The sequence below is a fragment of the Myotis daubentonii genome, chromosome 8, assembly GCF_963259705.1.
Source record: "Myotis daubentonii chromosome 8, mMyoDau2.1, whole genome shotgun sequence".
Classification (NCBI taxonomy): domain Eukaryota; kingdom Metazoa; phylum Chordata; class Mammalia; order Chiroptera; family Vespertilionidae; genus Myotis; species Myotis daubentonii.
This window is the reverse complement of record NC_081847.1, coordinates 47,814,876-47,959,054: the sequence shown is the minus strand read 5'-3', so window position 1 is coordinate 47,959,054 and position 144,179 is coordinate 47,814,876. Positions and strand designations below refer to the sequence as shown.

The 144,179-nt window shown below is 39.3% G+C and overlaps 1 protein-coding gene across 2 annotated transcripts; it reads right to left on the bottom strand.

The window, feature by feature from the left end:
- Positions 1 to 23,516: 23,516 nt before the first annotated feature.
- CDH7 (cadherin 7) lies at positions 23,517 to 140,678 on the bottom strand. 2 transcript variants are annotated; one of them, XM_059706325.1, is made up of 12 exons: positions 139,979 to 140,646; positions 127,235 to 127,640; positions 89,660 to 89,954; positions 85,633 to 85,752; positions 79,043 to 79,210; positions 76,137 to 76,324; positions 65,618 to 65,871; positions 53,909 to 54,045; positions 52,814 to 52,935; positions 52,058 to 52,175; positions 47,611 to 47,862; positions 23,517 to 25,176 (listed from the first exon to the last, which is right to left on the bottom strand). In XM_059706325.1, exons 2-12 carry the CDS (start codon positions 127,442 to 127,444, stop codon positions 24,683 to 24,685), a joined length of 2,358 nt encoding a protein of 785 aa, XP_059562308.1. In that variant the 5' UTR covers positions 127,445 to 127,640; positions 139,979 to 140,646; the 3' UTR covers positions 23,517 to 24,682. The 2 variants fall into 2 exon arrangements, with proteins under 2 accessions (XP_059562308.1, XP_059562309.1); XM_059706326.1 differs by lacking the exon at positions 85,633 to 85,752 and having other exon boundaries at positions 139,979 to 140,678.
- Between the last annotated feature and the right edge of the window lie 3,501 nt (positions 140,679 to 144,179).

The following is a 144,179-nucleotide window of genomic DNA, read 5'->3' as shown; positions in this document are numbered from 1 at the left end:
GACAGGGATGCCCACTTTCACCACTCCTGTTCGACATAGTATTGGAAGTACTAGCCATAGCGATCAGACAAGAAGAAGAAATAAAAGACATACAAATTGGGAAAGAAGAAGTAAAATTGTCATTATTCGCAGATGACATGATATTGTACATAGAAAACCCTAAAGATTCCATTAAAAAACTTCTGGACCTAATAAATAAATTTGGCAATGTAGCAGGATACAAAATTAACACCCAGAAATCTATGGCTTTTTTATACACCAATAATGAACTCACAGAAAGAGAAACTAAAACAACAATCCCATTTACCATTGATACAAAAAAAAATTAAGATACCTAGGAATAAATTTAACCAAGTAGGTAAAGGACCTGTACTCAGAAAATTACAGGAGCTGATAAAAGAGAAAGAGGAAGGCATAAACAAATGGAAGAATATACCTTGTTCATGGATTCGAAGAATCAACATCATTAAAATGTCCATACTACCCAAAGCAATTTATAGATTCAATACAATTCCCATTAAAATACCAAAGGCATACTTCAAAGACCTAGAACAAACTCTCAAAAATTCATCTGGAATAAAAAAAAAAAAGACCCCAAATAGCTGCAGCAATCTTGATAGAAGAACAAATTTGGAGGGATCACAATACCAGATATCAAGCTATACTACAAAGCTACTGTTCTCAAAACTGTCAGGTACTGGCAAAAAAAAACCCCAGACATATAGACTAATGGAACATAACAGAGAACCCAGAGATCAACCTAAGCCATTATGCTCAATTAATATTTGACAAAGGAGGCAAGAGCATACAATGGAATCAAGCCAATCTCTTCAATAAATGGTGTTGGGAAAATTTGACAGATACATGCAAAAAAATGAAACTAGACCACCAACTTACACCATACACAAAAATATACTCAAAATGGATAAAGGACTTAAAGGTAAGCTGGGAAACCACAAATATCCTAGAAGAAGCCATAGGCAGCAAAATAGCAGACATTTGTCATAGCAATATCTTTATCAATATAGCTCCTAAGGACAATGGAAACTAAGGAGAAAGTAAACAAATGGGACTATATCAAAATGAAATGCTCTGCACAGCGAAAGAAACCATCAACAAAACAACAGGAAAGCCCGCTGCATGGGAGAACATATTTGCAAATATTATCTCCAATAAGGGTTTTATCTCCAAAATTTATAGGGAACTCATACAACTTAACAAAAAGAAGATAAACAATCCAATCAAAAATGGGCAAAGGACCTAAATAGACACCTTTCAAAAAAAGACATACAGAAAGCCATGAGACATAATGAAAACATGCTCAGAGTCACTAATCATCTGAGAGATGCAAATCAAAACAACAATGAGGTACTATCTCACACCTGTCAGAATGGCTATCATCAACAAATCAACAAATGACAAGTGCTGGAGAGGATGTGGAGTAAAAGGAACACTCGTGCACTGCTGGTGGGAATGCAGACTGGTGCAGCCACTGTGGAAAACAGTATGGTGTTTCCTCAAAAAATTAAAAATGGAACTTCATTTGAGCCAGTAATCCCACTTCTAGGACTATATCCCAATAAAACATAAACCTGTCAGAAAGGATATATGCACCCCTATGTTCATAGAAGCACAATTTACCATAGCTAAGATTTGGAAATAGGAAACATGCCCATCAGCAGATGAATGGATTAGAAAACTGTGGTACATCTACGCAATGGAATACTACGCTGCTATAAAAAAAAGGAATTCTTACCATTTGCATTATGCTAAGTGGAATAAGTCAGTCATAGAAAGATAAATATTACATGTTCTCATTTGTGGAATATAATGAACAACATAAACTGGTGAACAAAAATAGAGTCATAGAAGCATCAAACAGACTGTCCAACCTATGAGGGAAGGTGGTGGGTAAGGGGATAAGAGATATCAAAGGACTTGTATGCATGCATATGAGCATCACCAATGGACACAGAAGAGGGGAGATGAGGGCATATGCTAGGGGTGGGGCGGCCGGGGAGTCGTCAATGGGGGGAAAAGGAGACTTGTGTAATACTTTAAACCAGTGGTCCGCAAACTCATTAGTCAACAGAGCCAAATATCAACAGTAAAATGATTGAAATTTCTTTTGAGAGCCAAATTTTTTAAACTTAAACTATATAGGTAGGTACATTGTTATTAACTTAATTAGGGTACTCCTAAGGCTTAGGAAGAGCCACACTTAAGGGGCCAAAGAGCTGCATGTGGCTTGCGAGCCGCAGTTTGCCGACTACGGCTTTAAACAATGAAAAATTTAAATAAAAAAATAAAAAATGTAGAAATAAAAGCTCAATCTCTACTGGAAAAAAAATAGAGGATTGGAATTTGAGAGACTTAAGCATTTGACATCATTTAGGCCAGTGGTTCTCAACCTTCCTAATGCCGCAACTCTTTAAATACAGTTCCTCATGTTGTGGTGACCCCCAACCATAAAACTATTTTCGTTGTTACTTCATAACTATAATTTTGCTACTGTTATGAATTGTAATGTAAATATCTGATATGCAGGATGTATTTAGGTGACCCCTGTGAAAGGGTCATTTGACCGCCAAAGGGATCTCGACCACAGGTTGAGAACTGCTGATTTAGGCAATCTTAATGTTTTTCTAGTTTTTAATTCATTTTTCATCAAATTTATTGGGGTGACATTGATTAATAAGATTATATAGTTTCAGACGTACGATTCTACAATACATCATCTGTATATTGTATTGTGTGTTTACCACCCCATGTCAAATCTCCTTCCATCACCATTTATCCTCCAGTTTTTAATTTGAAACAAGAGATTAAAGGAATATGCTACCCAGTGGTGTTACTTGTATATCAGACATGAAGGGCTATAGATAATTTGGTAGTTAAAAGAATATTTGAGCTGAAGTCAAACATGAAAACCAGAAGGCATGGACTTAAGGATGGGATGAGTCCTGGAAGAAGGTGAATATTTTTCTTTTCAAATGATAGCAGTCCCCCTGCAACATAAATGGCTAAGAAAAGCAATTAGTATAACAAGTTTTCAAATGTTGTTTAAAATGATCATAGTTTTTGAAGGAGTCATAAAGGTTTCATTCATTAGAAAGACTATAAACAGCACTTAGATATTTTCAATGCACTTTATGGTCATTATCTAGTAATTAGCAGAAAAAGTTTCTCACTCCAGGGAAATAAATGGAAATGTATTCCCTGCCCTCCTTATCATAGAAAAATCCCCTGTGGATCTGTATTTAGCTTGTATTGGACTTAATTCCTTATTTTTCTCAGTATCTAGTGGAAGTCCTTATGATTTGTACTAGTGTATTTACAGAATGATTTAAAACACGCTTAAGAAGTTAGTATTCAAACACCATTAAATATTTAATACTGAAGGGATATTAAAAGTTAGCTTCTGTTTTATGAGGATGGCTTTCAAGAATACAGCAAAAAGTTATTAAAACTGCAGAACCAAAGCGGCACCAAAGGAAGGGAATCGGAGATTAAAATCATTGTCTCAGAGAAAACAATGACTAATGAAAATGTACTGCTCATTGTCCTGCAAGTGAACACAGAGTCAGACAAGGGGTACTGGGAGTCATAGAAAGGAGAGAAACCCACAAAATCATTAAATCTCACAGCAGCAATAACTATTTGAAGTTAATTTACAGATGAAGAAACGGGGACTAAGAGGGTTTGATTTAATAGTCCAAACAACAGAGTAAGTCAGTGTCAGCACAAAGATTCCAAGTTTATCTGATTCCAAACAGCTATCCTCCTGTTGCCACTGCATCATCTCTGCCCTTTCTTAGGTGCCCGAACAGTGTCTAAGCTGGGTCATGCTCTAGGGATTCTGTCTCCAGAAGGAGCTGGCATGTCTTCCTATGCCTTTAGTGTAAGCTTCAAAACAAGTATGTTTCAAAGTGAGTGAAGTCATAGGATAAAAAGGGAAAACCAGAGTTATATTGCTGTTGAAAATTCTGCTTTGTGGCAGTGCCTCACGATTTGCCTGCATATTGTCTTGTGTTATTTATACACAGACTGGAAAATGGGGGCATATTCACACAGAAAACTGGCATGTTATATGGAGCTTCAGAAATGATTAGCCAGCTGCCAAGAGCAATTCACATCTATTAATTCTTGAAGTACCTCAAACATGGCTTAACACTTATGCTGTCTTTGTAGATTCATGCTCATGCCATGTATCCAAGGGGATATTCTGATGGATTGATCAGAGCTCAGATTTATATAGCTACCATTTTTCAGTGTATTGAAAGCTGCTAAGTATTGGAATCAGCTGTACTGACTTCACCCTTTTAGGGAAGTATATTGAATTGGATTCTTTGAGATACTTGTGTTCCAGACAATGAAAGGACCAAATATAAACTGCCGGGAGCCGGTCCATCCTTGCTGTTTCAAGGGACCTGGCATATATGGCATACTTTTCTTAGTATGTTTGCTCACCTTCTTGGCGCTGTGTTTTAACCAAGGTCACCTCTCCGAGAAAGGTTGTTTCCCCATGTAGGAATTTTTCCCTGAAGTAAGGGAGGGGATGCCTCTCCTAGAAAGGTTGTTTCCCCAGGTAGGAATTTTTCCCTGAAGTCAGGGAGGGGATGAAACTCCTTAACTAAGTGCCAGGTGGGTAGTTAATCACTACAAACAATCATGCTTAAGCTACATAATCTTTACTTCCTGGAATGGAGATAAGAAACGCCCTAACCTTTGTAATAGAGATTGATAGGATTGAATCAACTGGTATAAATACAGATGTAACCAGACAGAGAGACAGAACTTAGAACACAGAACTTCAGAGACAGGGCTTGGAAGACAGGACCAAGAGAGACAGAGCCTAGGCACAGAACCTACACAGAACGTTCTCTAGGGACAGAAGAACTTCGCTGGCGAGAGCATGCCGGAGGATCCTGGACAGGGACTGGCCTCGGGAGCCTGGAGGCGGAGCCTGGCGAGAGAGCATGGCAGGGGATCCTGGACTGAACCTGACTGTGGAGATTGGCAGGAGAGCCTGACTAGAACCTGGTGACTGGACCTGCCTGGAGAACCTGGACAGAACCTGGCTGGAGATCCTAAGCAGAACCTCTCTGGAGATCCTAACCAGAACTTCGCTGGAGATCCTGAACAGAACTTGGCTGGAGATCCTGGCTAGAGATCCTGGCTAGGCTGCTGATCAACTGAACACTGTCTCCGTGTCCTTCCTTCTTCGCCGACTCTGTCCACACCTTTGGGGACCCCTGGACCCGCTGGGGTTGGACCCCGGCAATAAACCATGCCTGACAAGTAAAGAAAAGATGGAGATCAATAGCTTGTTAAAACGACTTTGATGCAAGCTATTATATTTTTTTAAAAAAATTATAGAATAATTGAGCTTTGTCACCATCACTGGACAACATTTTTATATCTTTTCATCATTTAGAGCATATATGTTATTATTATTATTTTAAATTGAACCGTTTTCACCATTGAAATGATTTCTAGTTCAATATTTAAATGTACTCAGCATAGATTGATCTTGGATTCACTGCTTTAATATTCGGAAACAGTGAACCTTTAATCAATCACTTAATATTTATTCAGATCATGTTAATAGCCTCGGTTCTTTTCCTACTAGTTTGCTTGTTAAAAACAGTAGACTTCAGGTGTATGCTACATGCAACTCAGAAGCATGTCTTCATGTTCATTGAATGGAAGAGGCTATAACAGAGGGTAGCTTTGTTTCCCTGAAGAAGTCTGCCATGTAGTTGAGTACATCAAACACATTAAACTAACTTTCAGAATTTTTAACCCACGAGACAATGCACAAGGAGAATGCACGTTTATTAGTCATAAGGTTTGGAAAAAGGAGCAATTTCCATTTTTAAAATTTTATCTTCTCTTATTCTAAATTAATGTAGTTTTAACCTAGGACTCTTGAAGACCACTCACTAGTGAGGATTTTTGATAAATTTAGGATCCATGCAAAAGGTATATTGATAATTATTTAAACTGAATTAAGGCCTTTGAACTCTTTGACATGCTTCATAGAAAATCCCAAAACAACTAACTCAGAAGTTCACTCATATTTTCAGGGGAACGTGTGCATTGGTTTCTATGTGTGTGATCCAGTTTGGAAAGAGTGTGGTGTGTAACCTCTAAACTTTCTGTGTTTTTCTGTTAATTGTCTGTTACCATTACATTGATAAAAACAAGAAATAGAAGGAAAGTAGTTATTCAATACATTTACTATGCATTTATTTTTTGCAGTGTACATACATAATTAAATGTTATTACATGGTGATTATCAAAGAATGAAAGCATTTTCTTGGACACATGAATTTAAAATATTTCATCCAGAATTGAAATATACTTGGTAGATACAGCCCTAATCTGAAAACCCCAGTTATTCACTGTAAATAATAGTCTGGCTACTTCTGAACTGTTTTTTACAGTGTTTGTCATTAGGTGGATGTGGTTTTCTTCTATGATTGTCTGGTTTATTTATATTACACCATCAAAATGCAAGCACAGTTTCAGAAGGTGATATGCATCATGCATATAACCCAGTTCCTCCTTAACACATTTTATAGCATGTGCATCAAACTTATTTCAAAGTAGCTTAGCTCTTCACTGACTCCACTGAGAAATTATCATATAAAAGGTGAAAGAGCACAAGACAGACAAAAGAATCATGGGTCACGTGAACCACCTTATATTTTCAAGTTGCTAAGGGGCCAGGCAGCCTTGTCAAACTGGCAGTTGCCCTGGAAATGGTCTCTATTCAGCCCTTTGTATATTTTATGCTTATTTTAGAGGCTCAAAAGAGCTGGGTTTATTTGGTAGAATACAATTTATATTTTAGTCTCCTGTGTTTAATTTTACATTTTCCAAAGTGCACTAAATTTAATAAATCTAAGGTAACAGTTCTCCAGTGACTAGAGGCAATTGTCAACACAACATGCTATTTCTGATTTGTTCAGAGGTTGTGGCACCAATGTCTAGAAGCATGACATTGGGGATATGTAGGATGTCCCAAAATATGTATACACATACTTTGAATAATTATAATGGCAGTGTTTATTAAAATACATTTTATTTTCAAAGTTAAGCTATCAGCTATTAAAGTGTATATACATTTTTGGAACACCCTTTATATACACAGTATTCAAAAAGGGTTTCTGTTGCTAGCAAATGGTATGCAATTGAAAATTAAATTATTTGATTTTGTTTTAAATATAAAGCTTGAAAAACTACAATAAAACATTTAGAAATTGAAGGCCAACGACTAAGGATACCAATAGAAATACACAAAAATATATCAATAAATAAATGTTCAGATAGCTCTATTATATGAATGCCTGAATTTTGCTCTGCAAAAAAATATAAGTATACTACTTGAAACAGTATGCACTTTATACAGAACAAAAGCCTTTAAAAGTGACCCATACCACAGCTTTCAAACAAATTTGGAAAAAAAAAGTTGAGAAATTTCTTTTGTATTCATGTAGAGAAGTATCTAGAACAATATTCATATCAGATCTTTTCAGTGTGATGTCAAAGTTTATCTTTAAAGATATTTTTAAATCCTTAATAAAATAAAATAAATTTTGTGCAATCTACTAGATAAATATTGTTCCTAGGAATAAGAAATGGTAGTCTCCCTTCCTCTCTGAAATCAATAAAAATATATTGAAAAAAATAAAGCTCAGCCTGGTTGAGCATCGACCCATGAACCAGAAGGTCACAGTTGAATTCCAGGTCAGGACACATGCCAGAATTGCAGGATTGATAGCCAGTGGGGGGCATGCAGGAGGCAGCTGATCGATGATTCATTGATGTTTCTCTCTCTCTCTCTCTCTCTCTCTCTCTCTCTTTTTCCCTTCCTCTCTGAAATCAATAAAAATATAGTTTTTAAAAATTGTAAGATATCATTAGGGGCCTTTTACCAAATGGTATTTACATAATGGCCTTTACACTCATGTGATCAGTTTCAGTAATAAGGATTTGCTTTATTCTACCTGAAATCCAAATATTTTATATAATTATCTTAGCAATTTGCAAAGGGACAACTACTTGGCTTGCAAACTGCCCCACTGCTTTTGATTCAGAGTTGAATCTTGAAATCCAATTTGAATATAATAGCAAAATACACAAACACACACACACACAGGCACATCCATCCATAAGAAGATGAATATTTGACATCCAGCTTCTTTTTTTTTCTTTAGTAATTCTGGTGGTGCCTAAAACATTGGAAAACTCTCAATTCTAGTGGTTTGCACAGTCTGAATAAGTAAAATAGCACATCTCTTCAGTATTTGCAGGCTGGAAAAATAAATAATTCTCAATATTAACTATTTAAAATAGCTTTTTAATTGCCTTTTCTTTCTTTGTTTAGGCGATATTTCTTATTTTTAATTTGTTTTCCTGAAAGCTAACTTTCTATAGTTTAGAAAAGATTTTTTTCTTGAAGACAATATCCCAAAGGCTTTGAAGTTATTATTTTTCTTTATTCCCATATTTTAGCCTACTTAGCTAATTAAGCTATCTGTACTCTCTACATAACAAAAAATAAATAAATGAATAATTATCAATAAGTTTGCAATAATGTCTTAATACTTTTGCCATCCTCTCTTGCCTTAGGAGGGCACTAGGTATGGAAGAACAAAGCCACAGACATTGTTCAACCTTTTATTTGTACCATGGGGGGAGAAAAGCAATGTTTTAATTTTTATACACTTCTCAAATACTTACAGCATCCTCGACTGTAAAATTCAATGTAGTATCACACAAAGTAACCTTTTTTCTCTGTGGGCATTGCCTGTAGAGCAAGGCAAAACTCGTTGAGAAGCAAAAGGAAACCTTGGAATCATTTTTTAGAGTAAAAAAGCACTTGGTCACTAATACTTACCATCGAACACATTTCCAAAGATAGTAGGTCAGTGCAGTAAAGTGCCTCACGTTATTTTCACAGGAGCCTATTCTTCTGGGTAGATTTCAGCTCTCCTGCAAAGCTTCCAGGTTGCTCACAGGCACTGTGCTTTGTCATCACTCTTTGCTTCTGAATTAGGTGGACTTGGACAGCTTTGGTCTATTGTAGCCCCAAATACTTTATTCATACAAGTATCACATAATGTTTTAATTTTTTGGAGAAGTTATGTATTTGGAATGCCAAGGTCAAAAAAAATCCCTAAGAGAAATAATTTCTTTTAGAAGTCTGATTATTTGTATTTTTATAGCTTTAAGAAAGACTTTTCGTTCAATAGACCTGGTCTTTTACACTTTCCTAGACTCTGTGAACATAATGTTTCTTTAAATAAATCTTTAGCCATACAAAAGAAAATATTTAAGCACAAAATAAATTAAATATCTCAAAAATTTTCAATGTAATATTAAAATTGGATCAGTAAAGTAGTAATGAGTAGTAATTTACACTTTCACATTGGGGCTGTCTTAATGATATCTCACAGTAATCCTTAAAGCATGTCAGTTAAGTGGACACATTCAAAATAAGATATTCTCTTTTCAAAGGGGCTTTGGCCCTAGCCGGTTTGGCTCAGTGGATAGAGTGTCAGCCTGCAGACTCAAGGGTCCCTGGTTCGATTTGGTCAAGGGCATGTACCTTGGTTGCGGGCACATCCCCAGTGGGGAGTGTGCAGGAGGCAGCTGATGGATGTTTCTAACTCTCTATCCCTCTCCCTTCCTCTCTGTAAAAAAATCAATGAAATATATTTAAAAAATAAAAAAATAAAAAAAATAAAGGGGCTTTGTTTTGGTGATCATGCAGAGAGTTGTTGGACAATAATGTCTTAGAATCTCTCTCTCATAGAAATAAAAAAAAAAATAAAGTCAAGGATGCATTTTTTACCCTCATAATTGGCCAATTTAGTAATGTATTAATAATTGATTGCTATCTTATTATCTGGAACTGATAGTTTCTCCAACTTTCCACACAAGTTTCTGTCAATACTTTCCATACATAATTTTTGAAAATAGCGCAAGAATTTTTGAGCAAATGGAAGGGGTGCTTTCATTCAGGAATGCGTCAGTGTTAAATGATTAACACTAGATTGCCCAAGGAAGTCATTTTGACTGCTTTTTAATTTCAATTAGAAAAACAATTATGTATATAAGGATACAATGTCTTAGAATTTTGTGACTTTTTGTACAACATATAAATGTGTGTATTAATAATTGTAGTTACCTCCCCCTCCTTCATTTCCGGTATATATATATATATGTGTGTTATACCTATATTGCCCAAAAGCAGTCATTTTGACTGCTTGGGAAATTTTAAATAATCAAATGACTCTTATTATTGAATTGAGTAAATTTCTTATATGACCAGTTTGGCTCTGTATTAAAATAATAGTTTTCATTTTTTTTTATTACCGTCACATGATAACATACAAGTACATGATAAATTGTCGATACTTGATAAGTTGCAGTTGCTCAATAAGCTAAACTAGTACTTGTTATTCGAATCTTTATGCAGTGATACTTGTTCTAATAAGTTGTTTATTTTATTTCTTTTGCGCCCTAAATTCATGAAAGAAATGTCGAATAGAAGTGAGTTATTGGAAAAGCTAAGGAACGTAAGTGAAGAGTGCTCCGGTATTATTCTTTCACAATGCAGTCATTTTGACTGCTTTTGGGCAATATAGGTATATACTGAATTTCAGTCTTCCTAGTGTTAATTCACTCAAGTTTCCAGCCATGATCTGTCCTAATGACCACCAGAAAGAATCATGTTAGCAAAGGCCATGATTATATGCTACTCATTTCATTTTTTTCCCCAACATAATTCAGGAAAAAAATGATACAAGATTTCTGCTTATTTAGCAAATGTAATGCCTGTTCTAAGTGCTTTGTAAGTATTTAACTCTCAGCATTCATACATAATATATTCCATTGTAATGCCAACTACACAGATGTACATTATGAGCCACAAAGAGGCAAGTCTTATGCCCAGAATCCCTCAGATAATTGGATTTGGACCCAGGAGTCTAAGTACCTGTACCTTGTGGTGCCATGCTGTACCTCCTAATGACTACTTCTGAAAAATCTACCTTCAGGAGTGTGTGTATGTGTCTGTACAGCTTGATAATTTTAGTAAATCAGGACTTACCCACCTTTGTTTTAAAGTTATATTAAGTGTATTGGGATTTGGGAACATAAGAGAGGTGATTTCCCATCATAATCAGTAAGTTCAAGGGTGCTGAGATTTTACTACTACCATAGGTCCTGCTTTTGCTCCATTTCTCTCATTCTTTCATCCTACTCTTTCTCTAGAGATCTGCTTCTCTCCTTTGCTCTCCTTAATCCAAAAAGGTGTCATTTCCCCTCTTCACTTTCTGCTGATGACTTTGAAGTCTCTCTTGTTCAGCAAAAACAACAAGAGAATTAGAAGAGAATTTCTACATGCTCCCACTACTACATCTTTCAAGCTACCTGTGCTGGTAGCAGTAGGCCCTATCTTTCTTAATATTACTACTTATGGACTCCCCTTTTACCTATGTAAGGCCAGCCCTGGGCCTTCAACCCCTCCCTCTCTCAACTCAGAGATATATCTTCAGCAATTATCTCCCCTCCATCAGCTTACAGAAATATTGCACTATAATCCCATCATTGAAAAACACTCCCTTGGCCCTACATTCTCTTCCAGTTACTTCCTCATCTCTCCATCATTGTCTGCTATGTAGCTATCAATGCCTTATAGGAAAAGGCCACCAGGAAAAGACCTGTAGTTCACCAAAATAGTTCAATTACTCAATGCAACAAAGAAGAGAAATGCAGAATTGTGGGACATCTCAGTAAGAGGGTGTTAGGCAAGACTTAGAGCTTGCATTATATAATTGGGGGAGAGTTTCAAGAAAACAGAGCCTTCTATGAAGTAGCTGTTGTAGGAAAATTCTCAGTGTGAGTATCTTAATCTTATCTAGAAGGAATAATGAATAAAGCCAAGGTAAAATCATTGAGTACATTATACACGTTGATATGTAATCAGGGGCTAAGAGATAATTTAAGCTTCCTTGGTGATATATTTAAAGATATTAGTAGTAGTAATTGCATATAAAATTGTAATTACGACTTATCTTTTGCCAGCTAGAAAAGCAGATAAAGTATGGGATCCCTCCCCCCCATTTCATTTTATTTTTTTAGAATATACTTTGTCAATTTTATTCTCTGATTAAATATAAGCACTTAAATTTCTTAAAATATTTAATATAAAAATGTTTAACTCATACACTCCAACTTTGTAGAGGTGTTTGACAACAAAAACTTGAATACCTACTTAACAATGGCTCAAACGAGACATTTATTATATTATTAACAAGTACAATGAATGATAAATAAACCACTGAAAAATCACATCAACATTGTTGCTATATCACCTATAGTTCCACTGTCAACATTTTCTAAAGAAAATTTCTGATCTTTAATAAATACATAGATTTCCAGTAAGTGAATCGATACCAATCCAATAAGAAAATCTATGTCATTCACATCATGGGATAAAAAGTGGTAATGTTCTTTACAAATTTTATAGACAGTTATTTGAAAAACCAATGGTTTATATGAAAATTAGCTGGTGCCAACTCATACTCTATTGGTGACTATAAAGCATCTCTTAACTTTTATAACAAAAAATATACTGTCATATGGAAAAAGGAACTAGAGCTTAGCAGCAGCTTGGTGATCACCATAGAAACTATATCCACGCCTGCATTGTCCGCATTAGCATTGCCATGTGCAAGTCTCTTACTATGTTTTATTTAATCTTTTCTAACTTATCGTGGCAACAAAGATAATGCTATCTCTACTTAATATTCTGTTTCTACCATAATCACAGATGCCTTTTGTTATTCACTGAATAGATAAAAAGGATTTCGCTTTGTGGTCTGGGGGAGGCTAAATTGGCCTTCAGGCTGTAGCTTCAGAAAATTGCAAAGCGTGCCTTGTAATTCTGAAAGTAGGTGTATTGCATTTATATATCTTTATTTTTTTAATCTGAAATTAATTTTTAATTCACTTTTAAAATTTCGGATCTTGCCATTTTTTAAAAATGTTATCATTTTTAGCTTAGTTATCTTAGAGATTTCCATATCGCCATATAGATATACCACATTAAGTTTCATTATATTTTTAAAACTTTATTTTATTGTTGACACCATTCTTCCCCCCATTCCTTTCCCCGCCCCTTTGCCCACCTCCACCAGGCCCCACCCCACCCTCGCCCTCTGGCTATCACCACACTGTTGTCCATGTCTGTGGGTTATGTATATATGTTCTTTGGCTAATCCCTTCACCTTCTTTCATCAGTCCTCCCCACACCACTCCCCTCTGACAGCTATCAGTCTGTTCCATGTATCTATGCCTCTGTTTCTATTGTTCATTAGATTCCACATGTGAGATCTATGGTATTTGTGTTTCTCTGATTGGCTTATTTCACTTAGCATAATAATATTAGGTTGAAAAAGAAAAGTCAAGGAAACAAAGGATAAGAAAGATATAATTAGGAGAACCAAGATGGCGGCATAGGTTAACGCAGGAGTTTGCTGCTTTGAACAACTACTTCAAAAGTGAAACCAAAAAACGGAAGGGACATCACCCAGAACCACAGGAACACTGGCTGAGTGGAAGTCCTACAACTAGGAGGAAAGAGAAACGCACACGGACACTCAGAGGAGGCGCAGTGCTGAAGTCAAATTCTGAGGTGCGGAGTGCGCGGAGCGGGCTGGCGGCGGAGGGCGTGGTTGACGTTTTCAATCGGGAGGGAGTCGCAGACTCTGAGCTCCAGATCCGGGCGAGTCTTTAGGGACCCAGACTCAAACGGGAGAAGCGGGACTGTCTGGCTTCGGTCAGAGCGAGTGCAGCTTTCTCTCCCAGCTTTGCAGCGGGTGCTGGGACTCAGAGAGGCAGAGCCCCTGGGGACAGGCCTGAGAGCCGCCATAACTGCTCTCTCCGGCCCACCCTCTTGATCCTGTTCGACCCGCCCTGCCCAAGCCCTGCACAGAGGCATTTGCCGGATAGCCTCAGGCAAAGGCTAGATTAGCACCTCCCTAGAGGACAGAAGTTCTCTCACTGCTGACACAGCTGATTCTCATAGCCACTTGGCCTGGAGGTCAAACCCTCCCTGGAATTAGCTACAACAATCAAGATTTAACTATAAGACTGCGAACAAAGACCACTAGGGAGTGCACCAAGAAAGCATAACAAAATGCGGAGACAAAGAAACAGGACAAAATTGTCAATGGAAGAGATAGAGTTCAGAACCACACTTTTAAGGTCTCTCAAGAACTGTTTAGAAGCTGCCGATAAACTTAATGAGATCTACACGAAAACTAATAAGACCCTCGATCTTATATTGGGGAACCAACTAGAAATTAAGCATACACGGACTGAAATAACGAATATTATACAGACGCCCGACAGCAGACCAGAGGAGCGCAAGAATCAAGTCAATGATTTGAAATGCGAGGAAGCAAAAAACATCCAACCGGAAAAGCAAAATGAAAAAAGAATCCAAAAATGCGAGGATAGTGTAAGGAGCCTCTGGGACAGCTTCAAGCATACCAACATCAGAATTATAGGGGTGCCAGAAGATGAGAGAGAGCAAGATATTGAAAACCTATTTGAAGAAATAATGACAGAAAACTTCCCCCACCTGGTGAAAGAAATGGACTTACAGGTCCAAGAAGCGCGGAGAACCCCAAACAAAAGGAATCCAAAGAGGACCACACCAAGACACATCATCATTAAAATGCCAAGAGCAAAAGATAAAGAGAGAATCTTAAAAACAGCAAGAGAAAGAAACTCAGTTACCTACAAGGGAATACCCATACGACTGTCAGCTGATTTCTCAACAGAAACTTTGCAGGCCAGAAGGGAGTGGCAAGAAATATTCAAAGTGATGAATACCAAGAACCTACAACCAAGATTACTTTATCCAGCAAAGCTATCATTCAGAATTGAAGGTCAGATAAAGAGCTTCACAGATAAGGAAAAGCTAAAGGAGTTCATCACCACCAAACCAGGATTATATGAAATGCTGAAAGGTATCCTTTAAGAAGAGGAAGAGGAAGAAAAAGGTAAAGATACAAATTATGAACAACAAATATGCATCTATCAACAAGTGAATCTAAGAATCAAGTGAATAAATAATCTGATGAACAGAATGAACTGGTGATTATAATAGAATCAGGGACATAGAAAGGGAATGGACTGACTATTCTTGGGGGGGAAAGGGGTGTGGGAGATGTGGGAAGAGACTGGACAAAAATCGTGCACCTATGGATGAGGACAGTGGGTGGGGAGTGAGGGCGGAGGGTGGGGCGGGAACTGGGAGGAGGGGAGTTATGGGGGGGAAAAAAGAGGAACAAATGTAATAATCTGAACAATAAAGATTTAATTAAAAAAAAAAAGAAAGATATAATTAGTATGACATTTGTTTTTGTCTTTTTTGGGGGAAGATAGTACATATATTCTTGTCATGCAAAAACTATCTCTGGAAGAATTCCCAAGAAATTACTACTGGCTGCCTGTGGTGAAAAGAAAGGAATTCAGGAATTCCAAGCATGAGTTTATATTTTTTATTGTTTGATTTTTTAACAAATGCATGGGTGACATTTAAAATAATATCAGAATACTGCTAAAATAAAATTTAAGATAAAAAAAAGGATGGACACATTAATTTGGAGAATATTTCTCAGTTTGTTTTACACTGAGTCTTCCATTAGAAACATGATACATATCAGTGCATCATATCAAAATGCATTTGATAATAGTCTGTCCTAGTTTTAGTTAGTGATCAGGTCATTTGCTAATTAAGGCAATATCTGGCCAGACTTCTCCACTTTAAGACTCTTATTTTCCCTTTGTAATATGTTGTGAGAAGAAATCTTGAGGCTATGTAAGTAATAGATTTATCATCATCAAACATACACAGTATTAATATCACTGCTTAACTTCCTGGCTTCATTATTCCTTCAGTATTTATTTGTTATTCTATTGTAAGAAAGTACTTTTATTCCTAATTTAATTTTTATATTCATTTATGCCAGCATGAATTCATGGATTTTTTAATTCAGTAGCTATAATTCATACTATTAGTACTTATTTTAATATTTCAATTGCAAAAGACAATTTGAAGTGCTTCAAAATCACTGATGATTATAAGTACATCCTTGTCCAATGTAGAGAGCAGTTGAGTCCATGGAGAGTTTTAGCATTACCATATAAAGAATATTATTTACTGGCCTCCATGGTGGAGAACCTGATAGAGGTGCCTATTTGCACTCTCCTGTAGTAACTAACCCTCGGCATTTTAGATGATGACCATCATTCAAAGATGGGAGTCAAATGAGACAGTGAAAGATTCTACTTAATTTTTAAGTAAAACATCACAATGAGTAAACTATTTTAGATCTCCTTGTTCCTTATGCTTTTGCAGATTATATCTTTTTTAAAAAAAAAATCTATGTCACAGCCTAGGTAACTTTTTCAACCTATCTTCCAGTTTACCAAGTCTCTCTCATTCAGTGTCAAATGCAGTACACATTCTCTCCGCTGAAAGTTTAGCTTCAAAGAATACATTAGTCATTTTTAAATGTACAATTTGGGTCTTTTACAAATATACCCCTATCACTGATAACCTCTATTATAACTATAAACCTACTTTCCCTAGCCTCTATATGCTTTCTCTTTTTATGTTTTTGATAATTACATTTTGTGAAAATGCTTGGGGTTTCCGTGAATCATCTTGTATTTCATGATTTTAGCTGTTCATTCATGTTTGAATGACAATAACCTGGGAGCTAGTGGGACAGCTATAGCCTCAAATGGTGTCAGTACCTTTGGGTCCTGGCTTCGCAGAGGTCCCACTGTCTTCCATAGGAGTGCCACTGGGTTGACGGTTGTCCATAGCGCAACTTCTGGGGCCCTGTTGGTTTACATTCACTTCCATGGTATCTGCTTTTTCTCTTTTTACAATTATTTTATTTCTTTTGCAAAGTGTAAAGCTGGTTGGGCTTTTCCTTACCCTCTTTTGAGTCAACAATGTAGTAAAAGGTATAGGAATCTACTGAGAGGATGACCCTCAGAATAGCTAGTCTGCCATATTGCTATGATACTGTCCATTCCTGGAACAATGAACCCTCTCACAGATAACAAGCGACAGATTAGAACATAGTGATGAAACGTCTGATTACTGGCAGGGTGAATATTTCAGTTTTCTCAATACTTTGAAACACCAAATTTAATGCCATTTTCCCAGTTAGATTTATTTTAAAGAATAAAGAAGTCCCACATTCGTTGCCAGGAAGTGAAAGTCGAATTATGATTGGAGAGTCTGATTTTGAAATGTTTCAACTCCCTTCTTATCCTCCCAAACCAGAATACCATTTTTTTGAGGGTCTACAATAATAGAAAATATAACGAGCAAAATATTTTAAGGTTTTCTTTTTCTGCTTTCATCTCTACCACTTACTTCATATGTTTCCTTGAATAATTTAGTCATTCCACAAAAATCATAGTGTTCACACTACAAAAAAATACAGCATGAAGTAGTTAGAAAATCATATAATTTTCCTGCTTATAAAAATTTAAACCATTTGCATAATTGCATTATAAAATGCAATAAAAATGTAAAAGTTGACATTTTGAGTGTAAGTATGCTGTACTTCTCAACATTTTCAGTAGTTATATAGTTATTAATGTTATTTTATAATGCTTGTTCACGAGATTCACATAACTAATAGCTAAAGTGGAGTTGAAGTCTAATACTCATTTATGAACAGGCGATCACTGACAAATCAGCACTAACCTGTGTATATTAATCTCCAATAGCTTCTTCACTTATAAAACCCTACGATAAGCTGCTGTGAGATACTGGAAGTGCTTGCAGGTCATCCAAACAAGAGTACAAGACAGCTTTCACGCGAAGTCAATATTGTACTAATTCTTCAGAGCGTATAAATTATTAACTACACATACACCACTCGTGACTGACAGAATTATTGAAGTCTCTAGAACCTCATTTTCTCTATTTCCTCGGGATATTTGGGGATCTCCTTTAACTTGTCCTCATTATTGCCATTTAATAGTCTTCTCTATTCCAGTGTGCTTGAGATTTGCAATGAGGCTGGGTCTTCAAAGGCTGTTCCCTCCCCCTCAGTCATCTGAGCAGGAAAGAACTGAACATTGTTTGTAATCTTGTCCATGCTGAGAGCCTTCATTCTTAATAGTGTGGACTAGACTCCAACCCTTTAAAGACCCGATAAAATGACTGTTTTTAGATAGTGTTTTCAATTAATTATGCCAATTGTCTCTTAAAATATTCCTTCCCAACTGTATGCTTTTCCCCCCTTCTTAATGCCTATTTCCCCAAACAGAAATCATCTGTTTACCAAATAACAATAAATAAGGGCTGGGCAATGGTAGGTTTACACTAGTGAGTATGTGAAACATTGAGATAATAAAGCTGCAAACCTATTTTTGCCCACCCCTTTATAAATAACCTTATTATATGATTTCCATAATTTTCCAATATAAAGCCTTACATTTTTACAGTGATTTACAGTTTGCACAGCACTTGACTTAATCATCTCACAAGCCTATGAAACAAATAGGATAGTAGTTAACTCAATTTTCATCATGAAGCCATAAAGTTTCAGAGAACTAGAATGGCATCCAGGGCAGAGCAAAAGCGTCTGAACTTGGCTTCTGACCCAGATTCATGACCACAGATGAAGGGTACTTCCTAGTACTGATGGTCAAAAGGCCAAAGCCTGGTGACACCCCACCACTGATAGTTCACACTCCATATTGTGTTAATAATGAGATCGTATACACACAATTAAAAAAAAAAAATGAGGCAATTTTCCAGATAGTTCAGCTAAAGGCTCTCCCCTTAGCACCCAAATCCTTCTTATTTAAATTAAATTAGATTCATAAAGCAAATAAAATATTGCTCCCTTCAGTTATTATCAAATTTTCTGGTCTTGCTGCCTAACAGGCACTTGCTAAATGACAATATGCTGGCATTCACGAGGAAATATATTAGACAATTTTTAAGGTCACTTCAAACATACTTCTCAATGCTCCCCAATCACACACACAAAAATATACAAACAGGCACATGTCCTTTTCGGTTAAACTGAGTCACTACAAGTTAGCATAACAATGAAAAAGTGTCAGCATATCACACACATATGGCTTGATCTGTGGAAGTTCCCTTTCTTGGTAAAATTTAGTTTTTATATTCGTTATGCTGGCTTAAAATTATGCCCCAAACTCCCATTTTGCTTAAGGGATTATCCCACTCCTCTGAAACAATTTCAATTACACTCAGAATGTGAATGCTGTTACAACTTTCTTGCTCTTTTGATTATGATGATGATTAGTCAGCTAACATTGTATGTTTCCCTTGCCAAACTTTCAGACATCATCATATATATATATATATATATATATATATATATATATATATATACATACATACACACACACACACAATATACATTATCGTTATTAATAACTTTAAAATAATTTACTATATACTTAAGATCAAATAAACACCACAGACTAACAGAAAGTAAGATTCCTTATCTATTGTCATTTACATTGCATGTAACCCAAAATAGTTAAGAGTAAGTTAAAGCTTTCTTTCACTCAAATTTAATAAGATCAACCGTAAATAAACCTTTAAATAGTGTTTCAGAAACAATTAGGGTAACAAAGACAGATTGTAAGTCAATAGATCTCATAGTAAAATTGAAAATTTGAAGATTATTTACAACTAGTGGTTATAAACTAAAATATTTAAACTAGATGGTTTTTGCCAATTGCAGTATATTTACCTTAACTTATTTTTGGCTTCTTTAGATTTTACATTTGAGGTAATGCTAAGTCTATTTGCATGTAAGATTCTTTGGGCATGTGGGCCATTGCACAACTATCACTCATACCTGGTATAACTACACCACTTACGTGAGAATAATTGCCGAAGGCTGCTCATCATCCAGTGTAGTAAATGTAATTGTGCATGAAGTTAAAATAATTTAAAACATTTTCAGAAGGCAGAGTGAAAAGGCATGAAAAGGCAGCTATCATTACTGAAACATTATTACTGCCTGCCTGTCTTGTAGTTATCTCACCACAACTGCAGTCAGCCTCAAGCTGAGCTTCATATCAAAGGAGTTTCCAGGGTTCGAGGTACCCTGTCTACTCATTGTCTCCATATAGCTCACCTTTTCTGATTATCTCCCTCCTAATTTTAGTCTCCAGATGACCTTGGAGAATTGCTTTGTGAATCCGGAATGGTAATTTAGGATTGATCTGTGGAAGTCCCCTTTCTTGGTAAAATTTAGTTTTTATATTCATTATGCTGGCTTAAAATTATGTAAAGATAACATTTTAGAATGGGAGCTTCTGTTATTGGTGGGGTGTCTTCTGTGTCCCCACATGTTGCTGGTGGAAGTAGGCTTCTTGCAATGTCATGAGAAAAGGAATTTTCTGAGACTTGCATGGGAGAATGAGTGGCATTTGTTGTGTGGAATTAAATTCCTGTTTCCAAGGTCCTCCCTCTCAGTCCTGCCATGGAAGTTCAGCTATGTCTTCAGCAGGGCTAGAATTAAAGCCATTGCCCAGAGTTTCAGTTACATATTTGCACAATCTAGTCCAGCATGAGGCTAGCTTATTTTATGTTCTCATCTATACTCCGTTGTGTGGGGTCTGCATGGCCATGGGCCCTGTGGCTTCTAGGGCCACGTGGCTATGGAGGGAATACAGATGAGCACAAGAAAGCAGGTGCAAAGCCAAAGGAACAGGAGGAGAGAGAGAATTCATTTGTTTGGGGATTATATATTCTCAAATGTTTGCAGGCTTGCATTGCCTCCACTCCTCTAGCCAATGATCTCTGTTCCCAGGGCTGATTGACAGACACCTTCCTGTCTCACCTCTACTTCACTGCACATGTGCTCATCTTCCCCTTTGTCCAGTCCCTTCCCCTAGTGATTTGCAGGGAATAGACCAGTGGTTCCCTTGGAAGTGTGATATCGCAGCTTCCTGGTGAAGCTGCCCAAGTAACTATGCTTATAATACCTGGCCTTCCCTTTGCCTTCTTCCTATCTATAATAATACAAGCATAATATGCTAATTAGACCAGACATCCTTCCGGATGTCCTTCTGACCTTCTGCATGAAGCCAGGCAGCAGCTGCCGCGGCTGCGAAGGCCTACTCTTGCATAAATATCATGCATCAGGCCTGTAGTTATTAATAAGTAGCTAATTACAACAGTAACACTTGGACATATTATCTTGACATGGATAGTAACAAGTGAAATGGAAATACTTTTTTAAGAAGTTAAACCATTCAAAAACCCGCATTACTTTGGACACCTTAAGTTTCTATTGATGGCCCCACATGGACAAATAGAAATACGTAAATTTATTGACTTCCTGAACTGTTATCTACACTTGAAATTATTAAGCCATCACTTTCGTATTGAAATGGACCCTCTTCATTTTTTCTTGTAGCTCCAAGGATTTGCTACCAGGAAGTAATTAGCACATGCATTTATATTAAGAATTAGGATAGAGCAAAAATTCCTTCATGTTACTATTTGATAGTCTATTCATTCATATTGCATTTATAATCATAAAAGTTCCTTTTATAAAATAACTTAATCAGTGGAGTGTTGGCGAAAATTTAACAACTGGTTCTCCCAAAGAAAACAGATGGTGTTTGCTGATTTCCATAGTGGTCTAAATATGACCACCCTGGCTGACTTCAACCTACCAAAATGGTGTCACTAGAAGTGGAGTTGGGAAGAGATGGCGTCATTGGTTCTTGGGAGTGGTTCTAGCTGGTTCTAGTACACCACGGAATTTTATTGGCTAGATAATAGGTATTTATTTAAATGTTTTTGGAGAAGCTCCTGACTTGTTTTAAAATTGATTTTTTTAAAATGGTCATCTGTTCTAGTCTGTGGTTTTAAAACATAGCCCATCTCTCAACTATTATACCAGATAATCATATACAGTGTCAGATTTCTGAAGAAAAAAAAAAGGACACTAAAATACAGTCACCTTCATAATAATTAAATTTAGCTAGAGAACGTCATAGAAATTTTATCATTTTTCCTGTCATGTCAAACATTTTTTAAAAATACCACTCAATTGAGTTCAATACTGTATTGATGTAATCTTTCACACATAAAATGGCAATTGGGTATATGCAAGAATTTTAAATCTTTATTTAAATTTTAGTCTTTTCCCAATATATTACTGGCAAATATGAAAAAAACTAAAAACCAAGAAAATATATTCTTTAAAAGGAAAGGTGAATAATGTGATATTCCTTTTCTAAAATACATTCAAATCTCCATTAAGTGATATGTGCAACAATCAGCAGTTTTGACATCATCCAAATGTACTAAACTATTTTATCTTCTCGCAGACAACAAGGGAGTTATTACAAAACTGTCTTCTCAGCACCCTGCTGATTCAACACTTACCTAATTCCTATACCACACTGTGATTTTACTGAAAAGGGTAGACATGTACTAGCTTTTTGTTGAAAAAGTTACATATTGACTAAAAGTAATGAATGGGATCTTTTACTCTGTTATAAAATTGGTTTTTCATATATACGTATATTAATACAGCAAGAAGCATATCTATCTAGGCATGAAACAATGTCTACAAAACTTTATTCAAATGAAAGGACTGTTTGCAGATAATCAAACTGACTGAATTACTGATTTTGATAAAGCTGAAGGCCACTTTCACATACTTCATTTCTAAAGGTGGGCTGCAAGTTTACATAATCCTACACAGTTTCTCCTAGTGTCATCAAAATGTTGATGTTCCAGTTCCAGTGGTTGTCTTTCAAAAAGAAGCACTTTTAGAACATAATTTTTTATACAGTGTCCATTATCTATAGGTTTATTAGGAACCCAACAATAACTCTTTCTAAATGGAAAAAAGAAACTAAATCCATTCTTACTTGAATATATGCACATTAAACTAGTACTGTTGATTAATGATAGGTAGAAATATTTAGTCATAAAATTATTCTTTTTGAAGAAGCCCATCACAAACTTAAACACACGTGATCTCTTGAAATTACTCTCCTCACTTTGGCACATCTAAACCAGTATAGAAATTATACATTGCGGGGTCTATTCTTGAAGAACATATTTGCACTGGAGTTTAAAGATGGGTTTTGAAGTTTATAACATGACATTAAGACATATTTTAAAAATCTTGCCGAAACCGGTTTGGCTCAGTGGATAGAGCATCGGCCTCCGGACTGAAGGGTCCCAGGTTCGATTCCGGTCGAGGGCATGTACCTGGGTTGCGGGCACATCCCCAGTAGGAGATGTGCAGGAGGCGGCTGATCGATGTTTCTCTCTCATCGATGTTTCTAACTCTCTATCTCTCTCCCTTCCTCTCTGTAAAATATCAATAAAATATTTAAAAAAAAAAAATAAAAAAATAAAAAAAAAAAAATAAAAATCATTCTTTTGCTCTATATACTTACAGCAAAAGAAGGTGGGGTAAAACAAATTCTCAAAAGGTTTTGGAGCATATAGGACTCTTGACCTTGAAAAATAAATCTCACATCAAAGGAAATCTCACTTCTCTCTAAAATCTTTTTAAAATACAAATATTTCATGCCAATGTTTTGTATGTTCCAATGACTCAGACCAATAACTCATATGTCCTTGTAGCTGTGCTCCTCTCTGAGATGCTCAATTGCTCTGCTTTTTTTCTCCATTTCCGTGCTTCATTTCCTTCATGGAGCTGTGACTGGTGAAAAATCAGCATGTTCTGACGAGCTCAGTATTATGAGGCAGTACGATGGACCTGAATTTGGTGTAGACTGGAGCTCCAAAATTAATATAAGACCATGTGTCAGATAAAAAAGAAAAGATATTCTCCTGTAAAAATCAGAAGAGGTAATAAAAAAATCAACAAATAGACAGCAACTTTTTTTTATACCTACACAAGCATCTCAAAACCGTTGCACACTTTCAGAACGATTAACCTTTTTCTTATTTGGAACACTTCATCTTTATTTGCTAAACAATGGTTTACGTTGACTTAAATCCAATTTCATTGGCTTGTACTAGAGGACTGGGAAAGATTTTACTAAGAATTTATATTTTGCTAAATGAAATATATTTGCTAAACCAGAGCAATAAAATTTTGCTGGATTCTCTAATCTAGCAAGCGTAAAGCATCACTATCAATTAAATTTGTCCCACGGTTGTATATCCGAGAAGTTGCAGAACTTCTCGATGGCACATCGTGTTGTTCTCACTGACAGTACCATGACGGTGTGCACAGGGCGTCCGTGGTTCACTGACAACACAGGGCACTACTTACTCATAGAGGTTAGGTGCCTTTGCAGGTATTTGAGAGTTGCTATCTATTCACAAATCACTGAGCATTTCTTTTTATCAAAAGCCTTCAACTGCTTAGAGTCTGTGGTCAGTGTGGTCCTTGGATCCATCTAACGACCGTACGCTTCACCAAGGTAGAAACCAAACCATTAAAAATGGAGACATATTTACAACCATTTCTCTAGCAAGGGGAGTTCTTGTTTTGTGTTATGTAGTCTTTTTTGTTTGTTTTGCTTTGACTTTGTCTTCAGTACATTCCCAAGGAAAGTTCCGAGGCTAGGAGTACAAAGTCTCCTGGCCGGTCCCATACATGTCCGCAAGTCGTTTGAAACGGGGCCCCCAGTCACTCAGGTAGTCATAGTTCTGATCAGAGTTTGAGCTGATGGACTCCAAGGAGCTGAGGGACTCAGCCACGGAGCCGTTCCCTTCAAATGCATACGTCTGCAGGGAGTCATAAGGGGGAGCACAGGGATCCACGTCGGCTTCCTTCAGTCTCTCCCAAATAAATTCCCGAAAAATGACATTATCTGGGATGCTTTTAAAAGTCGGTCGACTCAAGAACTGAATTTCTGGAGTCACGTCTCTCCGGGTCTTGGTGTCTCGGATGACGTTGAGGTTTCTCAATGCTGCCATGTCAAAAGCTTCCGTGTCTTCCTCTCCTCCACCCTCATCATCGTAGCGAACGATATTCTCCCTGATATCTCTCTCTTCATCGAAAATGAGGGGCTCTTTTTTCCGTCTCCTCATGGTGACGATCAGGAGGATCAACACTGAAACAGCAAAGCGAGAGTTTCTGTAAACGCGTGACTGTCAACCTGCCACCATCAGGGCTCTGATGTTGACTCAGACTTTCTGCCCTTTCAAGGGAAATGAATTGGCTGCCTACTTACATGGGAATTCACAACAGTTGATGTGTTAAATTGCTAAAATGCCTTTAAAATAGAACACTTTAGTACATCAAAAGAAATCGTTTTTCCACACCTGTTCAGAATTGATGCCTCCCTCTTTAACATAACCTCCTAAACCTCCTCAGTAACGTTTGATAGAGCAAAGTGGAAGGCCAGTTCAGGATAAATACAATAATTTCAAAGCTAAGAAACACAAAGGGATTTTTTGAGCTCCTTAATTGCTGGAAAGGCAAAGTGACACTTATAAATGTTTGGGGTATAATTTAGCAGCTGCAATTTCAGAAGGAAATGGATTACAGCATTTGGTCAGGTTCTTTGAAGAAATGCCTAGTACTTGTCTCTGAAACTCAGCTGTTAAATACAATCTGGCATGTCAGACTATATACAAAGATTAAAAGCTTCTCTCTAGAAAATTGATCTCACTTTTAGTATGAAATACTGAACTTGGTCTTTATGCATTACACTGAGAGAATATAGGTTGTGAAATTTTCAGCGTTAGCTAATGACAGATTTAAGAAATCAAACACCCCTTTAACATTAGGAATTTTGCTTCTTATAACAAAATGAATAAATGATAATAAAGCACATGGTTGCACTAGAAAGTAAAAAAGAGCAAGTGCCCTGGGCCATGCCCTATCTGGCTCTGCTCTAGCTACGGTGAATGACTGCAGAACTGCGAACACTGTAGATTTCATGGCCCCTGGATTAAGTTAAAATAAAGTAGAAAAATTTAGAATTTAAAAATATATAAGTTAATGAATTATCACTAATGATCTATCCACAAATAATGTATGTTTTAAAATAATTTTTATCACATCAGCGAAATTTTTTTTGGAAGATCTTAAAGGTACAAAGGGTCATTACTCTTAGCATATGTTTTAAAAGAAGTTTAAAGTACTTACATTTAAAATATCTTATAAGGTGTTACTTTGGCAATTAAGAATACATTTGAAAATAATAATGTAAAACCCACGAAGAAGGGTATCAATGTAACACAGAGAAATTAAACGCAATGGTTAGGGGGTAAAACATGCTCCATTCTCCACCTTAATCTGCTTTAAATTGCAAACCTTCAAGTACTTAGTATTTTTTAAAAATAATTTTATCTTCAGTGAAAAGTGTATGCTTTCTGAAGAATTTGTCTGCTATCTGCTTTTCCAAACATCAACAGGGATGTGTCTGGTGAATTGAGGCTCTTTGGAAATGGTTGTGAAGCCAACTATTTATTGTGCATTTTCCTCTCCCCCCCTTTCTTTTCTTTTCCCACTTCACCCTGACCTATGGCTCAACCATAAGCTTTACTGACAGCCTACAACTTAGAAACTGAGATATATTTCTGAGCTTTTTTTGGTACCTTCTCATGTTGCTATGGCACAAATATGCCTATTCTCACTTTTACTCCTACTTACTACATTTGAATATCTTCAGCTGGCTCCATGGCAGATATGTAGTCCAAAATCTTGTGTACAAATAATTTATTTGTTCCCATAAGCAGTCTGGTACGCACCTCCCTTCCCTGCTACATGGATTCCCAACTCTTGTCTTCTGAGAATTCTCATTTGCACCACTGCAAAACCTTGTGGTTCTCAAGGCCCATGACAAAGTTACAGCTCCATTACCACTACTGTAACATTCTGCCATGGACCTTACTCTGATATGAAGCTTTAGTGTCGAGAAGACTGTGGATACAAGTCCAGCCTTTGCCACATGTTAGATGTGTGACCTTGGGCAAGTAACTAAAATTAACTGAGCCTAGCTACCCATGATAATGACAGACAACTTCAGTATTCACAGGGTGGAGTCCAGAGGTAAAGAGTCTGGGGAATGATGTAAGTAGAGTTAGCTGAATGCCAGGCCCTTGGTGGGCAAGACTGGATTTTTTTCATTGTGATAAAATTAATTCAAAATTCCATGAACACAGCAAGTGAAGACATTGCATTTCTCCTTTGATCAAAGGAAAATGAAGAACAAGATTAGTTAACAAGTGAAGTTGGAAGTGTACCAAATACTATATGCCAAAGCCTGTGAACTAAAGATTAAGTGGGAGAAAGAAAGGTCAGTAAGGTGAGAAATGAAGGTCTATACACAGGGTACAGTATTTTATATTCAATTGTTGTCGCAGACATGTGAAACAAACTGTCTAATGTCACTGTCATAAAATGCAATAATTAGGGGTGAGACATACCACCTCCCTCTGTCAGCCTCAGCCTGTGCACTTCTATAACAGCTCTGAGTTCGGTGTCTCCATTGTAGGTAATGCAGCGGTTCTCAACCTGTGGGTCGCGACCCCTTCGGCGGTCAAAGGACTCTTTCACAGGGGTTGCCTAAGACCAGCCTGCATATCATATATTTACATTATGATTCATAACAGTAGTAACATTACAGTTATGAAGCAGCAACGAAAATAATTTTATGGTTGGGTCACAACATGAGGAACTGTATTTAAAGGGCCAGAAGGTTGAGAACCACTGGGGTAATGGGATTACAAGCCAAGAGCTCAAGTGGCAATTGCTAATTCAGAAAAAGACACATTATTAAGTTTTAAAACATAGGGATAAATGAAATAATTTTAGATTTAGGTATATAACTTTAGTCTCTGAAAATCTTTACATAGTTCCCCAAAGATAAAAGTAATTGTAACAGAAGGAAAGTGGGACCAAATAAGACTTCTTATTGAGAAATCAGACAGATTAAGACAGAAGGAGAGGTGAGTATCAAAGGGGATCATGATGGGTGGGAAGGTAAAAATGAGAAATCTGTTACACATATTACGGAGAAAAATTGAGGGGGGACCTTTCCATTTGAGAATAAAAAGGCATAAAAGTGAATGAAGATGAGAAGAATTATGTAATAACTAGGGGCCCCGTGCATGAAATTCGTGCACTGGGTGTGTGTGTGGGGGGAGTGTCCCTCAGCCCAGCCTGCCCCCTCTCACATACTGGGAGCCCTCAGGCGTTGACCCCAGCCCAGGCCTGACGCCTCTGACAGAGGCGTCAGGCCTCGGCTGGGGGCAGAACCAGTGATGGGGGGAAATGAGGGTGCCCTGCTGGGCGGGAGAGTGGGTTGGGGGCGAGTCGCCCTGCCGGCCCACGTGATCGGGTCCCGGGCGACCACCGGCACTCACGCCCCGAACCCGCTCTCCCGGGTTGAGGGCGTGAGTGCAGGCAGACGCCGCAGCCGCCCCACTGGCTCGCGTCCGGGTTTGCCGGCCGGATCGGGTCCCGGGCGACCGCTGGCACTCACGCCCGCTACCCACTCTCGCGGGTTGGCGGCGTGAGTGCGGGCGGACGCCGCAGCCGCCTCGCCGGCCCGCGTCCGGGTCTACCGGCGGGATCAGGTCTCGGGCGACTGCTGGCACTCACACCCCCAACCCGCTCTCTGATGGCGCTGTACCATCCTGCCTGCAATATGCAAATTAGCTGCCATCTTTTTTGGCGGTTAACTGCCATCTTAGTTGGCAGTTAATTTGCATATCTCACTGATTAGCCAATGAAAAAGGTATCGGTTGTACGCCAATTACCATTTTTCTCTTTTATTAGTATAGGATTAGATACTCTCTTAGTTTAAGTCAATGTCGAAGTAGGCAGAAGATGTCAAAATTCTCTTTCCTTCACTTTCTCTCTTACACACACACATTTGACTCTTGAACAGCTGTACATGAACTTTTATTTTTTTTTAATGTCCAATTACAGGTGACACTTTTAATTTCAGGTATACAACATAGTGGTTAGACATTTATGACTTACAAAGTGATCGCCCCAATAAGTCTATTGACACCAAACATAGTCATTAAAGTATTACTGACTGTATTCCCTGTTCTGTGTTTTACATCCCTAACGCTTTTTATAACTGGCAATACTTATTCCTTTTAGTTTTTTCACCCATGCAACCACCCCTCTCTGATCTGGTGACCATCAATTTTTCTGTGTCTGTGAATTTGCTTCTGTTTATTTTGTTCTTTAGATTCCACATATAAGTGAAATAATATAGTATTTCTTTCTCTGTCTCAATTATTTCACATAATACCCCCTAGGCCCAACCATGTTGCTGCAAATGACAAAATTTCATTATTGTACAGGGGTGGGCAATTTACAATTGTTTGTATGGAAAAAGACATGCAGGTTATGATAAAGACAACAGGTTTATTAACTCAAAAGAATGTCAGAAAACCACTGTATGTTTCTTTTTCTCCTCCTTTTGGCTTCCTCCCCGTGTTATTTCTATGTATTAGGTAGATTTGCTACTTCTCTCACTCTTGGCAAGGTGGTCGTATGTAGTAGTTGTCCTATGAGGCCTGTTCACCTGAGCTGGGGGCTCCAGTTGTTTCCCTTGTGTGGGTTGTGTGTGCTCCCCTGCTGTAGTTGAGCCTTGATTGCTATTGGCACATCAGTGGGTGGTATTGACTGACTGACTGACAATGAGGGCTGGCCATGACTACAGCAGAAAAGCTACTGTGTGGGGGCTGGCACAATAGAGTGGAAGTCACTTTAGCAGGACTGTGGTGCCAATGAAATCCACCCTTGGGATGTGTCATTTGTGCAGCTGGTTGCGTGGTGTGCTGGTGTGGTCTGCAGCTGGCCACAGGGTGTGTTGGTTCTGGAACTGCTTTGGAGGGACTATGCTGTGACCCGAGGGCAGATGTTACTAGTGCCAGGCTTAAACGCTTTGATGAGCATCACAACAGGAGTTGAGATCAGCTGTCACTTATGCCAGGTTTGTGCCTGCTTGGTTGAAGCTACCTGCTGAGCTAACAGTGGCTGCAGCTCACAGTTGGGAATGACAGTGAAAATTGAGACCCTTCATCACTTGCATCAGGCTTGGAGCGACTTAGCAACAGGTAGAAGACATGATGAGGCCAGCCACTGCTTATCTGGGGACCTTTGAGAGATTTTAGGAAAGTCCACAGCATGAGCTGAGGAAGGCCTCTAGTGTGGAAAATCCACTGAAGCAGTTCTTGCTGGGAATGCGAGTTGAGTGAGGTGAGATCTCAGGAAATTACCAGGGTGGATAAAACTGTTAGGTTAATGGAGAGCTCAGATTTGGCATATGCCTACTGGTCGGGAGGTGGAAGGGCTCAACAAAGGAACAAGGGTGACAGCCAGCAATTCTGTCCCTAGAGAGAGCCATCCTGATCCCCACCCCTCCAGACCTCACTCTTCAGTTCCTCCCATATCCCTTGCACTTTTTGTGTTGGGGACAAGAATGAGTGAGTTTACAAGTGAGCAAGTCTGCTTGGGGCCCCTCAAGAGGAATGCCTGGGTCCCCAGTAGCCCTCTAGTTTTCACAGCAAGAAGTTATGGGGACTTCTCTTCCCAGCACTGCTGCAATGGGATGAGGAGCCCAGTGTGGGACTGGAACTACTTGCTCCTCAATGGGAACCTCCATAGCTGAGATGTAACTCCGATTCTTAATTGTCACAAATGGATGTAGGACCAGCCTGTTCTGCATATCCCATCCCCCAAACAGACTTATCTATATCCTGAGTTAAAGAAGTTCTGTTCAGCTAGTCTCCAGGTGGTTCTCAATTATGCTTGTCAAATAATTCAGTTGTAATTTTGTTGTGCTCATGGGAGGAGGTGAGCAGAGCAATTACTTATTCCACTATCTTGACTGGAAGTCATAAGTAGATATTTTGAATGTTGGAAAAATTTTTGGAGATTTATGAAAATTTAAAAAAACTCACTAATGTAGTATAAAATGCTGAAAAAAGAAAAGAAAAAGGTACATCATCCTATATAATAAAAGCCCAGCAACCGAATGGCAGAACGATCGGTCTGCCAGTTGCTATGATGCGCACTGGCCACCAGGGGGCAGACACTCAATGCAGGAGCTGCCCCCTGGTGGTCAGTGCACTGCCCCAGTGGGAGTGCTGCTCGGCTGACCGGGATGAGTGTCTGCTCCCACTGTGAACTCTGGGCCGATGTGCAGGAACTTCCTCGCCCCAGGCTCCTCCTCCCTCCCTGGCACCACCTCCAGATGCCCTCAGGCCCTGCAGCACCTCGCAGAGCTGACCCCTGAGGCTGGCAGGCAGGTTCATGGTTGCCACAGGACTGAGACCTATTTGCTGCCTCTCAGTGCTATTATCTCTGGGCCCTGTCCCAACCAGGTCCCCTGGAGAGGTGAGTACTCTGGCTCCACAGAAGATGCTGGACCAGGGAGCAGCTGCTCAGAGGGCAGGTCCACAGCCACTCAGCTGACTGGGATGAGCAGTGCTCCCACGGTGGGCCGATCCCTGCAGGCCACGCCCCCCCCACTTGTGCATGAATCCCGTGCCTCTAGTAAATGTATAAAATGTGTCGATTCTAGGCTAGTTTATCATTTACTACCATAAAACATAAAAATCTATTATATAAATTTGAAATTTACCAAACTAAACACAAACACTGTGAATGGCACCATTTGCAGAGAAATGTAAACAAATATGAAGATGCATATTAGAACATAATCGCATAAAAGTAGCTGTATTCCTACTGCAATAATTCCATAGCCACATTTTGCTGAGGTGAGCCCAAGTGCTGTGAGCATCTGCTTAAAATTCCATGCAACCCTACTCATCTCCACATGAGCACTGTGTATTAGTGAAAAGTGACCTGTCACAATTCTTAAGTATTTTCCCCCATGTATATTGTAATGCCGTACACCTTGAATATCACGGTGGGACCCATAAGAAATGTCACTAGAAATGGAGAAATCAGTCCCAAGAAGCAGAGAAAAGTCATGATATATACCTTAGGATGTGGTCAGTACCCATGTGGTTGCTCACCATTTCAAGATAAATGAATCCAGTATTATAGAAAAAAAAAAAAAAAAAAAAAAAAAAACCACAACAGGAAATGTATAAAGGTATTTCAGCAGGTAAGAAAACCTTGTGTTTTGCGAAATACCTTTTTATGCAATACCTTCTATTAAAAATGCAGCTTTTTATGTGGTCACAATCCTATATAATAAAATCATAATATGCAAATCAACCAAATGGCAAAAGGACCGGTTACTATGACGTGCACAGACCAGCAGGGGGCAGATGCTCAATGCAGGAGCTGCCCCCTGGTGGTCAGTGCACTCCCATAGGGAGAGCGCCACTCAGCCATAAGCCAGGCTCACGGCTGGCAAGCTCAGCAGCAGTGGCAGTACCTCCACTGCAGGAAGGTAGTAAAGAGCAAGGGGTCCTGGATTGTGAGAGGGTTGTCTGAGTGCTGGCTAGGCCTGATCCCCGAGGGGTCCCGCACTGCAAGAGGGAGCAGGCCAGGCTGACAGACCGCCCCACCTGGCCCTCACGCCTAGTGCACAAATCTTGTGCACCAGGCCTCTAGTATTGTGATAAGAAAGGCATACCTAAAGACTGGTATGATTTTAGAAAAAGCAGAACTTAAAGCAAAAGAAAAGTGAAGGATCCAAAGTTGGGGAAGGAAATGCCAGCAAATGATGGTTTGATCATTTTAGGAAGAGGTTTGGCTTAAAAAATGTCAAGGTAACAGCAGAAGCAGCTCTGCCAACCAAGAGGCAGCATAATAGCTCCTAGACCCCATTAAAAAATCATTGAGGAGAAAGGGTATCTGACTGAAGAGGTTTTTAAAAGCAGACAAAAGTGCCCTGTTTGGGAGGAAAAATACCACATAGGACATTTCTTAGTAAGGAAGAGAAGCAAGTAGCAGGATTTAAAGCAGGAGGGGATAAACTAACTCTTTTGTGCAAATTCAGTAAGGTTTAAATCCAGAGTGCACTTATTGATAAAGCTGTTCACCTACGAGTCTTGAAGGAAAAAGAGAAACACTGGCTGCCAGTCTTTTGGTTGGAGAACAAGACAACCTGGACAATGAGAACCCTTTCTCTAGACTGGTTCCCTTGATGCTTTGTCCCTGCAGTCAGGAGGTACCTGGCCAGTAAGGGACTGCCTTTTAAGTTCTTTAGATATTGGACAATGCCCCTGCCACCCAGCATTTCGTGCATTCAACACCAAAGGTATCATAGTAGTCTACTGGCCCCCAAACACAATGTCTCCAATTCTAGATCAGGAGGTGTTAAGGACCCTTAAAGCTCACTATTCATGGCATTCTATGGAAAGGATTGTCGGGCTATGGAAGAAACCCAAGTAGAGAGAAAAATCATGAAAGTCAGAAAGGGTCACACCAGTGATGATGCCACTGCTGTGATAGCCAGAGCTGTGAAAGTCATCATGCCCCAAACAATAAATTTCTACTGGAGAAAAATGTGTGCATATGTCATGCAAAGCTTCAGAGCAATTATGATAGAGCCAGTCAAGGAAAGCTGAGAGAGACTGGGGACTTAACAAAAAAAGTTGGAAGGATTTGAAGGTATGGATAGTGAAGTTCGAGAGCTAGTAGACACCACAGCAGAGGAATTAACAGAAGGTGAAATGAGTGAACCTGAGTCAGTGCTAGACGATGAGGAAGAAGATTGACAACCCCCAAAGAAGGTCCTGATGACTCCGGAGGCTCTGGCTTCTTTTAGGACAGTGGTCGGCAAATTGCGGCTCGTGAGACACATGTGGCTCTTTGGCCCCTTGAGTGTGGCCACGAAGTTTCAATCGCACTGTACGTGTGCGCCCACACGTGGTATTTTGTGAAAGAGCCACACTCAAGGGGCCGCAGTTTGCTGATCACTGTTTTAGGACATGCACCCTTTGGTGATGCAGGCACTGGAACTAAAGCAAACAGTGACAAGGAGGAGTGGTGCCACATAGAAACGTTTTTAAAGAAGTGAAAAAGTAAAGAAATCAGACAGAAATTATGTGTACTTCCATGTTTACACTGAATGATCTGCTTCCACCACCTTGAGCCAGAAAGACCAACCCTCCTCCTCAGCCTACTCAACCATTATGGTCATCCGAAATCATCATGCCATATAATGAATGTAACTGTTTTGAGTGTCTGTCTTCGTGTGGAGAGCAAATAACCGTAGAAATGTTTTTGTGTCATAATCACCATTGCCTAAGTATTCATTATGTGAACATTGGGTGCCATCCTTTAAGTGGAATGACTAGGCATAAAGTGTGTGATATTTCATAAAAATTAATGTGTTATTTTTCTTACTATTGTATATAACTTTGCTTTCAAAAATTATATTACTGTACAGTATGCCTCACTCATAATTGGAGAAACAGCATATTAACCTATCACTACAGGTAACTGTAACTGTTTTTAAAAAAATATAACAATCTTTCCAATACTGTATTATGAATATGACTATAATAGTGTGTATGCTATAAAAATTTTATAACACTTGATTAGGCTACCATAATGTCATCATATTCCTGCTGCTTAGTTATCAACACATGATCGTTATACCTAAAAATAAGTGAATTATTTTTCCATTTTTGATGTCTAGTGTTAGTAATACATATAAAATCTACAGTGTTTTGTAGCATTTTTGTAGCATATTAGACAATATTGATGTAGGTATTAAGAGATGATTCATTTGTCTAAGGCAGCATGAACTTACAGTATAAATACAATACTGTAAATGTATTTTCTTTTATGTTTTACTTACCTTTTTTCAAGCTTACTTTATTATAAGAATACAGCATATATACAAAATATGTGTTGACTAATAGTTTATCTTATCAGTTACGGTTCCAATCAACAGCAGGCAATTATAATTTTTTTTGACTCCCCAAAAACATAACTAAGTGGATTTTCAACTGCACCAGGGTGTTGGTGCTCTTAACACCTGTGTGTATGTATAAAACAATTATCTTTTATATTTTAATGAAAACATTTTCACATTACCTATAAAGTTGCCTTTTGATGTTCAAATACAGCGTTCAGTATAGGTGAAACACCAGAGCACCCACAGATAAAATACACATTAAGGATACTGATATCTTATGGAGTTTCTCATTTCCCAATATTGCCTTAAGCAATGTGAAATGTTTAACATTTCAATGACTTGGGGGAGTATTTTTTTCTAAATACTGGAGCATGTATAACAATACGTTTTAACCTTTATGTAGAATAAGCATTAACTGCTCTTCAGGATCCATAGAGATAATTATATTAAAAACTATTTCCTGATCTTAAGTATGTACAAAATTATATAGTTTAAGTGCTTTTATCATCTGTCTTTTCTGTCATATGAAATATAATTCTGAATGGAGACCAAGGAAAGAGCAGGTATAGTTGAAGTCTAGACGTGTGGCTTTAAATATCCAGTTAACAAATGTGTTAACAATTTAGTATATGCATTATGTATCTACACTAATAAAAGAGAAACATGTAAATTAAGCATCATTCTGCTACATCCACAAGCCTCGCCCACCAGCCAATCAGGAGCGAGTATGCAAATTAACCCACCTAAGATGGTGGCGGCCACAGAGATGGAGCAAGCAGGAGGCTTGGGTTGCCCCGGGTGATGGAGGAAGCCAAGCTTCCCACCTGCCCTGGGCTCTGCTCAAGGCTACGAAGTTTCAATTATAGAAGATAAATAAATCCCAGATACCGCTTCCTGCCCGTCATAACCTCCGCTCAAGGAGACGCTGAAAAAAAAAAAAAAAAGAAGAAAAGGAGAGACGGAGCTTGGGTCGCCGGGGGGCGTGGCTAGCCTGAAAACGGCCATCAGCCCCTCACCCAGGCTGGCCAGGCACCCCAGCAGGACGACCCCCACCCTGAAGGGGTTGTGGCCAGCCTGAAAACAGCCAACAGCCCCTCACCCAGGCTGGCCACATCCCCATGGGGTAAGGGTCCCTGCAAGAGGGCTTGGCAAGCCTGCAAACAGTGCCTCACCCAGGCTGGCCAGGCACCCAGCAGGACCCCCACCCTGATCCGGGACACCCTTCAGGGCAAACCAGCCAGCCCCCAACCATGCACCAGGCATCTATTCTATATAATAAAAGGGTAATATTCAAATTGACCCTAACAGCAGAACGACTGGAAATGACTGGTCACTATGACACACACTGACCACCAGGGGGCAGACACTCAATGCAGGAGCTGCCCTCTGGTGGTCAGTGCGCTCCCACCGGGGGAGCTCTGCTCAGCCACAAGCCAGGCTGATGGCTGCCAGTACAGCAGTGATGGCGGGAGCCTCTCCCGCCTCCTCAGCAGCACTAAGGATGTCCGTCTGCAGCTTAGGCCTTGCTCCCCGCTGGCAAGTGGACATCCCCCGAGGGCTCCCGGGCTGCCAGAGGGATGTCTGACTGCCAACTTAGGCCTGATCCCCTGGGGAGTGGGCCTAAGCAGCAGGTGGACATCCCCCAAGGGGTCCCAGACTGCAAGAGGGCACAGGCTGAGTCCCCCCTCCCCCAAGTGCACAATTTTTTGTGCACCAGGCCTCTAGTGATAACATTATATTGCACATAGAGGCAGGCATAAGACATTTCCTCCTGGACTAACTAGTAAATTAAATGGGACAGACACATATTAGTTAACTAATAAGACAACTAAATGTATTTTTCCCAAAGAGGGAAATATTTAACTGTGGCTGGGATTGGAGTGCAGATGTGATAAAGGAGATTATTCTCAGCACAGTCAACTGATAAACGATGGTCTAAGGCAGTGCAGCTAGAGAGCTGAGCACAAGGAAGGAGATGAGGTGGGAGATGGAAGCACCAGAAAGAGACGGCAGGCCCAATAATCAACAGGTTTTAAGGAGTGGGTGTTAGAAAAATAATTAGAATGTTAATGCAGCAGAAAAAGCATAATGCTCCCCTAAATTTCTGGTTTTAGAACTCAGTTTCATAACATTCAAGTTAACGTTTACTGAGTATCCCAATATGGTAGGAAACAGTGCTAGGTAGTGGCAAAACTGTAACAAGAGAACCCCTGCATCCACAGAGCTCAATCTCTGTAGACTATCTGTACATATAGCATAAACCATAATGCAGTTCATGTACGAAGGTACAGAGATACACAGGTGTAAAGAAACTTGCAGGCCAGAATGGCAGCATTCTCCCCAAACTGAGAGAAATAAAAGAAATATGGAGAAAAATATAAAAAATATCAAACTAGTGGGCCCCTTCATTCTCAACTTCTCGGCGATCTGTAACAGACATATAAAACGGAACATAGTTTTTGCTTAGTCATCTTCAAAGTACGTATTTCAGTCCTTTCCTAACCAGCTTCCTAGAGGTTAACCATAGCATCATTGGCCCTACAATTAAGAAGCCCTTCTCTCCACTAAACTGCTATCATCAAGTGTCTTGTCTTCTTAAAAGTCATCCAGATTTGTTGTAACATAACTTACAGTGTAGTTCTCAGCTCAGCACCTCATTGTCACCCTGAGTCCCCTGCACTGAGCTCTCTATGCTTGCAAATGTCAGAATTCTCAATATCCAATTTTGGTACCCATCACCATGCAGAAATCTGTGGATGTGGTACAAAATGATACCACTGCTAGATAAAGCTACTTAAAGAGGGTCAGTTTCCCTTAATGCATTTAATTATGTTTTTACATATTTCAAATGTTGAGTCTGGGATTCATTTAAAACACCTCAGTCATTTGAGCTATCAAGCCACTTCCTTTCTACCCTAAAAAATATTTTTGTTTTAAGACTGTGTATGTATACCTGTTAAATATCACTTCCTTATCCCGTTTTTTAGAGATTGACACCAAAAGTGTAAAAGCTCAATTATTCAACAATATTTTCTACTGACCACTGATTTGCTAAAAGTATAAACCCTATAAGGACAGTGGTTTTTAATGTGCATAGAACAATACTTGATACTAAGTATGCATCCAATAATATTTATTAAATAAAGTCCAGGCAAGGTTCTGTGACTGAAGATATTCTTGCCATTAAGAAGTTCAATATTTTGCATAAGAAGAAATAAATTAACTATTATATAATGCACTAACTATATGGTAATAAAACATATGTTAGGAGAATATGTATGGGAAGTATGTTCTGGCCAGGGTGCTCAGGGAAATTTTCATGGAAGAAATGGCATTGAGGTAAAACTTAAAAGATGAGTGAGCCTTCATCAAGAAACACTATTTTCTCTATGGTCTATATGACCTATCAGAATTTCTTATTAGTCACAAAAGATATGTCTAACTCTTTGTTAGGCATCAGCTACATGTGACCATTTTGAATTGAGATATGCTGGAAGCATAAATACACATGTGAGGTTGAAGACTTAATTTTTATAAAAACGTGAAATATTTCTATTGCATATATGTTAAAATAATAATAGTTTGCTTATACTGCTTTAAAGAAAATATCACTAGCATTTACTTCACTTGTTTCATTTTTGCTAATGAGTATCCTTAAAAAGTTTAAATTACATATGTGGTTCACACTTTTTAATCATGATATATTTCTTTTGGACAGCGGATCAAAACAAAGATTTAGAAATACTAGAAAAAAAATTTAATTGCATATGGTCCTAGGGAATGCTACTATAAAACTGTATTGCCAAATGACATATTGAACAGCGAAACAGCAATTACACTATAATTACTACTGCATCTATAAGGTGTTAACTGATATGACCTTTTCTAAATGAAAAATCTGCCAGCACAATCAGGGTACAATTTCAGCAATTTATTATAAATAATGACACACATCAGTGTGCAAGTAGAACTTAACCTTTTGATAACTTTCTATTTTTTAATTCTCTGCTGTTCTTTTCTATACTGTTAATTTGCATAAATATTACTAAAACTCAGTTTACTAATAGTAGGTGATGTACTTTCTCTCCACCTGCCTCAGTTTCCTCCTCTCTAAAATAATATAATAAATAAAACTTACCTCAAAGGAACTACCCCGTAGCAACTTAATAAATTGCTTAAATAGTGTTATACCTAGTAAACATTATTTGGTTTTGTTAAATTCAATTCTAATTCCTTGGGCCTTGCTAAAATTTGAGTCAGAGCTGACAGGAGCAAGCTTTACTATAGACTTGCATGTGATTTTCCTAACTCCCTATCGATTTAGTTAATTAAATATCTATTCTATTTATTGGATGATAGGATAATGAAAAATAGAGGTACTGAGTCTATTCCAAGGCAGTAAAATAAACAGTAGAGAGTGTGATAAATACCCAAAATATTTTTCCTCTTATATGCTCTATGCTAGGCTCTGAAAATAAATTGAGATCACAATTCTCAAGGTGCTTTATTTGTCTAAAGCAAACAAACCTATTTACAAATTGTGATATGTGCCCCAAAGGTTAAGTATAAGCAGCAGAGATATATGCAGATTCCTAGATACAAAAGGCCAAAATCTGAATTTCTCCATATGAACCCACTATATTATTTATAGTCACAAGGGTAAGTAAATATTTATAATTGACAAATGCAAGTAAGTGATTAAAATAAATTAGATGATATCATTTAAAACTTTAACTGAATTTTAACAAAAATTTCTACTGCATTCTTTTTCTATAATTAGAGTAAAAATTATACATTCTCATTTTTCTTTCATGAGCCCTTATATGTCTTCAGCGCTATTAACCTGTGCCATTTGCAAGCTTGCATCATAGTTTTTACCAAGCAGGAATAGAAGGGACTGATCTCAACATAATAAAGGACATGTATGACAAACTCATAGCTAGCATTATACTCAGCAGTGAAGAGCTAAAAGCTTTACCCTTGAGATTAGGAATAAGATAAGGTTGCCAACTATCACCATTTTATTCAACCTAGTACTGAAAGTTCTAGCTACTAGTACATCAATCCAAAAAGAAAAAAAAGGCATCCTAATTAGAAAGGAAAGGGTAAAGTTATCATAATTCACAGATGACATATTATAGAAAACCCTAAAGACTCCACCGTAAAAACTATTATGACACAAATTAAGTAAGGTTGCAGGATACAAAATTAATATACAGAAATTAGTGGCATTTCTGTACACTAATAATATCAGAAAGATAAATTAAGAAAACAACCCATTTAAAATTGCATCAAAAAATAAAATGACTAAGAATAAATTTAACCAAGGAGGCAAAAGATCTGTATTCTGAAAACTGTAACACTTTGATGAAAAATACTGATGTCAACACAAATAAATGAAAGGATACACCATGTTCATGGACTGAAAAATTAATATTGTTAAAATGTCCATACTACCTAAAGAAAGCTACAGATTCAATGAAATCTCTATCAAAATAAAAACTAGAACAAATAATCCTGAAACTTATGTAGAACCACAAAAAACTTGGAGTAACCAAAGCAATCTTGAAAAAAAAGTACAAAGCAGAGGTAACACATTCCTTGATTTCAAACTGACATAGAAACAGTCACTTAGATCAATGAAAGAGAATAGAAGGCCCATACATATATAGTAAGTTAATCTATAGCCAAGAATGGGTTAATATCCAAACTATATAAAGCACTCATACAACTTAACATAAAAAAATCCAATTAAACAGGCAGAGGACCTGAACATTCTCCAAAGAAGACATACAGTTGACCAGCAGACATCCTATACTAATAAAAGAGAAAAATGGTAATTGGCGTACGACCGATACCTTTTTCATTGGCTAATCAGTGAGATATGCAAATTAACTGCCAACTAAGATGGCAGTTAACCGCCAAAAAAGATGGCGGCTAATTTGCATATTGCAGGCAGGATGGTACAGCGCCATCAGAGAGCAGGTTGGGGCCGTGCCAGCGGTCGCCCGGGACCTGATCCCGCCGGTAGACCTGGACGCGAGGCAGCTGCAGCGTCCGCCCGCACTCACGCCGCCAACCCGCGAGAGCGGGTAGGGGGCGTGAGTGCCAGCGGTCGCCCGGGACCCGATCCGGCCGGCAAACCGGGACGCGAACCGGCGGGGCGGCTGTGGCGTCTGCCTGCACTCACGCCCTCAACCCGGGAGAGCGGGTTGGGGGCGTGAGTGCCGGTGGTCGCCCGGGACCCTATCATGCGGGCCGTCAGGGCGACTCGTCCCCAACCCGCTCTCCCGCCCAGCAGGGGACCCTCATTTCCCCCCATCACTGGTTCTGCCCCCAGCCCAGGCCTGATGCCTCTGACAGGCTGGGCTGGGGTCAACGCCTGAGGGCTCCCAGTATGCGAGAGGGGGCAGGCTGGGCTGAGAGACACTCCCCCACCACACACACCCAGTGCACGAATTTCGTGCACCGGGCCCCTAGTCTATTCTAATAAAAGCCTATGTGGTTGTCACGCTTGTCACGCCGTGACGCAATCACCAGGAGGCTGCGTGCGCAGCAGGCATGTGGGGACTTGACCAGGAGGTGCATCAGGGGAGCAGATGGTAGCTGCCACTGCCCAGGGCCAGTCCGAGGCTCAGACAATGAGGGCCGGGCCAAGGCTCAGGCAGCCTCGTGGCCAGCAGTGGCAGCAGCAGAGGTGTGATGGGGGTGTCACCTTCCCCTGATTGCCTCCCACAGAGGGGGTGACAGGGGTGGTGCCTTCCTCTGATCAGCTGGTCGCCTCCTGCAGAGGGAGGCCAGACTACGGCTTAGGCCCGCTCCCTATCAGTAGGACATCCTGTGAGAGCCCCCCCACACACACCACTCACCCAGTGCATGAATTTTTGTGCACAGGGCCTTTAGTATTAAATGATGTTCAACATCACTAATAAACAGAGAAATGTAAATCACAATAGGTAGCACCTCATATCTGTCAGACTGCCTATTAATAAATCAGCAAATATGTGTTGGTGAGATTGTGAAGAAAAGGGAACCCTCATGCACTGGGGGTAAGAATATAAACTGGTGCAGTCACTATAGAACTATCATATGATCCCAAAATTTCATTTTGGAGTAGTTATCTGAAGAATACAAAATCAGTAATTTGAAGAGCTATATGCATCCTATAGTCATTGCAGCAACCTGGGTATCTCCTGATAGATGAGTGGATAAAGAAAATGTTATATGTATACATACACACACACAACGGAATATTACCCATAAAAATATCTTGCCATTTGCGACAACATGGATGGACTTAGAGGAATAAATAAAATAGAAACATACGTCATGGGAATGTAATGTACATACAGCACAGGGAAAATAGTCAAAATTGTAGTAATAACTTATATGGTGACAGGTGATTATTAGAATTATTATGGTGATCACCTTCTCAGGAATATAAATATTGAATCACTATGTGGTACACCTGAAATCAGTATAATATTGAATGTCAATTATACTTTAATAATGCTCTTGCCCTACCTCCAAAATCAGGAGTCCACTGTGGGAGACAGAGAGACGAAAGATGCTCCTGGACTGTAATACATAAGGTCATGAGGCCCATAGGTACCACACTCAACCTGGACTCAGAAGCTAATGAAGTGAGTATTGAATAGAAAATGGAGTTACCACTTGCTAGTAGTGGTGAGGGGGATTCAAGACAAAGCAGGCTGAGTCTAAGAAAGATCAACCCATGTTGTCTGGGTCAAGTACACTCTGGAAGAAGACAGATAAGGCTGAGATGGGAGGGAACAGCTAGGTCACAGAATGCCAGTGATTTCAGTCTTGGGAAGCCATAGAAATCTTACTTTAAGCTGAACTGGGCCACACTCATGTTCTTTCAAAGAGCTTACGCTGTGGCAGGCTCAGTTGGTTGGAGCATCGTCCCAGACACAGAAAGAGCGTCCTCTGTGGTACTGAGGGGTTGGGATGCTAGAGACTGGGGAAACTGCCATAATGCAGGAGGGGAAGAACAGACCCTGGATCAAATCAGGCACAGCGTCAAGGGAGAGAAAGGAGCAGGTTCAAGAATGAACAAGGTTAAGTTAGCAGTACCTGAGGACCAACTGGCTATGGGGGATGGAACAAAGGGGGAAGTAAAGCTGAGTCCACTAAAAAAAACACCCAAAAAACGCAAACATAAGTAGGAACTAAATTAGGGAAAGAGGTAGGAATACAGAAAGATGGTTCAGTATTTGACAACTCTAGTCAGATTTCTAATGTCAGCAGACCAAAGACCACATCTATCTAGATCTTCCATGAAAGAGCCTAACCAGAGGTTTGCAAATCCTGCTTTCCATGCTTCATGACAGGGAAAAGTTTAATTATTAAAACTGAAACAAGTATTGCAAAACTCCCCTCTGTTATATGTAAAAATTGGAAAGATTTTTCTGTGGTTCTCAAGTTAAAAACTGACCGAAGCAAATGGCCATTTTGTGCACAAAGACAACTGGTACACCTCAGCTGTACTGATGTATAATCTCAAATGTAACACACACAATTCTCAACATGTTCTCTCACAGCTGGAAGGAATTGGAGGATACTTTAAATTAGACACTCAGAGTTAACCAAAGGAGTGGTAAAGCTACTATGTGAAACAGATCAAATATATTATTGCCTCTAATTTGTCAGTACCTGGACCACGCACTTACAGGCATGTCCCAGAGACGCATGGTTTCTCATCAGGGAAATGTACCTCAGAAAGGACATCAAAAGTCTCATCTGTGTTTATCCTGGCTCTGACACTCTATATCTTTGTACACATAACCTCTAATTTATAGTTTTATCATATAAAAAGAGGGCATCATAATAACACGAATATCTGTCCAGGAATTGTGCTATTAGAATTAGATAATACTTATAAAGCACCTGGTTAATGTCGAGCACTTAGTACAAGATCCTTAAATGTAATTCATTTTATACTGTGCTCTCACTTGCTTGAAAAATGCGCACATCTTCTGTTACCATAAATGAGCCACTGTGGTCTGCCCTTCATGATCAGTGGGACTGCTATGACAAATAGGTGCTGTGGTTATACATCACGATGGGCACAATCTTTGCCAGTGTTATCACTTTTTCTCAGCAATGGAATATATTTTCCAGTTAGGTATATTATAGACTATCACATAACCAGGGTTGTTTTTTTTTTTCCTGTTGAACAAAATCAAGAGGGTCATAGTAACAGGGAAGACAGCTAAATGCCATCCTGGCAGAGCTTGAATTCCACGCAGTAAACAGTGGTCCCACAAATGCCTTATTGAACCTGACGCTGGGCCAGTCTAACTAATCACAGCTGTGTGTGAAGAGTCAAAAGTAGGAGGGAAAGTTATAGGACTTCAAGTTTCAGTTACTTGGACCTATAGGTCTTAATAAATAGTAAACAAAACTTAATATAATAAATTCAGTGATAGTTTTAGTGAACAGCACAAAGCTTCATGCAGAGTAACAAAGAATCTAGCTGTCATGTTCTCTGAATAAATGTACATTGTTTAATATTGAAACCATATTTTAAAACAAAACAGAAAATTATTTCTGAGTATTTCTTAAAATCTACTTAATAATTTAATGTATCAGTTGTTCATATAATTTGGTTTTTCTTAAAGTGCTTTCAGCCTGGTTGAAAAATAATCAACAATTATTATGATAAAAATGCATAAATGAAATGATGCATTTTGCCCTAACTCAAACATTGGTGAAGTTTTAATACATGAAAAACAATTGAGGCATCTGAGTGATGCCTTCCTATGAACCTTGAACGTAACAATGTCTCCCATTTAACTTGTACTTGGTATAAATAAAGGAAGCCTGTCTTCTAATTTGAGGATCATCTCTTTCATTTAATAATTCAGGGATGGGTAAATTAGAGAAAGAGGGTAAGAGCAAGAAGACGAGAGAGAAAGCAGAAAAGAGTTAACCCACAAAATAGAATACAGATATCTGTGAGGACTCACAAATCCAGCTTTAGATACCATGGACTTTAAATCTTGAGACAGAAGGACTACATGAAAACAACAGTTTTTACGTTTGCAGTGTGCATGCCCTTTGCCCTTAAATCAAACAGCAGTGACTGAGCATAAGGAGACCTAGAATCTTATGCCTTAATGCCACTAACTTTTATATGAACTCCTGGAAATCATCTCCCCCAGTGCGAAGTGCAGGGGCTTGAGCTGGAATGGATTTCTGGGATGCCTTCCAGTACTGACATGCTGGAAACGTCAGAGCATCTCCTTCTGTCACGTCACAAGTAGCTTTAATTTGTCACATCCCTGAAACACACACTGGGCATGCTGGGAAGCAGGCATCTAAAGCCCAGATGCTTCCCCCATTTCACCTTTAAATTAAACTGGTCCTTAAGTTCTTCCCCATTCCCACCTCTTCACTTTGTTCTTTCCTAGCAATATTTGTTCGGAAACCTGAAAAGGTTTGAATTAGAAACCCTGATATGTAGTGGCTAGAAATAAGATTCACACCACTTGTTGAGGTGTTTTAAAAAATGAGTCATTTGTGCCCTAGAAGTCAAGTTCCAAATCAGGCTGTGCACCCCCTCTGAGGACTGTCCCATTAGCTTCAACACCTATCGTGAAAACTCAGAGTTTATAATAGAGGAGACAGAACCAAGAGAGTAGAAAAAAAAAAGTCCTGATTGTGTCTGCTTCTAAAGACAGGAAAAAAGGCATAAAGAGACCCACTTCTGAACTGAAATGTTAATGTTTTCACAGACTACTGGGCAGAGAGTCCTTACAGGAAAACCGAAGCTGTAGGCAGAAGCTTCTGGTTCCAAACAGTATTTGTCTTGATTTATGGGACATAAACTCCTGACCCTTAGAAATGGAAGAAGCATTTCTCACCTGGTGTCTATTTAAGAAAAAAGTTCAAATTTAACAAAAAGAAGAGTCATACTGAACTGTATTTTCACCAAATCCCGAGAATATTATGCTAATATTATGATGTATACATACGTCATATGCAAGATTGAAATCTAAAACTCTATTTCACTTCCAGTAACTAGTAGGTAATGATTAACTAATTAAACTCATTAAGCAACCTAAATTGCAAAGAACCCCTAAGTCACTGGTGAAAATATTTTCTAAAAAATGAAGCTATCATTAGATAGACAAACTTAAACTCAAAAGTTAATTACCTGTTGGGTATGATTAAATTCTGGGGATTACATTTTTTTCTTATTCCTGTGGAGTGCAGTATCATCTAAATTTTCTGTGATGAACTGGTCAAGTTCAAAGAGAGTCATTTACACACCATCTACCCCACCTTTCTTCCCTGACCCTTCTTCTGAGCTTAGAATATCAAAATTATCTTTTCTTCTAGGTTATTCAACTATTACAAAATAAATATGTGATTTACATCTTTATTATTATGTATTGGAAACTGGTAGAACATTCAAAATAGTTTTCAATGGTTCCATCTTTTTCAAAATTTATTCTAGTCCCTCACATTCTAATCAGGCCGTAATTGGGAATTACTTGCCATTTCTAATTTCTGCCACCTACATGAAGCTATATGAGAACATAGTTAATTCCCTTTTAGATTTATTTGGCTAACTGAAGTTATTGAAGATAACAACTTCCATTTGTAATGAGATTACTTACAGTATATTAGTAAGTAAGGTTTAGGTTGCTTAAGAGGTTGAGAACTTGCTTCATCGGTAGGTAACCTTTAAAATTTATGAAATGTTCGCTCTATGGAAGGCACACAAATTACCTCATTTAATTTTCACAACCCTATGAGTCTAGTTCTAATACTTGTCCCTTTTAGATTAAGAAGCCAGCCTTGGGAGAATCAACGTTTTCCTGGTGAAGAAATAGTGCATGCTGGAGGCAGTAATAAAAGCTAGGTATACCTAAGTCCAAACATATTTTTTAAAACATTACACAATGATGACTCCCATTGCTAAATTCTATTTCTACAACGCTATGTTATAACTGGATTTAAAAATTATATTAAATCCCAAGAAAACACATGGTACAGTCTCAGATGAAATATGAAATGCCTGTTGTCCTTGCTGTAGGAAGTTAAACACTGTGAAGGGGAATGTAGCTGAGGAATAAACCCATTACCCCATGCCCACATTGGATGTCTCCCAATTTTTTAAAGGATGCTGCATAATCCCTTATAAAAATGGCAATTCCAATATGAGTTATAAATCTAATTTCACCACACAGTAATCATGGAAAAGTACCATTAAATATGTTAGTTCTTCTTGAGGAATTATCACTTTTGCACTGATGAAATTGCAGGCTTTTAAAATTGGTAAATAATTATAAAATCCACCCTAAATCTTTTCTGAAAAGACCTAGGATAGAAAGCATGATTTCTAATATAAGCACATTATCAAAACAACATAGAAAAAATTATCTCGAATATATCTCCTCTGCAGAATATCCTAAGGCAAACAGGTGACTGACCTTGAAAAATTCAACATTAAACATAAGCCATGTATCTTCACTGCTGTTTTAAAAAAGAGACCTGACATTTTTTTCTGAGTTACATTTTTAAATATACCACTGGAAAATGTAACTAGTGATCATGGGTTGCTCAGTGAGCAAAATACCATCAAATAGAATTTGCATATGTTCTTGAAAAATATACTTAAGAGGGATAGAGGGTAGAAAAGAGTTGTGATGTGGCTGTGACTGCTCTTACAGCACGAGCACTGGAAACAGTACCTACCCAGTAACGTCAGGACACAGGCGAGGATTGCGATCAGGGCTCCGGTGCTGAGGCCGGCAGGTAGGACGTAGGCTTCAGCGTTGCAGGTCTGGGCTATTCCATCTGCATCACAGTCACAGACTCGAATGGTGAGGGTATTGGTGCTGCTAAGTGAAGGCGACCCGCTGTCCATGATGAAGATGGGCAGATAATACACAGACTGCTCCTGCCTCCGAAACCCATTCCTCCTGGTGAGAATGGAGGCCGTGTTGTCTGGGAGGAAGACAGCAGAGCTATTAACATGTGATTTCTGATGGAATCAGTCCTGCCAACTTCATCTTACTCAAGTCACTCTATTTAGTTTCTTTGGACAGAGAATCATCCTATATAATAAAAGCTTAATATGTTAAGTATCTGGTCGGCCATTCAACCAATCAAAGTGTAATATGCTAATGATATGCAAAGGCAGCTCAACCGCTAGTTATGACATGCACTGACCACCAGGGGGCAGACGCTCCAACCGGTAGGATAGCTTGCTGCTGAGGTCCAACAGGCCGGGACTGAGCGAGACAGGCTGGACACACCCTGGTGCCGTCCCTCCCAGGCCCCAATCCTGCACCTGTGGGGTCCCTCAGCCTGGCCTGCATCCTCTCACAATCTGTGCTGAGGGACCTTCCCTTCCCACCCAACCCAGAGTGCACAAATTTCATTCACCAGGCCTCTAGTATTAATTTATCTGTCATGCTAGACAATTAAAATCAAAGATGCAGTTGTAAAGTAAAATTGAATATAAAAAAGCTTATCACTTCTAACCTGCAACTTTGTAAGAATTACATATCTTTTTAATTATCTTAAATTTCAAACCATACACTTACAGGATGATAAAAATTAACAGGTTAAGTATGTTAGGAGCATCATCAGATAGCATAAATGAAATTTCAAATATATTCCTCAACAAATTCCAAACCCGTTACAGAAACAAGTGAAATAAGCTACTCTAGTTTCATTTGAATTGAATGTGTGCATAACTATTCAAAAAAGGAATTATCTTATAGTTTTTAACATTCATATTGGTATACCAAAACCCATATATATAAACATTTTGTTAGTGATAAAATAGGTCATTTGTGTTTAATTTATACTCAATGTTTTATTTCATCTAAACAATTATAGTAATTATGAAACGTTTAACAGTGATCAATAATGCTGTATTACAAAACTGATTTCTATACTTGAAACAGATTTAACTGCTAGCAATTTATGCAGTTAACTTATCTTAAGTAATTAAGAATTTATGTGATTCTTTAAATTGACAGCAATTAATAAAGGAAAAGAAGGAAAACCAGGACCATAGTTTCATCCAGTGCTTTAATATATTGTTCCTTTCCAAGCTGTCAAAAAGATGCTTATCCAGTGTTACCATGAAAAAATAAACAATATTCTAAACAGCAAGCTCACATGAGACTGCATAAAGTGTATAACATGCAATTACAGATATGGCAGGAATAAAACTTTAAAAGCTACCAGGTAAAACCTGAAAATTATTTATTTATTTTTATTTTTTAATTTATTTATTGATTTCAGAGAGTGCCGGGAGCCGGTCCATGCTTGCTGTTTCAAGGGACCTGGCATATATGGCATACTGTTCTTAAAATGTTTGCTCACCTTCTTGGCGCTGTGTTTTAACCAAGGTCTCCTCTCTGAGAAAGGTTGTTTCCCCAGGTAGGGATTTTCCCCTGAAGTTAGGGAGGGAATAAAACCCCTCAACTAAGTGCCAGGTGGGTAATTAATCATTTTAACTACGAACAATCATGCTTAAGCTACAATAATCTTTACTCCCTGGAATGGAGATAAGAAACGCCCTAACCTTTGGAATAGAGATTGATAGGATTGAATCAACTGGTATAAATACAGATGCAACAAGACAACAACAGACAGAATTCAGAAGACAGAAAGACACAGAACTTAGAACACAGGGCTTGGAAGACAGGACCAAGAGAGACAGAGCCTAGGCTCAGAACCTACACAGAACGTTCTCTAGGGACAGAAGAACTTCGCTGGCGAGAGCATGCCGGAGGATCCTGGACAGGGACTGGCCTCGGAGCCTGGAGGCGGAGCCTAGCGAGAGAGCATGGCAGGGGATCCTGGACTGAACCAGACTACAGAAATTGGCAAGAGAACCTGACGAGAACCTGGTGACTGAGCCTGGCTGGAGACCTCGGACAGAACCTGGCTGGAGAACCTAGCGAGGGAACATGGCTACAGAACCTCGCTGGAGATTCGAAGCAGAACCTCTCTGGAGATCGAGACCAGAACTTGGCTAGAGATCCTGGCTAGGCTGCTGATCAACTGAACTCTGCCTCCGTGTCCTTCCTTCTTCGCCGACTCCGTCTACGCCTTTGGGAACCCCTGGGTAAGCGCCCCGCACTCGGGACGGATAGGACTCCACCGTAGGAAGAGGGTGGATAGTCTTCGCCGACTCCGTCCACACCTTTGGGGACCCCTGGACCCGCTGGGGCTGGACCCCGGCAAGAGAGGAAGGGAGAAGGAGAGAGAGAATGAGAAATATCACTGATGAGAGAGAATCACTGATCGGCTGCCTTCTGCACACCCCCCACTGGGGATGGAGCCCACAACCGAAGCATGTGCCCTTAGCCGGAATCAAACCCGGGACCCCTCAGTCCACAGGCTGATGCTCTAACCACTAAGCAAAGCTGGCCAGGGCAACCTGGTAGCTTTTTATGTACACAAATCTTATTTTAAAACGATAAATTTGAGAGGTGTTCATTAAAAAACTATATATGGAGTTGTTGAAGAATATTGCCTTGACAATGTTTGTATACAGTTAACAACACATGTGCATGCACACACAGATCTATGTCTTGTCCTCCCATTCAGATGTTGTAGTATTTGATACACAAAGTTGTTAATTAGTAATCTAACGTGCCTGATGTCAAATAACATGCTCAAACACACAATGAATTGAGGAGCTCATACTAAAATGCCCAATATGTAAGATGAGAACCCTGTGTTCCAGAAAGAGGTCATAAAACTCATGTGTTATATGCTTCCTAAGATGGAAGCTGATGTAAGAACTAACATGTTTATCCCTTCATGTTCTCTTTCGAGGTCCAGGGGAGGGAGCTCTGGACTTGACCTGGGGAAATCTTTCAATTGTGTCCTGAAAATCCAGACACTTTAGTGCTCATGTTGCCTCCATTCACAGTGGTCCGGGGGGCGGGGGGAGGGGGTGGCGAGGGACGACACACGCGGGAAATCCTCACACGCTTCTTGGTAAGGTCACAGACTCTCTGCCTTATGCTGGATGAATGGAAGTGCTGAGCACTGTCCGCACCAACTATGATTAGATCAGAGAGTCTGGGATTCCTCACATGGATAATGTTCTGTCTTTTCTGTTACTCAGGGGATATGACAGTGTTCTTGAGCAGAGAAGGGAATCAGAATAAATTATTATTTCACAGTGAATTTTTCAAACCAAAGGGTTTTTTGCACTGAAGAAGATAGTGGCTTTAGGTAAAAGCTCTTATAATGTCCACCTTCTGAGAGCAGGTCTTTTTAGATAAGCCAGGATTTGACTAGTAAATCTATTTCTACATTTTTTTTCTGAAACCTGGTTCACACATTCAATCTGAAATAATTACATTTTCTATATTGTTGGGGAATACTTTTCTTTATATTGATATTAGGTGCAAATGCTCTTCTTCTGCTAAAATAAACACCTTGAATAAAAATACACATGAATATAAAAAATTTGAATTTACACGATAGCAGGTTCTCATGCTTAAAGTTATTATAATTTATACTGTCTTTATGTCCATAATTATATATATTTAAGCAAAACCAGAATTTATTTGTAGGTGTTTGCAAAAATGTTTCTATAATGACATTTAGGAAAGTGATAAGAGTTATTACTTTTGAGCAAAAGAATGGGATTTGGGATGACAGAATTCTTTTGTTCTTTTTAATCTTTGCACAGATCACTTATTTTAGGTTAAAATAAAATAATTTCAATATTAACATTAGTTATTCTAAGTCAAAATTGATTTAGGTTGAAATATGTCAAGTGCAATTAGTATTTTCCTGGTGTCTCAAGTCATACCTGTGCAGGCCAGTCCTAATTAAGGCATTTAGCCAGCCCTCAACCGATTAGATCATTTAAGGAGCTTGGTAAACAAATAAGAAAGCAAATGTCTAGAAGAAAATGACAGAGAGAGATGGATCTGGCTTCCCCCTATTTGGATTTAGGCCTAAAATTATTTAAGTAGCAGCTTCTTCATGACAGTAAATCCATAGATAAAAATTACCTCAGGGGCTTATTGCCCTTTAATTAATGTCCTTGCTGGGGGGAAAAAAAAAAAAAGTCCATAATCAGCATTCCTGAGTGAGCCAAAGCACTCACTTAGAGTTTGTACCTGCTGCCTCCACTGTCACAGTGACAAACCCTTACCTTTGTTATCTTTCAGGGAGAAGTTGTGGTTGTTCGTTGCATCAGTGGTTAGGCTGAAATAAAACTGGTGTCCGTTGGATGGCTCATCTCTGTCCACCGCACTGATTTTCTGGATAACCTAGGGCGAGGAGGGAAGCATGAGGGCACAATGCAGGACAGAGCAGTTTTGCACCATAGAATAAGCACTGACTTCCTCAATGACGTGGGAGCTGGGGGCAGATGTACCAATGTGAACCCAGTCTAAAAGGGCTCTGAAAAACTATCGTGTCCTTTTCAGATCTTAGATTTGAACAAACCTTCGTGAACCTCAGAAATGAGCCAACTAGTTATTCCATCCCGGGAAAGATCGCAAAACCCTGGACAACATGGATGAGTGGAACAAACCACACTGGGATGAAACTACACTTAATTCTCAGAACTTCAAGGCACTGAGCCCTCCTGTGTAAGGTGGGAAACGGCCCAATCAAGCTTAATAGGCTCTATTCCTCCTTTCTTTTAAAGGAGGTTAAGCCCTTAACCATTAGCCATGACTTTCACAATGTTTACTTTTCTTCCTGAGGAATTTTCATCATCCCAATGAAACCACGACTTGAAAGTTCCTTTAATATTAGTTTATGCTACACATCAAAGCATTCGTTGTGCAGAAACATGCTGATTATATTTTATCTTACAGCTGGCAGGATTTCAAAGGCAACCACCGCTGGCTCCTTTGAAGGAAATGAGAAACCAGAAGCATGGTGCTCAGAAGCCTCTCACCTGCCCCGGCTGGGCATTCTCGCACACGGTGGTCTCATAGTCCATGGCGAACTCGGGGGCGTTGTCATTGATGTCCAGGATCGCGATGGTCACGTAGCCTCGTCCTACTTGAGACGGATTCTCTAATCAAGAGGAAAAGCTTTTGTCACTCACTCTGGGTAGAACTGTTATTCCACTGCCTTTCACTCAGGAAAAGGGTTTTTACTCAGACTTTTTAATGTTTCCTTTTACTCATAAAACTCCCATTAAAAATAGTTAAAATCAACTCTAATTATTCACCTATCAACCCTAACCCTTTTTAATCTCTGGCATGGGACTAATAGCTGTGGTTGGGACCAAGGCGGTACTAGATATAGGAGTATTTTGAAACCTATAAAGGACTTTACTTAAATAAAGATATAACTATTGTAAAAAATAAGTACAATTCTAATAAGAAAAAGGTCAGGCCTCAAATAAATCTGGAACCATAACATTATAGACTTTAAAGGGAGCTACAGAAACTCTGGTCCAATATCATATAACTGAATGTATATAGAAATATAGATAGTATACCTGTGTATTTTTTAGCCCCTGGTAAGTACTGTTGAAAGTATGTTCTATGAACCTAGTATTTTATTATTCTTTGATGCTAGAGCTCATAATTATTATGAAGATAAATATATATTCTATATGTACATAAAACAATGCATTATGACTATGCAATGTTCTTTTAATGCTTTTCTTATTAGGGCTAAAATGAGTTTATTATCACAATATGCAAATCTGGCATCTTAGGTAGAGAAATCAATTTACTCATTTTGTAAACTATTTGACCAACTCCACATCAGCATAAATGCAGCACACGAAATATGACAAGACAAGACGCTCTGTGAGGATGATTCAGGCCCACTATTTGATAGTCATCTCTTTTCATTAACTTTATAAGTACTAACATTTAAACAAATGAATATAAAATATATTTCACAGCTTAAAATTAAGGATTTTCAAGCTTTTGTTCAATTGAAATAAGCACCTAATATAACTGAAGTTCAAATTATAACTTCATGTCATCCCATTGTCCTCCATCCTAATTCAGTTTTAAACCTTTCAACTTACGGCTCTCCATTGCCAGGACTGTGATATTATGAACAGCATTTGTCTCCCGATCCAAAGATTTGGCTGTTGTAATCACTCCACTGTTGGCATCAATGTTGAAGTATCTCTCCAAGTCTGTGTTTCTGTCAATTGAGTACCTAATTGAATAAAAAACAAAGCAAAACAAACAAAAAACTTCAACATTTATGTTTATAATTTATTAAATGTATTTCATTAAGTGCATAACCAATCACCGAGTCCTGGTAATTCCATGATCTGTCATATTAATAACAATAAATGCGTGCTTAGTTTAAACTTCACTGATGTTACACTTGGTTCTTATCTAATTTCTTTGCTTCTATTTTAGTACAAAATAAACACCACTGTACAGTTATCTTCACAGATGTTTTGAATATGCCATTATAAACTTCAAATAAGTCTTTATTATCATTATGATGTTGGCTCCTAAAAACCATTTACAATCAATTTAGCAGCCCTGGTCATAGTTATAGGTCTCTTTACAATGAAACATACATAGACATTTGCCCATTCATATATACTTAGTAACGTCTCATGTCAAAAATACCAGCCTGATCTTAACACTTTTTTGAATGTGTATCTCTCATGCAGGGGTCTTGACCAGGGTACAATGATATATTTCAAAGGAGAACCCCTCAAATTGCATGAATATTTTGGTGTGTAGAAGCTTTTCACAAAATATACTATCCAAACATTAGTGGGAAATCATTCTTATTGGATCTAATTTTTTGTTCCATACATAAAATTCACTCTGTGCTCAAGAATGACTAGATTCTACTCAAAGTCTTTCTAGTTGGGTGAATTAAGAGCTCTCATTTAAAAACTTTCTAGTTAAATAAAAAGTAAATAAACACACACGCAACTTAGACTAAGCCATATTTTACATTTATATAGTACTTCTCAACTATTATTAAATAGAATCATCTACTTCAAGTCTACTGTACTACAAAATGCAAGACACATAAAAAGAATAGAGGCAGAAAATAGTAGAAAAGATAATTAACCATACAACAACAAATATTATTGTCCTTGTGCTGGAATAGGTATTTTGGTGTTGATAATCTGAAGTTATTTTTTAGGGTTTCTATATTCTCAATGGAATATGAGAAAAGAAAAGAAGGTGGTTTGAGGAGGGGAGAGAAGTACTTTTTTAGAACAGACACACACAAACACACACAGACACACACACACACGGAAGTATATTGGGATTTGTGGGCATAATGTGAAAACAGTCTTTCTGTTTGCCTGTCTTGCTCTGTTCTCATGCATGTATTCGAAGGTGCATAAAAGCAGAAGGTTGGATTTAACCAGTTGTGGACAATGGAAGGAGAGAGGGGTCAGAAGGAGAGGGGCATATGCACCAGAGTGATAATAATGAAGGCCTGTGCTACATAAGTTGGTAAGAGAGAACTGAATAAATGACAGGCAGATATTGAGAAGCTGTTAGTAGCATCACAAGTGTGTAGATCTTTATCAGAATGCAAAATTGCTGTGGAGGGAGGTGGTGGGCAGAGAGAGAGATACTTATTCGTTTAATTTCCCGCAGAGCTAAAGTCAATGACCAAATCATTTGCCTCTATTATCGACTGCCTTAAAGTTTCCAGGATTAGAATAAAAAACATCTGAGAATTCATTTAATGTTAAATATCTTCAACTTCTATTCACCTCATAGAAAAATCCCTAATCTTTTGGAAAACCAGTTATCAGCTACACCTCTATATATTTTGAAGAAGAATGGACACCAAAGTCTCTATCATCCTAATAGTAACCATTTCTATATCATAAACTATGTAGCACCCACTTACAGCTGTGTGTCATTTAATAGCTGTAATTCTCACACAGGCCTCCCTAAATAGCACAGTCTCATATATACATATCTGGTAACTTGCTAATTATTCTGACATCCTTATATCTCCCTTCCGTTATTCATGCCATCAACAATTATTCGTAAGCACCTGCATGTGACAGCCTATCTCTGGAAACTAAATTTATAAATATTTTTTTAAAATATAACAAATTACAATAAACAGTAGGAAACCAACACATTGCTATCCTGGAGTCTGATGAAGGAAGTCAGGGCAGATGTGGGGAGAGAATGAGGTATTGGCTTGAGAAGAGAGGGGAGACCTCAGCAAGAACAAGGAGTACAAACTGCCCGGAACAGCTGCGGTGGTGATTCTGTCTTCATCACAACAACTTGGGATCACCCAGTATTACAGGGGCTCCTGTTTCCTACCAACCCTCTGCATATGCAAAAGGCTAGCGTTTATGTTTGAGGCATTAGCTAATGTATAAAGTTAACCTGAGAAAGACCATTTCTTAACCAAAAAAATGTGGGCACCTTTTAGAGAGGTGAGAAATGTCTCTGAATTAGAATGTGGGGGGGGGGGGGCGTGTAACTGAGCCAAAGAGAAGACAGGCCCTGAAGAAATTTGGGGGAGCACCCTCTGCTGTTCTGGGCCCACTGGCCTAGGAATGGAGAAATGCAGTTGCCTGAGTCAATGAGAGGCTGAACAGGAAAAGGGAATGGAGTTTCTCTAATCGTGAACCAAACTTACCATCACTAGTTTCTGAAAATCACAGCCTCAAACACTTGGCCTGCTTCACCCTATGCTACAGTGACCAATTCAAGAGACCACTTCCATTTTTTTGCAGCAACAGCACTTAAAGCTTTGGCCTATCTGTTTACTGTGCAGACAGATAGAAACCTTGGTATCCAGCCTCAATCCTTTTCCGGAGATTCTGTAAATTACTGCAGACATCTTCAACTCAAGCTAAATATCTAAAAGCAGGTTCATCAACCTTTCCCTGAAACTGTCCCTCCTTCTAAACTTTCTCATCTTCAGAAAGTGCTGAGTGTTTGAAATGCAGTTTACTTTTGGTTCCTAATCCTCAAACAACTACACAAGGTCATGTATGACAGAGATGTGTCATCCATTTGCCCTTAACTCTTATTAACAGAACCCTGCTTTTGTTGGAGGCAGCCATGTGCCTGCCTGAAAATCAACATTTGCTGGTCTCCCTTGTAGGTTGGGTGTCCTTATAGTATCTAAGTTTCAGCAAATAAGATACAAAAGAAAGTTGTTGTGTTGAGCATCATGGAATATCTCCTTAAAAGACAGGAGCGAGTTGCTAATTCAGCTGGCACACGTGATTTCTGCCCCCTCTCCTCTATCTCACCTGGGACATGAACACAAAGGGAACATGTCCAAAAGCCATCTGGTAAATATGAGGTGATGAGTGCCTGGTGTAAGAAGCCAAGGCCCTTGATGACATTATACTGCCAAATTATCAGTCCTTGAGTGCAGAGCTCCAGACATCTCATTAGTAAGTCATTAGTGTTAAGCTCTATTGCTACTAGCCAAGCACAATGTCTAACTAAGGCAAGCAGGCATCATTATTGCTGTATTTCAGTCCTGGACTCCAAAATCTCACAGTTGGTGGCTGAAGGAGCCAAGATTCAGAAGCATGTGTGTATGAGCCATCTTTCCAGTACACACCTCAGAACCTAAAAATGAGCTTGTAGTCCCTGCCACCTACAATTCTATGATCCATATTCTTTGTGTTTTTTCCACTGCTCTCCTATCTAAAATCCTAGGCTAGTCAAACTGATGTATTACTTGATGAATAAAAACATCCTATGTATCTTCATTTCTGTGCCTTTCCTCACATAGCTACTCCTGGCAATTATTTTCGTCCTACACTTCCTTGAGGACAATCACCCAGTGTTAAAGCAGCAAGCCCTTCCAAGCACGTCACAAATCATGCCTCTTCTTGTACTTGGGGCCTCTCCAAGACCCCACAAGTGTGGTGGGCTCCGAAGGGTTGTCTTAGCCTCTTCTCCCACTCAACACCCAACTTCCAGCGCCCTTGAAGACTGGGCATCTGAGACTTAAATGCCATCTCACAAGACTGCACTCCTGTCTCAAGTCAGAGATCCTCAGTCCACAAGGGTTTGGAGCTCTGCCTGTGGAGATGAGCAAGTGGTGCAGAATGTGGTTGATTAAGTACAACATTTGGTGAAAATGGATCAGAAAGCAGAAAGATTCAATCCTAAAAGCTAACATCTTTTAATTTTTGCCAACCCAGTAAGGCTTACTTTACAGAGATTTCTTTATCCCCAACTCATCCCCCTTCTCAAACTATCAATTTGCTGTTAAATCACACCATTGTTAATTTTGAAAAATATCATCAAAAATAAGTGTGATGTGATGTGAATAAGAAACCACAGGATTAGAAGTCAAAAGACTCTAGGATATTGGTGCCAGTGTGACGTGACTCCCTGTGGGAACTACCAGTCACTCACTCCGGGCTCAAATTCATTAATCAGGAAAGTAAGGGAGCTGAAATAAGAACTCCAACATCTTTTTAAGTGTCTGACCTTCGAAAGTGTTCTACATTGCCACATAGTCACTCAATATTTTTATAACTGTAATTTCCCAGAATCAAACCAGAAATTAGAGCACTTTGTATAGGGAAATCAAGGACATACCTATCACATATTGGTAAGAAAAAAAAATAGAACAATTTTTAATCCTATCAAAATCTCTAAAGTTTCCAGTAAGCCATTCCATTTCAAAAACACAACAAATAAATATAATTCAAAATTGGCCCTCCCTGGTTTGTAATAAAGAATGCAAACTTGCTCTAAAATTCTTCAATGCTTAAGGTACTGAACAACAGGGAGATCACAGTTAGATATCCCTGTTCCTTAGATCCTGCTACTTTTATTTTTCAAATAAATTCTTTTATTCAATTTATTTAAACTAAAAAATGAAACCAAAAACAATTCCCAAATCATGCATAAGATCAGTCTGTATGATATGTGGATACCCCTACATCAGCAGTTCTCAACCTGTGGGTCGAATGACCCTTTCACAGGGGTTGTCTAAGACCATCGGAAAACACATATATAAATTACATATTGTTTTTGTGATTAATCACTATGCTTTAATTATGTTCAATTTGTAACAATGAAAATACATTCTGCATATCAGATATTTACATTACGATTCATAACAGTAGCAAAATTACAGTTATGAAGTAGCAACGAAAATAATTTTATGGTTGGGGGTCACCACAACATGAGGAACTGTATTAAAGGGTCACGGCATTAGGAAGGTTGAGAACCACTGCCCTAAGTGATCCTTGCTAAACCACCATGAACTGGACACTAGAAATTCAATAGCCAGGACCCTGCCCACTGACCTACAGTACTAACCTGGGCTCTCCAGTCACCATTTGTTTTCTCTGTTTCCTTATCTGCAAAATGAGAATGGTTTGCAAAATAATTTCTCATTTCCAGATTTAACATTGGGTTTTAAGTAAGTTTTTGTGTAAGATCTCTTGAACAGCTAGATAACAAGAGGGTTGGGACCACAACTTACATACCTGTATAGCCTCAGGGTTCTGCACATCTGCCACAAAACAAATGCCTGTTATTTTCATTGCTGCTTTTAGATAAACTACGGAGATCAATTAAAATGCTCTTTATTCATATTCACAAGAAGCATTCTTATCGCTTGCCAGGCTGTTGATATGCATGTCAAGGTTCCCAAGTAGAATGTTCAGGTGAAAATGAACACAAATGTGTTCTTGCTACTCTCAAAAGGACAAAAGCCCATGGGATAGACATGGACACATCTGAACAATAGATATAGCTCAATCATTTGAGTTGAATCCTTAACCTCTTAAAAAATTTGTGCATGTGTGCCGGTGTTGCTATAAGGAGTGCTCAAGTTTTAATACAGTACTTGCTAAAATCCTGGAACCACATATTCTAAACTGTGTGATAAGGAGCATGTTTATTTATAACAAAGGAATGGAAATCGTTGCCTTATAGGAATTTAATGAGAAATAAATTCCTTCAGCATAAATTATTGAGTTCAATGCTTAGAGATGTCTCTGTTCACATTGTCACCCGCCTCTTCTGATAATGGCAACTCAGTTTTCCTTTGGGGATTGAAACTTCCCCAATGTTATGCAATGTTAATGGTACGCAAAACCAAGATGCCCAGATTTCCTGAATAAGAGATGGATACTTTCCCTAGGAGAGGTCAAGAAATTTTGCAAGATATGTGAGCCTTAAACAGAAGGTCACTGGATAAGAAAAAAAGTTGGCACACATCTCATGGCCACATCCACAAAGACTGAATGCTCATTCTTACTGTTTATAATTATAGACAAACCTTACTTTCCTCATATCTGAAGACTGACTATTCAACTTTTCTTTTCATTCTGTGAGTTATCCCCAAATATTTCAATGAACTCATTTTTCTCCACTTACCTATGGCCACTTTCTGTTGACTGCAATTAAAGAATGCTTACAGTTGAGTACAACATAAACAAACATTTGCTCCCTAATCTTTCAACCTTATGTATAGCTCCCAAAGTCTCACACCAAAACGAGTATGGATTTTGTATTCTTCTACTAATAAGACTTTTCAATAAGCATTTTAAATGTGGAAAATACTGCAGGGGACCAATCAAGAGAAATGTAACCTTCAATAAACTCATTTCACCTGGAGTCTTCCTAAAAGCTAACTCAGAAGATGTTTGCTCAGAGTAGAGTTCTCATTCTACAGCAACCCAATAAAGATGAAACAATTTCCCATACAAGTTGGGAATTTCCTACTTAACCAGTTTTGAAAATTAACTCTCAATATTAACTACACTACTTTAACAAAAATTTTTCTTTTTACTTTCACCATACTTGAACATATACTTCCCCCCCATTTTTAGTGATAATTACATTAAGTTCAGCAGCATTTTGAAATTTATTACAGTTCATATTTTCCCTTTCAAATGAACTACTATTTTTCTGTATTTTCCTGGATCACTAAGTTTCTCAGAATAATCAGATATTCATAAATAATTTAGATCAAAACAATATGTACAAATATATGCATATATACAAGCTACTTAAACGTACACACTGAATTATTCAAAACCCCCCATTGTGTTCATACTAGTCACACTACATAATGTAACATCTAGTACTATTTTATCACCTTTATCTGAGCACATACTAGCAAAAAAAGCCTATAGGTAAATGTTATTTTTCTGGTATCCTTAAAAATAAATACAAATATACTTCTGGATTTAAACTGTTAAAAATGCTGAAAATTATCCTCATTAATTTTATCACACACCCCCACATCTATCTGACCTTACTTCTAATAATATTATGCAGCAATTCATTGGCTATTTTGGGCATAAGGACTTTGGGCTTCTTGTTGCCGGCCAGAGAAATAAATTCTCTGATTTCAAAGTATAGCACTAGATGCTGAAGATATAACTAAATAAAACATAAACAGACTTTGCATAATGTTTTCTTCGCTGCTCCAAATCCTGCTATCCCTCACCCCTGCTTGTACCACCATTCTCTCAAGTCTGGAGTGGTGATTCTTTACCTCACAGTGTTACAGCTCTGACATTTTCCACCTCACATTTGTTTAGCTTTTATGGAATCGATTCTTTTTTCCCTCCAAACTGTAAGTTTCTTGAGGTCAGAGGAAATGTTTTATTCATCTTTTTCCTGCCAGTTTTTTCCCTAGTGTCATGCACAAAGCAGGTTTTTAACACGCATATGAGGATTCACTGATCCATGTATTCTTCTGTTGCATTATATCTTTTGTTCAGATTTCCACTGATTTTTGTCATTCTGAGTGGAGCAGGGCCACATTTGTGTTCATCTCGCCCACTCATCTGCATATCAGCTTCCAACGCTGACCTGGACTCTCAGATGCTAATACAGTTTTTAACATCTTTATGGATGACAAACACAGAAGGGACATTTCTGCCATTTAGAAAGATGATCGGAATCAGCAGAACACAATCTGTTCTTGGAAGTTCCACAGAAAATCCTGATACATCTTTGGTATTCAGGGCCAAAATGTATAGGAAATGGTAAGTAACTAGTACTTTAAAAAGGGTGGGGGGAGGGAAGCCAGGAAACTTCTAGCTACCAGTTATCCAGTTATCCACTTTGCTTTCAAAATGCCTTTTTTGGGGGGGCGGTAGGGGGGAGGTAAGTAACCTCAGGTTTCACATAATTTTCAGCTTTGGCTTCTAGTTTCCATGTGGGAAAAGAGGAACCCAAAGTATACATGACATCGTGGGCTAGGTACCCCAGCTAGCTGTTGGCAAGGGATAACAAGCACATGCATTTCACAATGCTGTTCTATTCTGGCCAATCACTGGTCTCTGCGTTTGTTTAATCTTTCCACCTAATTGCTACTATACTTCTAACCACCCAAATGTCCTTCCATGCTTTGAGCCCCAGAACATTTTTTAAGGAAAAGGCAGATGCACAGAGAAGACTTACGAATAGTTTTTGACTGGTGCCAAAAGTAGGGCAATTTTTAAGAATTCTGTGCAAGGCAGGAATCATGTGGGAAGAGGCAAGTCAATGCATTTCTTTCTAGAATTCTAATCTCTTGCTCCACCTATCAGAAAATATTCCAAATAGAAATAGCAAATGCTAGATTTCAGTATTCTACTACAAAGAATGTGAATAAATTCAAACACTAATTATCCAACTTCCCATTCTGCTTTACAATTCAAATACTATTGGTCTAATTTTAAACAATTGCAATGAAACAAGTACTGCTTCTCCATTCCTCTAAGACTGCAATATTTCTGGGGAAATCAAAGCTCACAACTGTTAAGACTCTTAAGTTTGGTTACATCTCAATCTGAGGACACTTTCCCTAGGACCTCAGAAAACTGGCTACCTACTCAGGCATTGGCATTTGCTAAAAGAGGGTTATACTTACATTTTGCTAGTTAGTTGAGGGTGCAGTTACATGCTTATGCCCATTAACCAACTACCTAATCCTTTCTATGTATTTCTATGTGAATACAAAACAATTTTCAATATAGAATGCCAATATAGTTGCTTGTAAAATATGTCTCCTGTCACTGATATTACTGACTTTGAAATAAAAATGGCATTGAAAACACAATAAAGTATAATAATAGCAAAACATAATGATACTACTTACTAATACATAAGTCACGATTCACAGTTTAAAAGCATCAGTTACTGCCCAGCCTGCATAGCTCAGTAGTTGAGCACTGACCTATGAACCAAGAGGTCAGTTTTATTCCCATTCAGGGCACATGCCCGGGTTGTGGGCTCGATCCCCTGTTGGGGTGTGTAGGAGGCAGTCAATCAATGATTCTCCTCATTGATGATTCTATCTGTCTCACCTTCTCCTTTCCTCTCTGAAATCAGTAAGAAAAGATTTTAAAGAATTTAAAAATGAATAAAAGCATTAGGTACTTAATCCTAAAAAAAAAAAAACCAAAAAACTGGGATAAAGCAGGGAGAAGGGTTGCCTTTCCTTTCTACTTCCTAGGTCACTCTGCAAACAGCAGTGCTGGGAAGAGGACCAGTCTTTTATAGGATGCATGGGGGTACGTATTACTCGCCAAACTACAAAATGAGACTGGCTTGAAGGATATCATAAATAGACAGGAAGGACAAATCCAGAAAAATGTCAGCTACAAATAACTTTGCTAAGCTTATACAAATAAATGTCTCAATAATTCAATTGTTAAATGTAAGCCAATAAATCAACTTTACAAATGCAAAATAAGTAGTCACATAAAAAAATCACATTTAAGTTCACTCTAAACAAAGTCTGTATCTCCCGATATGTGAGACTCAAGGATTAGAAAATCCTAAGTGGATAGTACTAACCTGAACTTTTAGGTCGCCTTCACTAGATTAAAAAAAAATATGATGTAGAAATCTACTTCTCTTTCATTAATTAAGCCCATCGAGATTTTTATGTCCCAAATCATCAGAGTTCAGGCCTTGTCCCTTGTATTTGTCTCTGTGCTTCTGGACTCACTTCATCTCTAACTCAAGTCGCCAGTCACTTGGGCCTACTCTTCCTTCTTCATCCCCAAATGACTATAGAACACTATATTTTTTACAAATAACATATTATACAAGTTGTAATATTTACTCTGAAAGGCTTTAACAGGATGGCACACAAAGACATGAGAAAAAGCAAACAAGATTAAAATACCAATGCAATAAATCAAAATTTCTGTAAATCTTCTTATTCAAGTACTGAATTATAATATTTATTAGTGTGTCTTTCTTTTTCCACATCCCCAACTTTATGCAAACATTCGGTATTTCTCCCCATGAAATAAAATCATTTAAGCAGAAGTCAAACTATCCCAAGGAGCTGATCTATGCCTCCAGTTGTGCTGTGGGAAAGTGTCACTGGAGATGCGGTGCTATAACAAAACCCCTATTCAAGCCTGTGCAAGGTAAGAAGACTAGGCGATGTAGCTGAGCTTAAGCCAGGGAGCAGCTCTGACAAAGAATGTTGGGCTCTAACAGGAAAGAGGGGGGAGGCTTATTCATCTGGTGTATTTGTGATTTACAAATATTCTAATGAACAAAAGATTATATTCTTAAAATGGTTTATGAGCACTGCATTTAAAATAATATAGCCATCTGAATGGTCTGAATTTCTTACATAGACAGGGAAACAATGATTATGAGTTCAGTTTTGTAATAACAATTATTTTATACCAATTCTTAACTATGCTAAATATTAATATGTCTGACAAAAGAGAAGGAGTAAGAGCACTAATACAGATAGATAGATAGATAGATAGATAGATAGATAGATAGATAGATAGATAGATATGCTTATAGTTTAAGGGAGATACACATTATGAGCTTTTCTTAAGAATCAATGCCTAAATTACAGATATTTTTCATCACACTTGGTAGTCAATGTCCAGGCTTAGCTCAGAATTTAACTCAAAAGCACTTAGAATTCTCAGATATGGGTTAAATCTAAAAGGCTGTACTTATAAGCTGAACATATCTGAATATAAAACATTCATTGATTTTTATACTTTGCAGACTGTATAATCAAATCCAAACTGTCACATTGAAAAGTCTTACTTATGATCCCAAGTTAAGATGTGTAATATAATTTTCACTTAAGACATAATTTATCATATGTGCACACACAAACACATGCATACACAAAAATATACATGTAGACTTCAGATTGTAAATTATAGGCAAAAAGTGTGAAATAGAAAATTGTGACATTTTGAAATGCTTTAAGAGTAAATTGTTAGACCAAAGAGGTTAATTGGTTACAATAATGTTTCTCCTCTCTGTACAGGATGACTGAAAGGACATTTAAAAATAGTCCTTATACATATATTAGGTATTATATTATTGTTTATAAGTGAAAATAATAATATAAATGAATATATACTATCCAAATTGACCAATATGAAAAAATGATTTAAAAATATCCATCCCTGGTTTCAATTATCTATAAATTAGTATTCTAATATATGCATGAATCCTATAACTAGGACATGCATCACTACACCTTTGAATAAAGTTTGCTTTGAAAGAGCTGAGGATAATTGGATGAAGGGGCTCATCAGCTATGGCTGTTAGATAATAACGGATGCCTCAGAATACTGCTACGTGATAATGGCTTCGGAAGATCAGGTGGCACATTTTGAATTAGCAAAATGTTGAATTGTTCTGATTCTGTTTCACGTCTGATGTTATGGCTCAATACATAGACAAAATTGGTTTGTATTTGCTATGAACCAAAAGCATAGACATGTGAACTGTGAATAAAGTGCACTGTTGTGAGATTGTAGAAACAGACAGCAAGGAGCTGTTACCTCACAGGGCTGTTAGACGAATCTGGGTCATGAGCTGCGACGGTGCCAATGATATTCCCAACTTGGGTAGCTTCCGACACTTCCATAGGGTACAAGGGGGAGGAAAACACGGGGGGCTCGTCCACATCTTCCACAATTATCTTCACGGTCGTCGTATCACTGAACGGCCCCAGGCTCAGAAAGCGAGGGTCAGCATCTTTGTTTGCAGCTTCTATCCGTAGTGTGTAACTTGTTTTGGCTTCAAAATCCAGGTCCTGCAAGAAAGTTATTAGAAAAATTAAATTGCCAATTAAGTAGTCAGTAAAGCAGGGCGTTTTCATTTATGAATGTCAATAAGCACGGGAAGGACTCAGCCACGAAAATGCACCATCAGCATTCAAAGTAACAGGTAATAATGCCAATCGGAATCCTTACTGCTGTCCTGGCTCACAGACAACTCTAAAGGCTTCTTTCCGCTCTGCAGCCAAGCCCTGCGTGGACAAATTCCTGGCTTTAGAGTGTGATGTGAAAGACGCAGATGAGATTTTAAAATCTTTCCCAATAGAGAAATCAACGTAACCTTCCTCAACCATGTCATTTAACTGCAATATCCGGGGGGGGGGGGGGATGAGGGGAGCACATTGAAAGGAAAGAGAAATGCAACTTTCATCTGAATTTCTCATTGAAAAGGACATTTTCATTGATTTCAGGGACTTCGTTAGAATTTTGACAGTTCAGGTGCTCCAGGTACAGAGACAGCAGCAGAAGAGGCAGGTGAGGTTGGGCAGCCGGACAACACAGGGATTCTTCTCAGGGAAGCACCCAGAGTCCCCCTCTGCCATTTTCTGTCAGCACACACACACACTCTCTCTCTCTATTTATATTAGATGGCTCTCAGTTATATTCTAGGATCTTGATTCTGTAACTTTTCAAGAGGATTACCATGCCAACACAATCCTTAAAAAAAAAAAAATAGTGACCCTAGTCAAACCAGAGAGTAGCTGAAAAACATGTAAGGGGAATTAAATGTATTAGTGAGGTGGCACCAGGTGTGAAGAAAAAGGATTCTACTCTCAATATGGTGACTTTTTACAACAATAACAGGCTGCTCTTTCTTCAAGGGATATAGAGGCTCGTGGTTTCTCATGATTTTTAATCTCAATTTCAGCACTGAAAACTGTCCCAAAATATTCTTTACATTTAATGATATAAAACAAAGATTTCAAAAAGTAAAGAAATGGAAAGAAATACTATCAAATATAAAGCAAAATTTACTTGTCAGTATTTAACAACAACAAAAAAAGCACTAAGAAAAATGGGCTAAAATGTAATGTTGAGATGTAAGCCTAATTCAGCCTGTCTGATTATGCCTGTGTGCACACATATAGGTGCATAGGTATTACACCTCACCCCACAATGATGTGGCACTGATTAAAATAAACAATGCAGTTATATAAATACAAAAAAGGGTATATATATCTGTATATACATGCACACGCACTATGTGTATATAAATATGCAATGTGTGTATAAATATGCAATGTCTATGACATATGCCAGGTATATATAAAATATAAATTTATACATTGTATGTGTTTGAACATAAACAATACATAAAGAGATTCCATGGCTCATCTCTGATTAATACACAAGAGAAATATGTAAATTAATACTCAAAATAAGTTTATGATACCTAGACCAGTGAGCACTTGCTGAAATATTTATCTTCTTAATGTCTCATCCAGTAGAATGTAAGCTCCAGACATTTTTGCTCATTACTAGCATTCTCAGTGCCTATAATGAATATGGTACATAGAAGGGGCTCAATAAATTCTTCTTTAATTAGAAAAAAACTCGAACACTGTCATCCAGGCCATGAGAGCCTTAAATCTGAACTATACCTTTGTCCCAGAGAATCCTGATGGCTGAATGGGAGGTGGGGGAAGAAATAGGTATATTGTTTTTCTTGACCACAGATAATGTCATAGAATTACTGTGAGAAAATTCTCAATTCTTATCTGAGGTTTCATAGAAAAATAGTAGCACCCTAAACCAACGGTCACCAACCTTTCGGACCTCATGGACCACCAGTGGTCCACAGACCACCAGTTGGCGACCATTGCCCTAAACAACACTTTATTAATGAATCCCATGACATGTTTACAAGGCTACCTTTTTGTCTATTACCTGAAAGTACTTTGAGCCTAATGGTTCTCAACCAAAGGTAAGAATCAAGACCACTCAGGGGAACGTTCTAATATATTCCCTCCTCTTCCAAGATTTGATTTAGCAGATTCAGGAAAGACACAAGCAGATGTATTTAAAAGGCACCGGGTAATTTGATGCAAATCCTCCTGCAGAAAACCTGACCTTGGCATTCAAGTTTTCTTGGGTCTACACACAAGGAATCTAATATTTAATTTTGGTACTGCTAAGAATAAAGCAAAGCGTTCTTATTTACCTACTAGTAAATGAAAGGGCGAGGGCTACGCCCTCCATCTTACCCCGGATCCTCCATTTTTGGGCAGCAGCCATTAGCCATGTGCTCAGCAAGGAGCTTCTTCCCAGAAGCCCAAGCCTCTGCTAGCCACACCTAGGATTTCTTTAAACTAACCAATGACAATCAAGGGAAGTTAACGCCATAGACACAACCACATCCTGTGTAACAAGACCCAGACTTGCGCCTGGCCAATCGGCAGGCCCCACAGTCTTCTCTCCTCCCCTTACTCTAACACCCCTATAAAACCCCTCTTCCCACAGGGCTCTCTCTCTGCCTCTTGCCGCTGTGTTGGCAAGTGTGGCTGACGGGAGCTCAAGCTAGCTTGAATAAAGACTCTTTGCTTTTGCATCGGACTCGGTGCTCCTGGTGGATCTTTGGGGAAATCTTGTAATCTGGGCATAACAGTAAATACCTTAGAAACTCTCAGGATAACACAAATGGCTTGGCTATTAGCCTATTGCATTTGTTCTTATACTACTTATAAAACTGACAAATTATATGAGAGAGATCTTAATTTCACACATTTTGTCTACGTATAACAGCTTGTGTTTTTCAAAAATCCTGTTGACCACCTCCTTTTAAAATAACTGAAAACCACCACAACTTTTAAGAGAGTCATGTAGGCTTACCAAAAGAGATGCCAAGTATTTCTGTATTCCAGTCTAAGTTTGATTGACTTATGACAGAATAATTTCAAGTTTACTGCACAAATGAATGCAATTATTTTAAAGCAACTTGAGTTTTTTTAAAATGTGTCTAAAAGGCAACAACATGAGGTACAGACATCTGGATGCCACTAAATCATCAAGAAACACAGCATCCTGCATGGGGATTGGCTGCCTAAAAGCTATTATGAAAATAGAGCAATAAAAGAATTCATATGAAGGGCTATGAATCAAAATTACAGACAAAGGAATTGCTGCACAAAATGATCTTCAGAGCAAATCAGAATCTGCCAGACAGCTAGTTTTTCAAAGAGGGGTGTGGTGTGATGGATAGGATTGTTAAACTAATTGAAGAAAAACCTTATGCAATAAAATGTTAACTCTTGTTTCTCTTTCTTCTTGATTTTTATATAAGCAATGCATTTCATAACTTTGAAGATTTAATGAGCAGGGTTATACTTGGGGAAATTTGTTAAAATGATAATTGAGGAAAGGCAAAGGAAAAGGAAAGCAAAGGAGACAGGTAATGTCTAAACAGGTCCTATTCAATATTTGAATCTACATATCATTGGAAACTATATGTAATTGGAAATTTAACTTAAACACTGTCCATGCTGTTGTCCACAACCGTAAGCAATATGTAGGAGTAATAAGAACCTAGAAGCAGATGTGAGTCACGTAGACCCAGAAAGGTGATCCCCACAAAGCATCCTCAGATGCTAAAAGCTGCTCTGTCACTTGTCAAGTGCAATCTATGCCGGAGTCAGTGGAAGAGAGAAGAGCTGGTTTGGCACAGTCTTCCCCAAAATACAAAACTGGGTTCTTTAAATTAATTGCCATCGTCTGTGTGACCTGCAGAGCCTAATTGTTTACTATTTGGTCCTTAAAGGTGGTCAATCCCTGCCTTAGTTATAATGTTTAGTTGTTTAAATCCTAAAGTCCTTCTTTCTTGTGTAACTTTTTCTTCCATTTCTTAATGAAATCTTTATGAGTGTTCTGGTAACCCCCTCACCTAATAATAAAACTTGATAGTAAGAGCTGAGTACCGACGAGGGGTTTTACATACTTTTTTTTTTAATAAATTCAAACATCTAATAAAATTGTGATTTATTTATTTTTATTATTTTTTATTGATTAACCAAATGTGTGGTTATCCCGCCACTGCCCCCCATCCCCCCTGTCCTGCCCTCACCCTAACCCTCACCCTCTGTTGTCTGAATCCATTGATTATGCTTATATGCATGCATACAAGTCTCTTGGTTGATCTCTCCCCCTAACCTCTACCTTCCCTCGGAGGTTTGAGCATTTACATGCATTTAAAAATATCATTAATGCAAAAACTAAATAGCAGAGCATTGCAGTGAAAGTCCAAAACTGCATGTGTACTGGGGTAGACAGACTATGGGAACTCAAGGCCATGTCCATCCACCACACATCCCCTTCCTCCAAAACAAGTTCTTCAGTCTCTACGAACAATTGGGGCCTCACATTGTATAGCATTATCACTTTTAGGTACCTGCCTACCTCACCATCCTCATAGTGTTGCAGTAAATTACTGATAAATTTAAAGCATCTGTTACAGTGACTTACACAGAGTAATCACTGTTCAAGTATTTGCTGTGTTACTATTGTACCACTGTTAGTGCCATTACTTCCTGCTGTTATGAGCAAATCAAAAGGAAAGACTATGTCTTTTTCTTCTATTTTCTCCAGGACAACGGGGTCTATGTCTTTGGCAAAGTCAGTTTATAACATATATCTCTTGAATTAAAAAAGATAACTGTGACAAATAGTTATCAATAGCTCCTACTGCCATTTATAGCTTTTTCAATAGTACAACCTCAGCCCTCGCTGGTTTGGCTCACTGGATAGAACATCGGCCTTCGGACTGAGGGTCCCGGGTTCGATTCTGGTCAAGGGCACATGCCGGGGTTGCAGGCTCAATCCCCAGGTATGGGGTGTGCATGAGGCAGCTGATCAATGATTCTCTCATCATTGATGTTTCTATCTCTCTCTCCCTCTCCCTTCCTCTCTGAAATAAATAAAAATATATTTTAAAAAAATAGTGCAACATTGAATATCATTTGAATTCGCTTAACAAAATCATTGCACTGCATTTTTTCCCATCCATAGAGTTTGACTTTTGGGGCTATAGACAAATATGCTGACATTAATCTCAATGACTTGCTTTTAGATCTTGCACTTTGGGTCAATGCTGTTGTTGATGTTTCTGGGTTTTAAAGGGTGGATTTCAAGAATGTAGACAAGGGGGATGGCTACTCCATCCACAACTCCTAGTGGGTTGACAGCCTATGGTGGACTGAAGGCTAGAAACATAACAACTCTTCTCATGAGCTGACATGAAGCTATCGATCTTCAATAAATATTTTTAGAATTTCTGTTATGTAGCCCCATTAGTGATCATTTTACTGTTTCCTTTCAATTTGCTGTATAACTCTCCTTTATTTCCTTGGCGTAGGTAGATTCTTTTCAAACTAGGTACGATGATAAAAATAAAATGGTGTTATGTTTTGAACAGAAATTTCTTTTAAACACAAATCTTTAAGAAATGAGAGCTAGAAGCAGGTCGTGAGCTCAGAGCTAATAATAGTTTTGAATCACGGAAACAAAGATGGCGGCATAGGTAAACACCGGAGTTTGCTGCCTCACACAACCACTTCAAAAATACAACTAAAAGACAGAATGGACATCATCCAGAACCACAGGAAGGCTGGCTGAGTGGAAATTCTACATCTAGAAGGAAAGAGAAAAGCATACCGAGACTCAGAGGAGGTGCAGTGCATAAGTAAAATACAAAGGTGCAGAGGCGCACACGGAGCGGGCTGGCAGCTGAGGGCGCAGTTGTCGTTTTCAATCGGGAGGGAGCCTCAGGCTCTGAGCTCCAGTTCTGGGCAAGTCTCTGGGGACCCAGACTCATACAGGAGAAGCGACACTGTCTGGCATCGGTCGGAACTCGAGGGCAGCTTTCTCTTGGAGGTGCTTGCAGCAATTGCAGGGACAGCGAGAAGTGGGGCCTCTGAGAGCAGCCATAACTGCTAGCCCCACCCTGTTGATCCCGTGGGACCCGCCCCGCCCAAGCCCTGCACAAAGGCTTTTGCTGGATAGCCTCAGGAAGAGGCTAGATTATCACTTCCCTAGAGATCCAGGAGCCAGTGGGCCCAGTGGTCAGAGTGGGACCATCCAGTTTGAAGATCCTTGGAGACATAAAGGACACACTCAGTGGGCAGACTCAGCGAGCACCAAAGCCCCATTGAAGCAAGTCTTGCCCCAGAGGGGTGTCTCTAGCACAGAAGTTCTCCCACTGCAGACACAGCTGATTCTCATAGCCAATTGGCCTGGAGGTCAATCCCTCCCAGTGATACCTACAACAATCAAGGCTTAACTACAACAAGACTGTGCACAAAGACCACAAGGGGGTGGACCAAGAGTGTCCTCCTCGGGTAATTGGGGAGGCTGAACCGCTGGGCCCTAGAGGACACTTAGCACAGAAAACCACTTTATCAACACAGGGAAGCATAAAAAATGCAGAGACAAAGGAAAAGGACACAAATGATAGAAATGGAGGAAAGCAAACTACTGGATATAGAGTTCAAAACCACACTTTTAGGGTTTTTCAAGAACTTTCTAGAAGCCGCCAATAAATTTAGTAAGACCCTCGAAAAGACTGGTGAGACTGCCGATAAATGTAGTGAGATCCTCAAGAAATCTAGTCAGACCCTCGATGTTATGATAAAGGACCAACTGGAAATTAAGCATACACTGACTGAAATGGAGAATATTATACAGACTCCCAACAGCAGACTAGAGGATCGCAAGAATCAAGTCAACGATTTGAAATACGAAGAAGCAAAAAACACCCGACCAGAAAAGCAAAATGAAAAAAGAATCCGAAAATACGAAGATAGTGTAAGGAGCCTCTGGGACAGCTTCAAGCGTACCAACATCCGAATTATAGGGGTGCCAGAAGAAGAGAGAAAGATATTGAAAACCTATTTGAAGAAATAATGACAGAAAACTTCCGCTACCTGGTGAAAGAAATAGATTTACAAGTTCAGGAAGCGCAGAGAACCCCAAACAAAAGGAATCCAAAGAGGACCACACCAAGACACATTATAATTAAAATGCCAAGGGCAAAAGACAAAGAGAGAATCTTAAAAGCAGCAAGAGAAAGAAAGTCAGTTTCCTACAAGGGAGTACCCATATGACTGTCAGCTGCTTTCTCAACAGAAACTTTGCAGGCCAGAAGGGAGTGGCAAGAAATATTCAAAGTGATGAATGCCAAGAACCTACAACCAAGATTACTTAATCCAGCAGAGCTATCATTCAGAATTGAAGGTCAGATAAGGAGCTTCACAGACAAGAAAAAGCTAAAGGAGTTCATCACCACCAAACCAGTATTATATGAAATGCTGAAAGGTATCCTTTAAGAAGAGAAAGAAGAAGAAAAAGGTAAAGATACAAATTATGAATGACAAATACACATCTATCAACAAGTGAATCTAAAAATCAAGTGAATAATCTGATGAACAGAATGAACTGGTGATTATAATAGAATCAGGGGCACAGAAAGGGAGTGGACTGACTACTTTTGGGGGGGAAAGGGGTGAGGGGGATGCGGGAAGAGACTGGACAAAAATCGTGAACCTATGGATGAGGATAGTGGGTGGGGAGTGAGGGTGGAGGGTGGGGTGGGAACTTGGTGGAGGGGAGTTATGGGGGGAAAAAAGAGGAACAAATGTAATAATCTAAACAATAAAGATTTATTTATTAAAAATAAAATAAAATAATAGTTTTGGAGTGAAGCAGTGATAACCAACCTTAGGATAATGCTGAAGAAAACAGAAAAAAAATACACAGCCAAGAACTATATGGATCAATAAAAGGCAAGACAAGAATCTAGAAATGACTCCAATACTTTACATGTAATAATAACGAAAAAAGGTGTGCTATTGAACTAAAACCAGAAAAATGACATGTTCAATAAATATTGATATTATAATATAGTCCTTTGAAAGGAATTGAAATGCTTGAAATGAATTAGAATAATCACAGTTTCAATAATAAAGGATTAAGAGAAATTAGAAAATACAATTTTCTATTCTGTCATTTATTTTATTATAGCGTACCTAAAATGCCTTTTAATATTAACTTATAATCCATAACTATTTGCAATTTGTTATACAGTTAGTTCCTATTCACTAACTGTGACCTTGGGAAGGAGACATAAAGGTGTGAAGGAGCCCCTCCACTTACATCACCTTGTCTGATGCCAATATCCCTTCCCCATTTACTAGTACTCACAGTTCTAACTCTGAACTTCACAAGTCATCGCATATGGTGAATCTGCACAGGTGGCACCTCTTTGGAAAGTCTCCCTTTCCCTGTCTACATGGGGAACAGTGTTATCCGTCCACTGTTCAACTCCTTCCTCAGGCCATGTTCAAATTGAGACTAGGTGGGACTGACCACTTGACTGGCAGATGGGATCTGAGCTCTCCTGGACACTCTTACACAGCCTTGGTTATTTACCCACATCCTCGTGGCCACAGCTAAGCCTATTAAAAAGCCACCGTGTTTGTGGAATTGAGACAACTTCATTGCATTTGCATTAGACCAAGTGTCCATCATTGAAGGGAAACACACACACAAAATACACTCTTCCTTGAACAGGAAAAATAGTTCGTACAGACAATTTTACTTCCCCAGTTTACCTATTTGGTTTAAAGACAGAACAACAGGAACACTTTTCCAGGTTTAAAAGTGAGCGAAAGAGGGCACGGGGCAGAGCATAGGAGACTCTCACAGGAGGTGGAGTGTTCAAAGAGCTAGAACATTCATCTTGCTTCTAGGAATGAAAAGTGGCCTAGTGCCTACTCTGGCTCTTCAAATGGAACTGGGGAATAGTGGGATATATACTTGGCCAATACTAGTTTAAATAATTCAAGGGATCCAACAGTTCTTGGATGTTTACATGATAAATTTAAAATATAATCCCTATTTAAGGTTTGTAAAGAGAACAAGCACCAGATTAATAAAAGACCTTATGACAGTATGAAGTCTACTAGCTGCATATAAAATATTAATTAAATTTTGAACAAATTGATAAAATAATTCCTGAAAATGAGATTGTATTAGTAGTTTCTCACCTAAAAACTAGATACACATATAATGCCATGTCACAAAAATAGTTAAACATTCTTGAATATAAGTAAATTAAGTTCAAAAGAATTTTTGAAATCTTTGAGCAGCAGTGTACCTTACTGCATTGCTTTTATTTTAGACAACAAAACAAAATATTTTACCAACAGTTGGCCAATCCTATTTATTTTAACTTCTTACATAGATTTTCACCAGCTGAGCTACAACAGCAGCTGTCCACTGGAAATAACTACAGAAATGTTTTGCCCATTGGCCCAAAATCAAACATATGTTTTCCTATAACAACTGAAATATAACTTTTTTTGATATGTGTTAATTATCTAGAAGAGTTAATTACAGAGCTTTACACCTGGACTGTCAGACTGACATAAAATCCCAGCCTCTTCAGAGTGGGGATTTTCATTTATATTTCAATTTTTAGTGTTTCCAATATTTGAGATAATAATTCCTTTTGACACTTTTTAAAATTTAACATTTATTAAAGATCATGTCTAAACAGGGCTGAGGGATTAAGTAGCTCATTTTCCCCATATCTAATCAGTGTCAGGAGCTACTTAAAAAACACCCACAGACAGCCTTCAGTTTGGATGATAATGATTTGCTTGGCACTCAGATGGGAGGCATTATGGGCTTCACAACTTACCTTGCTTTGTTTGAATAAATTTTTCAAGCATTTCAATTAATACAAATTAAAAAACTGATAATGTAACAAGCTTTCAACATTTTGCTTTCTGTTTTCAAGTTTATCTATATTATTTTCAGTATGTGGAGTGCTTATTTGGTTTGCTTGCAAAGGCTTTCAGTTAAAATTAAGGTTTCATTACTGAAATAATCAACGAAGAGGCACAGTCATCTCTCCAAATAGGTCACTTAAAATGAGTAAAAATTTGGCCAGTGTGCCTATTGTCATAGAGCTATGGATAGGGTGTGGTTCACTCAGAGAATAGAATTGATGGAGTATGATTACACATGTCATCAGTAGGCCCCAAGATTATGATACCTACAAATAAATTCACATCCTCTCTTCCTAAAATTAAAACACACACACACACACACACACACACACACACACACACGCGCGCGATGGTTCCATGTGGCCATTCAGTTTGTCTAATACATTTTTCCTTCAAAGTAGACATAGCTTCTCAGTAATCTCTGTGAAGTTGCCATATAGAAAATAAAAATAAAATGTTACCTTCTGTATAGTAATGATTCCTTCCTGTGTATCTTTGTCAACAGAAATCTTGAAAATCCCCAATCCATCACCATCCACAATTTTGTATTCCATTTCAGCATTAGCCCCTATATCTGCATCAGCAGCTTTAATCCTGGCCACAACAGAGGCTACTGGCAATGACTCGGGGACATTATATTGGTAAGATCCTGCGAAAAGTCAAACAAAAATGAGCCAAACCTTACACCAAGCTAACAGAGGGGAAACAAGTAACTAGTTGGCTATTGTGCATCATCTTTGCTTAATTTGTGTGGTTTTTTATTAAATAATGAAGACACTAAGCAATATGAGACTAGTTTCATTTAGTCTCAAGATATTTCAGGAGGATGATTAGATAATAATGAGTATGTGTCAGCAGAAACATATGGCCTGAGAAGAGGCAAGAAAAGAATCTCCATTCCTGTATTTCTAGTGGTAGGAACTATGCTACTTTAAATACCAAAATACATTTAAAATAATTATACAGTTAATTCATATATAATCATTGAATGTAAACAACTCAGCTATAATTAATATAATGTAAGTATTAAAAAATAAAAATAGTATAGCTTAGGCTTCACATCGGCAAATACAAGCCTCAACAGTTCCAACTTCTTAATGTTGGAATTTACATAATAACTTCTTTTACTAACAAAGTTTCAGAAAACTGGACAAGAAAGTTTATGAAAAACAGTATTAGTCTTGTTTTAGTTCATAAATTTACCAAGCATGAGAAATAATTCTGTGGGTTGTATGCAGGACTGACGGGGGTACAATGATACCAGAGCAGAGGCAGTATCATAGGAACAGGAGGAAAGAGAAGCAAAAAGAAAAGAAAATTTGTCTTAAAAAAAAATTCTCTTACAGAAATTCTTCTTCAATATCCCTCAACTCCAAAAAACGAGAAATTAAAAAGTTAGGGGAACAGATGAAGTGTGTGGACCAACCCTCCAAAGCTATGAAAGTCCTCAGAACAGATGCTCCTTCACTGTTTGCGCTGATCACCTACTGTTTCCCGCTTCCTCCCCCCTAATCCATTTCCTTCAGGTTGCCAAATGTGGTGCATATTCACTTTCTTACACAGAAGAAGGTTTCTCTCTGAGAGGACTATGTAAAGAAAAAATGTATCTATAGGAAACACATTTTAGGCTGAGAGCTGTTGCTGTTTGCAATTTTCTAAATTTTGTGAGGAAGTTACTGATTTTTAAAGAAATTATTACAATATATGCTTATCATTTTTTGAGTGACTCTTTACACATATCCAGAATTTTCCTTAATAAAATCCAAAAATTTCAAGGTTAGGATAGTAACCAAATGAGAGAGAAAAATCCCAGCAAAAACTGAAAAATCTAATGACACAACCTTGGCTTCCTTCACTTTAATAAGTAGGAGAAGATCCAATGAGCTAGAAAAGCTGTGCTCTATCTTATCAAATCTTGAGGACTGAAACCACAAAAATTCTAAGCATCACTTTTTACCTCTGTAGGCTTAAAGAGAAACACTTAAATTTATTCTGAGCCCAATATAATTACATTAATGTGTGTATATTTTTAATCCTACAATCCTCACCTCCCCCTTTATAAGCCATCAAGGGGATAGGTTTAAGGATAGGTTCATTTTTTAAAAAGAAAAACTTAGGATATAAATGTTATGGTTGTTGTTTGGTTTTTGTTTTTGTGTGTTTTTTTTTTTTTGGCCAGGATGTATTAAAATGTTGGCTTTATAATATAAATATTAAAAATATATAAAATGAAAATGAAATATCTAAAGAAGCAAGCAGTATTTGAAAGAAAACATAGTGGCATTCATATCTGCAGAGAAAGCCTCTTTGCTTGCCATTATTCGCTCCTAAGGTCTTTGTGTAAGGAAGCTTACTTCCCCATTTCTATCAAACAAGCATTTTAGAGACATTGTAGTCTGTAAAATTTCATTACATCCTTGAACATTCTAAAGAAGCACCACATACACTTAACAAAAGAGGGGGGGAAAGGAAACTGAAAGAGAGCAAGATAAAATGCTTTTTTATAATCAGAACATCTCTACATACAGAATTTTTTTAATCTTTTTTTTTTGTTAAGTCAAAAGCCATTTTGCTCAAAGAAACAAAATTGAGGGCCTGTAGTTTTCTGGTTCTTTAAACTGATTTCTTTTTGGAACACCGAGTGTTCGCCCAAGAAAGATGTGGTAGAACTAGAAAGGATTGTTCAATGTGCGTGAAGTGGTTAAAAAAAGGAGGGGAATAAGACATGGAAGAGCTCAGGAATCTCCTACTTTGCCTTTCTAATAATATAAAGCATTATTTTATATTACTCATTGCAACGATCATGTAAATTACAGAATGTTTAAAAATGTCTTAGAATAAAATGGTTAATACACCCGGCCAGTGTGGCTCAGTGGTTGAGTGTCTGACAGGAAGTTATGGTTCAATCCCAAGTCAGGGTACACACCCGGACTGCAGGCTGGACCCTCAGTGGGGGGTGTATAGGAGGCAGCAATCAATGATTCTCTCTCAGCACTGATGTTCCTATCTCTCTTTCCCTCTCCCTTCCTCTCTGAAATCAATAAAAATGTATTTATTTTTTAAAAAGGTTAATATGTAAACAAAGAAAATAAAGTTTAATATTCAGATAATGTGAATGAAGAAGAACCATGTATTTTAGAGAGAAATAACAGATATATGATTGCTTTTATTTATTTTCAATATCCTCCTTATTCTATATTTTTGAATTAAAATCATGCCCCTGATAAAACAAAATTGTAGAAGAGTATAGTAATAGCAAATTATTTGTTTGAGAAGAATTTGAAAAAAAATATTTATAAAGACATTTTTATAGATGGGCAAGGAAAGTGCGCACACCTGGCGCCATTTAACAAAATAGCGTGCTTACTTCGAGGAAAGCGAGGTGGGTTATCGTTGACATCAGTGAGGGTCACGGTGACGGACGTGGTTCCTGAGAGTCCTCCGTTTTGACCAACCATATCCTTTGCCTGAATAACAAGCAAATACTGGTCTTTAGCCTCTCTATCCATGTTTGGAAGGGCGGTCTTGATGACTCCTGTAAAATTTCAAATCCCAGTAAAAGGCATCACGATTCACTGAATTCATATGAGTGAAGAACACTGACAAAGGTCATAAGGCCCTCTTGAGATGTTGCCTTTTGTTGTTTTATTTATTTTTTTAATCATTTTAATGCATATTAAAGACCAAAGGGATATGATAGTTACATACAATATTACAAAACTGAGAAAATGCTGTAATGTGGATGAGTAGGGCTTTTCAATATTGGACAGAGAGGATTATCTTCAAGTTTTTAGAAATGTGGTTCAGGAAATATCAAGTTATAGAGAAACAAAATTAAATCCGTATCTAGAATAATGGGCAGTCACCTGTACAAGTATATGACAATAAACCCATCCTTTTCTTATCTTTCACACTCTCCAACAACTAAATTCCAGGTGATGTGAAATCACCATGACACCTTCAACTATGATCTCTACTATCCATTTTTCATAAAAATAATGGAAACATTCTACAAAGAAAACACTGAGAGTTGTTCATGTTTAATAAACGAAACACCATTTCAAACTGTGGCTTTGATGTTGGGTGATATTATATCTATAGGTCTGAGGAAAATTACCAAAAATAAGATGACTATGCTAATGGCATCAACAGCACTAAAAATATTGGCATGTTTTGTTGTTATTTCTAATCAGTTGCATTTAGTATTGATATCCCTCAATAATTTAGATGGATGATGAATTGATTTCAGAATTTCATGTTGCTTGATTGGGAAATTTGACTCAATAATCATTGTAGTGAATAAGTTATTTTATATTAATAACTATATGATTTAATTATTATGTAAGCATATTAGGCAGTAATATCTAATTATGAGGTAGAATTTAGTTTAACTATGTTATATATAAATATATAAAATGGCATATATACCTAATATACTTAGTATATGTACATCTAGTTAATATTAATGAAAATGTATTTGTTTAATAGTGGTCTATAGAGACCTTGAAACTAGCAATATAAGATCTTTATTAATTAGATATTAGGAATCCAGAGTCCTACTTAATCATTTCTTGCACTTTCATTTTCTCCAACAAAGACAATGTCTGACCTAAGCACCTAGGACACTTTTGTTTATTGACTTACTTTGAAAAAAATGTCTAATATATTTTATTAAAATATATTAAATATTCTAACTTTTAGGAACAAGTCCGAATTTAAATCCTCTCTGACTCCTCAGGCAGAAGAAGTCTTGTGTCATGGACTTTTCATGAGAGAAACTGGGTTTTATGATAGAGGATGTGTCTTTAGAAAGAAAACAATTATATACAAATTTGGATAAATATCCTTTTTGCCTCATGTCCAGCATAAAAATGGTTTCATATCCTCCAAAATTTTGTATTTAATTTTAAATTGTTTAAAGGCTGTTTCTTCAGTGGTCTGCATGTCTTACATTTTAGCTCTAAGTATCACTTATAAGCCTAGGTCCGTGGTCGGCAAACTGCGGCTCGCGAGCCACATGTGGCTCTTTGGCCCCTTGAGTGTGGCTAGTCCTAAGCCTTAGGAGTACCCTAATTAAGTTAATAACAATGTACCTACCTATATAGTTTAAGTTTAAAAAATTTGGCTCTCAAAAGAAATTTCAATCGTTGTACTGTTGATATTTGGCTCTGTTTACTAATGAGTTTGCCGACCACTGGCCTAAGTAATAATATACTAGTCCGGCCCTATACTTCACAATATTCTATAGTTCAACAACTGTTCTTGGGATTGGAAACAGATGAGAAAAGCGTTTCAATATTTAAGAATGACTTAAGCAATGAATTATGGGTTCCTAAGATTCCAAGTGAGATAACAGTCAAACTATCTTAAGTAACCACATTTTTGCTTAGATCTGAGCACTAGCTATCAAATACACACACACCAACAATAAAATCTATATGTTAAGCATTTAAATTATACTTTAATTAGGCCAGTTTTTGTTATTGTTGTTTTTAGTGATCACTTATTCTAATGTACTGTGTTGGACACTGTTGCACAATTATTGTGATAGAGAGAGGTCCACAGCATCTCAACATGTCAGCAAAGGAAACACTATAGCCTCATTCCCTCAGAGACTGACTTAGAGACATTTATTTTTAAAGAAAATATAGAATTATTAGGAGAGAAGTCCAGTAGTCAAAGTCACTCACTTATTTTTCACACCTCTAATTGTCTCTTTATAAGCAATCCTATAAATAACACTTTCCCAAAGCAAAAATCATGACATAAGTTTGCAAAGTAATGCAGATGGCAAAGGTAATTTCTCAATACCTCAAATATTAAACATATTTTTGACAAGAATAAAATAATTGGGAGAGAATTGAATTTAAATAGGGACACTCAAAAAATGATAGATTTATAGTCCTATGACTTTTGCTAGTTCTTCGCTTTTATGTGTAAACTGTCGACATTTGGAAAAGAAGTCTCAGATGCTGGATTTGACTTGCATTTTGCTATGTATTTTATAGACACGCATGCACACGGCAAGTCCTTAACATTATAGCTCTGAAGTGGTAAAGGCCAATCCTGCTAGTCGGATCCCTACAGTTCTGTGAGAGTTTATGCAAGACAATACTATTTAATTTCAATAATCAATACTTTTCAGCTACTCTAATGAGAAGAATATGTCCTGCAGTTCTCTAGAAAAGAGACTGGATAAGATTTGGGGCTTTCTGAATAATTCTTCACCTGACCCAGTAACCCAGAACTTTTCATGTATTTATAATCCATGTTCACAAAAAAAGTACTGTGCATATGAAACATACATTTATCACTGTTACTGTTCAGCAACAGCACAGTGTTTGGTTGGAAATAAAATTTTAGATGATTCTCTAATGTTCTACCAGTCATGGGGTTTGTTTTTGCATGTTCTGTTACCATGGAATCTTCTGAAGAATTTATGCATGTACCACCCCAGGGTAGGGAATCAAACAATGTTGGTGCCTGCAATCTGCTCAGTCATGCTTTGGATTAGTCTCAGGAGTCTGTACTATCACATGACCCAGGGAATATGTGGCTGAAGATATTCATGCTATACAGGTGCAATATACATTAGGCATGCAAGGTGAATCTCCTCCTAATAATTTATATTTATTTCTAAATTTTCTGTCTGTGCCTTATATGATTGGGTCTGTCTACCTTTTGGTGAAGCATATAATAGAACCATAAGAAGATAGAGAAGAGCCAATAGTAAAGATGAAAGCTTCTGGAACATCAAAGAATTCCAGAGCTGGCATCAAATAAAGAGACTGAGGAAGAGACTTGCGTAAGCTGAGAGGGGAGGTTGGCAGCCCTGACACGCATGAGGCACCTCCACACCATGAGCCATGCCACAGAATGGATCACGTGTAAGGGCAGTGGGAGGGGGGTTCTGTTATGGCTATATTACTTACATAAAATTATGAGGTAACAAATATACATGTAATGTACAAGGTGGGACAAAGGTAGGTTTTCAGCAGTGAGTACACCAAACACAGAGTTTATCCTTGTATTATCACTTACTAATTATTGTATTATTTTCCGTATGAACGACTGTAAACTACTTTTGCCCCACCCAGCATAACACAGGAACCAAGTAGTCACACCTCTATGTCTATAAAAGAACTGCGACATGACAGGTGATATTTAACACTCAATCCACTGTCCAGGGCCAGCTCCGTGGTCTTGTGACCTGTGCAGTCACACTGGTCCCAGGCTGGGTTTCTTGCTCTGCTGATGACATCCTGAAATCCTACTAATTTTAGAACAAGACACCTGCACTTTCATTTTGGACTGCATACTAAGTAGCCAATCCTGCCATATGTGAAAGACAACAAAACAGGGGGTCTGTTTGCTTGCAGGTTTACAGAATAGGTGAACACTCTGAAATAACCTCAGTCTCTCAGTAAATTGGGGGACACTGTGAAGATAGGTGACAGGAATCTCTTAGTTTACTACGACGTTATCTTGTTTCCAGTGTGTTCTATTTGCTTGTTGCAGTCAATTGTCAACATCGGTTTTTGCAGGTACTCTCATTCCTGTTTTATGAAGGGAAAAATAAGGTAGGAAGTACAGTTCCCTTTGGTCATTGGGCCTGTAAGTGGTGCTACGAAGAACCATGAGCTAGAGGTTTCAGCAATGCTCAGTTATTGATATGTGATCCATAAATAGTAATAGTGATTAATAGTGATTATTAATATGATCCTTGTTAATAAACTTATTTTTTTTTCTTTTTAAAAAATAAATTGGAAGTTAAAAAACTTAGAAATGTACCTAATATTGATTTCCTGGTCCTTTTTAAAAAATTTTTTTACATATCTTGAGTTAGCATATATTCAGCATGGTTTTTTTTCTGTCAGAAATGTTACTTTCTTCTCAAAGACTCTTAAATTTAGAGATTTAGAAATAATGTTATTTTCTCACAGAGAATAATACCAATACCAACTAAGGAAGCCTACCTCAAATTAATTTACATGTCTTCATGCTCTTAAGTACTAAAAATTGTCCATTTTTGTCAGAAAAATACATTTGGGGGGTAAAAAGTACATTCTCCATCTTATGAATTAGCAAAGAGGGTAAAAATTCCCAGAAGAGCTCTGCACTAATAACTTCAGATGGGAAGTCCCAATGATTAGAGCCCTAAAAACTCTAAACAAAATAAAGTCAAACTCTCTTCATCTCTGGTCATACAAAAGCCCTTAGATTCTGAAATTAAACTTAAGTTTGAAGTACTAATAATATGATCCCATGCAATAGATTACTGCCCAGTTAATCAACCAGGGAGACCTTACCTACACAGGGCTTATGAAAAACCTGTTAGCTTACAACAGAGTTAAAATCAAAAGCCTACCATTAAGAGAAGCAAAATATTTAACCCTTGGAATTAGTACATGCTATTTTTAGAGCGCTTATATAATACAAGAGTATATAATTTGTTAGCAAAATGTCAGAAACTTGTCAATGTCTTTCCAGGCTATAAAGAGTAGATAGAGAAGAGAATGGGTGGGTGTTTGAATTTAAGTTCTCAGGTCTATCCTGAAATCAACCACAAATATGCTTTCTACATTCACAGGCTTCATATCATGAATAGAATACTTTCAATTGCTTCTCCTTTAGTACTTGCTTAATCACAACTATTTCTTCTCTACTAGACTTTGCAAGTGGCGTTAAAACTCCACCACTAAATATACAATGCAGTCTCTGAAAATTCTAATGAATGACAGGCTAGGATTAAATTCACATCTCTGTTCATGCATGATTACAACTGCCATTCTCAAAAGACATTTAAAATTTTTATCCCCCGCAGTGATTTGAGAATGAATTAAAATTGTCATTTTCTTTTAAATATGGAAAACAGGGTAAGTGGAATTAAAAATTCATTTAGAATCATAGGTACTATCAAATATTCATAATCATAAGCATGGCTATTTGAAGAATTCTCTGTGATAAAGGCAAAATTCTTAAAACATAAGGAACTTTTGGATTTTCACAGCGATGAAGAGAATCCATGGCACACGCCAACCATCTTCACACCCACCCACTCTTCCTTCCACACTGAGCCAGAAAAGAAGAATTGATAAAATATTATTTTATAACTGATAGAGTGCTCCAAATTATACTCTTACTTCATGTAAACTGTATCAGCTTAAAAGCAAAACACAGCATCTAGCCAAACAGCCACATATTCTATCTAGGCAATCCTGTAACTCATATTTTTTTGGCTCTTAATATTAAAAATAGTCATTTAAGTTAGTCTTTGATTTAGCAGAATTCATCCTATCTGTGATATTTAAACTAATTTCCCTAAGAAATCTGGCCTCTGAAGAATAAACTGAACTTACCACTGATTTGGCTGCATAGCAGGCAGAGTTCTTCTTGAGAGTTAAATTTCACTGTGTATAATTCCTCTGTGAATTAATTAAAGAATGGAGCCCAGCCTGCATGGCTCAGTGGTTGAGCGATGGTTCAATTCCCGGTCAGGGCACATGCCTGGGTTGCAAGCTCGATCCCTAGTGTGGGACGTGCAGGAGGCAGCCGATTGATGATCCTCTCTCATCATTGATGTTTCTGTCTCTCCCTCCCTCTCCCTTCCTCTCTAAAACCAATAGAAAATGTATTTTTTTAAAAAAGAATAGAAACAAAAAATAAAATTATAGGTAAATAATCAAAATTTTCTTATACAGTCAGGAGATAGTAGTGGAAATAGTTTTAATATAAAATATCTCATAATTAGGAATACTGAAAAATATTTTTAAATGTTCTTAATAGGTGCTATTGACTTTATAAATAATATGCTACTTATTACCATAATATGCATATTGAAAAAAGCACCATAAAATGGTATCAGTGCCAACTATATGGAGTAAAAATCACTAATATTGATTCTATGCCAAGGTAGACATGTTGACTTTCTGAGGAGTGTTGCATTTCAAGTTTTACCTGTCTTGGGTTCCACCGAGAAATAGGGCTGTCCTTGCAGAATACTGTAGACCACGCGGGCGCTGTTGCCATATGTAGGATCATCAGCATCGGTTGCTGTCACTTGTACCACTGAGGTCCCTACATGCCAACCCAAAAACCAATGAATTAAAAACTTCCGATGCCACAAAACGTAAACACTCACAAAAGTCTGATGATTCTGCACTAGATTTGTTTTTAATTTTGCATTTTTCTTGTTTCAAGGCACATTAGAATTTGATAGAAGTATGATAAATACTCATTAAGCCCTCAGAAATATTTAAGGGGCACGAAAATAGGTTGGCAAAAATATAAGATTGATGATGCCTATTAGACTGGGATATACTCTGAATTGGATGGGACTCAAATTTTTGGCATCTCATCCATCAGGGCCAGGTAACAAGTTTTTAGCAGCAGCAATCTCTCTAAGTCTCAATCACTGTCCAGGAGGCAGCCTGACAAGCAAGAGCATCTGAACACTGAAATCATGAAGGGGAACTCACTGCTGCAGCTGAGCTAGCCCGGACAGAAACAGAAACTCCATTAATTGAATAAAGAATATTGGATTATCTCACTATCATTTTAATCTCCAGGTCCAATGAAATATGCCAGTCAGGGAAAGACAAATACCATGTGATCTCCCTCACATGTGGAATCTAATGAACAAAATAAACCAACAAACAAAATAGAAACAGAAGCATGGATGGGCACATGGAACAGAAGTGCAGCTGTCAGAGAGGAGGGAGGCTGGGGACTGGATGAAAGAAGGTGAAAGAATTAAGCAGAAAAAAAACCACATATATATTCTATAACACACAGACACAGACAACAGTGTGGTGATAGCCAGAGGGTAAGGGGGGGTGGTTAGGAGGAGGTGGACAAAGGCGGGGAGAATGAGGATGGAAACAGACTTTGCTTTGGGCAATATAGTATGCAGTGTGCAGATGATGTTTTGCTGAGTTGTACACTTGAAACCTGTATGGTTCTATGTCACTCCAATAAATTCCACTATAAAAGAATATTGGATTAATATTTAACCAGGTATTAGTTGGCTCTTCTATCTCTTTAGTAATAGTTTTATTTATTTTTTTATTTGTTTCTACTAATTGATTTAAAGCAAAAGCATGAAATGGAAATTTCAACCAAACTCCCAAAGGAGGAAAAACATGGCAATTTTAATAACTGTTTTATTAGTTGTTTTTCTACAATTCATAAGACAGATGTCATATTGCTTCTTCATTTTATCACATATCTACCTATTCCCTAGAGAAAGCATTTAGTGTGCTCTGTTCTTTTTATTTCCATTTGGGATGTAATCTTAAAAACATCAGATATGTTTTCTTAGTTTCTATATTAAGCACTTGTTATTTTATCAATTATGCTCTATCTGATGGGGATGGAACAGATCATCTTTTTAATGTGTTTTTCTAAGGTTCAAGTTTGGCTCTAATAATTTCTTTAAAATATGGCATTTTTCATCTAACATTTATTTTAGATGTATTCATACATAGATCCCCCTTTCTAAATGCCTTAAATAAGTCATTAATGTCCATTTTGTAATAAATCTATTCTTTTCTTCACACTACGATTGCCTTTAGCAATTCCATTTTCTTTAAAATTAGGTTGAAATTATGAAGTAAAATAGATGGTGCTGTCCTTTTTTTATGCTAATGATTTGTTTTGCTTGCTTTCTTTTTTCTTTTATGATCTTGGGTGAGTGTGCCCTGTGAATGCCTCCTAAGACCAAATAATAAAAAATGTATATTTGAAAACCGTTTTAAGAATTAAATTTTATTTTACAATGTTAGACTCAATGACATTGATGTTATCTATTTTCTATATAATGCACCATCTAACAGAACTATTCATTCTGATAATATTAGTATTGATTTTCTACTTCATTAGAAAAGAAAACAACTTTAAAGAAACAAAATGATGAAAAGTATACTTCAGGAAATTTGGTTGTGTACTATATATATTCTTCTAAAGTGTTTATTACAGTATACACAGACATATTCTCAAATAACTTTAAATTTTCCATGCTTTTTTTATGCTCTTCTGGCAACGAATAAACAATCCTAAGGGCTAGCAAGTATTTTAAATCTTACAATTAGTCAGCATGTAATGAAAAAAAAAATAGCCCTCAATATTAAACACTGAAAACTTGTGTTATATATATATACACCATACTGCTTAGTAGTTATCATAGCTACTTAGTTAGAATAAAATACTCTGATAAACTATGACTAAAAATCCATATAACCTATTTTACATAGAACTTCATTATTCTTATTTCAAATGTTGATATTAACTCAGTGATCACAATTAGTGTCAATTAAATCCTGAAGGCATTAGAAACTCATTTTCCAACAAGTTCTGAACTTGTTGGAATCAATCAAAAAAACTAAAATAACTTAAGGTGTGCAAAAAATCATGCGGTTTGGCACCAGAGTGGCACCACTGAAACCAAAGCCACAGGGCATCCGTTAGCCTCTGAAACAAAGAGGAAAACCTTAGCAAGCCAATGAAGAGCACCCACCAAGCCCACGGGAATGATGGGGTTGAACTGAATTGCTCTAACACTCCTCGAAATTCCTGTTTTGCTAAACATTACTATCCTGAGGAGGATAAAGTGCCTTCTATTTCTCTAAAACCTCCAAAATCTTGTTGCTGCTGTCGTCACTGTTGTTTTTGTTATTGTGGTTAAACAACAACAGCATGAAGCACTCTGAAGAGGCAAGCTCTACAGGGCAAGTGTGGAAAAGCTTCTTTGGTCAAAACAATCTGTACACAGAAGCTACTGGAGTGATAATACCACCACTGTGGTTCGGATTTTTCCTGCCCACAAGCATCGATTCCTCTGGCTCATCCTCAATTTGGATTTCTTTGGAATCAAGAGCCACGTGCCCCAAATAAATTTCCCTCTCCCATCCGATAAGAACAGAAATCTTGGGTCACTGAATTCTGATTTCTCCTAAAGGGCACACACAATACACATCTTTGAAATTGCACTTCCCAGCATAGAAAATGCGTTTACTGAATCCTGGATGAATGGAATGACCTTTATTGAAAGTAAAATCACACAGGGTAAAATTTTCCTGTGTTAAAATACAAGTTCAATTATTATTTTAAATAAGCATCCTCCTTTGATATTAACAATAACAGGAAATAAACAAATAAAGCTACTATCTCCATTCCAACCCCATAATGTTTTATTGTTTTGTAAGGTCATCCATATTTAAACTAAATATTGGCTGAAACTATTCCAAAGGTACCTGAATACATTGAGTTTAAAATAGAGCTTAATATTATTTGAAATAAAGTATATACTGGAAGTACTTTACTTTCTATTTTTGCAGAAATGGGGCAATGTCAAAGGGTCTTGGAACAAAACAACCTTCATCATTCTTTCATATATCTCAAACTGAGGATCACTTTCCCATTATTATAAATTCAATATAAAATTCCATGCACTTAAGTTTCTGGAGAAATCAGAAAAAGATTACTGGTGGCATGTGGATGGACCTTTGTCATTCAAGAATACTCTACAGAAGAGACCACCAGATCTAAATGACAGTCTGACTTGCCACTAACAACCTACCTAATACGGTGACCACAGAGAAATGCTTACAATAGTTCATTATCCTACTATCAGGAGAGAGAAAAATAAAAGATCGTCCCACTGCTGTGTCTGCAAAGATTTTCCTTTTTAACTTCTTAAGCATCATTTTAATTATTACTTTTAAATTGAAAGTGACTGTAAAAACTAAGCAATTTCCTGAGAATACTGAGGTAGCTGTGTAAAAGGAAAAACTTGCTAATTTGTCATAAAATAAACTAACATGTTGAATAATAAGTATTCAGGTCTTGATTACTAACAGGTCTCCAACACTCCCCTCACCCTAATTGTTATGTTATGCAAACGTGAATTTTTTTCCAGGACATATGATTTAATTTTAAAGCCAAAGCCCCTAAAATCAGACACTGCACAAGTGCATTGTTTACTCACCCACAGGAGACATTTCGGGAATCCCGGCGGTGTACGGGCCATCCAAGAATTTGGGCTCATTGTCATTGATGTCCTGAATCTTGATGACGAACTCTGACTCGGGCTCCACGGGCTTGTTGGTGAGCCTGTCCAGCGCTTGGGCTCGGAGCGTGTAGTAGGCCTGCTCCTCGCGATCCAGCCTCTTGGTGGCGTGAATATCCCCCGTGTTCTCATCAATAATGAAAATGGAACTTGCCCCTTCGCCTGACAAGATGTATTTGATGGAACCATCTCCTTTATCAACATCAGAGTGAAGCTGGTGAAAAATTCATGTGAGATGAGATTAACTTACAAGGGAGTCAGCAATATGGAGATATGTAAAAATAATTCTTACGTTGGGCAGCCTCACAGACATTTTTTTTTTTTTTGTTCTTGGAAAGATTAGCCGGTGCTCACTGTGCACAGAGGACAGGCTATTAGAGCATGTCTGCTTGTACTCATGAGCAAGACAATTTCATTTCTTCCTGTAAACAGCCTCATCTCCAAAGGTATTTTATGTCTCTACCAAAGTTAAGAACTTGTGGTGTGTTTTTTGTTGCTGTTGTTGTTTTAAATATATTTTTATTGATTTCAGAAAGAAGAAGGGAGAGGGAGAGATTAAAACATCAATGATGAGAGAGAATCATTGATTGGCTCCCTCCTGCACGCCCCCTACTAGGGATCGAGCCTGCAACCCAGGCATGTGCCCTTGACCAGAATCGAACCTGGGACCCTTCAGTCTGCAGGCCAACACTCTATCCGTTGAGCCAAACCAGAGAGGGACGGAACTTGTGGTGTTGTGGTTTTTTTTTAATGGGTCTGTCCTTGCCTGATTTCCTAGTAGACCTCTCCTTCGAACTGAGCAGATATCCAGTAAACACGTATAATGGGTTGATTTGGTCTTCTTCCAAGCAAAGGGACTTGCTATAGAACATTTATTAATCTCGATCTAATAGAGTATGTATTATACTTATAAATACCAGCATTCTTTGAGGCTGCCCCTCCCTCCCACTCCACTCTCTTTTTCATGACTATCAAATATGGATGTATGTCCATCACTAAATCAGCCCCCAGATCCTGTTCTATACTTCAAAATTTGAAGCTGAAAAAAAAAGCCCTGCTCTCTGAAGTAGGAATTTTAAATTAATACATGCCTGAGACTTCAACTAAGCCCTTTCTCCAAATACCAAGAACTGCAATCCGATTTGCATGATTAACCCTGCATCAAGGAGCATGGGTAGTGCGGCCGATTTGCATTTTCTATCTGGGACTGTCTCTTCTGCACGTCAGAACATTATGTTGAACAGAGGAACCTTAGGAAACTCAGAAACAATTACACATTTTTTCTGAACTTCATCACCTGAGAAATCCAGGACTCAACCTGCCTTTTCAACAATCATTCATTCTCTAGAATGGCCACCATTCTGGACTTGGATAAATATGAATGCAAAAACCCGATTTACCAAATAACACAGCTTCCCCCTGTCCTACAGAACTGTGTCTGCATTCTTTAAAAGACGAGGTGCTAAAAATATAAAATATGGCAAACTGCTTCGGAAGGTGCGTGCAGGGCATATGTTCCTTCTTTGGGGGCGGTTGGGGAGAGCGCTGGCTTGCACCCCGGATTTCTGTTAAGTGATCCCTCCACTGTGCCAGAACAGCTGTGTTTATACTCTGCTTCAGAATATTCAAATACCTGATTTATGCCTTAGTTTCTATAGCTTTTAGTCAGGACTAAAAAAGTACAAAAAGTGAATTTCTGGCACCAGTTATAATTTATATTTGTTCAACGTGGAAGCATCAGGTGGATCACTGTTCTGCATGTTTATCCAGAATGTGGAGAAGTTGTAGTCCTGAAATACAGTGAATTACTTCACTTTCTTCCATCATTCTCAGGGTTACTACTCCATATGTATGTCCCTCTAATTTAAGATGAAGAAAGTTGAGAAATAGTATAGTTTGTGTGCTCCATGTGCACCAAGAACTGTTCTTAATGTTCTCTGTGTAATAACTCATTCTGTGTTCACATTTTGACTCTATCATCCCTACTAACAGATTAGGAAACCGGGGTAGACAAAGGCTAAGGATTTTGCCCGAGGTCCTGCAGCCACTCTCTGTGGCTGCACCAGGATTATAAATCCCTGCAAGCTGGTGGAAGCCCATCGCCACGCCCTCCTGGGGGACCCTCCCACTGAGAGACTGGCACATGCCATCTGCCCCCACCTGATAGCTCCCCAAATTTTAAAAAAATCTCAGTGCTTCAGGTGGTTTCCATCCACATGCTTTATGACTTACCAGAAGGCTCCTTTCTTGGCATTATATAACAGCACTAACCTCTACACCAGCGATGGCGAACCTTTTGAGCTCGGCGTGTCAGCATTTTGAAAAACCCTAACTTAACTCTGGTGCCGTGTCACATATAGAAATTTTTTCATATTTTCAACCACAGTAAAACAAAGACTTATATTTTTGATATTTATTTTATATATTTAAATGCCATTTAACAAAGAAAAATCAACCAAAAAAAAAATGAGTTCATGTGTCACTTCTGACACACGTGTCATAGGTTCGCCATCACTGCTCTACACCCTCGACAACACATACCAAAAAGTCCAAGTCCTGAGACAAAGGCAGATGATGAATGAAAATAAGTTGTTTTCAAGCTGCTGATACCTCAAGTACTCCCCCTGTAGATACCTCTCACAGTCACCCTCCAAACCATTCCTCACCCTCACCTGAGCCTCTCTGGGTTAGGAGTGTCTACACGCTGCGGCTGACTGTGGTGGAACTGTTAAGAAGATTTGACGACCACAGAAATACATATGTAATACACAGGTCACTCCTTCAGTCAAAGGCCTGCTCTATCTCTAAATCTTATTAGGGACTCCCATTTATAGAACCAGCCCTTATGATTCATTTAACTAATCCCTGTCAAAACCATTGCTGTTTTCATTGCATCTCCAATTATGTGAGGATTAGATTCTTTCTCCTCTAACCCCCACCACACACATGCACACAGGGGTACACACATGCACATTTGTTTCAGGGGCCCTTGAACTTTTTACCATCCTCTCCATCACTGGCACTTTCCCCCCAAGCAAGGACCATCCTAGGCTTATAATCACTGCCAAACTTCACAAGCAGAAAAGTGCTTTGAGTCTAAGCTCAGTGACCTTGCAACTGTACAGACATGTGCAGGTAAAAGCGATGACGAACACTGAAGTGTTAGGATGGCTATGTGATGATCAGCTGCAATCAGACATTGGATCTGTGAGTCTATGCACATTATAATAATGTTAATAGGTAGAGGAAAACCCATGCTGTTAGAGAAAAACTACCATCCTTCTGTTCTGAAAAGGTATACTCAGCAATGAAAAATGTTGCAAGTGTAGAATACCAAATGGTATTCTTAAATTGACACATGTGTCTACGTAGGTGCAGGAACACACACACACACACACACACACACACACACAGACCAGGCATGCACATAACCTTTGTCAATGACTGAGGTAAGTACTACTCTCCAGAGTGAAAACCTCTAGCCAGGAATAAAAATAAACATTCAATGATCCTACAACATGGTAAGTAAATCAATAAACATTATATGAAAAAGCACACTCAAAAACAAATATGTGTACTCTGTTTGGGGCAAAGTAGAATTCAGGATGCTATATCTATTTCACTAGAAATAACTTTGTAAACATCTTGTGATCCATCTAAACAACAAAAAAATCTTGATTAATTGCTCACCAGACAAAATGCACCTATGCTGCCTGGGTTCCTAAATAATTTTCAAAATAAGTGTCATGACACCACAGTAAATATTTACATTATTATTATTATTACTACTAGATGCCCAGTGCACGAAAATTTGTGCACTCGGGGGGGGGGGGGGTCCCTCAACCCAGCCTGGACCTTCTCACAATCCGGGACCCCTCAGGTAGGGTCCCTAGGCCTAGCCCAGCCGTGGGCAAACTATGGCCCGCAGGCTGGATCCGGCCCGTTTGAAATGAATAAAACTAAAAAAAAAAAGACCATACCCTTTTATGTAATGATGTTTACTTTGAATTTATATTAGTTCACACAAACACTCCATCCATGCTTTTGTTCCGGCCCTCCGGTCCAGTTTAAGAACCCATTGTGGCCCTTGAGTCAAAAAGTTTGCCCACCCCTGGCCTAGCCTGAGATCAGGGCCTATCGGGTCTTTCCTTCCCCAGACTGCAGGCAGCTGGCCCACTGCTACCACTGCTTGCCATCTGTGCAGTGCTGCTCCTACCCTCCCCCCCACACCACCACCGGTGGCCTCCCTCTGCAGGCGACAGGCATGGGGTGCGATGGCTTGGCTGGCCTGGGCCTCCCTCTTTCTTTGCTTGGGGGCGGGGCCAGCCCAGTGAGGGGCTGTCTGCCTACCTGATCTCTACTAACTGCTGGCTTGCCTACCTGATTGCCCCTAACCACTTGCCTATCTACCTCATCACCCATAACTGCTGGTCTGCCTACCTGATCACCCCTAACCACTCTGACTGCCTGCCTGATCACCCATAACCGCTTGTTTGGGGGCGGGGCCAGCCCTCGAGTGGCCCTGGTGGTTCTGGTCTCTGGTCATTCCAGTTGATATGCTTATGGTGGCTGGCCTTTTATTATATAGGATTATTATTATCATTATTGCAAATGAGCACAAACAGTTTGGAGCACAGAGCCCTGACCTGAGTCTAGCTCCTAAGGGGCCAGAAGAGACAGGGAAAGAGATAAGACCATATGTGACTCCCAGACCTCACTATATGCCAGCACTGTGTTGTGGTAACAAAGTATATACCCAATCGTGTTGGACTCTTCATATCCTACACAGGCCACGAACACAAAGTACACTGTACAGGCACCCTAAAACATATGTTTAATAATTCATTATAGCTCCATCATCTCCCACTTGGTAAAGAACCCACCCAATATCTCTATTTTAGCAATCCCTTCTTTTAGATTTCTCCAAACAACAATCCTAATTTGAAATCTTAAAATCTTTCACTTGGGACATTACAAAACTGCCCAGTTATTCCCCTTTAGTGAGTCACATAATCTAGGCTATCACTGTGCTTGTCAGAAAACATCTCCCTAAAATATGAAATGAATTATATCACTCCCTCATTAAATACATTTAATTGCTAACCAGGATTGATGGATTTAACCCCAATTCTAAGCACAGGGCTCCATGTGGGGGTATGCTGTCACCCCAGTCTCTCTTTCCTATGCTCCAACATTGACCTGGTGTTTCTTCACCACTGCCTGAGCATGGCAAGCATTTCTATTTTTTTCAAAACATGTCCTTCATCATCCTGCTCACCAACAGCATCCTACTCGGCTTAATGCAAGTTCCCTGGTACTGAGGTCTTAGCAACCCTACTGTCCTCCATGCAATGCTGCTTGAATTTCTACAACAGAGCGTATCAAATTAAGCTTTATACTGAAAGTCTGGTTTCCCTGTTCGTCTATCCAACCCCTCCTTTAACTTAAAAACTCCTTAAGAGCTGGGTTCTTTTTATCACCGTATTTCACATTCTCCCATCCAAGTACTAACCAGGCCCTGCTTAGCTTTCGAGATCAGACAAGATCGGGCGCGTTCAGGGTGGTATGGCCGTACACTATTTCACATTCTCAATAAACAATTTGTTGTATTAAATTTAGCACATGTATGAATCCACTTCGTAAAGCAGTCATGCTTGTTTTATTTCAATTTCTATTCTTTTACATTTTTATGGCATTAGGCAAAAAGAAAAACTAAACAAAAAAAACACATCTTGTATCTCTGGTATGTTCTCCCTACTCCTATAAACTATCTAGATCAGTGGTTCTCAACCTTGGCTGCACATTGGAATCACCTGGGAATCTTTTTAAAATCCTGATTTCTGGGCCTCATCCTCCGGAAATTCTGTTTCTTTGTTATGGGGTAGGGTCACAACATTAGTAACAAAGAAACAGAATTTCCGGAGGATGAGGCCCAGAAATCAGGATTTTAAAAAGATTCCCAGGTGATTCTAATGTGCAGCCAAGGTTGAGAACCACTGATCTAGATGGAGCACAGACACCTTGTTCTATATGCCCAGGGTGACACTTGGCATGTTATATTGCACCAGCAAATTTTCACACCTGTGTTCCCCATGGGACAGAGCCCTTTAGGAGCAGACAAGATCACACACACACACACACACACACACACACACACACACACTCCAGGAGAGTTTTATACACCTTTCGATGGAAGAATCTCCATGTTCTTGATTAATTTTTACTTTTTTCTTTTCTTGAAGACTGCAAAGACCAAAATTAAAAACGAAACAATGCACTGCAGTTTTGACAATTTTCTCACAGGTATTTAATCAATTAGGGCCTGATACAAACTAATGAACTACCTGGTCTAGCACTTCAATTCATCTGCTTAAAGAAAAGTCTGCAAATGGTGATAAAGACCGAGGTTAAAAATGCAATTTAGCATGCAGGAAGCAGCCGATCAATGGTTTTCTCCAATCATTGATGTTTCTATGTCTCTCTCCCTCTCCCTTCCTCTCTAAAATCAATAAAAAAATATTTTAAAAAATCAATTAATTCTACAGATCAACTTTCTTCCCTCTACAAACAGCTTAAACTCTGCTTGTTATCATCTAACTGGTGGTGACCTGGTCATTATGCTCTGACCCTTAGTTTCGTCTGTGAAATGGAGAGAAAAATATCTACACATGAACTTGAATGAAAAACTGTGGCAACTACTGGAAATGACACAGCAGAATGTGACTGATTAGGGTAAATGACTATACCAGCAGAATTGTACTTTTTGATGTTTTTGCTTTTGAAAACATACTAATTTCATGTCATGAAAAAGAACAAATCTAGACATAAGATGAAACTATTGGGAAAGAGATAATGTTTATCTTGGAAGCTCTTGACACTAATAAAATATCTCTATGATAATCCTCACTGACCTACATATGGTGAGGACAGAAATAGTTATAAATCAGATTTGCATTCAATTTTTCCTTGTAAGGAACATTTGAGAATAAGAAAAATGAAAAACATTTTATATAAATAAAAGTCTATGCTGCTGCTACATTTGCTTATAAAAAATCAAGTAATGATGTCTAAGTAAAAAATATGCATATTCTCTTTTGAGGAACATGTTAATAAATGTGTGGATGGTTTTTATTGAACATAAGCAAAGATTTCTAAGGTGAATTTTCTACCATAGGTTTACTTATTATAGATCCCTGGTATTTTCGAGTTTAAAAATATATTATAGATTGTTAGAACTGATGCAATTTATTTTTACTAAACTTTCACAAGGTTAAAATTGTAAGTATAGAGGGCAGATTTAAACAATAATTGGCAGAAATAAAACTGCTGGAATATACACATTACATACAAGTTTTCTTTTCTCATTATGCTTTCTAATAGATTCTTTCACATGCCACTGGGCACCTTGTAATTATCAAGCTGTTGAGGAAATATTACACATGAAAACAAGGGGATGCTTTTTTTTTTCTGCTTGAAGTACTCCTAATTTATAATTATCACTGTGGTCCAGGATAACGGGGCACAATTTTCTCATGAAGCCTCTTTGAGGAAGGCACATGGTTTAGGAAGTACTGACATTAATTACTACACAGAGAGGAATATAGGAATGGGATCTAATACAAGAAGTGCTTAGGTAAGGTTTAAATTGCCAAGAAAACCCCATTTCTAATTTTTTTTTAACCAGCAATAAATAAAAAGAAAGGAGGGACTAGCCAGATTATGTTTATTCTCGGAAAAAGTTCACACTAATTCAGTGGCGATAAACATCCCGTGCAGGGTCTCAGTTCATTTACTTGGTAGCTGAATGCCACCACTGTTAGGTCAGTGCAAAGGAACCAGGGGCATGACCGGTGAATGCCCCCTCTGCTCCTGGCTGAGCTGGCCTTTTTGGCTCTTTACTCTCAGTTGATCCATCTGTTATAGATCAGCATCTGCAAATGGACACTTGGTCTTGAACGGTGATGTGAGGATAAAAGGAAGGAATGCACTTGGAAGCGCTCTGTAAAAAGTAACTTTCTATCCCTATGTATAAAGTACAGCGGAACGATCTGCCTTCCTTACGGAGGAATGCTCCCGCTTTTGTTTGAAAGCGTCTACATGTGTGCCCGTGGCGGGGTTACTCACAGCTCTCCATTAAGAGGCACATCGTGTTCACCAGGGAGCCAGCGATAACCACGGAGAAAAGCATTCCCACTTCCCCACTGCGGCCTGCGCCTCCTAAAGAAAGCGGCACAGTGCTCATCTCCTCCTCCCTCCAGCAGCCATCTCCAGGGCCATCCCAAACTTTCCAGCAACTTCCTCTGCCGTGACCAAATTTTTACTGAACAAAACTGCTCCTGGGCTGATGTCCCTGTGAGCACATCACATTCTCTACTTCAGGATCCTGTGCAATACCTGTCTCACTCAGTCCTAAACGCCAGGAAGCTGTTAGTTAGAAAGCAAATCCCTGGGAATTGTAAGCTTTTCCCTCAGGAATGTAACTTTTAATCTTGCTTTTTAACTAGAGATTGAGCAGGCAATGTAGTCCCAAGGGGTGGAGCGGGGCTACTCAAAGTATGGTCCAAGGACTGGGTCCGTGTCTCCAGGTCCAGGTAAGTCCGAAAATCAAGAGGAGGAGCTCAGCAATGTTCATGATTGTGCAGAGGAACTTAAAGTGGCTGAATCTGATAATAGTAATAAATAGGGATGGAATTTTTTCTAACTCCTATGAAATGTAGTTACAAAGTTATTAGGAGGTCACAACGGAGCATGTCCTGTGTTCTGAAAAACAAATAAGCTTGCCAATGGCCCTTAACCCAGATAGCTAAGAAGTGCTGGGTCAGTGGCTAGAACCTCACATGGCAGCCCTGTGCCTGCTTCTAGGCACTCATCCCGTTAAAGCTCGTGGCCAGCCCTATCGTTCGGGGAAACTGGTGGGTCCTCGCCACCGCAGTGGCACAGGCCACCTGCAGGGCCATCCTTCAGACTGAGATGCATGTTTCGCACCTGGCATTTTAGAGAAGGCACTCAGGTAAATCCCTAATGGGTTTGCAAAATATTTCCTGAAGTCTTCCGCACTGCGTTGCCTTGCCTTGTGCACTCAAAACCAGAAACCATAATGGAATTTTAATGGAAATAAAATTTTGGAGTTTACATTTGGGTGAGAAAATTCCAACACTTGGTAAATTGCAAATTGGCAAAGAGAGAGAGCCATTTTGCCAAAGGTGATACTTTTTGGGGGGGCCATCCCACACCCCATGACCAGCTGAGCTTTTTCGCTCCTCCTCCTCTCCTAATTCAGGACAATTCTGAAGACCCTGCCTCGCTCTAGAGCTCCCCCTGATACACTCTTCTTTTGTCCATGCCTCCAAATGCTTTAATGTCTATAAACTTCACGCTATGAGTGAACCAGTCACAGAGTGAGGAGGATTCACTGTGATGTTTTTCACGGGGGAAGAGAAAGAAGCAAAATGGCCTTCTCAGCCTCAGCCCGTGGCCACATCTGTAAGCATTTCTCCCCACGTGACACTCTCCTCACTCCATTCTCCTTGCCCAGGGTGAGCGCCTCATGCTCACTCAAGTGGTACGGTGCCAGATCTGCTGCAGAATATTTCAAATAGAGTATGTGTCCATAGGCCCAGACCTCTTTATTTTTATTTTTAAAAGCTCTCCAGGTCATACTATGACCCACCCAATGTAAGAACCACGGGCCCAAAGGAAGAGAGGAATACAAGAAGAGCCTAGGGAAATACCTTTCCATTTTACTGACATCATTTTTTAAAAACAAGAGAAAACGGTTTCTTAACTAGGTAAAAAAGAATATAAGCAGGTCTGCAGAGCTTTGGCAGTAATTTGCTGAAAAGGTAAAAATTTAAAAAACATAACTCAAAAAAACTTCCAACAAAAATTCAATAAACACAAAAGTCTCCTAAATGAAGACAATAACCCGTTTCACACGACAGACCCTCCAGGGGATATGGGACTGTCTCTTCTAAAATAGAGCAGGTATGAGAAATAGGACCATACTCTGCCTCAAGTGACCTCAGAAGAAACTAAGACACATTTTCTTATCCAAAACAAAATAGCACGTGGAATAAATGAGGCAGAGTTCTTCCCTAGCCTTCCTGCACCCTCAGCAACCACAGTGACTTCAATATCCTGCCTTCCCATCGCTGACAATCTTGACTGCATTGTTTAATGCCCTAAAAATAAAAGTTTCCATAAACACATGTAATACAATCAGTAAAGCTACAGGAAGAAAAGGAAAGACAGAGAGTAAAGTGGAGGGATTGGCAACATGGAGTGAGGTTAATAATAGTTGACATAAGGGTGAGCCAGACTTGGAAAGGCATCATGGGTTTTCCTGGGAGAGAGGGCCTGGCCTGTCCATCTGCCTTTACAGGTTGATCTGGTGTCACCTGGAGGATTCCACCAGCACCATCACGAGGGAGGTGGAGCATCCCAGTGCTAAGAAACAAGCAGGGGAGAGTGAGTAGCACCATTGCTTAAGACTGATTCTTTGCAAAATTTGGTTTGGCTTTTAAACTAATGAAATTCTGTCCCTTCTTAAAAATGCAATACATTCTCTGAGTATTTTCTTTAACAGCCACATTTATTTCATAGTATGATTCTGTCCCTTCTTCTCAAATGAGTACCAAATATTAGCACTCTGCTCTCCATTAATCCACGAACTGAGATTCAAGGCAAATAAAACAAGCTTTCTGGCAGCACAATCAGAATCACTAAGGTGAGTCAGAATAATACTGACACCGACTTCACATCTGTATTAAGCATCTGACAAGGACAAGAATCAGGGGACTGGAGGCGAAGAGCCACAGATGCTGCTCTAATGCTGAACCCGAGGCAATTAGTACCTTCTTGGGACATTAGTTTGTTCATTTACAGAATGGAGCGGAGTAGGGAGTTATCCTGACAACTCTCTCTTAATCCCCCAAAGAAACCTGGTGAACTATAATCACCCATCCAGATTCCACATACATACTGGGTCCTGGGGGCTTTGTTGTAGATGGATGATAATGCCTTAGATTACACAATTTTATAAAATCACATATAGGAATTGTTGGTTACGTGCTAAAGTCAGGACCGTTGTAGAATATTTTCAGATGATGGCATCCTCAGAAAATCCCATAGACTTATTTTGTAACATTCTTTTCTATAATTTCAAAATGTCTGTTTTGTAATGGTTTGTGGGGGAGAAAAGGACATTAAGACATTATTCTAGGGTAGTTGCAAGTGAGGACCTGTTTTCCCTATGTATACCAGCTAGAAATTTGTTTAAATAACTCAACAAACATAATTAGCTTTTGATTAAAAAAGTATGAAGAACATACACAATGTATCTTTAAAGGGAACATCAAAATAATATGCTACTGAAACACAATTGTCAGGTCAAGTGTACTTATTTGAAAGGAAATATTAATAGTACTTACAATTTATAGCATATCTTAGGCACAAATGCATTAGTATCACTTACAAAATATACACACTTCAGAAGACCCATCTGCTCTCTCTTTCCCTGAGATTTACAATGTTATACGTTTGCTCTGCTTCATCTAGTCACATTATAGACACCTGGTTAAAATGTATTATGTGTCAATCTGAACTACCCCACCCTCCCTGCAGTACTACTGGAGTGACAGTAAAGCCCTGGTAGAAGCCTGCAACCCAGGGCTCTTACTATTCAGAAACATTCGGGAGGCATCATTTTGGTGGGTGTCTCCCCCTTCATTAGTATGTTGCTTATATTAACTACAACTCTGACTACTGTGGACCAATAAAAATAAATAATAAATAAATAGCGCCAACCGAATCTCCTTTCTTTTACATTATTTGTTTAAAATCCCATAAGAAAATGGGTGCATGGTGTCACATGTCAAATATAAAACTAGAGGCCCGGTGCATGAAATTCATGAAGGGAAGGTGTCCCTCAGCCCAGCCTGCACCCTCTCCAATCTGGGACCCCGTGGGGATGTCCAACTGCCAGTTTAAACTGGGACCGCTGGCTCCTAACTGCTCCCCTGCAGGTGTGATTGCCCCCAACTGCCCTCCCCTGCCTGCCTGATCACCCCCAACTGCCCTCCCCTGCCTGCTTGATCACCCACAACTGCCCTCCCCTGCTGGCCTGATCGCCCCCAACTGCCTTCCCCTGCCACCCTGATCACCCCCAACTGCCCTCCCCTGCCATGACCCGCCTCCTCCGCCAGGACCCGCCTCCTCAGTGTGAGGCAGCGGAGACACCAGGACTGGCCTCCTCCACACCTTGCAAAGCCGCAGGATCCCCAAGTCTCACTGCGCGAAGTGGCTGCCGAGCCCCACCTCCGCTGTGCGTGTGGCCATCTTGTGATGACGTGAGGGCGTGATGCCACCTTGGCTATTATTAGTATAGACTAGAGGCCCGGTGCACCAAAATTTGTGCACTCGGGGGGGAGGGAGGGTCCCTCAGCCCGGCCTGTGCCCTCTCGCAGTCTGGGACCCCTCGGGAGATAACAACCTGCTGGCTTAGGCCTGCTCCTGGGTGGCAGAGGGCAGGCCCAATCCCTAGGTGCAGCCACTGGTCAGGCTCAGAGAAGGGCCGATTGGGGAGTTGGGGCGCCGCCCCCTGTCATGCACAGAGCAGGGCGATCGGGAGGTTGTGATGCCACCCTCAGTCATGCTCAGGGTAGGGCCGATTGGGGGGTTGGGGCACCGTCCCCTATCACACTCAAGGCAGGGTCGATGGGGAGGTTGCGGCACCACCCCGTCACGCACAGAGCAGGGCCAATCAGGGGATTGGGGCACTGCCCCCTGTCACACTCAAGGCAGGGTCGATGGGGAGGTTGCGGCACCACCCCGTCACTCACAGAGCAGGGCCCATCAGGGGGGTTGGGGCTCTGTACCCTGTCACGCACAGAGCAGGGCCAATCAGGGTGTTGGGGCGCTGCCCCCTGTCACACACAGAGCAGGGCCGATCAGGGATTTGGGGCGCCGCCCTCTATCACCCACAGAGCAGGGCCGATCAGGGATTTGGGGCGCCGCCACTCTCACACTCAGGGCAGGGTCGATGGGGAGGTTATGGCTCTACCCCCGTCACACACAGAGCAGGGCCTGTGGGGGGGGTGGGTTGGGGCGCCACACCCTGTCACACAGAGCAGGGCCGATCAGGGGGTTGGGGCGCCACACCCTGTCACACACAGAGCCGCAGGGTGATCAGGGGGTTGGGGAGCTCCCCCCTGTCACACACAGAGCAGGGCCCATCAGGGGTTTGGGGAGCTCCCCCGTATCAGGCACAGAGCAGGGCTGATCAGGGGGTTGGGGCGCCTTCCCCTGTCACGAACAGAGCAGGGTGGATAGGGAGGTTGTGGCCCCGCCCCCTGTCACACACAGAGCCACAGGGCGATCAGGGGGTTTGGGCGCTGCCCCCTGTCACGCTGATCCCGGTGCTGGGAGGCATATTACCCTTTTACTATATAGCATAGAGCCTGGTGCACGGGTGGGTGCCGGCTGGTTTGCCCTGAAGGGTGTCCTGGATCAGGATGGGGGTCCCCACTGGGGTGCCTGGCCAGCCTGGGTGACGGGATGATGGCTGTTTGCAGCTGGTCACACATCCTTCCAGGTGGGGGTCCCCACTGGGGTGCCTGGCCAGCCTGGGTGAGGGGATAATGGCTGTTTGCAGCTGGTCACACACCCTTCAGGGCGGGGGTCCCCACTGGGGTGCCTGGCTAGTCTGGGTGAGGGGCTGAGGGCTGTTTTCAGGCTGGGAGTGACTGAAGCTCCCAACCACTCTTTTCTTTTTTTTTTTTATTCTGGGCCAGCTTTAGCTTTGAGGCTTGGCTCCAGCTCTTAGGCCTCCGTTGCTGAAAGTAGGTTTCTGGGGTTTTGTTTAGCTTCTATATTTGTTACATAGTTGCTTAGAGTTGCAGCTCAGAGGCCTGCAGTGGCAGGCGGGGAATGTTGGAGTCCTCCGTCACTGAAGCAAGCAAGCCTCATGTTAGTTTCAAGCTGCCTGGCTGCCGGCCGCCATCTTGGCTGGCAGTTAATTTGCATATCACCCTGATTAGCCAATGGGAAGGGTAGCGGCCGTACGCCAATTACCATGTTTCTCTTTTATTAGATAGGATTAGTAGTCACTGTGACTTAGTAATCACTGCCAGGAGTCCATTCTGGACTGCAGTCCTATGTGAAATGGAACCATTTTAATCATGATAAACTTATGACAAAATTCTCCCACAGGCCTGATCACATTTAACTCAAGTCTCATCACTCCTGTTAAAATATGTAGCTGCTCTGTTCCTTTCTGTAATCGAATACTTCTTCACTGTCTATTTGCAATCCTGACTTTTATCCACCCTGTTTTATGTATTTTTTTTATAGCTCTCTTATGCAAACAGCTAATGGTGAGAGCTAATATTTATTGCATAATTATGTGTCAGACACTATGGCAAAAGAGACTTTAATTCTCTTATCAAACTTCTGTGGTAGGTTTTATTGGCCTAATTTTATACACTAGGAAATTATGTTTTAACAGATTAAATACCTTCACCAAGCTTACACAGTAACCCCACAGACTCGAATCGAACTCTCACCAACAAAGTCTGTATTCAACCCATTCTTATCTATCCTATGCTGCCCCCATCCATTTCCTCCCATGAGAGATGACTGACTCTAAACCAGCGGTTCTCAATCTGTGGGTCGCTACCCCTTTGGGGGTCGAACGACCCTTTCACAGGGGTGGCCTAAGACTATCGGAAAACACATAAATAATTACATATTGTTTTTGTGATTAATCACTATGCTTATGTTCAATTTGTAACAATGAAATTGGGGATCACCACAACATGAGGAACTGTATTAAAGGGTCACGGCATTAGGAAGGTTGAGAACCACTGCTCTAGACAATCTTAAGATTCATGCATTCCTCCATATGAAAAAATCCAACCTGCCCTAGCTGGTTTTGCTCAGTGGATAGAGCATCTGCCTGCACCTAGGAAGAAGGTGCACAAGTTCTCCCATCTGCATTCTTTTTTGAATAGAAGGCACGAAAATGAAAATATAAAATAACTCACACAGAGCCCTAGGGTGGTATACTGGCTGCTGCTTCACCTACCTTTTTCATGGTTCAGGTGTTTTGATTATTTACACTTATACCCAAGACACTGACCTCCTTTTGACCCTTAGAGGACACACCGAGTCACTCCTCTGGAGGACAGACACCAGGAAGCCCTCCCTTTTCCTTCTCTTCCCTCTCTCCCAATTCTCAGATGCCTCCATATAATTAGCCACTCTAGAGGAAAGACTGTCTGCAGCAGTCATTCTGAGGCTCCATGACGGGGCTACAACTCCTCAGAGCCTATTTTTTAAAGCATAGGATGTTAGCCCCGGGGACGCTTAAGAAAAACATCTAACACTCCACCATAAAATGAATAGTTAATGTCATTTTCAAAACTCAATATCCAAGTATCATATAAACAGATTAGCATACTAAACAAAGAGAGGTTATTAAGTCAAATGTTTATAATTAAAAGCCACAGACATCAATTTACAATAAAGGTCAAAGAGAAACAGATGACGGATTAGGAGGATTGGAGAACACTGCACATACAACAATTAGGGCAGATGGAATCAAACCTGGTCGCCTTGTGTTTGTTTTCCCAATAATTCTGTCATATTCTAAACTAATTATAAGATGTGGGACAGGATTTGTTGGAGAGAATCCCAGAATGAACATCTAATTATTACATATTTTGTCATTTAACACGGCCCCTAACAATACTAGCAGAGTGCCTGCATCAGTCTAAATAGACAGTGACCAACAGTGGCGAAGGGAAGATGGGCTATGGTCAGAGTTTGAGGGCCAAGGCTTGGTTCTATGGCTTATTAGTTACATATATAACTTCTCTTGGCTTTAATTTTCTTATAGAAATTAACCAGTAATAATCATGTTTCTCCCAACCTCAAAATGTTTCTGTAAGACTCAAGTGAGATCATGTGAAATACATGGCTTACAAAATACAAAATACTAAATACTAAATAAAGAGCAGTTTTTATTATGTTAGTGCTATTTGGTGAAAAATACTGTGAAGAAACGACAGTGCCTTAAACCAAAATATTTTACTAATTTGTATGCATGTGTGCAAAAGATGCATATTACAACTATGCATACAAATACATATCTAAATATATGCATATACACACTGTTTGTATGTGTGTGTGTGTGGGGGGGAGGTGGTGTCCAAAAAACTGTATGCAGACACTCTGAATAATTATAAAGGCAGTGTTCATTAAAATACATTTTATTTTCAAAATTGAGATATCAGCTATTTCAGTGTATATACATTTTTTGGGACACCCTGTATATACGTACGCACACATATACACTCATAGATGTTTTATGTTTCAAGTGAAATGATAAACATGGAGACATAACTATAGAAGTGTCCCTAATTTTTTAGATTAGACCCTTCTAAAAACATTTTACAATTTTATAAGATAGCTTCTTCACAACAAGAACACTAAAGAAATCTTCAAACATTTTTTTCTCATGTCCATTTAGAGGCTGCATTCTCATGCTTCAAGGCTCAGCCCAAGCGTACGTCCTCTTTAAAGACTTGCCTGGTCTCTCCAGTCTGCTTTTTGTATCTTTCCCAACCTTCCATTGCATATTTATGAAATCCACCATCAGCCAACACTGAGATTATGCGCACATTTCCTCATCATACTGTGACCTACAGGGAGGACAAGAATTTGTCTTTGCATTTTTATATCCCCTATATATAGCCATATGAGTGTACGGCCCATGGACAACATGAATATTTGATCAGAGAGTAAATTCATGCATGTCTTAAAAACTATTCAGAATGACATACCTTTTTACAGGACCATTAGAACATGAATTTCTTCCTTTTTTGTACTTCTTTAGCCCATAAGTTTGGTTTTCAACCAGGTCAGCTGGCTTAACTACAGATAAAATCTAAACTTGGAAAAAGTGGAATAGTCCCGAGTAGATTCTTATTGAACACTTTGACTGTCACTCTCTGGCTAGCCAGCCGGGATGTCCATCTTAGCTCCTCTTTCTTCCCCCTGAGGACAGGGTATCACATGCTCTATGCCATTCTCAGGATTGCGCAAATGTCTGGCAAGTGGCATCAACAGATAGGGACGTGTGGTCAGTGAGGTAGTGACTTCAAGAAGTTCTGAGCTCCTAGAAACTCAAACATCTGTATCAGTTGAACAGCCAGGCAGTGGCCCTATGAGGTATGAATGGGTGATTATCTGTAAACGCACCTGCTCATACCACCCAGCACGGCTTATAGCTACCAAAATGAACTTTAAATATAATGTGTCAGGTAGGGGTTCATCTCTCTTTCTACCCCTCTCTTTTTTTCCACTTCCTCCCTTCCCCTCCCCCCCTTTTTTTAATTTCCTATTATTTAGGATGGGCAGATTAGAGAAAATACTCAAAGCCAGCTATTTTAAGGTTCATGATCCCAAGTGGTTTCCTGGTTTTAAGATTTTTGGTCTTTAAACCTCTTTGATGATTTAAGCCAGTAATGTAGAATTTGCTATGTGGCCTAGTAGGCATAGTTCTAAGTAAAAACCTCCACTGGGTTCAAAGACCTTTAAGGGTACATTACTGTCCCTTAATAAATGCTTACTCAATTAAGCACCAGTCAGACTGCCCATTTTAAACCATCCTCTGCACCCAACTAGCCAGAGTGCAGATAGTTTAATACATTGTTCACTTGAACCTGGATCAAGTCCTGAATAAGAGCTTGTTTTCAGAATGTTCAAATGAAGGACAGAGTTCAGTAAAAATATTATAAAAATAAAAATGCTCATAGCTAATATCTGCCATTCTTAATATTTTAATTCATAATTTCAGTGCTTTAATTTTGCTACAATCTATCTGCTAAAAATTAAATTTGACTTATTCTCTCCATTCTTCACACTAACTGATTACTTCCTTTGCCCTGAATTTTACCAAGTTATCTAGGAAATAGGTTGCCTATATATCTACTGAGTGCATGATCCTATTAGTCTCAGTCTACTTAGAAACTGTAGTTTCTTGGTTATATTCATCTGTGTAATACATTTAAAAAATACTCACAGCAGACCATCTGTTCATTGTGGAGAAGGCACAAATGAAAGGCACAGCCCCCCCTCCTAAAACCCACCCAGGAGGAGTGAGTCAGGTACACACTCAATTACTGCTCTGCCTCATTACATTGTTGTTTCTGCTTCGATATATCCGGACAGCCCATCTGGTCTTACATGGTATAGAATTCAAAACTCAAGCAGCTCTAATCTCGTTCTTCTATGTATACCCTGCTCACTTAGCCCAAATCTCCTCAAATTTAGACAGAGGCTTCCTTAAAATATGTTACTTTAATTTGATAATTACTCCTCATCCTCATGCCTGTGAGAAAACTCCTGCTGTATCTTGTAGGATAAATAGCAGGCACTCTGAGAATTTCCATGGAGTTACATTGAGAACTGATACCAGCCCCAGGCCCACCAGCAGCAGCTGTGGCAGCAACAGAAACAACAGTGCAGGCCGCTGACAACCACCTCTCCAAGTCCAAGTTTCAGTGGTCCTTCCCAGACCGCTGAGCCCCAAATGCATTCTGCATAGTTCAATGAATTTTAAACATGAATCACATGACATATTTTGCAAGAAAAGCTCTTTCCACATATTCATATATACATGTATATATATAGATATAGATATAGATATCAAATATCTACTAAAATTTTAAATTCAAATTTTTTCAATAAAAGTTTTCTAAGTATTTCATACATGACTTTCAACCCACTTGTATCAATAAATATTGCTTATCATAATAATCCTTAATTTGGGGAGGGAAGACACAAAAATACGATAGTCTTGTGTCAGAAACAATGCATTTGCACAAGTCATTTTGAATAAGAAACCAACCCCTTCACATAGTATTAATATCTTCAATTAAATATTTGCAGTAAAGATCTATGGTTAGCTATGCAGGGAGAGTGTGTGTGTGTGTGGGGGGGGGGGGGGTGTTTACTCAGAAGCCTGTGCAGCTCATGGCTTGGGACCCTGTACAGAAAAAAAGCCATTCCTAACACCCATGTGCTGCAGGGAGGAGGTGGGCTCAGCAACACAATCACAGCTTTGTAAAATGTCCACAAGCAATGCTTATGCTTTTGGTTTTTTTTCTTATGCAGCTTTACAACCCACAAAACTCTTATCTTGCCTGGGCTACCACTTTCTTTTTCCCCTCACTGTTAGGTATGCTCCTGAAATGTCATGTGTCATATCAAAATGTTCAGCTAAAAAGTCCTTCCTCATCAATCTCCATCACACAATCCAGTACATTCACTGTAGACATCAGCCTGGATATGTGTTAAACGCTACAGTGAAAATGTCATCATTATCCATTCATGTTATAACCATATTAATGGGCAGCCTTAACTCAGATTAACGACCACTATTTACTTTATGCCAGGTACTATTTCTGGGCCTAGGGAACCAAAGACTCTGTATGCTAACATAGAAAAATATGGAGTAGCAGTTATTTATAGCACATTTTAAGGTGATTGTTCAGTGTCTTCTTCTAGTATGGTGCTTTAAATATACTGTTGCTCTATTTATGATTAAAATTTTTATTTCTTATAGTATTTAAAAGTTTAATTTTGTTATAATCTTTATTTCCTTGTATAGGAAACATGTCTCCTACTAAATCATAATTTTCAATATTTTTTATTTAGACTATCAAAATCAGGATGAAATTAATAAATGCCCCTTCCATATAGACAATGGACTCTAATGATTCTGCAAAATGATACAGATTAAGTTCCCTAAACACTATTAGATACTTTTTCATTGTCTTGTCATTTTGTTTTTTTCCCAAGGATTTTAGATTTTCTCCTACATATTACATAATATTTTTTGCAGTGGGCAAAGCGGTCTTGGAATGCTGGTTAACAACTGACTGTCAATGTATCTTCTACAAATAAGTACTCTGAGTTAGAGAATATGGTTCTTAAATGACCAGTGATTACCTCAATGACACAAGGTATTTCATGCTTTCACTTTAACCAGACATATTTTTACTAAATTGCACTGCACATACTATATAATCTTCTCTACCAGATTGTCAGCATATTTTAAGGAAATGATCCCGTTTTCATACTGTCTTTATAGATAGCTAGATGTTATATTTGTCCCTTTGGTCTGAGAATTACCCAGTACAAGTATGTATACATTTAAAATGACATATTATATGATGCTTGTTTTGTGCATTCCATGGTTCTCTATTAGTTTCTTTAAAGTTATGGCCAATACAATATATTGGATTCAGTCAAATAATAGTTCAAATGTACTACTTTGCAAGTGGACTGCAGCAATAAATTAACCAAATTCTACCTAACTGAGGATCAGCCCAAAAGCCATTCATTGACCTGCAGGTGCTAAAATATCATAAAAGAATACAAGATCAATTTCCTCATTATCTATGTATTTCTCCGTCTACCTACTGACTGCCTTGTTCCAGAAGGGACTTAGGATGGCTTAGGCAGATACTAAATACAAGACAGCAAGGGCACCATTACACTAGAAAATAAGGCAACACAAAACAAATTTAGTGATGAGGAAGTCAAAAGATGCTACCAAAACATCTTGACATTTGTTATCATTGGACAATAAATTAAGGTCTAAGCCTTCTGGCAGGTCAGGGCAATATCTCTACAGCAGACATGGAATATGTTACCTAGGACTTTTTTCCTTAAGATGTGTTACCCTTGAACTGCAGTTTATTGTCATTATATTGAAGAACATATCACTAACTGGATTTACATAACTCTTCAGTATTGTCCACTGTTGCTATTCTTCCTTTGTAATTAATTATCTTACTGTAAAGTTATCTTCATTATCAAATTACTTTTCCTTGGGTTTATTTATTTAGGGAAATTAGCTGCCTAATAACTAATGTTAAAATGTTCATACAATATAAAGTAAGGAAAATACAAACCTTAGAACAAATACAACCATCCTATATAATAAAGGCTAATATGCAAATCGACCAAACAGCGGAACAACCGTCGCTATGACACGCACTGACCACCAGCGGGCAGACGCTCAATGCAGGAGCTGCCCCCTGGTGGTCAGTGCACTCCCACAGGGGGAGAGCTGCTCAGCCAGAAGCCAGGCTCAAGGCTGGAAGCACAGCGGCGGTGGTGGGAGCCTCTCCTGCCTCCGCAGCAGCGCTAAGGAACCCTTGGGAGATGTCTGCCTGCCGGCTTAGGCCTGCTCGCTAAGCCGGCAGGCAGACATCCCCTGAGGGATCCCAGACTGCAAGAGCGTGCAGGCCGGGCTGAGGGACACCCCCTTCCCCCACCCCCAGTGCACGAATGTTGCGCACCGGGCCTCTAGTTAAGAATAAAAGCTATACAGTAATATGGAAAAAAATGTTCACACATTGTATCCATGACTCATGGATATCCTTTTTGCTAAAGTAGATATAGTTGATCTTCATGACTCTAGACTCCGTATCTGTGATTTCTCCAACTTGCTAATGTTTAGTTGGTGGTAGTCACTTGTGGACATGAGCAGAGCAGCAAATAATGTGAGTCTCCTGGTTTGCCTGATCCCACTGAGGCTGAGCAGGGCAATGCTCTGGCTTGTTGCAGCTCCGTCTGTGAACAAGCACCCATTCTGTAGTCTATTCAATACCACATTTTTTTGTATATTTGTGCTGTTTGGTGGTGCTACAGCTGTTTAAAATGGTTCCCAAATGTAGTGCTAAAGTGCTGTCTAGTGTTCCTACACACAAGATGACTGTGTAGGAGAAAAAAAAAGGTCTCTGCTAGTTAGGCTTTGCTACGGTGCTAGTTATAGCGCCAGAGGCTGTGAGTTCAATGTTAATGATCAGCAATATATATAAATATAAGTAAGTAAAGTAGAAACAGAAACACACACAAAGCAAGATTATGGGTCGATCAGTTGACAGTAATGTTATGACTAGAGACTAATGGGAAACTGACCTTGTACTTCCCATAGGAGGAATGGGTTCAGTGTTTGCTAATTCAGTGTTCACAGCAACAGTACAGCACATAATTATCATAAATATGAGAACAGACATAACCATCCTTCCAAAAGAAAACTCTGCTCCACTTTCACACTCTAGTTGTCCTTTTAATTCCATTTCTACTCATAAGTAAAAATCCACCCACAGGGTGTTAGAATTCAAGGTCGTTTGCCCTATCAAAGGTAGTAGCTGTCCCTCTTAAGCATCAGCAGACATGAAAATGTGGCAGAGGAATGAGGAAAAAAGGGATAGAGGGGAGAGAGGACAGGGTTTTGGCAAGGTAAAACTAAGAGAGATTCGAATGGCATATATTCTTTCTGTTTTATATTCCCTTCTTTCTGATAATATCACCTTTGAAAATGTCTAAATGGTTAACATATAAACACAAAATTTTTTCTCAAGGGAAATAGCTCTAAATTTGCACCAAGAAACCACATTCAAGTATATGAAATGCTTACAGAAAAAACAGTTATTGTGTTACATTTGCATGTATTTGCATAAAATTGAAATGCATGGTCAAATTATATTTGTTCTGTTTTGGAGAAAAATTTAAATGGTATTAACCTGATTTCTTATTTAAATCGATGTTCCTCTTCAATTATTATTTTTTTTTTGTCATCTGCTAACTGTGGATGACATAAAATCCAGTAGGTCTGAAACATGTAACAAAACGAAAGTTTGAACAGGGTCAACCTAAGCACAGGGCACCAAGGACCACCACCAAATCTTTTTATGGATTCAATCAATTCTCTGATAAAATGGCAAAGGCATAGTCATGCGACAGATTTAAATTCTAGTTTGGCCAATGTTCTAAAATACTGGAAGAAATGATCAGTTCTTCCCATTCTATCACCATCTTGGCAGTTACATAACTGTATTTTGTAGCTCCACTGATTTCCAGAATCACTGTTGAGGACCATGTGTGACTATGTGGAGACCATAACCAGTGCAACTGAATTAGTGTCAAAGATTTGGGGAGGGAAATCCCCTTATTTGCTTCTCTGCCAAAAGGCCAGGAGTAGAAGCAATGCTATTCCGGTGCAACTTTTAAGAATGAACTCACTCTCAGTTGTAGGCAACTGCCAAGCCTGTCCTTGTGTTTCCCTGAGAGCAAGAGCCTTTCTAAGGGTGAGGCGCCGAGTGCACAAAATTTAAAGAGGTGCTCACTCTCACTGTGTAAGTTGTGATGAAAAGAAAAAAGCTGGATAACACGCATCCCTGGGAATAAAAATTAACCAGTTTTCTCTGCGCGGTTTTTCCTGTTTTGGTTTTGTAATTTAGCCCATCAGGTTCACATCATTTTGTATTAGTTCAGGTAACAGGCTTTTGACTCAGCATGGCACAAGTTTTCAGAAAAAAAAATAGAATAACATTCACTTAGGTATACTTAGTATTTTGTTGTAGTTCAACATAAATATAAAGGGAAAATAACTGGCTCCCTGAAAATATATAGATTAAAATCACCAAAAGGCTGATGACACCTTTCAATGAGATGATCAAAGCTAAATCAAATATGAGTAAAGACTTTAATTTCTCTAAGCAGACATTGTTACAAAGCCAACAAAAGGGTTACTTGTCAGATTCTTATGTACACTTTTTAAATATGTTTTTATTGATTATTTTAGAGAGAGAGAAAGGGAGAGGCATAGAGAGATAGAAACATTAATGAGAGAAGAACATCAATTGGCTGCCTCCTGCATGCCACTTACTGGGGATCGAGCCCAAAACCTGGGCGGGCATGTACCCTGACCAGGAATAGAAGAGTGACGTTCTTGGTTCATGGATGGATGCTCAACCCCTAAGCCACACAAGCTGGGCTGTACACTGTTTTTTTTTTAATCTAAGAATATGCTACACTTATGCATCAAACTCTTATACACTTTTTTGAATAGTGATAATTTGGGGTGTGTGGGAGCAGGGTATGAATTCTTATTAGAGTTCTCCCTTCATTTATAGCAGGGAATAAAGAAGAAAGAAGATAACCCCAAGTTATGGTTTCAATCAGTAGTGAAGAATTTTTTGAACTCAGGATATGTATTCTCTCTACTGAACTAAATGCTTCTATTTGGCTGAGTAAAATATAACTTCATCCATTTCAATGGACAAAGGTGCTCCAGGCTGAAGTTTTTCTTTTCACCTACAAACTTGTCTTACTGCAGGGACCATATATTAAGCCTCCTATGAGCTTTTGGTTGGGTTTAACATTCATTTTATCTAGAAATCATGAGGATTTTCATGGTCAAAGGCAACGGCTTTGCCCTAAAATGCATGTAGCTTTCACTTGAATATAATCAACCAACATGATTATTTTTGTGCATGAATACTTATTTTAACTACAGACGCATTTCTACAGCTTTACACTGTAGAACTGCATTTCAGAAAGCCTTCCTTTCTTTGTATCACATAGCCTCTGGATGGTTTATTTCAGCATCCTTTCTTGCATTTTATTTAATTTATAAAAAAAGGGGGGGGAGGTGAGTAATCTCTGGCCTTTTTTTCTCCTATGGTTTCTCTGTAATTATACTCAAGGTTACCTGCCTTCCTGAATGATTCCTTTACAATGGCAACTTCTAAAAGCCTAACAATATTTCCTAATGTGAACTCTGGTGCCTCTCCTTCTCTGTAGAAGGAAGGCTATCAGAATTGCAAAATATTTGGTTTCTCCTTATTTATCTGTCCAACTATACAAAGCAAAAAACAAACAAACAAACAAACAAAAAACACCTGTTTATACATATAGCCTAATTATATCAACATATTCAGTAACCTTTCTTTCCTGAAATGTTAGGCAAGCAATATTAATTCTCAACACAAAAGCTGGAGATGTTAAAATGCTACCATTTTTAGAAATAAAATGAATCAACCAAATTCAGTTTCTGAATTTAGAACTTAATGAAGTATAGGATGGGTAAAACCTAGCAATAGGTTTGAGCCAAACTTTAGCTCTGACCTAAGGCACAGTCTTAAAAAAGAAAATTAACTGAGAGATGAACAAGCAATCCCATTTATCTAGTTCCATTAAGCACCACTTTTCTTCAGTAGAATCCTAATGGCACTGGAATCTCTTGCCTCCTGGGAAACTCTCAACTATGTCATTAGCTTTCTGGATTTAGAAAGTATCTGAGAATAAAACAATTATGTGTGTATGTGTGTGTCCTGACCTATCTTTTCAAATACTAGTATGTGGTTTGAAAAACTGTCCTATGTAATTTAAAAACTGAGTTGATTCTAAATACATAAAATTGAAAACAGCAGCCAAATCCTGAAAGTGTTTTGATGATATATATCAAAGAATTACTCTTCAATAAATACCAAAAAGAGAGTGTCCAAGTATCACTCATCAATAATTACTGAAATAAGAGGGTATGTGTTGTAAACTCTGTTCCTACTCTAATACTTTATAAATATGACTAGCAACTGCTGTTCCCATCAAAAATAAGTTTTATTTAAGGCTGAACATTTTATATATTTCAAAGCACACTGACAGATGTTATCAGCTGGAGGCTCTGACTCAGACTTGCAAGGTGCAGGGATATCTGATATGACTGTCCCTTCGTGATGGATGAGAGATCAAGGAAAGGTCACTTGAAGGACTTCTCTGTGGTCATGAAGAGTGCCAATGTGAAGAATCTTGCTTGGGTTTATCCTTGTTTTCTCCTTAGACTATACGTTGATTTTAAAATATGCTTTAAAAAGGAAATATTTGACTCAGATCAGTTATAATAAGTAGTGCCTGACTGCAGAGTGATAACATCTGTCACCATAATTAACAACTAGTGGCCTGGTGCATGAAATTTGTGCACGGGGTGAGAGGGGGGGGGATGTCCCTCAGCCCAGCCTGCACCCTCTGCAATCTGGGACTCCTCAAGGGATGTCCGACTGCTAGGCATCCCTCTCACAATCTGGGACCACTGGCTCCTAACCACTCGTCTGCCTGCCAGCCTGATCACCCCCTAATTGCTCCCCTGCCAGCCCGATCGCCCACAAGTGCCCTCCCCTGCCTCCCCAATCACCCCTAACTGCCCTCCCCTGCCAGCCTGATCACCCACAACTGCTCTCCCCTGCTGTGACCCGCCTCCTCCGCAGGGATCAATCTCCTCCACGCAAGGTGGAGGAGATGTTGGGACCGGCCTCCTCCACATTGTGCGGAGCCACGGGACCCCCAGGCCTCAGCGCATGGAGCGGCTCCCAGGCCCCGTCTCCGCTGTGCATGTGGTTATCTTGTGACGGCCATCTTTGTGGCGGCCATCTTCTGATGATGTCATGAGTGAGGGCCACCTAGGCTTTTATTAGTATAGATTACAGCTAAGTCTTAAGGAACGTTATCTCAAATATGCAGTACTTTACATATATTACTGTATTTAGTGCACATATAACAACTGTATTACATAAGACCCATTTTACAGAGAATATGCTAACAGAAGATGAATAATTTCACAGTAAATGGCGATATTGAAATTCACTCAGATCTCCCTGATTTATGAACTTGAGAGATAGAGTTTAACAACTTGCTCAACTTCCTCTCAATGCACTGGAATAATCTATCAAGTCATTACCACTTGTAATAGGTAATATATCCAAAAATGACCACATAACATGCTAATTGCCATATAATTTCCAATATCCTATGAGAAAACAAAACAAAACAGAAAGCTTCCATCTTACTTCTCTAAACCCCTTACTTTGTGGGGTCTAATCCCCAGTTCTTTTTATCTTCTGCATGTTTCTTATCACAAAACCAACTGAAATCTTCCTGCTATTTTTCACACTGAACAGGCAGCTCCAAGATACCATCTAACCCCTTCCCCAGACCTCTTTTCTCTTTACTTCCTTCTGCTGGGTTTATGGTAGGTTTCACAACAGGGCCAGGGCCATCACAGGGATTCTAGGGATAGTCAAGTCCGTGGTCCTGGGTCAACAAGATGGGATAATTACCATTCAAATCCAGGCCTCTGTGCCTCCTGAGTCCCAGCCCTCCAACCATCATTCAGGTAGAGTAAACTATGCCGGAAGCCAATTCTAGCATGTCATAATTTCAAGAGTTTCATCAAAAGGTTGATGGAACTTGGGATTCAACAGGGTTGAGTCACACATGTAGTCACCTGTTGGGAGTGGCTGAGGGCATTTCCCCAAACCTGAAAAGGGATGACTGCTTGGATGCCAGAGAGCTCAGGGCATCTTAATCTACATGTTATTGCCTCCTACTGGCCAAACACCTGAACAGCCATAGGCTAATTCTTCCATTCAGATAATGCCTCTGTATAGGAAAACCTGACCCTTTGATGTGTATATCTCTGCCTCGCCTCAGGACAATTTCTGTTAATAAAAAGCATGGGGTCCTGAGAGGAGGAGAACTTAGAACTTAGATCTTAGTTTCTTTAAGCTAAGCTCCTCTGACCCCCAATGCCTTTCAAAATTTTGCTTCGTCTCTGGACTCCTATTTAATCTACACACAGCCTTCTCCAGATTGCTGAACCCTTCTTGATGCTGGAACAAGAACCCCGGCACACTATATCCAGGAAGTGACAGTAGCTTCAGACACCCCCAGGACAGCCCTGAGGAAATCATGCCCACTTAGATACATGGATTCAGTCACATGTGGGAAAGGCAATGCCCTGGCCCCACAGCTGTGAGGTCTATCAACGATGCAGGGCTGTCTCCCTGACAGGAGGAGAGAACCACAATTTATTTATACAGCTGTTTTAACTTTTAAAATCAAAGGAGAAAGCTGAGAGACCTGGAGGAAGGGTTAGAGAGGCAAATATTTGCAGCCTACGCAGGAAGTTTTCAGTTTGATTAAAAAAATGAAACAAAAACAAAACTAGGCTCCTCATTTAACATTTTTCTGCAGAAAACAATATTTAGAGATCAATTTGGGCTTTCCTAGTTAATATTCAATTTTATTATAACTTCCTTTTAGTGTATTGAGCCCCAAACCCTAATTTTCTCTTACACTGTTTTCCTCAGGAGTAGATAATAATGCTAATGACAGCAATAATCTTGGTAATGTAGTCATGGCTAATGTTCATGACAGAATTCATATCAAGGGAAATAAAAATCTCGACTTTTCTTTTTTGGAACTGACAGATTGGTTATAAATTATTCAAGTTCAATCCTGATCATCATATTTTGGGACATCCAAAAACAAGCACAGCTGAGCATGAGGACAGGTGTGGAGATGAGGAGTTACTTCATCTTCTCAAGCATTCCTTTTAAATAGGGGCGGGGGGTGCAAAAGAGCTGCCTTCAGAGATTTTAATAGCAAAATGTAATTCAAGTTCCTAAAAATAAGAGTCATCCTCCCAACATTATGCTTTCATGGTAACTCTATTCTGCTTTTTATGCTTACAACAGCCTTGTGATTGTTATTATTGTTCCTATTTTATAAGAGAATGAAGTAAGAGAGCAAGCTATTCACTGGAAGTCACACCATTGGTGACTGGTGGAGGCTGTACTCAACGTGACTCAAACCTGTGTGTTTCCCCCAGATCCTGCCCTCAAAATGGACCTGAGGCTGCCAGATCACACACATCAGGGATACTGTACAATCAACTCCCGAATTCAGAAAAAGACTTGAGTAAATGAGCTTTAAAACCCCAAGCTTTAATTTTTTAATTTAAAAAAATACATTATTTTTCTTTCTGATTAAAAAAATCTATATTAATATAAATATTTAAATTTCAATATTAAAACCACAGGGAATTTGAAAAAAATCATTATAGGGGTTACATTCTATGGGGTACTGTATCACACAACTGAAATGACATCAAATACTTTATTTTTTTGCTAAATTCCAAGAGGGGTTATTGCTTGGAAAAAGAATAGAAAGAGTGACTGCAGGACTGCTGAAGCCTCTGACGTAGCTTAGACTCCTTCCTCCTGCCACCTCCAGTTCTCCCACACCCCCTGAGCTCTGGGTAGGACATGAAAATGCAGTGCCTGAAAAACGGCTTTATCAGTGTGCCCAGAGTTTGCAGCAATCAAACTTAACCACAAATCAGCAGCTGTGGGCAGCGTGCAGAGAGCAGCACTGAGAAAACAATATACGTTACAAGATATGAGCCATCTGAATATTGGTTCCCTATGTTTTTATCATAAATTCCGCTGTGAAATCTTAATTGGATCTGAAACAGAATGCACTTCCTCCTCTGACCTTAACCCTGAATCCTCATTCATTTGTATATGTTTTCCATCCTCAATTGTACTCAGGTCTCCAACAAACTAATCAATGGGGAAAACAGTCTTGTTTCAGATCATTACATTCCACAACTGCTCCCCGAGATTCGCTGAATGCAGCTGCTGCGCCACAGGTAAAAGTCTACTTGCAGGTATTCTAATGATCACCCAAAAAGATACCTATCCTTTGTAATAAAGATGGAGTTTCTAATTCCAACATCAAGATTTATACCATCTCACCATTTTACACCGATCTTTATAAAAAGCACTTTTCCACAGTGTGTATCTGCTCTACAATTTAACTGACTTTTATCTCGGACACAGCTCTGTCTTTCTTTGCACACACCGTGTATGATTCTAACATTGCAAATAACCTTCACTATGCGCTTTCGTCTTGTGATAATTCGCATCTAACTTGTTAGTAATCATTTTCAACTGTTGATAGCTTCACTTTTCTTGAATTACACTGAACCCCACTGACTAGAATTTACCAGTACCTATTTCTCCTGAATAAGCAAAATTAATTTGCTGCCTACATTTTGTTCTGATATGAGTCAGTTGAGAAAATTACATAAACTGTGTCAGGGTAGAGTGATGTGGGATGCAGAACAGAGTTTCTCAGATATGTTATTTCTTCTTCATTTCAAAGAACCAAGTGCAGAATGTGTAATCTTCTCCTCTCCACACCCACTCTGCGCCACTGTGGACCCTTAAATGACTCACACATCAGAAACATCTAATTTAAGCATGGTTTGACTAATTTCACCAGTGATCATCACCAGTCTTTCAAACTCACATCTGTTGAGCATTATGTATGTGTTGTCCAAATCTTGATTGTGTGTTTTCAGTTAAATACCTTAAAACATGTCAGCATTTTAACTAAGAAGATAAGTCAACAGTCTAAGGGAAGCATTCTTATCAGATAATTGTGCACTGTTTACACACAGAACTTGCTGGAATGATGTTAGTCATTTTGGTTCATGTAATTACCATTCCTATAACACAGCCCCATCTTGAAAAACTGCTCTTCTGAATTTATCCTACAGAAGACAAGGATGCCAGCTGAATCAGCAATGCAGAAGGCCTTGCCATGCTATCTTGTCTTCCCCCTCACCCCCAGCTCTGTGTCTTTGGGGTTCTCTCTTGTTTAGGCGATGGCAGCAGGTAAATCCCAGGTTGTTGGCCTGAGAAGACTAAGGCTGGTTGAGTTCAACATGAGTATTTTCCTGGCAATTTCATTTTCTCTAGCTGATATTCACTGGAATGTGTTCAGACCCTCCTATATACTGAAAAGTTAAGCCATGTAGGGCAAAAGGAACCTTTTGAGCCTATCTTGATCCAGGCCAACCTCCATGGGTCCAGACCAGCTCACTGGAAAATGGCACTGCAGTGTAGGGCCAACTAGTTACAAATGGTCCTTTAGTGTTAAAACCCCTCCTAGAATGGGCTACTGGTCTTCCTGCTTACTTGAAAGTATACTTCTATCAATTAAAACTCCTTAAATGTATTGTATACTGCATATTCCAAAAACTAGAATTTTTAAAGGATGGGATTTTTAAAGAATTGAATAAAAGTCCTAGATATTTTTTCCAGAATTTCAATAATATGTTATTTCTGCACACCCTATCCTGAAAATGTCTATTCTAAGATACATGTGTAATATTTCTATATCCAGACTAAATACCATTGTAATCTCTCCAATATTACCACTGCTTGTTATTCTTACTATATCCACTTTCGAGATTTGTTAAATTTCAAGAATATGTAATGATTAGAGAACCATGTAAGTTTATATATTCTTTCTTGAATACATACTTTTTAAAGGTAAAGGTTTCAAAAACATATGTTAAGAGGGTTTGATGATAATGCAACTAACCCTGATACTTCACAGGAAAACAAAATATTTTCGTAGTCATAGAACATCTTAACATTTTTTTCAGAAATGTATTTTCCAGAGTGGATATAATTATCCAGACTTGCTTTCTAATTCTTCTAAAGTATAGCTCTAATGATTGTTCCCTTACTCTATACTTATTTTATTTTCAAATGTATCTATTACCGCACCTCTAATATAAGAACACCTCCTTTTTAATTCAGACAGCTTTTCAAAGATATAGTCAGTATTGATTATGAAACAGAAATGTTAGACTCTATCTAAATAAATCATTTGGAGGAATTAGCATGACTAAATCTTTTCAAACATTAATTATAATTTTATTCCTCATTTAGATCCTAACTCCCTTGTTAATATACTAAAATGTTAGTATATTAGATTGCATTTTCTTGAGACACTTCTTTTATGTTAGTTGACCGTGTATTATTTTCTAAAACCACGTTTTACAATTATGAGGGCTAAATTTTTGAGAAACATGATTAATTACTATATAAGATTATGGACGTTACTTGATAGGGTTATGAATGTAAATTTGGCCCATGTTTCAGATGGACCCCTCCTCATCCTTGAATTGGACCATGGACCTTAATGAAGCCTGCAGAGCATCCCCTTGAACCAGAGCTATCATGAATTCCAACCCATAAGGAAGATTCAAAACTTTCAGATATGATTCTTCAACAGAGGAACCTGGAGGACACCACCTGACCCAGGTGATCAAAGTCAACATCACTACCAATGAGTCATATTGACGTCCTGTACCTCCTGACAAGATGCGGTGGGAAGGGCATCTTGTCAGAACTACATCACCTGAAATGCTCACATTAGGAAGTAATATGAGACTAACCCAGGTTGTGAGATGTGCTACCAAGTCCCTGGTCAAGAATGACAATGTGAAAGATGGAGTGACTACCTCAGGCTGAAAAGACTAAGGAGACAAGACAAACTCAAGATGTAACAATAGACCGGCTCCTATCAGAAAAAGTACTTTACTATCACAAATGGAAAATGTGAATTCGGCTGCTGAATGGTAATCAGCATCATACCAATGTTCATTTCCTGGTCTACGTAATAGATGTAGTCATGTAAGATTAACATTTGGAGAAGCTGGGTTCTAAAATAATACTTTGCAACTTATTTGGTAAGTCTGAAGTTATGTCAAAATGAAATGTTTCAAAATTTTACCGACTGATCCCAATTTTACCAATGAGAGGATAGAAATTTATGTTTAAGGGCAATGTTCAAAATACAGAGAAACTTGCAAGTATAAACTAGGCTTTCTACTTACTGATCTTTCTACTATATAAAGCTTCCTCTAATATAGATTTAGAATACTCTGTCCTACTTTCTAAGATAATTTTTTCTGTGTTGATGTGAAGATTGTATAAAAGGATTATGAAATCACAGAGGTACATCTTATATCCTCATGCAAGCCTTTGTTCACAGATCCATGGCTCCATTCCTCCCTCCTACCCACCTCCACAGATGTAGATTAGCTATAGAATTTACTGCTTTCCACTGCCATCTGGTTACCCGCATGGCTTATCAACCAGATGGTGAATTTTATGAAGAGGAGCTTGTTTTCTTTAAACTCTCCCATCTAGCACAACACCTACCACAGAGGAGGTACTAGGTAAGCACTGAAAGAAGACAGGAGACTGGGGAGGGGGATGTAAGTGAACATGGAAGGGGACAGGCCAGACAGCAGCAAAGGAGAACTTGGGGGATATAGTGTTAAGCATATTTAGAGAAACTACTGTTTCCCTCCAGTGATCATAATTATGATGACAGATAATCAATATAAATCATACAAGAATCATGCAGATTAGGGTGTAATTTCTCCCAATATAGTACTTATCTATCTATGCTTGAGCCGGCAAAGGCTCGGGGACTGTCCTGCTGCTTGTCTAATTCTGTCATTTATCTTGGTGAGCTACAGAGACTGCTGCAGAGTCTGGGACTCCATGTCAATGAGCACTGCACGCAAAGCTTGTCAAACAATCACAGAGGCCCAGTATCATCACTTGAGTTTATCTCATTTTTCACTTTCAATCTCAACAGAAACACAATGTAAAAACAGGACTGGCATAGACCTGTTTTGTTTTTTTTTTTGTTTTTTAATTTTTGCTTTTCCCATCACAAAATGGGCGACAAGTAAATACAAATAAAAGAGTTCAAGAAGATAGCATTTTAAAATATTTTGATCAATATGGGTAGACAATCAAAAATTTCTGAGCCAATCTAGATTATCTAGTTTTTCATTAGGTTTATAACAGTAAGCCCCTCTCCTCCAACTTGCAGTTATGCAGTTTCACTGAGGAAGCCTTAGGTAATGATAACTTCCATTTGTAACCTAAGATAACTTTGAAGAGGAAATGGGCAATATTAAACTGAATTTATGGCAAGTTTGTGCATTTTAGTGGCAAAATCAGATGGATTTTATTTTTGCTATGGCTTAAAAGAAACCAAACAAAAACTGAATTGTTGATTTTGTGTGGAGAAAGTGCACTGAATACTTTAGAGCTACTAGTATACTGAAGTATAGTAAGAGCTACGAATACCTGCCGAAAAGTATGTCTAAGGATCTGAACTTATTTAGATCCACAGAGCTGATCCGCGCCCAAATTCCCGCCAGGCATTTCACAGTTCTATTGCAAAGTAACAAGGTAAGAACAAGTGTCTTCACAATTCACTCTGGTTGTAGGGCTATTGTGAAAATGGGATTTCTACACATGCGCAGGAAAAACAAACAGCCATTGCTTTCTTTTAAGATAGGTGCCAACTTTAGGTAATCTACATATTGAGAGGGCACTGCTTGCTGGCTTTCCCCTCTAAAATCTATAAAATGTAAATTGTACCACGATGAGTAGGCTTTTCCCTAACCAAGTAATAAATATTTGGGATTCATTATTGTCTTTGTGTGTATCTAATATAAATCTGCCAGTTACGAAATCTAATTCCTACCTCATTTTTTTAACACAACCTCGTTTCAGGAGGAACATTCCTTTTCTGGAACACCAAACCCAGCTTTAGTTATCAGGAGAGACAGAGTATCTCTTGGTGAGAGATACTGCTGAGGTGTAATTGGCTGCATTGAGCATGCTCACCAACACGTTCCAGCAAGCTGACCTGAAAGCTGAGTGGATCCCACACTGAATGTCTACACATCTGATGCTGACTGAGGTACTAGGAATAAATTCTCCCCAAATAAGCAGGGAAGAAAGGGGAGTAGCAGGGAAGACAAGAGTGATGTTCACAGCTAGAGAAGCCGACTGTGGAAGAGGCACGGAGCACGCATTTCAGGGAAAGTAATGGCCCGGAGCGCAGCAATCGCTGGCAGCCCATTATGGTTAGGAGAGATGAAAACCACTTAATGCCTGGAACAGAGGCCGGGTGGTTTGCAGACACATTTTTTGTCAGCTAGTTGGAGGACATTAGGTGAGAAATGCCAAGGTGAGGAAAAGGCTGGACTTAGAAAAGTGCAGTGCAATTCAATGCGATAGATGGCTGTGAATTAACAGTCAATTCAGGGGAGACAAGGAGGGACTCCTATAAACAGGAAGGGAGACAGTCATGATGGCAACTAAGAAACACTCTTAGCGAAAGGCGCACTATTGTTCTTTAAAACAACTCCATACGGCATGGTGACTAGCTATATATATAAAAGCCTAAGTGATCGTTACAACCAGTTACTAAACGACCAGTCACTATGATGCACACTGACCACCAAGGGGCAGACACTCAATGCAGTAGCTGCCCCCTGGTGGTCAGTGCGTTCCCACAGCCAACCTCCTGTGGCCAGCCAACCTCCTGTGGCCAGCCAACCTCCCACAGTCCCTCCCCCAGGCTGGCCAGCCCAATCGGTCGCAATTGGGACTGGATGAGACGGCCCAGATCAGCCCGAATCGCCGGCCAGGGCGAGGGAGCCCACCCATGCATGAACTCGTGCACCAGGCCTCTAGTCATTAATAACACTGTACTGCATATTTGAAAGATGCTAAGAGAGTTGATCTTAAAAATTCTCATCACAAGAAAAAAAAATCTGTAACTATGTATGATAATGAGTGCTAACTGGACTTACTGTGGTGATCATTTCACAATACATACAAATGTTGAATCATTGTTATACACCTGAAACTAATGGTAGATGTCAATTATACCTCAATAAAAAAAGAATTCCATCAGAGTAATAACTAATGACTCTTTCCTTAAGTCTATACCTTTCCGGTCAGCAGTTTATCAACTCATATCACCAGATAAGAGTAAGATTCTCATGATAAAGGTCAGATTTTAACACAGCCCAGAAGTCCGTGCCCTGGAGATCTTGTGGTGAAGGTTCTACAAGCACTCCTGGTCCATTCACAAACTGTTCTACTTTGGTCTTGAGTTATCATGTTGAATAAAACCAGTAACTAGGCTAAAATAATAAGGTCACAAGTCATCTTGTGACTTAATTATCCTCAATGTCTTAATGACCAAATGTTATTTATTTATTCATCTCATTGGCCATCAGCTCTTACCATGGTCTCCAAATTCAAAGGCCTAAAAAATATACGTACACATGATTTCTCTGGCATTTGAAATCCCTGTGTATAAGGAATGAATCATTCACCCACTAACTATATTTCCCACTAACTCTCCATCTCAAATTATCTCACTGCATTTTTTCAAAATTTTAGTCATTTAAAGAGTTTTTGTGTTTAACCCATTTGCATCCTGAACATTTTACAGTGACTATCTGTATGGAACGCCCAATATACATCAGACAAGAAATAAACACAAACTTGTTTTTCATCCCATACAATCTGCCAAGTGATTGTCTCTGATTAACTGAAAGGGAAACACAGAATATTTCTTGTTACCTAATCAAGGAACCCCACAATTTCTGAGAAAAACAATAAAAACGTTGCCCAATAGCTTCATAAGCATTTGAAATTTAAGTAACCTTAGCAGCATGTATTTTCATAATTTTAAATTGACTTATAAGGATTATTTAGATACAAGCATTCTGAATTATTATGTGAAGACTAAAATGTACAAGAAGAGTGTTTTAAAATTTTTTAAGTTATGTTTACTTCAAAATGTCAACTTCACTGTGGCAACCCCATTTAAAACCAAATTAACGGAAATATTTTAGTTGTCTTTAGAAAATGTTATATTCTCATAAAAGTATGATTTCACCTAATCACTACTAATTCTTTCTGAATCAGCTGAATGTTATATAAAATTGTCCACTGAAAAAAAGTTTGATGAATTTGTTAAATGTTCATTAAAAATGAAATTAAGTTCTAAATTCTTAGTCATTAACAATGCATAATGGTGACTGCTCTCACTTTGTTTATAAGAAAACAGAAAAAGCTGAGAGAGGAATTTAGTGCATGTACACTGTATAAGATGCTACAAATAAAATAGTACTGGCTCTAAAGATATATATGCACATAAAACACGTGTGTACTAACACATCTTTTCTTAGTGGAAAAAAAAAACGCTATGGCTGGGCTAAAAAGAAAAAGTTCTAATCCACAACCTAGAAACCTTGAACTTACTCAAATCTTTCTCTTTTCCATAAATGTCCATCATTATTTCTAAAATATAGAGGAATTCAATGAGAACAGTAAATACAACACAAACCACCTTGACTTATACAGATACCCACCAACAAAAACAGATTTTTACCTTTATGTAAGGTGTGTTCAAATGAAAACAGAACCCATGAAATAAAGAGCAAAGATTCTCCCTTGATCTTTCAAAGTTGGAAATTCACTCAAGCGTAAACTCATCAGCTTTATTAGGAACAGAGGTCTAGAGCTGACAAAGTGCCAAGTAAAAACGCTGATGTATAGATTTCTTGTCAAAACTTACTCTATGAAGGAAACATTCCCCAGTGCTCATTACCGAATTGAGAAATTTAGGAAACCTTTGCAAATATGTAAGTATCAGCCCGACAGCATGCTAGGCACTGGACCGGATATGAGCATGGTGAGGGAAAGGCCCTTCTCCTGATGAGCCCGCTCCTCAGTGCGGAAGGCACTCAAATGAAAAATCCTGCCCAAATAGAACAGAGCTGTGAAAGATAACGTTCAGTTTGGCTCCCACCTGGCCACCTAACAAATGCACCACAAACTGCCCACCATTGGTTTAATGAGTATCACTTCTGACTTCTGTTCATATTCATTTTTAACCAAAAAACAATTTTCAAAAGCAAATCTTAAAAAAATCCATCAAAACCAGACCACCTCTAGAAAGAGTAGGTTTGAGTTGCTCATAATTTAAAGACAATAGAGAGAGAGTTTCATGTTCTCTAACACCAAAGCATAAATGAGCAGTTCTCCATCCAAGCACAGACATTCCCAGTAACCACGAGTGACTTCGATAGGCCACATGCCCTACCTTTCCGACATAGAGGGGGTCCGAACCCATGTATTCCTCCAGCACAAAGAACTGATTCCACACCCAGCTGCGCTTGGTCCTGGGCCTCCCCGACTGGAAGTAGGGCTTTGAGCTGGACCTCGAGAGTTCTGCTTGACTCATCCCAGAAAAGCACAGGACAAGGGCGATCAGCTGCAGGAAGTGGCAGAACTCCACTTTGCCCAACTTCATCTTTTTTTTTTCTTTCTTTTTCCTGTGTAAGAAAAGAACCTTGACAACAGAAAAGGCACAGTTCCAGTTGGCTTGGCAGCTCTTGCCTCCGGCAGGGTGTCAGCTGGGAGTCCAGAGATGATAATTTGTAGAGCGTCCGGTTGGAGGCGGTCACCACCGCTGAATCGCCTTCGCCAAAGAATGGTGTAAGAGGTTCCTATCGGGACAAAGCGACAACTCGTGTCAGAAACCAGGACACACAACCGGGAACGTTCATTTACTAACTTCGTACTGATTTCCCCAAGATGTCATCATTTGTATAATTGCTAAACTAAAGATTATGAACTTAGATGGAAACTGGCAATCACCGTGGTCCTATGTGGACGTCGCTGAGGCAGGATGATTCCTGTTCCACAATGCAACCTTAAAATTCCGCGCTGCTTCTAAGGCATTCTACTTGAGCATATGGTTTATTGCACACAAATGGAACCACATCCATTAAAAAAATCATTTTAATGCTAGCCTTTACTTATTTAATTTTTTTTTATATTGCAGGCAGTTTCCTGCGCTGGTATTAGGCTATGAAAGCAAAGCAGGGATTTAGGCGAATGGGAAGGACATATGCTGGTTTAAATCTCTCCTGTGAAACTGTAAAGAGAAATAACGGAGCACGAGGTGCTTCAACGCTGGGTGATTGATTCTGAGTCACAGAACACCAGCTGCTCTGACGTGTTCTGAGTTGATTGTGATCAGCTGAAAGCTCAGTCGTTTCCAGTTCCCACTCTTCAAACTTACTGTCACAGATGCTGTGGAGCAGGTTCGATTATGCTATTTCACTGCAGTGATTTGCGACTCCACAGATATTTACTGAACATCTCACAGCTAGGCTTGCGCATAGTAGGGTCTCCCCCGCCCCCAGACACACTTATGGGATTGAATTATATGGACCATCAGAGGGGTGAGGAAACTCAAGTGTATTTGTAAGCCCCGTTCATTGTTGGCATCAGCACAGAAAAAAAACCTCTCATTCTAAGGTCTACTTATTTCAGTTACAGAACCCTGATTATGCAAGAGATAAAAAAAATCAGTTACAAAACAAACTTCCAAAAACAGAGAAATGATAATTTGAGAAACTACTCACGTAAATCACTATGCTACACTTTGCTTTATTAATTCCTTTGACTATAAATAAATCAACAATTGGGCAGTTACAGTGAAGGATTAACATTTGTGTATTGTTTTGAGAGGAGAAAAATAGTTTTAAGAATATGAAGCCAAAAGATAGCTCCCTATGAAGGCAGAAGCTACACTGCCTTTGTATTATACGCTTTTCCATCTTTCTACCTGTCTCTCCTATAACAGGGGTAACAGTTACTCCTGTTAATTTCTTATAGAAAAAAATATAGAGAAATACTTATAGAAAATGCCACGTAAGCAGAAAAAAGGTTAGATTTGTTAAACATGTTGGAATAGCCCGCACCACTGGAAGAAATGGATTGCACTGACTTTGAGCTCCATTCGAGGGAACATGTTCATGTTAAAATAGCTCTGTAAAGTTTTGAAATTTCAGAGGGCACCGTGGAATAACCCAGCTGCTTACAGAACGGACTTGGTGTACGCCGAGAACCAGAAAAATGATAAACCATTATTGAAGCACACCGACTGTCGTCTGTGCACTGAACACATCTCCCCAAATCCAGATCTCCCATCCGAGAAGCAACAATGAAATCGGTCCATTTAGAAACCACCCAAGGTCAAGTTATTCTAGACTTAGAATCATTAGAAGTAACTTGGAGTCAGGCACTAATATTCCAATGTAGGCCCCTCAATGAGGTTGAACGTTCCTGGTAGGGAGGTCTGAGCTAACCCACCTGAGACAGGTTACCTGTAGGTAAAGATGGTGGGTAGGTGGTTAAACTAGGCAATGGTGCACCAGGGTATTGGTCTATAATGAGCCAGGAGTTACAGTCAGGAGCTCAGGGTGGTGGCTTTTAGTGGCAATAGCTGTCAGCATAGTGAGAAGCACAGTCATGTGACCTCCCTCATGCTAGGGGCACAATGGTTCCTGGGGACAGGGAGGGCTGGGTTAGCATTGTGGTGACAGGACTGAGGCTAGATTGTGAAACCTGAGGCCAAAGGACATTTCCAGTTTTCCCCCTTTCCTTCAAGAGTGAATAAATTTTCTCACAAAAACAGGGATGTAAGTACTTTGATCCCTGAGAGTATTTTTTTTATTTTTTTGTATTAAAGTTTAATGTACTATTTTTAAATAATTATTTATTGTTGAAAGTATTACATATGTGCCCCTTTTCCCCCAATGACCCCCTCCAGCCTGCTCCCACCCTCCCTGCCCTAGGCCTTCAGCACCCTATTGTCTGTGTCCATGGGTTATGCATATATGCATACAAGGTCTCTGGTTGATTACCTCCCACCCACCCATCCACCCACCCACCCTCCCCCACCTTCCCTCTGAGATTCCGCACTCTGTTCCATGCTTCCACATCTCAGGATCCACTCTGTTCGTTCATCCACTAAGTTTGTTACTTAGATTACACATGAGAGCGATCATGTGATTCTAATCTTGCTCTGACTTATTTCACTTAGCATGATACTCTCCAGGTCCCTCCATGCTCCCTGAGGCAATTTTTTAAATGTGATATAGCTAAATTATATTATTTGGACTACTTTAGTAAGTGAACTTTGATAGCATTGTTTTAGTATGAAATGTATCCAACTTCTAACAAAGTAGCGAATGAACTTTGGGAATTCAAAATTAAGGGAGTTATGATAACTATACAATGGTAAAGACTGGGCAATGCATCGGACAGAAACAGATTCTGAGTCTGCAGTCAGCTAAACAATCTTGGACAAGTTATTTACAGAATTCTAAGCAAGTAAGTTGCAGAGATAAAGCCTCAAGTTTCTTGCTTATAAAACAAAAATGATAATAATGGCATCTACTTCATAACAGGATAAAACAAGTAAATCATGAACAAATCATGATAGTGTCTGGGCCAACTAAAAGCACTAAAAGAATAGCTGTTAGGGTAATTAGTGCCATGATGATATTTTTCAGTTTAATACTAGTTCTGTTAACGTTAGTTTGTGAAATGTGGTTAGTTTTCCTTTAAAAGTTATGTGTAGCCCTCTGTTGTGGCTCAGTGATTGAATGCTGAGCCATGACCCAAGAGGTCAGGGTTCAATTCCCCAGTCAGGGCACCTGCCTCAGTTACAGGCTCAATCCCCAGTAGGGAGCTTGCAGGAGGCAGCTGATCAATGATTATCACTCATCATTGATGTTTTTTCTCTCTCCCTCACCTTCTTCCTTCCTCTCTCTGAAATCAAGAAGAACATTTTTTTAAAAGCTATCTGTAGTAAAATGTTTTAGACAACTCTCACGCTGAATGAAACAGTCTTGATAGTTCCTGTCAGTGCCAGAGAATATGGATCATGAACCAAAAAAATCTAGATGGATACAAACAATCGGCACCGATTTTCTTTTTTCAAAAATAATGTAATAGGAAAGCAATTTCTGTAATTCTTACCAGCCAAAGACTGATATTGGAGTTGGAGAAATTTATTCCAGCTCACTCGGGATGTTCACTGATAGGAAGAAAACAAACATAATGTGGAAATAGGAACACTGGGGTGTTTGTCCTAAAACCGCCCCTATTTCTGTAGGACCTTGGATCCCCCTGGGATTTAATTTTCTACGTTGGCAAAAGAAGGGAGCTGAACTGAACTATCTTGAAAGTCTGTTGTGGCGAGCCGGCACGGCCATGGCATACTCAGCCCCAGGGCGCCTTATGTGCCACGCCAGCTCAGCCTGGTTCAGTGAACCTGAGAGGGGGAAGAGAAGGATGGAGAAAAGACAGACAAGAGAATGAAAGCTGGGTCTATGTGGACGCTGCTCCCGAATGGAGAGACAGCGCCAGCGCCCACAAGCAATGTCTTTATTTTATAGCAGATGCCACAGGCAAAGTAAGGGCGTGGTCAAGATGTTTACAACATTCTCGTGGGTTTCAATCCTACTCAATTACAGGCACCTGAACTCTATCAAGCCCATATCACTCAGATACGTGGGGCCACGTGTTCGGACCATAGGTTCAAGCTTACAACTATGTATAGCTGTAGGCTATAACTGTGCTGGGAGGGCTCTGCTCTCCAAGCTGGGACTTGCATGTGGCCATGAGAGGACTGTGCCCTCTCATTAGTCCGAGGCTTGAACCTGTCCAAACACTGTTGCTGCGCTCCACAGTCTGTTTTTACAGGTCTTACCTTTTATGCTTTTGACAGTTATATAGAATAGATTTTGTTGACACGTTTAAGCTATGAAAAAGTGTGCATTGCTAAAAATTAAAGATAAAGGGTAGAGGGGTTTAAGAAAGTCACAGTAATATAGAAACATTTGGCATATTTACGAAATGTAGCATGAATTTTAACATGAGATGTTTAACTTACTCTTCTTGACTCTGGATAAGACTGTCTCCCACACAACAAGATTATGGATTTATCAAACTGGCTAGAACATCCCAACGAGGTGAGTTATGGAGCATGACATGGGTCCTTTACTCACAATGTAACATTTGTGAATAAGAGATACCTGAGAATTTTGTTTTTTCCTATCTAAGTTAAGGGTGCTTAAAGCAGTCAGTATTAACATGAACCTTGATGAAGAGGGATGTCTGCCCTATCTGTGTATCACAGCATCTAGAACAGAAGCAGACACATAATTGGCAGAAAACAGTTATGGACTATTTGTTTTCATTACAATTAAATTTTTATTTGTTTAAACATGTTTTTACTGAATTTAGAGAGAGTGCAAGGGGAAGGGAGAGAGGAAAATATTGATCAGCTGCCTCCTGCACGCCCCCTACTGGGGATCCAGCCAGCAGCCTGGGCATATAGTATGCCCTGATTGGGAACAGGACCAGACAATGCCCACGCACTGAGTCACATGGGCCAGAGCTAAATTAATTTTTAGCATCAACACTTGACCATGTGCTAAGTCAATATATAAACTGCTTGCTAACTCTACTGTGTTTATGAGTCACGATCACTTTGAAAACAATTCCATTATATTTCTCAGTGGAGTCTGGAGTATTTGCCAACGCCCTTGAGCCAAATGTTCTTTGCCTTTCTTGAAGGTCTAGAATGTACAAGGATACCTTGCCTGGCTTTGTGTACATTACTGGAGGATGGAAATTCTGTTTCATGAGGTAGATAAATGCCTCAATAACAGCCTTTTTGGAGTGCACTTATAAACTGGGAAACTATATGAATGGCTGTGATCCGAGTGGGTGTGTTTCATGAGTGCCTAAGTCTGCCAGGAATATACACCTGAGAGCGGGTCAGATGTCCCCTTTCTTAGTCAGGCTTCCCCAAATCCTTCCCTTCCTTTCAATCTTTACCCTGGCCTCTGGTTTTCAAGGTAAAGGCCAGTACAGCCGTCCAACCCAAGTCATCCTGTGTTGTGATGTCATGCAAGAAATGAGGGATCCTGAACCAGAATGAGGAACCTCCAGTTATCTGTGTTATCAAACACAAGGAACAAGACTTGAACTTGAGATTTCCTATTGCCTCACCCTCCAGACAGACTTCCTATCATCCCACAGATGTTAAACACACAAAGGCACCATGCTATTATGTTTTATATATAAATGAACTTGAGCGCACAATCCACCACAATTGCTGACTTTTTCACAGTGGGTTTTAAATATTGCCTCATGAATCGGAGCTAAAACCTGCACCCTCCCTTCTTAGATTTCCATATCATTCATCTTCTCCCTTCCTTTGGCCTCCTCCCCTGAGTATCATATACAGGTGCCAACAAGGGGCAAGTCACAGCAGAAGCAAGCAAAGACCTCTGCCCCCAAGCTGTGTTGTGTCATCTTGTCTTCAGTGGGCAAGCGTAGGAGAGTGACTCGCTACAGGTCTGGCGAGCTGACTAGCTCAGGAAAAAAGCCAGTGCAGAGAAATGATGTATGGTATACAGTTTAGGTAACGTCTACAGATCTGTGTCAACTTCTGGACAGTTACAAATGGGGAGCATTATAACTCTGAGGAGGAAGCCAGGAATAGGTTATATCTGAAGAGAGGAGAATGAATAGGAGCCAACCACAGATGTTTGGGAGAGTCATGGTGATGGCTACAGGACTAATAATTAATCTAGAATAAAAAATTATCTGAGTAAGATTTAGAATGTGTTGTTTTTGCTCTGATATTTTAAAGATAAAACTTGTATTTTTTTTCTTTTCTAACATTTACTTTTCCCCCAAACAACACATGAAAATCACAATACTGTGATCAGCACAACACACCTTAATCAAGAGGATACAAAATGAAACCTTGCAAAGGAAATTTTAAATGACTGAAGCAAAAAGGAAAAAAAGAGGGGGGGGGTGTGAATCAGTCAGGCAGTATTTACTACTCAAGATCACTTATTTGACCTGAAGACACTTAATCATGCTACATTTTGCTCTAATTATTTTTGTTCAACTAAGTGGCAACAATTATATTCAAGTACGTAGACAGTTTATTATTCATTTAACCTTAATAGCCAATATTATTTAGCAAAATGAATTCATTATTATAAAATTTCCCTGGATTTTCTGCTCCACTTAACTGTGAAACCACTTTTAAAAATCAGATCAAGTCACAATAATGCTCTTAAGCAAATGTTTTGTTCATACCTAAAACAATGACTAAAAATTCCTTACCGACAACAACGAAATTTACTTATGAATCAGCATACCAATCGTTACTTAGTAAAAGCACAAATCCTCCAGATCCTGTTCCATCTCAAAGGCAACATGCTAAAAACATGACAAGTAGCATCAAATGTATAATATTCAGCCACTCCCATTTATATATAACCATACAAGTAGTTTTCAACACATGCCTAATTACCAATTAATTTACGTATGCTAAACTGCTTTTTAAAAGGCACCCAGTGCTATATGCCTTCTGGAAATAACTTGAGCTTTAAAATATGACTATCAATTATATTAAAATAAAATATATTACTATTTTAGCTTTTGTTGACACTTAACATGGAGTCTGATATTAAATAAAAACAATGGTTTACAGTGTATCTCAGTAAAGACTTTATACCATCACAGTTTCTCCAAATTATGGGCAAGAGCAGCTCTCATGCTTCTGTGTCTGAAGTTAGCATCCTTAGTGGGCCTTTGACACTGTTTGAAAATATACTTAGTGTATATTTCACCGCAAACACACTGTTTATCATCTGTTGGTAGTACTGACTTACGGAAGTTTTGTTCTCTTAAAGGTATGTACAGTTTACAATTAGATGGGACATAACAGCCACAAAATAAATTCAATAATATGCATTTTCTGGGACAACAATGGTAAAAATACTTGAGGACTGTCAGTGTGCTTGACAGAAAGTAATGCATGAGAATTAAAAAAAAAAAATCCATAATGGATGACTGCCAGACACCTCCAGAATCTAACTGATATTCCTCCGGATGTTTGCTGGCTGATCTATAAAACATAATTGTACAAGACTTCACAGTTGTAACAATAGCAAAATGGGAGGAAAAAATCTTTCTGTTGGCCTCCTGAGAGGAAACTGTCTCATCCCAAGACTGCTTTAAAAAAACTGGACTACGTTTGACAAGCAACACATTTTTAATGAATCCTCATGAAGGGCGAACAATATACATGCTTCAAAGTGGGACTGATACCACTTCACAGCTGTGGTGAGAGGGCGCTGTAAAGGTATCACCACTGCTTTAAGAACAACCTTCCATTCACCGGTTCTTTTGTATGGTCAGAGAAAAGAAGCCTGTTCTTTTTTAGACATTTCTTGGGTATTAAACGATATTACTTAAAGTCAATGACAAGTCCGCCTCCTGGTTCGTCCAATGTCTTGTTTAAAGACCTTCATTTGTCCTCGCCTTCCCCGGGACAGCTGCCACCCCTTACCACTGAGGTCCTCATGTGATTTATCTCTGTACATAAAGTTAGAGGCCTGCTCTGTAGCAGGGATCATATTTGCTCATTGACACTTTTACTTCTTTTTAAAGTAGATCTACCAAATGTATTTGGGGGAACGCAGGAAGGTGAAAAGATATGTTCTAAAGTCTTCCTCTTCGTGAATGAGCAGAGGTGCCAGGACAGAGAGAAAATAGTCCAAGACAAGGAGCATGTTAACAGCTGTGGCCACCCTACTTGAAGCTGAGTTATTAAGGGCAGTACCTACAGGATAAAGATGTCATTTCAGTACTGGTTCTCCTGAGGGTTCATGTTACAGAAAAAAACCATAAAGACGTCCCCAATGCACTGCTCCTCATGACTGAAGATCCTGCACATGGTAGAACCACAGATGAATGACATACATGAACTGGAACGCATTTTAGAAAAACCCAAGGCAGGCTTGTCTTCTTTATGAAGGACAAAATCAAAATCTACAGAATCCAGCACAATGCCCAAGGTCACACAGCCAGTTACTGATGGAACTGGGCATGACTAGATGCTACGGGTAATTTAAAGGGGCTATTAAGTATTTCTCACTCTGATAATGAAGTGCTTTTTAATTTATTATCTTTGGAATGTGTCAGCTTCTCCAAAAGCCAAGAAAAGCAGCGTTGATCTCACTGAAATTGTTATATGGCCATGAGTTTGAATTTTCAAAGCAGGAAATCATCGGGATTTTCCATCCAGCAGGGTAAGGAGGGCAGAAGAAGAAGAAGAGAGTGACAGGACCTGTTGTTTAGGATTACATGTCCAGTTGGAGGGAAAAAAAAAATGGAGGGTGAGGAGAATCCAGCTTTAAAACTGCTTCCCCCCCTTCTAAACAACCCTGATGGTTAAAAAATAACTTCCTCCTATACTGTGACACTATAGAAGTAAACTATTTCCACTGAAATTTGAACAATGGCCCACTGAATGTTTTAGAAATAGGATACCAACTCGGGGAAATATCTTAGAACGTAAGAATGTACAGGTATGATTATTTGGTTGTTTGTTGCTGCAAATCTTGAATAGGAGATGAATCTGCTCCTAATGTACCCATTATAATCATTCTAGACTTAGCAGTGCCACCTGCAGCTTCCAGTACAGAAATATACTACCATTTAAATGGCTTCATCTGTATGCCATTAAAAGTTTAGCAATAACTTCAATAATTTAACCACTGACGTAACAGCCCTCTTCTTTTGTGCATAAAAGACATAATTTTTTTTACATCTTAATTAGTGAAGCTGGGGCTCTCTGTCACGTGTGACTTCTCACGTAAAAAAACTGTGATCAAGTCCATTAGCTCCCAGGTCAGACAGCATTACAACCACAAACCACAACCTCCCACTGTCCACTGGCCTAAATATTCAGGCAGGGGCCCTGGAAATGAACCACACAGCCTGCAGTGTGCCTCTGGTTATCAGGCCACTGCGTGAAAACTTCGCCAAGTGGATTATAGTGTCCATTTCAACTAAGCACAAATAACCTGTGTGGTGGGTAACAGTAATAAAAGAGAAAGAGGAATCATAGTTTATAGTTAACTAGAAGCAGCCTATGCCAATTAAAAAAGAAAAGGGTGATAAAGCACAGCCTTTCTGAGGTCTTTATATAATGACAAAGTGGCAGAACTATATGTAAAGGGTTTTCCTTAATACTCTTACAACATATCTTAGCTGTATCAACTTTAATTTTTCATTTGCCCTTGCATTTACACTGAGCCAGGTACTGTTTATGTGACCTCCCTGAAAGGCACCATGTCTCAATACACACTCTGCAAAACAGCCAAAGAGAAATTCTACCAGAACAGACGTCTATAGCGTAATCTGAAGTGAATGTACAGACAGATGTCTGCATATCATTTGCACTGATGGTTTCCTCAGTGAGGATTCATGCAGAAGGACAAGGGGGATTGATGTTGGCTGGGGTATCTTTCTGCAAAGCCAACACATTCCCAGAGGAGGCACCCGAGGACTGCTGCTTACAGCTAGATCCGCTGTGCCTGTCAGAGGCTGAGATGGTCACACACGACTCTGGTCACATGTCTTCCTTCCTTGTCCTCAGCTCCCCTGTATCACCCCATTTAAAAGCAACCGATTCCTTCATGCCAAGGACTCACTTTGCCATCAAATAACATGTATTCATTATTTTAGAAGTTTCTGAAATTCCCAATTTAAGCTAAGGCTTTTGAAGCCTTCTGAGCAAGTGAAAAACATTTTTGTGTGTGAGAACCATATGTGATACAAACCACTAATGCAATAAACGCAACACTTGACAAAATCCAGGAAGGTTGAAATCACTCAGGCATACACATTCACAACACTAAACAATTTATGGGTTCAGTGCTTTAGAAAAGATTTCTAAAAAATCTGACTAAGAAAGTATGTGACTGGACACACAGATGTATTTACTTTTTTAAATCAGTAAACATTCTGAGAAGTTTACAGCAGCTCTGCCTTCAAAAACAAACAAACAAAACACACACACACACACACACACACACACACACACACACACACCACAAAACCCTAAAGGGCTGAATGATAGGGAGACCAGCAAAGACATTACCCCTGAGGAGACATAGTGGGTTGATTTTTAGATCCAGGAAGGCTGAACAGCGGCCAACTCAGTACGCTCTCCACCCTCTTTTCTGCATTGGACAAGAAAAACTAGAGTCAATTCAAGGGTAAACTGCAGTCACATAGATGCTCTACAGTCACCCTTTTATAAGAAAGGGAAAAGCTCTGTGCTATTAAATCAATAAAAGTGGACTTAAGAAGAGTTGTGAGCCTGTCAGCTGATTGTTAACACAATCCTAATGACCTACTGCAGCCCTTAATTACAATAATATCTCACGCTGTGAGTGCACAATGCCCTTTTATTAAAGCTGCAGCCTCGATGGCTTCGAGCAGGGTGCTGGTCTGCACTATTGATTATTGTTCCCTTTATTTTTCCTCTCACACAGACAGACTTTCAGCTAGCTGGAATAGATAAAGACTATTAACGCTGGATGCCACCTAATTGCTCCTGTCACTCCGTTCCTTGTTAAACACTCACCCATAAGTAAGATTCCCACAAAGTTGCCAATGTGACTACCTGCCTCAGTTCTTTTGAATTTTAATTCACACTGTTCCAAGTAGCCCTAAAGAGGAAGAAAATGCTTCTCGATGTATTTCCCCTTTATATATGTAACAAGAAAGAGCTTAGGTAAATATAAGTCTAACTAGTTCTTTGGGAAAGTAATTTTTTGTGAGTGACTGAAAGCTTCCAATGTAATTATTTTCTCCCTAGTTCCCCCCCCCCCCCAACTTGTCTTTATAAAGACACACTTAAAAACTATTTAGATGTTGCTGGCAATATATCAATGAAAACTTTCCTTTAAAAAAAAGGAAGGGGCTGCTACTACTCCCATAAACTCTTAAAATACACTTTTTTGTGATTTTTAAAGTGCATAGTTGTCATCAAGAGCCACACAGTCTCCAGTTACTTACATTTTTCTACACCCCCTCCACCTCCCCACCCCCGCCAAAGTTCTGTTCATGTACTTCTGCATTAAAAATGATCTGAACACCTATCTGGTTCCAGGGAATATGAGCGTGCGTCAAATTTAAAGATCCTTCACTTAATAAATTACCAAATAAAGAGAAGCTACTTTTTTTGCAAAATAAACGGCATTTTAAGTATATTCAAGCTCCAAAGCTCTGAGACACCTAATCTTTGACGCTATCTTCACAGGTTCCCGTTTGCCCACAGCTGGATGAACTCATTACTAATCTTGATTCACCTGGACAGTATCTAAGACATCCTTAAGGTTAACGGTCTAAACGTGCGTCCAACACAGACAATAGGCTCTTTCTCATTCATCCACGCTAGGAGGTCGAATACCAGCAACTAGCAGCATGGAGCAGGTGCACCCACGGGGAAGTCCACCCTGCATTCAGAGCGGCAGGAGGGCGCCCTTTCCCCAAGGCACCCCCAAGGAACGGCGGGGCAGAGGGGGAAGCGGGACGCCCTGCAGATGCACAGCAGCAGCAGAATACTAACTATAGCAAAAAGCGAAGCACTCTTAGATGAGTTCCACCTTCAGGGAAGGTAAAAGGAGTCCAGCGCGGATGTAGAAGGACCCGGCACACGCAGACGCTCACCCCCTTCCAGTCTCAGACCGCTGCTGCGGAGCCTGGCGGCACAGGCAGCGCAGACTTTTGCCCCCATCCATCCCAGGTCAAAGGGGACCCGCTGGTGTTCCTCTTGGAGAAGCGCGGTCCAGACCGTGCTTATCGCTTCACCCGAAGCGCGCTGGAGTCTGCGCTCACCCTGAACTCACGAACTGCGTCGTACCTGGTGTCGGGCATCACCAGCTCTCGGGGCCGAGCGCCCTCAGCTCCATCTGCACGCCCGTACTGCCTGGGTGCGCAAGCCCCACGGCCACATAGCAGTAACTTGGGGACGCCAGGGAAACTCTACGCGGATCCCCCCGCCCGCTTTCCGCTCGATGCGGAGTCGAGCTTCCAAATGCCCACAACGTGCTTCTGCCCGGCAGAGCCGTCCCAGCCCCCAGCAGCCAGTCACACTCACCTGGGGCCCCGCCGCCCTCCCCGAAGCATCCGGCACTTGCCACCCACGCCGCCCGGGTGTTTGCATCCGAAAGGGCGCGCGCTCAGCGACCCGGCGCCCGCAGGCGCTCCGGGACCCAGTGCGCGCAGCTTGGCGCGTCGGGCGGACTGGCGGCGCCCGCCCGGCACACGCTGCGTCCTGCCGGACGCGGGCGTCTGCTCCAATCACAGCCCTCTCCGTGGGGCGCGGGCTCAGGGCCCTGGCCCGGGCCGCCTCCGCTCGCTCCGAGGGGCCCCGCGGGCTCCCCTGGGCGGCCGGGGCGCCAGGTCCGGAGCAGCGGGAGCGCGCGTCCGCGTCCGAAGAAAAGGAGAGGGGTGGGCGTCGGAGATCAAGGAGGGCGCCGGGGTAAGGAGCGGAGCAGGTGATTGTGGTCCGCGTTGGTCGCCTGCAGTCAGCGCCTAGCGCGGCCAGCTCGGGGAGCCACTGAGACTTGGGCACCTACCGGAGACCCAGTGAGGGTTGTTGGAAAGGCAGCCGCTCCGCCGCCAGGCGCGCACACACACGCGCGCATCCACGCGCGCCCCTCCTCCAGCGCCCTCCAGACAGATGGAGTCCTTCGCAGGAAAATCTAGAGGAGCTGGGGGAAAGTAGGAGGGGCCGCAGCCCGTCCATTACTCAGCGAGGTATTTGCATCTGAAAGCGCGGAGCTGGAGGAGAGTTTTGAGAATTGTTACTAGCACCTTCCCCTTCTCCCCTCCCCTAGCTGTCCTGGAAGCCTTGATCAATTGAACTCCTGAGGCATGAAGGCAAAGTCATAAAACTAATCAGAACTTACGGTTTTGTTGCGTGATAGTTTTGCCCATTCAATTTCGTCGGACTGCCCTAGTTCTACTCTTTACTTGCAGAAAATTTCCTCCCCTGCTGGATTCTCTAATGCAAAACTTCCGAGGTGCACTATTTACGCTCCGGTGGGACTGAGACCCCAGGCCAGGTGGGGAAGGGGACCCAGTCTTTTATTTGGAACATGCTGCAGCCAGTGGAGTTAAGCACGCTTTGTTTTCCTCTGTCTGCCCTGGTGCATGATTTCACCTGGTGGCCAGGTGTTCTGTTGCAGGGGTTAGGAAGATGAGTAGATTATTGCTACACACGTTATTTTTTCTCATTCAGCCAATGGAATTCGCTCTGCTTCTTATCCATCCTTAACAGTTGAGTCTTCCAATACCTGCTATGTGAGCATAGGATTCCAGTCTGCTTTTGCCTTCACTCAAGCACACTTGCTCTCCCCTTCCTGTTCATTTACCTTGCATTTTTCCTCTCAACTAGTTGGTATTTAAAATTGAATTATATGCTAATAATTCAGCAGCAGACATTTTTTTTAACCTTCTGTTAAGTTCCAGATACCATGCTTCTCTGTGTACTTAGCAATGCTTCAATTTTAAAGTTATCTCACCAACTCCAGGCCTGCTTGTATGGTCGCTTCATGGTCCATTTCCACTCAACCGTCAGTCGTCACCCCAAGTCAGAATGTTTAGAACAGACCTGCTAATCTCTCCTTAGACATCACCCAGGACTTCACACTATACTTCTCTGAGACACTGTCATTCTTCCTGCATCCAGACATTGAATCTTGGCTTCATCACTGAGGCCTTTCATGTGGTTTTCCTGTTAAAAATCCTCATTTTTTCTAATATCATGCAATCTGTAACTTTACATTCATCTTGCTTTATCTAATAAAATTTTCTGAACTGGGACCTATTTTTATAATTGTTCTGGACTAGAAGCTTCTGGAAGGCAAAGATTGATATTCAGTATGATCAAGACACAGCACATGTTTGGCCCACAGTAAATATTTGTGAAAGAATTGAATGTTCATACCCCAGTCAGCAATAACATAACTGAACACACCAACCTATTGTAACCTGCTCATTGGTGGCCCAGCCTTTCCTTGGTACAAAATGGTCTTGTGATCAGGAATCACAGCCATTGGTACTATCCCATGTTCATTTAACTAGCTTTAAAAAAAAAAAAATCAAAGGACATCACATCAAAAAGGAAAAAATTTGGAGACTACTTATTTAAAAGTTTGTTGGTTATACTCTTCCTCAAATTTTCCCCAATGTTTCCTCTTCTAATTATATGTTTCTGCATAAGTGTGGATCCCAGTGTGGGCTTCTATCTTGAACCAGGTATTCCCATGCTGATGGCCTTCCTTTAAAAAAAGACTTTTTTTGCCCTTAAACCACAACCTTTACATATATTCTAGAAGAAGTGAAATGAGTTCAGTTCACCAGAATCTGGTTCTGGTTCTGGCATTAGCCAGCTGTTCCCCCCGGAAGAAGGTCTAGGTCCTATCCACCAGGAGGGTATAGGTAGAAGGCAAGGGGAGGAGGGCAGATGATTCAGATAGTAACTGGCGGACACACCTTCATCTGGGGAGATCACCGATGGTCTCCCTCTGAGGAGATGGCACTTACGCTGAGATATGATGATGGAAATGAGCTTGGCCTGTGAAGATCTGAAGGAAAAATGACATGGGCAGAATGAACAAGGACAAGCGTCTGCAGAAGGGAAGAGGTGAGTGTGTCTGAGAAACAATGTCCTGCATGAGGGGAGGTGAGGATGGATGGTGCAGGAGTGGTGGACATGGGACAGAGCCTGCAGGCCTCTAGGCCTGGGAGGTGTTTGTACTTTATTCCTAGGAGAAAGTCCACATTAGGAACAACAAATTAAAGAGAGATCCACATGATGAGGTATGTGTGATTAGATCCTTCCTCCTCTCCCCCTCCTTTCCCTACAACTTTTGGTGGATTAGAAAACCTAGTCTTCTGAGAAACACAAAGAAAAATTGCTGTACTACATCAACCCCAAGGTGCTACCAAATGTTTAAGATGCCACGAAATACAAATGTAAATTATGACAGCATATGCTTACTTATGAACTTTCATAGTATTTCCATATAGTTTTTTTAAAATTTGTCTTAATATTTCTACTCATATATAACACTTTTATTAGAATCCCCTCAGCTGAAGGTTTTGGCTCATCAATGTCATAAGCTGCTGTTTGCAAATTTGATGAATGCCCCCTTTTCTTTCCTACTTAAAAAAAAAACCTCCATCCGATGTATTTTTACTATTGATTGAATTAATAAAAGCAGCCATAGCAGCACTATATTTTGAAGACAGAGGAATCCGAAACGGTAGAACTCTGCCATGGTTTCTGTCAGTGTGGAAGGTTATTTCCCTACATCGTTGTATCTACCAAAGCAAATGGGGTGCAAATAAGAAGTTTCTGATGACCTTGCTGGTTAGATTATATTCTTATTAGAGGCCCGTTGCACAAAATTCATGCATGAGTAGGCCTTCCTTCCCCCGGCTGCCAGCACCGGCTTCCCTTGCAGCTGTCCGGTCTAATTAGCATATTATGCTTTTATTATTATAGATGCCTTCTTAATCCAAAACCAGAGATGGGGACTGGGCTTTTGGCAGCTAAGGTCAAAGAGAAGTAACCATTGAGAACTAAGTCATTCTAGATATTCTGAGGCTCCCTGGGTGGGAAAACAGATGTGGCAGAAAGCGCTTACACAAGGCAAGCGCTCAGAAAGTTGCACCATTTATAGTTTCTTGTGAATGTCTCTCTCAATATAAAATTGTAATTGTCATAAGAACATATCTTTTCATTATGTTATGCTTAGCATTTTCCTGAGGATGTCTATACTCTCCAATATATTTTATCTAATTAGGTATGCTTCCATCTTGTAGGAAAGAAAGGATTTAGATTTCCAGTTGCCAGTCACTAACTTGGTAAATGCTAACTGAGCCCCTGTTGTTTGATCCTTAGACTAGGAGATGGGAACATGAGGATGAATAAAATACAGCTCTTGTCTTCAGGAATCTTTTCATTTGTTGGGAGAATAAGGAGGTGGATACATCTGCACACACCATACCCATTGTGACGAGGAGTGGGCAAAATGTCAAGTGTGGGAGCACACAAAAGAGGCCACATGATGAAAAGTGTTGAATGGGAAGAGAAAATGCTTGGAATGTACCATGAGGATGATGGGGTACCACAAGGAGTGTTATGAAGGGGCATTGCAATCATAACTGCGGTGGATAAAGGAACACCCTGTTGGCCTTTCTTGTTAGCTTTGGTCTGGGAGTGAGGACAGTTAAGGAAGTTATTGCAGAAATCCAAGGGAGAAAACGAGCCTGGACTCCAGCTGGGG

What these genes read in the sequence shown, in the direction of transcription:
- CDH7 (XM_059706325.1), bottom strand. Translation starts at nt 127,444, where the DNA reads ATGAAGTTGGGCAAAGTGGAGTTCTGCCACTTCCTGCAGCTGATCGCC. An exon ending in ACCCCCTCTATGTCGGAAAG is followed by an intron (nt 89,955 to 127,234) that starts GTAGGGCATGTG and finishes ATTTTTCACCAG; the next exon opens with CTTCACTCTGATGTTGATAA. An exon ending in AGAATGCCCAGCCGGGGCAG is followed by an intron (nt 52,176 to 52,813) that starts GTGAGAGGCTTC and finishes TCCTCGCCCTAG; the next exon opens with GTTATCCAGAAAATCAGTGC.